Genomic DNA, 144,179 nt, shown 5'->3' with positions numbered 1-144,179 from the left:
TATTGAGGATTTTTGCATCAATGTTCATCAAGGATATTGGTCTAAAATTCTCTTTTTTTGTTGTGTCTCTGCCAGGCTTTGGTATCAGGATGATGCTGGCCTCATAAAATGAGTTAGGGAGGATTCCCTCTTTTTCTATTGATTGGAATAGTTTCAGAAGGAATGGTACCAGCTCCTCCTTGTACCTCTGGTAGAATTCGGCTGTGAATCCATCTGGACCTGGACTTTTTTTGGTTGGTAAGCTATTGATTATTGCCACAATTTCAGCTCCTGTTATTGGTCTATTCAGAGATTCAACTTCTTCCTGGTTTAGTCTTGGGAGGGTGTATGTGTTGAGGAATTTATCCATTTCTTCTAGATTTTCTAGTTTATTTGCATAGAGGTGTTTGTAATATTCTCTGATGGTAGTTTGTATTTCTGTGGGATCGGTGGTGATATCCCCTTTATCATTTTTTATTGCATCTATTTGATTCTTCTCTCTTTTTTTCTTTATTAATCTTGCTAGCGGTCTATCAATTTTGTTGATCCTTTCAAAAAACCAGCTCCTGGATTCATTTATTTTTTGAAGGGTTTTTTGTGTCTCTATTTCCTTCAGTTCTGCTCTGATTTTAGTTATTTCTTGCCTTCTGCTAGCTTTTGAATGTGTTTGCTCTTGCTTTTCTAGTTCTTTTAATTGTGAAGTTAGGGTGTCAATTTTGGATCTTTCCTGCTTTCTCTTGTGGGCATTTAGTGCTATAAATTTCCCTCTACACACTGCTTTGAATGCATCCCAGAGATTCTGGTATGTTGTGTCTTGGTTCTCGTTGGTTTCAAAGAACATCTTTATTTCTGCCTTCATTTTGTTATGTACCCAGTAGTCATTCAGGAGCAGGTTGTTCAGTTTCCACGTAGTTGAGCGGTTTTGAGTGAGATTCTTAATCCTGAGTTCTAGCTTGATTGCACTGTGATCTGAGAGACAGTTTGTTACAATTTCTGTTCTTTTACATTTATTGAGGAGAGCTTTACTTCCAAGTATATGGTCAATTTTGGAATAGGTGTGGTGTGGTGCTGAAAAAAATGTATATTCTGTTGATTTGGGGTGGAGAGTTCTGTAGATGTCTATTAGGTCCGCTTGGTGCAGAGCTGAGTTCAATTCCTGGGTATCCTTGTTGACTTTCTGTCTGGTTGATCTGTCTAATGTTGATAGTGGGGTGTTAAAGTCTCCCATTATTAATGTGTGGGAGTCTAAGTCTCTTTGTAGGTCACTCAGGACTTGCTTTATGAATCTGGGTGCTCCTGTATTGGGTGCATATATATTTAGGATAGTTAGCTCTTCTTGTTGAATTAATCCCTTTACCATTATGTAATGGCCTTCTTTGTCTCTTTTGATCTTTGTTGGTTTAAAGTCTGTTTTATCAGAGACTAGGATTGCAACCCCTGCCTTTTTTTGTTTTCCATTTGCTTGGTAGATCTTCCTCCATCCTTTTATTTTGAGCCTATGTGTGTCTCTGCACGTGAGATGGGTTTCCTGAATACAGCACACTGATGGGTCTTGAGTCTTTATCCAATTTGCCAGTCTGTGTCTTTTAATTGGAGCATTTAGTCCATTTACATTTAAAGTTAATATTGTTATGTGTGAATTTGATCCTGTCATTATGATGTTAGCTGGATATTTTGCTCGTTAGTTGATGCAGTCTCTTCCTAGTCTCGATGTTCTTTACATTTCGGTATGATTTTGCAGTGGCTGGTACCGGTTGTGCCTTTCCATGTTTAGCGCTTCCTTCAGGAGCTCTTTTAGGGCAGGCCTGGTGGTGACAAAATCTCTCAGCATTTGCTTGTCTGTAAAGTATTTTATTTCTCCTTCACTTATGAAGCTTAGTTTGGCAGGATATGAAATTCTGGGTTGAAAATTCTTTTCTTTAAGAATGTTGAATATTGGCCCCCACTCTCTTCTGGCTTGTAGGGTTTCTGCCGAGAGATCCGCTGTTAGTCTGATGGGCTTCCCTTTGATGGTAACCCGACCTTTCTCTCTGGCTGCCCTTAACATTTTTTCCTTCATTTCAACTTTGGTGAATGATATCTTCTAATTTATAAGCCTTCTGTTCATGTCTCATGGCATTCTTTCTTGAACAGAGATATTTCATTTTAATATGTTCATATAAATCGATTTCCCCCTTTATACATTGCTTTGATGGTTCTCCCCTAGCCACAATGTCAAAAAGATACTCTTCCACTCAATTTCCTCTCATCATCTTTGGAGTTTGAGCTGTTTATCCCATATAGACTCTTGATTTTCCTATATGATGTCAAGTAAGGTTCGAATTAATCTTTTGCCATATAGAAAGCCAATTTTCCCAATACTGTTAACCAACTGACATGTTATAAATTTTTTTGTTTGTTTTATTTTTTGAGATGGAGTCTTGCTCTGTTGCCCAGGCTGGAGTGCAGTGGCGCGATCTTGGCACACTGCAACCTCTGCCTCCCGGGTTCAAGCGATTCTCCTGCCTCAGCTTCCCAAGTAGCTGGGACCATAGGCGCCCCGCCACCACACCCAGCTAATTTTTTGTATTTTTAGTAGAGATGGGGTTTCACTGTGTTAGCCAGGATGATCTCGATCTCCTGATCTCGGGATCCGTCCGCCACGGCCTCCCAAAGTGCTGGGATTACAGCGTGAGCCACCACGCCCAGCCATTATAATGTTTTAAATGTTTGTTTTTTCAAAGAGACTATGGCGTTTTTAGAAAACAGTTTTTACTCATAAACGACTAAGGAAAGAGAGAAAGGGATGCCCCCAAGCTGGGCAAAGATAAGAATTAACAACAACAACAACAAAGAAATCCCAAAGACTAAAGAATGTATCAAATTCACTAGTAAAAAAATAACAAAATTAAAACAACAATAAAACATCACTCATTACTCAAATCGGCAAAGATTTAAAGAACGTTAGTGTTGGTGAGCAGATGAGAATGAGTATTCACAATCTGTTGGTGGAAGACTAAATTGGTAAAAATATGTTAGAGGGTAATTTGGCAATATTTAATACCCTCGACTTGTGATTACGTTCCTGACATATTAATTCCTCTTGTATGAGTGTGACCTATGGAAATAATCATGGCAATGTCCATGCCATCATGACACGGTTCCTGCAATCAGGGATTGGTGAAGAGAGAGGATGCTGAACTTTGACATTTAAGGAAATCTCTATCAGGATGCAGAGATAATAGAACAAATACTTCAGTGACTACACACGACAAGTGACAGACACCTTGCAAAAATGGTTTGGAAAAGTTACCGTACAAATGGATGACTGCAGCCTCAAAAGCAGTCCTAGAGGAGAGGGAATCTCATTTCCAGAGTTATCACATTATAATGCTCAGAACATTCAGTCTCAACAAAAAATGTTACAAAGCATACAAACAAAAAAAAAGAAAAACAAAAATATGAGCCGGCATAGTGGCTCACACCTGCAATCCCAGTACTTTGGGAAGTCGAGGCAGGCGGATCACTTGAGGTCAGCAGTTCAAGACCAGCCTGGTCAAAATGGTGAAACCTCATGTCTACTAAAAATACAAAAATTAGGCGGGCATGGTAGCACATGCTTGTAATCCCAGCTACCCGGGAGGCTGAGGCAGGAGAATTGCTTGAACCCAGGAGCTGGAGGTTGCAGTGAGCCTAGGTTGCACCACTGCACTCCAGCCTGCTGGGCGACAGAATAAGATTCTGTCTCAAAAAATATATGTTAAAAAAATTTTTATTATTTTTTTTTTCTTTTATTATTATTATTATTATTATTATTATACTTTAGGTTTTATGGTACATGTGCGCAATGTGCAGGTAAGTTACATATGTATACATGTGCCATGCTGGTGCGCTGCACCCACCAACTCGTCATCTCGCATTAGGTATATCTCCCAATGCTATCCCTCCCCCCTCCCCCCACCCCACAACAGTCCCCAGAGTGTGATGTTCCCCTTCCTGTGTCCATGTGTTCTCATTGTTCAATTCCCACCTATGAGTGAGAATATGCGGTGTTTGGTTTTTTGTTCTTGCGACAGTTTACTGAGAATGATGATTTCCAATTTCATCCATGTCCCTACAAAGGACGTGAACTCATCATTTTTTATGGCTGCATAGTATTCCATGGTGTATATGTGCCACATTTTCTTAATCCAGTCTATCATTGTTGGACATTTGGGTTGGTTCCAAGTCTTTGCTATTGTGAATAATGCGGCAATAAACATACGTGTGCATGTGTCTTTATAGCAGCATGATTTATAGTCCTTTGGGTATATACCCAGTAATGGGATGGCTGGGTCGAATGGAATTTGTAGTTCTAGATCCCTGAGGAATCGCCACACTGACTTCCACAAGGGTTGAACTAGTTTACAGTCCCACCAACAGTGTAAAAGTGTTCCTATTTCTCCACATCCTCTCCAGCACCTGTTGTTTCCTGACTTTTTAATGATTGCCATTCTAACTGGTGTGAGATGGTATCTCATTGTGGTTTTGATTTGCATTTCTCTGATGGCCAGTGATGGTGAGCATTTTTTCATGTGTTTTTTGGCTGCATAAATGTCTTCTTTTGAGAAGTGTCTGTTCATGTCCTTCGCCCACTTTTTGATGGGGTTGTTTGTTTTTTTCTTGTAAATTTGTTGGAGTTCATTGTAGATTCTGGATATTAGCCCTTTGTCAGATGAGTAGGTTGCAAAAATTTTCTCCCATTTTGTAGGTTGCCTGTTCACTCTGATGGTAGTTTCTTTTGCTGTGCAGAAGCTCTTGAGTTTAATTAGATCCCATTTGTCAATTTTGGCTTTTGTTGCCATTGCTTTTGGTGTTTTAGACATGAAGTCCTTGCCCATGCCTATGTCCTGAATGGTAATGCCTAGGTTTTCTTCTAGGGTTTTTATGGTTTTAGGTCTAACATTTAAGTCTTTAATCCATCTTGAATTGATTTTTGTATAAGGTGTAAGGAAGGGATCCAGTTTCAGCTTTCTACATATGGCTAGCCAGTTTTCCCAGCACCATTTATTAAATAGGGAATCCTTTCCCCATTTCTTGTTTTTGTCAGGTTTGTCAAAGATCAGATACTTGTAGATATGTGGCATTATTTCTGACGGCTCTGACCCTAAGCTGAAGAGTACTTATGGTGACCTCAAAGGCCCCATGTGATCTGCTTCCCCACCCCCAGAACCTATCTGATCTCCCCTTTTCCTCCTCCCCTCACTCTCTGCACCCCAGCACACAGCTGATCCATGAGCACCCCAGCCATGCTACACATTGGCCCTGACATCAGCATCACTAGTCCCCTCACCTGCTTCAAGTCTTGGCCAAGGGTCACCTCACCAAGGTGGAGTCTCTGACCATTCTATTAGTACCTCTGCAGCCTGCCCTGCTTCTTCGGCAGGCCAATCTCTCCTCCAGCTCCACTTTTCTTCTCTCTCGGGACTCCCACCTCCTAATGTGCCCTTTATCTCTTTATTTATTATGCCTCCTGCTGATGGTCTGCCTCTACCACAAGAATGTCAGCTACACAAAGGGCAGAGACCCCATCTGTTTTGTTCACTGCTGTAACCCCCGTATTAAGAGGGGGCCCTAACTCAACCAATATTCACTGAATGAATGATGAGATGAGCTTCTTTAAAGGATACTTGTGCTATATGTTTACTTGTCTTTCTAGATCGCCCCCAGAGGCTTAATATCAAATGCACCAAATGATATACCTGCTTTTAAAATGCACCCCCCCAAAAAAGGGAAGCCTAAAACCTAAGCCCCTCTCTCATGCCTTGCAGTCCCCATCCAGGACCTCAGGTGAATGATTTGAGGCACTGCACTTGGGGTTAGAAAGGGCTGAGACTAAAGTCTTGGCATTGTGGGAATGGCAGTCATGCCTTTTTAGAGAATTAAGGTATCCTGCTGCCATGTGCTGGTGAGGCCCAGTGGCCCTGCCACAGAATGGGCAGTACCTCCTCACCCACTTCTTTTGGAGATGGTATTGGTGGCTCAGTTGCATATTCAAGCAACTGTCGTCAGGCCAAGATCTGTGATGTATCCCAGGATCCAATTAAAATTGTTGTTGTTGCTGTTGTTGTTTTGGTCTTTGTACGGACAATATAGCAAGTTTGGTAAGTTTCTCTAATTGGCTGCAAGCAGGCTGGGGGAGAGAGCTACAATTATTGAGCACTGCACCTTGGTTTTTACGTACATTAGCCCTCACCAACCTCCCAACAGCCCTGCAGTGGAGATGTCATACCCATTTTAAATTTTAGGAAACTGACACGCAGATAATGCAAGGGACTTGCCTAGAGTCACACGGCTAGAGAGGATAAGGCCAAAGATTCAAATCCTTGCTTTTTCCAATATACCAGGCTCTTAATAAGCACTTATTACAAGAATGAATGATTCAAGGCACAAGGACTGAAGCAGAGAATGGGTATGTTTTAAGGGAGAAGACGGATAAAAGAAAGTTCACGGCCAGGCGCAGTGGCTCACGCCTGTAATCCCAACACACTGGGAGGCCGAGGTGGGTAGATCACAAGGTCAAGAGATCAAGACCATCCTGGCCAACCCCATCTCTACTAAAGATACAAAAAAAAAAATTAGCTGGGCATGGGGGCGCATGCCTGTAGTCCCAGCTACTCAGGAGGCTGAGGCAGGAGGATCACTTGAACTCAGGAGGTGGAGGTTGCAGTGAGCCGAGATCGTGCCACTGCACTACAGCCTGGCAACAGAGCGAGACTCCATCGGAGAGAGAGAGAGAGGAGGGAGAGAGAGAGAGAGGAGAGAGAGAGAGAGAGAGAGAGAAAGAAAGAGGGAAGGGAAGGGGAAGGGAGGAGGAAGGGGAAGGGGAAGGGAAGGGGAAGAAAGTTCACAGTGTCAGTGTAAGGCCCGGCGCCTTGGCTCACGCCTGTAATCCCAGCACTTTGGCCGGCTGAGGCAGGTGGATCACGAGGTCAGGAGATCGAGACCATCCTGGCTAACACGGTGAAACCCCATCTCTACTAAAAATATTAAAAATTAGCTGGGTGTGGTGGCGGGCACCTGTAGTCCCAGCTACTCGGGAGGCTGAGGCAGGAGAATGGCGTGAACCTGGGAGGCGGAGCTTGCAGGGAGCTGAGATCGCACCACTGCACTCCAGCCTGGGCAACAGAGCAAGACTCCATCTCCAAAAAAAAAAAAAAATTCACAGCATGGAGAGCAGACCCACTTGGAACACAGAATGGGCACGTGTCGAGGGCCCTGGGAGGAGGTGCTGGAAAGGGGCAGTGGAGAAAAGGAGAGGAAAGGGGCAGTGGAGAAAAGGAGGGGACAGCTGATCAGTCCCCTGGGCCATTCTGCTTGTCTCCTCACTAAGAATAGGAGCATCTCCCCTCGCTCCCACTGCTTTCTGTGGCTCTCAAAATGCTTTCGCGTGCATTTTCTCACTTCAGCCTCAAAACAATCTTTAGGAGTGGTGTTATCTTCCCTATTTCACAGATGAGAAAGCTGAGACTCACGGAGGCCACATAACTTGCCCAAGAACACATAGCTAATTAGTGGCAGGTCTGGGGCTCCATTTAAGTCTATGACCCCTGCTCTGGCTCAGTATTCTTATCCCCACCCCAAATAAAGAGAATCACACGACCTTATTGTGATAATAAATAGCAACTGTAGTCAGAGGGAGAAAGGCCCAGGGAGGAACAATAATCTAACTAAGATGCTTGACACTGGAAACTCCTGGAGGGCAGGGCAGGGATCATGAGGGAGATTTTACAGCATCCAGCACAGCTGCCCATGCGGAGATGCATCTATGCTGAGCTGCCACAGCAAGGCTGCAGTGCCTAGCCTGGAGCTTGGTCACGCTGACCTCCACGGCAGGAACTGAGAGTAGCATCTACTCCCAATCCTGCATAAGAGGTCACAGAAACACTCTACAGCCCAGGGGCGAGCCAGTCCCTGCAAGGAGCTGGCATCACAGCTCAGAGAGGTGCCAAGCGAGCAGAAAACAGCTCCTGGTCTCCGTAGCTGAGAGAGACAGAGCTGAACATACTGGCCCGATGGAGCTCTGGGTGTTGCTCCCACAACAGCAACAGCACAGAGCGCTGAACACACACCCCACAGTTCACCGCCCGTGGCCAGGAGACCATTCAAAACGTGATTGCTGGTTGTCAACTCCAAGAACTAACAAGAGTGAAAACTCACACACACACCCAAGAATGCAGGCTCTGCCTGGCACGCAAGGAAGTCTGCCCTCGTGCCTGGGGTTCCTTCCTCTGTGGGCTTCCCATCTTCAGAGCCTTGGCTCTCCCTTCCCCTGAGGGATTACTCACCACTTCCCTAACATTGCTGGGCTGCCCTGCTTTGCTACCATGGAGTCCAGTCATCAGGCAGATTCATTCACATCTAGGCGCCTGAGTGGTACTGGCCACCACGTAATGGAGTGGACATCAAACCAAGAAGAGGGAAACCTGGAATTGGGTGCCAGTCCTCGAGTCCCTCATCAGCCAAAAGAAAATTATCTCGCGAGTGCCTACCCTCCAGAATTGTCACGGGGAGACCATCAGGTGTGTACCAGAAGCACTTCCTACACTGCAAAGCGGCAAAGAAAGGCAGCCTCTATAGTGGTTTGTAAAGAGTGCCTTGCAGAGAGGACACAGCCTGGCTGATGAGTTTCCAGTAGTAGAGCGTTAGGTGTGATTGAATCTTGGAGAGGAAGAGACTTTGGTTCTGTCGAACCTGCTCCATGTTTCTCAAAGCACACACCACCCACTCTGCCAACAGGTAAAGCTTCGGGTGGTACCTGCTGTGTTCTGTCCTCTCCTAGCTGAGCCAGGCCCTGGGAGCCCCCTCCAGGAGCTCCGGGCAAGCAGCCCCTCATGACCCATGGTGGAACTGCACCCTCAGCACTGGAGAGGGTGGTCGCAGGAGCCTGCGAGGAAGGTGGGGTCTCAGTGCTTTTGCACAGGGCGAGCGGAGCTGGAAATGCAGCCCCCAGTGGTTTCAGTTATTCCAGGTATGGCTTTTCTCTCTCACCTTGCACCTTCAGACTCTAATTTCCTGTGAGCAATGTGCTGGGAAAACTGGCAGCGGCTCTCTGGCAACCGTGGGGGAAAGAAGCAAAGTGGGGCAGAAGCGGAAGCCAGGGGCAGGGGCTGGGTCGGTCCAGCCAGCCTGCTAGGGCTCCCATGTAGCAGAGGTTCCACTGAGAGGAAGCCAGGGCTGGCCCGGCGGGGAGACTCCCTCCATGCCCCGTGTGTGGAGTGCCGGGGCACCCTATACCCTCAAGGTGGCCTTGACCTCTGGAGACAGGTGTTGGCTCCTTGAGTCACCAACAGCAGGGACCAGACTGGGAGGTGTTTCCGGGCGGGAAGAGCTGGGCCAGGCCAGGCTCCAGCAGGACCCCTTGTGGTCAGAGGGGTTGCCTGCAGGATGATGGGCTTGGGAACCAAGGCAGCCACTCCCCACATGGGAGTTGGACCCAGGCTTGAAGGACACATCGTCACATCGATGTCACTCTCTTGGGAGGCCTCCTTGTCACACAAGATGTCCTGGCCCCGGTGTTTTTCTTCACCATATTTCTCCCAACTGTAATTGTGTAGTTCCTGGGGTGCTTATCTCTTAATGTCCATCTCTGTGAAAAAAAGCCATGACCCTCCGGGATAAGGTCTGTTCGTGAGACTCACTTTGTGGAAAGGACATATGAAAGTCTCAGGACTCTACCCAAGAGCCAGGATCCAGCTCAGGTCCCAGCTCCACTGCACCAATGCCCCTCGGCCCCAGGAGAGACTGAGATCTCTGTAAACAGCAGAGATCAGTAATACAGGCTTTGCCCTGCTGAAACTTCCCTCTGAAAGGAAGCATAATGCTTTCAGCCAAGTGCCTGCCCAGAGCTCCACAGGTGTGTGGCATGGAGGGTCTGGTGCCCCAGGAGGAGCTCAGCTTCCTGCCCCACCAGAATGGCCCGGGGCTCCCCAGGCTCCCTGCGATCCTGGCTCTCGTCACACCACTCTCGGATCCCTCATTTGGTCCTCTGTCATGTCCATGAGGTTGTGCGTGCACCCTGTCGTTGTTTGTATCCCCTGGCGATTAACACAGTCCAGGCAGAGAATCAAGTCAACAAGAATGAAGGAGAGAGTGGATCAATGAATGTCAGGCCCTATTTAGGGTCTGAGGACACAGGGATAAATAAAATTCTATCTCTGCCCATGCAGGGTTCAAAGTCAAATTGGGGGACACAAAGTAATAATCACAATACAGTGAAATTCATGTGTACAGTGAAAGTCATGTTTAAGGAAGCTTTATTAGGGCACATGACAAAATATCCATGACTATGTTTTAGCTGCTCAGGGAAGGCTCCTTGGAGGAGGTGACTTGGAACAGTCTTAGAGGAAAGTAAAAATTTCAGGCAGAGATGAACAGGGCTCCCAGGCAGGGGCACCTCATGTGAAGAGGTACAAAAAGCCAGAGTGGAAATGTACAGAGCTTACTGTGGGGACCTAAGGGTGGCATCCACACGGTTGGAGCCAGTGCAGGAGCTGGCCTGGGGTGCCAGAAGGGATGGAAGAAATGTTCCCAAGGGGATTGGAACATCAAGCAAGGGATAAGTTGTGGGGTGGTGAAAGGATTGTAAGCAGAATGTTTGACTCCCCAGGGTTTTTTTTTCCAACAGGATTCTCTGACAGCATTATAGAGAGAGGACAGGAGGGGAAGAGCCTCAGTCAGGAGGCTCTGTGGGATGCTGTTGCCTTGGTCCAAGCAAGAGACAAGGCAGGCCCTGAGCAGGATGTGGCGGGGTGCTGGAGTGGGAGGACGGATTTCAGAGATATTTAGGAGAAAGAACTTGGGGCGCAAAGGAGAGGTGGGGAGAAAAGGGGGTGAAGGAGAAATAAGGTAAAGGGGAACAGAAGCCAAGCATCAGCTTCTCCTGCCTCTTCCTCTTCTGCAAACCTCACTTCCCAAGCATGGACCAGCCAAGGACAAAGACCCAGCTCACTGGTCAGCCTACACATGTCTCAGCTATTCTTCTCATGAAAGAGGATGTTTTAGAAACCCTGACCTGAGCTGGGTAGTCTTATTTGTAACAATACTGTAGATGGCACATAGAGGCACTTGGATAAATACTGAATGAGGCCGGGTGCAATGGCTTATGCCTGTAATCCCAGCATTTTGGGAGGCTGAGGAGAACAGATCACTTGAAGCCAGGAGTTCGAGACAGCCTGGCCAACATGGAGAAACTCCATCTCTACTAAAACTACAAAAAATTAGCCAGACATGGTGGCGCATGCTTGTAATCCCAGCTACTTGGGAGGCTGAGGCAGGAGAATCACTTGAACCCGGGAGGCAGAGGCTGCAGTGAGCCGAGATTGTGCCACTGTACTCCAGTCTGGAAGACAAGAGTGAAACTCCATCTCAAAAAAAAAAAAATACTGAATGAATGATTTAGCAAATGAATGAATGAGTGAGTGCATGAATGAATAAATGAATTCTTCACAACTTATCCTAGGACAGACTGACTAGCAGGTGTATCCTTGCTCAAAAGAGGAACCCCCAGATTCCTCCCTGCTGCTGCTTTGAGTCCATGTGCCCAGGGCTTGCTGGCTGCCCAGGCTCAGCTGAGGCTCTCAGTTGTTTGTCTAAATCTTCCTCTTTTGGAGGTCACAACTGCAGACCTGGTAAGGGGGTTGAATTCCAGAGCCTGCTTTTTCTGTGCAGGGGCTAGAAAGATTGAAAGATACAAAGATGGAAGCCTCTGGATTTCTTACCAGTTGATTGACTTCCCTGAAAGAGACTGTCAAAGTTATGCCCACTTCCTAAATGATCTCACCCACTGCCTGGAGATGATCTGCATGACCTCCAAGCAAAAGCAGATAGCAACCAAGAGCTGAAATTAAATTAGTGGAAAGATTAATTTCCCCATACAGGGCAATTCCCCACCCCCCTAACCCTGCTTTTTTTTTTTTGCACAGGCAGCAATTCAATAAATAATTAATGCTTGCTTATCTTTTAGCTATTTCTCCTGTTGTAAAAAATTAATTGGTCTTCAATCATCTATTGCATTGTAACATGGAGGTATTTGGCCCTAGTCCACCACCCTGCTGAAACATGCCCCTCCTGATGCTCCTTGGCATATGTCAGTGACACTCGGCAGTCATGCCCAGTCTCCAGGTTCAGGACATGAATGGGAGTGCACAGCCGTGTGGCAGACAACTCCAGGGAGCTTCACACAAGCACTGCCTCTTTCTTCCAGCACACTTGAGGAGTTTGCAAATGCTCATTCTCACAACACCTCCTCCCTAGTTGCTGAGACTCCTATTTTGCAAGAGGTTGAACAAGATTAATGATGGGGTGGAAAAGCAGTACCATCTCTCTCCAGGCCTCTGACTAGGGACATCAAATGTCCTGGGATCTCTTTCTGGCTTTTGCCACTGAACTTGTGCCTCAGTTTGCCTAAGCAGGACTATCAGATCCACAGGAAGCAAAATGGGGAGGGTTGGTGGGGGAGGGAAGATTTCCAGATGTCTTGGTTCCTGAGCCTCAACTATGACATTTTAACTCTTTGAAATCACAACTCAATCATACCACCTCCTCCAGGAAGCTCTCCTAGATTAAACCAGCCTGGTTATTCCCACCCCAGTGACTGACTTGCCCTCTCTATTCAGTGCCCTTTAGAGATTATTCTAATGACAAAGTTCAGTGGATGACTAGTTTGCCTACTATTGTTTTCTCATATTAAAATTTAAGCTGTGGTAGGGTGGTAATCATGTTTGCTCTTTAGTAAATATTCCAAGAACTTGTGTGGCTGCAGAAAGTCTTACGGAAGAGAGGAGAGGGGGTTGTCAGCAGGAGCAGCCCAGGAGACGCTCAGTGAGAATATGCAAGGGTCTGCACCTGTCAGCACTTGGCATTGTCCCTCCTGGGAGAGCCATGTAGCTAGCTGGTAGGTTCAGAGGACAAGCACCATCAGGGGCTCATGTCTGAGTCCCGCCCTGCTCCTTCTGCAACTTCTGAGTGACATCACTTAATCTCTTCCAGCCTCAGGATCTCATCTGAAAAAATGTCTCCCTCATAAGGTTGTTGTAGGGATTACGTGAGATGGTGAATGTAGACAATGCTTGCAAACTGGGGAGCATGAGGTAGATAGGAGGACTGATTATTTCCCTGCTGCATGGTCCTCTTGCTCTGCAACCATCTTCAGAGGCACCATCCTTTGCCTACCTTGGAAGCAGCCTGAATTCCAATTCCCTGACCTGTACCCCTCCCTCTGGCCTCTTAAGGTAGTTTGAGGATAGCATTCTACAATGACAGAGCTAGGACAGATCCTTAATGGTCATTTTGCAGGCAGAAAAACAGGTCCTAAGACCAATGCAACTGACGTGGGCTTGCACAACTGCATTGGGCAGCTCTGTCCCAACCCCACGACGCCTAACTGCCCACAAGGGCACTCCTTAGTAATAGGGTTTTGATCGTACTTCCTTGAGCCAGGTTCTCTGCTGAGCACCTTACATGGGTTACCTAATTTAATCCTCACACAACTCTGTGGGGTCAATACAGTGGTCATCTTCATTGTTTAGACAACATAACTGAAGCACTGAGAAGGTCACACAACTAAAATTGTCAAAGCCAGATTCTAAGTCATTCCAGAGCCTGTGTGCTTAACATACTACACTCGCTACCTCGCTGCATGATTCCTCTCATAGACTGACTCTCTAGGAAAAGAATTAAGTGAGAAATACCCTCCTAGTCACAAGATTCACTGAAGAGTAAAAGTGGAATCCTTGCCTTCAACATTTTATGGTGTGTCTCTTCCTCTCCTCCTTTTCCTTAACAAGTCAATCCTAAATCCATGAGTGGGGCTGAGCAAACTGTGCTTCCATGCAGGAGGGCGCAGGTGCAATGGCCCAGAATAGGTTGTCAGAGCTCCAGCAAGGTGAGAGCACCTGTGCAGGGGGCTGTCTGGGTGGAGGGCATCCCCAGGGGACAGCCCAGTTGAGATGTCAGAGCCCGAGCTGAGTAAGGAGAGCATCATCCAGGGGCAGACCAGCAGAGGATCTTGAACCCCAGACAGAGAGAGGAGGGATTTGGCATGGAGGGACAAACCAGCACAGGATATCAGAGACTGAGTGGGGTGCAGTGGGGTGTGGAGGGCATATGTGTGTGGGAAGAGGTGGCACTGCTAGGAGATAGGTTAATACGGAAGACTGATCAAATCAGCAAATATAGTAAAGAGCATGGGAGTCTTTCTCTCTCAGTAAAAGAAGTTAAAAATGTGAAAACTGGCCGATGACTGCAAACTGGGGGGCATGAGGTAAATATGAGGACTGATAAATCCTCAGATCAAATAATTAATTATACTTAACATTGGCAGATCCTCATATCTAAAAGGTAAATATGAGGCTGAGCGCAGTGGCTCACGCCTGTAATCCCAACACTTTAGGAGGCCGTGGTGGGCATATCAATTGAGGTCAGGAGTTCGAGACCAGACTGGCCAACATAGCGAAACTCCATCTCTACTAAAAATACAAAAATTAGCTGGGCTTGATGGCGCATGTCCCAGCTACTCGGGAGGCTGAGGCAGGAGAATCACTTGAACCTGGGAGGTGGAGGTTGCGGTGAGCCCAGATTGCACCACTGTACTCCAGCCTGGGCAACAGAGCAAGACTGTCTCAAAAAAAAAAAAAAAAAAAAATGCGAAAAGGGAGAAAAATACAGTAAACCTTGTGGTGTTGGGCTGGAGTTGGAGGTGCCAGTAAGCAGTCTTGCTTAGCAGACTGTGGCTGTGTGAGATACTGCTTCCTTTGGGGAATCTCTTTTATCCCAGGGGTATCAGAAGTCTAGATGCAGGGAGAACTTGACCTATGTATCCTAAAAGATGCTAGACAAATGGGTCCCGTGGTTCCTTCCTGCTCATCAGAGAAGGTGCAGAGCAGACAGAGGGAGCAACACTAACACCTTCTCTCAGCTCAGCACTGTCCTCCAAAGGTCACCGGCACCCCTTCATGGGTGTGGCTACATGCTAATTCCTGAGAGCTGCCTGCCGTCTAAGCCATAGGCCTGTGGTTCCAGAGCCTGGGTGAGCATTTGCATCACCTGTCCTGGGTGCCTCCCCAGAGCCACCAAATCAGAATCTCCAGGGTGGGGCTTGGGAATCTGGATGCATAACAATCTCCTAGGTAATTCTTGTCCAGTCAGCCCATCGGTTGTGGATCAGGACTGGGAGTCACTCACTTAGATAATGGTGTAGACACTTCATAGCAATTGCGATGCTAAAGAAAAAGCCTTCATTCTCAATTAAGAGGAAACGAAGAGGAAAAGGAGAAGAAAACAGCAAATTGACATTAATTATGGCATCTCCCTTTAAACACCACTGACAATATGCTATCTGAATTCGCTTTCCATCAACCTCTGGATCTCACTATGGGTTGGGCATCCCCTAAATGGCAGGATGGCTGCAGGCTACAGCACAGAGTCCTGTGTTTCAGATGTAGGGAAAGTAAAGTGAACAATAGAAAAATTCCACATGGCCTTTGCAGGCCTCATATCGCCCTTCCACACCATCAGCAGAAGTCAGCTCTGCCACCTAAAACCTTTGCCCATCCCTGAGAAAGTCCTCAGCATCCTAAGGCTACAAAAGTCTAATTGGTTGTACCAAAGTGGACAGAACCTTTTCCCAACCAACCCCACCCAAACCTGCACCCACAGCTATCTGTGGTCCATCCACTATTTGTAGAGAAGTGCATTAAGAGTTTCAGGATATTATGGGATTTTTAGATTTCCCCTTCTGGCTTGCAGATCACTGTCATTACACTCAAGATAAAGAGGAGGGGGACGGCAAGGAAGGCAAAGTGCAGTGCTCAAATGGAAGCATGGAGTTGGAACGAGAAGCTGAGTCCGTGAGACAGCAAATAAGTAGTCCACGTTGGCCAAAGAACAGGGCAACACACAGGACTTTGCCAGGCATCTTTGAGAGAGAATAGAATGGGAGGAATCAAGACACTGAGGGCTAGAGAAATGACTGGACCTCTGGGAGATGCTGCCACCCAGCACGGCATGAAAGTCATGGAGACATTCTTCAAGGCTGCCATGGGCCAAAGACTCACGAAATTCATGATCTCTTCTACCTCCACTTTGCTTGAATTAGAGCTTTGCTGAAGACAATGACTTAACCTAAAAGATCAAGTCCATGGTAGGAGTACTGGGCTCCAAGTCAGAGCAGTGAAGGCGCAAGGTAATAGACTAACATCCCTCCACCTGCGCTGGCACATCCTCCATGCATTTGGCAATCTCACCAAACACAGGGTCAAGGCAGCTGTGTTCCAGCCCTGGCTCTGCCACTTGTTTGCTGTGTAGCTTTAGACAGACCACTCACCTTCTGTGAACCTTGAGATCCTCAGGTGTGAATCAAGATCATAGCATCTCCCTTACCTCACAAGGCTCCTGTGGATGAGGCAATGTACAAAGTGTTTTGTCAACTATAAAGCATTGATGAAACATCAGGAACTGTTGTTATTGTTCCAGGTAGGCACAGACATCCTCTATTTCTGCCTCCTGCCCTTTGCAGCTGACCACATCCCCTTCTTTCCATGGGACACTCTGAGGGTCTCTCTCCTCTGCAGTGTCTGCTCACTACCCTGTCTGTCTGAGTCAACCACTGTGAGGCATCTAAGACTTATCTGGGGCCCCTGTCCCAGAATACTGGACTCTCACACCCCTTGGGTTAGTGCACATGACAGGGGAGACACCTTGGTCATATTTTTACATATTTTCCTCTTGCTCAAAACCACAGAGCCAAGCAAACTGCGATAGGAATAAAGTCCTGCTCAGTGAATTTCATTTTTTGCCACTCGTTTATTAGTTGTAGGTGCTGTGGCCACTGCCGAACTATTGTTTATCCAGCCTATTAAGGTTCTGTTTTCCAAAAGACATTTTTCTTGTACTCCAGCCAGAACTGACTTGCCCAGAGCCCAGGACTGCTAAGAACAGCTGGGCTAAGCCAAAGATGAGGAGATTAAAGGAGAATCAATGCCTCGTTGCTGAGAGAGAACAGAAAGTCAGTTCTCATACATCTCCCCTCTCAGGCCCCATGACCGAGTTTTCTCTTTCTCCCAAAGAGGAGACTATGGATTGTGAAATACCTTAATGGAAAAAACAGCCACAGGGCACCGGCTTGGCGGGATTGTATCCAAAATCATTATGTCATAAAAAGTTTCTTCCCCCAAGTACACACAGGCTGTTTTTCAGCAATTATCCCAAATAATGTTTTATGGGGAGATGGGGCTGCGGATGAGGGGAGAAAAGGGTTTAGAGCCCGGGAGGCGCACAATCCCCCGATTCATCTCTTCTGGCTCCCAATCACCTCACATGAATAAGGGGTGATTCCCCAGCCCCAAGGCTCTGTGCTCTCCTCTCATCTGCCCCCTTGCCATTATCCCATTTTACTCATTAGGAGGGATTTTTGACATGCTGCTTGCTAAGTTGGCATTTCTCATATTTCACAAAGCCCTACCTGGAGTATGCCCTCTAAAGCTGGGAATGAAAATAATTTTATCTGTGTTTAGGATAAACAATAGGTCAGAGGACCCCAAGATGCTGGGAATGAAAATAATTTTATCTGTGTTTAGGATACAAAATAGATCAGAGTGCCCTACGATGGGGTAATTCCACCAGGAGAGAACAGTGTGACATAGTGGGATGAACGCCACTCTGCGAGTTCTAGTCCCAGCTCCATCATGAAATAACAGGCCACTTACAGGATCTACATGAAGCACCAAAATGATCTCCCAAGTCCCATCCCATAAAAAAAATCCAGTGAGTCTCTGGAAGGACGGTGCTGTGCTGCTGCCAGTCTAACCAGGCTGAACAGAGTACACTGTTGCATGGTGGAACATGCAACATTGTTGAGGAGATAGAATTTCAATACTCTTCATAGAGGAGCGGTAAGGTATGTGACTGGAGGGCAGCATGGGGGAGAAGTAGGTGTAGGTGCAAGGAGAGGCAGGTGCAGAGGATGGGAGGAGGTCATTTTCTGCAGATGACTTGGGAGACAGCCAGCCCAGGGATTGGCCATCCAGTTTAGGGGCCAGTTTAAATGGCCTGGGGCTAACTAATCAGAACTAAGGAAAGGGGCGGAATCTGAAGAATGAGGCCACCGCCCACTCACCTGTGGTAGGGAGGCTCAGTGGCAGGGATGGGGTCTGAGAGGTCTGTGGGGGACAAGGCCAGCCTAGGTACAGAGCAACATCCCTGAAAAAGCCATCTTTGAAAAGCTGGCAAAGAAGCCTCCTTTGACTGCCTCGCCAAAGTGAAGACTGTCAGGTTTCAGCAAATGCCAGTGTATTGTGTTTGATGTTCGGTTCATTTTTTAATATTGTGAAGGAATTTATGAATGCAAAACAAATATCACTTGATGGTGCACACCTTTGAGAGGCAAGGATCTGACCGATGAGTACTTGCCTGTGCAGACCACAGCCTTAATAATCTTCTAACCCATGGTGAAATCCTTCTGGGATGTCTATGGTGGTGGGGAATTCCCATGACTAACTCAACCCAGCCTCCCATAAGATAATGATATTAATGCCTATGTTGATATGATACAGATATTGTTAATAAGTTTCCTGATTTCAACATTCCAGCGAGGATAGAGAAAGTCCCAGGCACAAAGCAAAGTTCAACTGCTTCCTCTCACTCTCATATTGTTCTTCCAATATTCCCTGGCATCGCCACCTTGAGAACCCAGGCTTCCTCCCAGGGACCCTCAGGGGACTTTCTGCACAGAACGGAAGGACTGGGCCTCCTGAAGGGAGCCAGAGATCCTGGAGGACCCGAACCAGGAGGGAACTGAGTCAAACAGTTAAAATAGCGCTAATATTTTAATGTATAATTTCTACAAGCAAGGACATTCTCTGACATAGTAATGACACAATATAAAAATCTGGGAATTAATCCTTATATATTACTAGCATCTAATCCCTACACCATTCCAGTTTGGCTAATTGTCCCGATAACACCCATTGCATTTAGCTGTCATGTCTCTTTTAATCTGGAACATTCCCTCCATCTGTCCTTGACCTTGATGGTGAGTGTGGCACCTTTGAAGGTTTGTGAGAGTTCCTTTGTAGGCTGTTCCTCCATTTGGGTTTGCCGGGTGTTTCCTTGCAATTGGATTCAGATGATAAGTTTCTGGCAGGAATGCCACAGAACTAGTGTGGTGCTCTTGTTGTGTTCTGTTTGATAGTACGTGATTCCTGTTTGCCTAATGTCACCTGATGTGAACTTGGATCACTTGACTAAGGTGGTGTCTGCCAAGTCTCCCCACTCTAAAGTCGCTCCTTTTCTCTTTGTAGGTATGAGACTGTTTGAGACTAAGAAAATACACCAGTCCTCATCAAACTTCCCCTACTAGACTTAACAGTCCTTGATGTTTCTTGGCTGAACTATCATGATGGTTGCCGAACGGTGATTTTCCTAATTTCATCATTCCTCCTCAGTATATTAGTTGGCATTCTGCTGTAAGGAAATGCTTTCTTTTCATTTATTTATTCACTTATACATTTATATCGGTACAGACTCATGGATTCTAATGTATGCAATGGGACAGAATTCGTTACCAACATTATTCATTTTTATGTCTACGTTACACCAGATTTGACCACCAGGAGCCCCTTCAAGCCAGTTCCTGTGTCTTGTTGACATGTCTTCATCATTCTTGGAGCACTTCCTGACTTTCCATATGACAAAACATTCCCGGCTCTTCTTGTACCTTCCCTGCCACACCCATGGTATCAGCGGTTTCTCCAAAGAGTCCTGGCTCTAAGCACTAAGTCTGCACATTGCTATTGAGTGGCCCTACTCCCAGGTCCTCTCCGTGGAGAGGACAGACAAATGCGTGTGCGCATGCACACACACACACACACAAACACACATACACACACTTAATCTACAGTGACACAAAGCAGATCAGTGGTTGCCTGGGGATAACGGTGGTAAGCAAAGGTGGGAGACAGGAATTACAAAGGCAAGGGCTACGAGGAAACTTTTGGGGAGATGAAGATACACATATATCCAGATTTATCAAAATATACCTTTTTTTTTTTTTTGAGACAGAGTCTCACTCTGTTGCCCACACTGGAGTGCAGTGGCAGGATCTCAGTTCACTGCAACCTCCACCTCCCAGGTTCAAGCGATTCTCCTGCCTCAGCCTCCCGAGTAGCTGGTATTACAGGCATGCACCACCATGCCAGCTAATTTTTGTATTTTTAGGAGTGACAGTGGTTTCACCATGTTGGCCAGGCTGGTCACAAACTCCTGACCACAAGTGATCTGCCCGCCTTGGCCTCCCAAAGTGTTAGGATTACAGGCATGAGCCACTGCACCCAGCCAAAATATACATTTTAAATATATGCAGTTCATCATATGTAGATTACACCTCAACAAAGCTGTTAAAATTTTTGTCATCCCTGGAATCATCACCATGCAAGGAAAGCAATACTCTGTGACTGTCTAACACCCTGGCTTCTGAAGTATTGGTTAAAGAAAAGTAATAGTAGAATTTTAAGATCAAGAAATTCCTCTTAGGTTCAATAAATATAAGGAGGAATGATTTTTAAAACTAAACATTTTAATTAAATTAAGATACAGAGTATAGGTTCTGGGTTTCTTTGGAAAGTTACAAGCTTGTCCAATCTGCCTTATTGTGTTGTTGTTTTCTGTTTTGTTTTGTTTTAGCCTTTTAGCAGCCTGAAACCATGGTTTTTAGTTTCTGTCTCTAGCGATAAGCAGAAAAGAGGGATGACGAAGGGGCTTTACTGGCCTAACCAGAAACAGAAACTAAGAACCCATGACTGAATTCCCTCCCCTGGACACCCATTTATAAGGTATGCTTAATAGATGCGACCGTGACTGGGCACAGTGGCTCACGCCTGTAATCCCAGCACCTTGGGAGGCCAAGGCTGGCAGATCATGAGGTCAGGAGTTTGAGACCAGCCTGGCAGATATGGTGAAACCCCGTCTCTACTAAAAATACAAAAATTAGCCTGCCATGGTGGCACGCACCTGTAGTCCCAGCTACTTGGGAGGCTGAGGCAGAAGAATCACTTGAACCCAGGAGGCACAGGTTGCAGTGAACTGAGATCGCACCACTGCACTCTAGCCTGGGCGACAGAGTGAGACTCTGTCTCAAAAAAAAAAAAAAAAAAGATGCGACCATGTTCTGAATACAGATGTTTATTCTAAATATAAGGCAATTCTCTAAAACAATGACAACGAGTGAAATCAATAATAAGCACTCATTTTCATGCATGAAAATCATTTACCAATTTTTTTGTAAACTTTTTGATGAAAACATATTTTTTAAGTTTCTTTTGTAAACTTTTTGATAAAAGAAAACCCTTTGACCCAGTAGTTCTACATCTAGTAATTTATCCTAGGAAAAAATCAGGACACACCAAAAGTTGTATGGATAACTATGCTCATTACATTGTTATTTATAACATGAAAAATCGTAATCAACCTAAATGTTTGATAAATTAAGGAATAACAATACAATAAAACTCAAAACAGACATTAGGCTATAGTAGAACATTTAATGACATAGATAAATGTTCATTTTATATATTTAAGTGAAAATGTGAATTTAATCCTGTTTCTCTGGAGGGGTAATAAGCAAAAATATACATATATGTGTTTGCATATTTTACATATATAAATATATAAAAGATCTTTGCTATATGTAAAAGATGCAAACAAAATGGTACACATACCAAAATGTTTGTGGTTACTTCTGAATGGTAGGATTATGAATATTTTTCTTGGTGGTTTTCTGTATTTTCCAACTTTCACCCAATTATATGTATGTATTTGTATCTGTACAGGCCTATATTCCTTATCTATAATTCAGAAATCCAAAAAAAGCTTTCACAATGGACATTTTCCATGAAGTTAGTAAAAACTCGTTTAGCAACAAAAATTTGGTCTGAACCAGCATGAGCCTTTATACAGTGTATAAGTATGAGTCTTTCTATAGTCTGCATTTGTCCCATGTCTTGTGGACACACTTCTATTTCACTGCAGATACGCTCTGCCCCAGAATTCCTGGAGGTTATATAATATTCAGTCTATGTGCTATTCTAATATAAAAAATATTCTGGATTCTAAAGCATCTACCTTCTATGGTTTCAAATAAGGAATTGTGGATAATATTTTAGGTTGTTTTGTTTTGGTTTGTTTTGTTTGAGACACGGTCTCACTCTGTCATGTAGGCTGGAGGACAGTGGGGCGATCAGAGCTCACTGCAGCATCAACCTCCCAGACTCAAGCAATCCTTCTGTGTTAGCCCCTGAGTAGCTGGGACCACAGGTGCCCACCACCATGCCCAGCTAATTTTATTTATTTATTCATTTATTATTTATTATTTAGAGATAGGGGTCTCACTATGTTGCCCAGGCTGGTCTCAAACTCCTGTCCTCAAGCAATCCTCCCGCCTTGGCCTCCCAAAGTGCTGGATTACAGGCGTGAGCCACCGCACCTGGCCAGATAATATTCTGTGATGAGGAGGAAATGAGAAGGAAGGGAGGGAGGGGAAGAAGGAAGGGAAGGAAAGAAGGAAACAGTTATTATCTTGGCAGAATAAAAATGGTGCAGAGAGGGCAAAACTACATGTAACACGTGGTTAGAATGTAACTTTTGCTTTTGTTTCTGTCGGTGTTCTCCAGCCAAAGTCCACCAGGAACACACAAGTTGGGCTTCTTACTTGCTGTGAGACCATGAAGGAACCATGCGTCTCACTAAGGAGGTGTTAGAAGCACTTACGTCAAGAAATAGGTTCTTATTTGTGATGTTGGGGAGAGTCTAAGGAAGTGGGGCTTCCCTCTAGATTGGGTGCTATCAAAAAGTGGAGGCAATTCCATGTTGGCATCTCACTAAGTCCTATCAGTAGGGAGGAGACACTGGAGCCAGGACACAGCCCTAATTGGTAAAGAAGTGGCAGAGTCATTTCTCAGCCAAGTCAGCTGTGCAGCATGGCGACCTTGTTTTCGTCTGCATTGAGACACAATTACGAAGTGGCTTCACTTGCTTTCAGTTTTCATGCTCTCGGAGTATTCTGAGGCTGGTGTTCTGCCTGGCTGTTCACACCCATACGAGAGTGGCACGACCCAGCTGTGGGTGCCAGGCCAGGTCTGAATGTTGGGGCTGCCTTTTTCTGATCTCTCTGTGTCAGCTGTGGCCTAGAGCTATGGGGGAAAGGGTGTCAGCAGCCCCACGCTCTAATGAGGAGTGACAGCACATCCATGCAGAACTTGGTCAGCGTGACCCAACTACCAACCTGGTGACCCTGAGCCCATCACCTGCTGGAGGATCTGGAAGGACAGGCCTGAAGATTGGTGCACACAGACCGGAGAGTGGATTTCTTCAGAGAGCAGACTGTCACAGCATTGGGCTATATTGCTCATGGATGCAGGAGGTGCCTTCACCTTAGCCACAGACCGTGAACACATCCAGGCAAGAGGTTGGCCAGCTCCCTGGCTGTGGCTAAGGGAGGGAAGGAGAGACCGGACTTGCCCTAAGTGCACCCTGAGCAAGGGGGTTCCACCTTCAGGACATCTTGTGCTGTGCTCAGACCACAGGGAGCCCAGGGCCATGGTGGTCAAAGTGGTTAAACACAGAGAGACCAAACTGGACCCAGGAACCCAGGAAAGCTCTGCCTTCCAGAGAGCCAGAAATGGGACAGCTGCCCTCCCAGAGGCCACCGAAGCCAGGCTGCACCTGTACCCTTGCCTCTCCCACTTCCCCTCCTCCAATTCCAGAGGAGCCAAAAGCAGAATCCTGAGTAGAGAAGGAAGAGGGGAAGGGCAGGAAGTGACATAGAGGGGAATCCTCCCATTTCCCTCCTTCCTTATTGCTGGCCTCACCACCGGAGGCAAGCCAAGGCTGAGGGAGAGGGACAGCACTGAATCAGGCCAGAGACCGAGGCTTAAATAATTAAATGAACTTGATTGACTTTTAACACCTCCAGCCAAGATTTCTTTAATACTTGAGAGGGACGAGGGAAGTTACAGGATCTACCAAGGGTATCAATAAGGAGAGGAGAGACCCTGACAAGGCAATGATATGAAAGGATAAAGTTGCTTTCTGCTTCCACCCAAGAGGCACCACTGGTTCAATAAGGCATGACATGTAAAGAGACGTGCTGGTACATTTTTAAAATTTATGAACTTTATTTTTAGAGCAATTTAAAGTTTACAGAAAAAATTGAGCAGAAAATACAGAGTTCCCATACACTCCCTCTCTTCCCAGCCCCACAGTTTTCCCTATTATTAATGTCTTGCATTAATGTGATGCTGATAAGCCAATATTGATATATTATTATTGACTAAAATCCATACTTGACTTAGGGTTCACTCTTTCTGTTGTACAGCTCTTTGGGTTTTGAAAATGCAACATCATGTATCCACCATTACAGTATCTTACAGAATTATTTCACCACTCTAAAAATCCCTGTGCTTTACGTATCCATCCAATTCACTCTTACCCACCAGCCCCTGGAAACCACTAATACTTTCCCAGAGCTTAGGTTTTTTTCAGAATGTCTTATATTTGGTATCATACAGTATGTAGCCTTTTCAGACTGGCTTCTTTCACTTAGCAATATGCCTTTCAGGTTCCTCCACGTCTTTTTGTGGCTTGATAGCTCATTTCTTCCTGTCATTGAATAATATTCCACTGTATGGCTATACCACCATTTGTTTATCCATTCACCTATTGAAGGACATTTTAGTTGCTTCCAATTTTTGGCAATTACGAATAAAGCTTCCATAAACATTCACATGCAGGTTTTTGTGTGGACATGTTTTCAATCCTTTGAGTAAATACCAAAGAGCACAATTGCAGGAGCATATGGTAAGAGTATGTTTAGTAGCGTAAGAAACCTCCAAATGGCCTTCCAAAGTGGGTGTACCATTTTGCATTTCCACCAGCAATATGTGAGAGTTTCTGTTACTCCACATCCTTGCCAACATTTGGTGTTGCCCATGTTGGATTTTAGCCATTCTCATGGATGTGCAGTGGTATCTCACCGTTGTTTCACTGATAAATGCTTTAATCTGACTCTCCAGCAAAGGAAAAGCCCCAATTTGTTTGCCAATTTTCATGGTGTAAATACCTCCACCATGTGAATGTAAATTGATACAGCTATTATGCAAAATAGTGTGGACGTTCCCCAAAAAGTTAAAAATAGAACTACCATATGATCCAGCAATTTCACTTCATGGTATATATCCAAAGGAAATCAAATCACTGTCTCGAAGAGATATCTGCATTCCCATGTTCATTGCAGTATGTTTTACAATAGCCAAGGTATGAAAACTACCTAAGCATCCTTTGATGGATGAGTGGATAAAGAAAATGTGATATCTACACATAATGGAATATTGTTCAGTCTTTAAAAAGAAGGAAATCCTACCACTGGAAAAAAAGCATGAATGAACCTGGAGGACATTATGCTAAGTTAAATAAGCCAGACACAGAAAGACACATACTGAATGATCTCACTTACATGTGGAATCTTTAAAAAGCCACACTCAGCGGGGTGGAGCCAAGATGGCCAAATAGGAACAGCTCCAGTCTATGGCTCCCAGCATGAGCGACGCAGAAGACAGGTGATTTCTGCTTTTCCAGCTGAGGTACCAGGTTCATCTCACTGGGGAGTGTTGGAAAGTGGGTGTAGGACAGTGGGTACAGCGCACCGAGCGTGAGCTGAAGCAGGGCGAGGCATCGCTTCACCCGAGAAGTGCAAGGGGTCAGGGAATTCCCTTTCCTAGTCAAAGAAAGACTCCCACCCTAATACTGCGCTTTTCCAACGGTCTTAGCAAACGGCACACCAGGCGATTATATCCCATGCCTGGCTCAGAAGGTCCTACACCCATGGAGCCTCACTCATTGCTAGCAGAGCAGTCTGAGATCAAACTGCAAGGCGACAGCAAGGCTGGGGGAGGGGCGCCTGCCATTGCCGAGGCTTGAGTAGGTAAACAAAGTGGCCGAGAAGCTCGAACTGGGTGGAGCCCACCGCAGCTCAAGTAGGGCTGCCTGCCTCTGTAGACTTCACCTCTGGGGACAGGGCATAGCGAAACAAAAGGCAGTAGAATCCTCTGCAGACTTAATGTCCCTGTCTGACAGCTTTGAAGAGAGTACTGGTTCTCCCAGCATGCAGCTGGAGATCTGAGAACAGACAGACTGCCTCCTCAAGTGGGTACCTGACCCCCGAGTAGCCTAACTGGGAGGTACCCCCCAGTAGGGGCAGACTGACTCCTCACACGGCCAGGTACTCCTCTGAGGCAAAACTTCCAGAGGAATGATCAGGCAGCAACATTTGCTGTTCACCAACATCCGCTGTTCTGCAGCTTCCGCTGCTGATACCCAGGCAAACAGGGTCTGGAGTGGACCTCCGGCAAACTCCAACAGACCTGCAGCTGAGGGTCCTGACTGTTAGAAGGAAAACTAACAAACAGAAAGGACATCCACACCAAAACCCCATCGGTACATCACCATCATCAAAGACCAAAGGTAGATAAAACCACAAAGATGGAGGAAAAAAAGAGCAGAAAAACTGGAAACTAAAAATCAGAGTGCCTCTCCTCCTCCAAAGGAATGCAGCTCCTCACCAGCAATGGAACAAAGCTGGACAGAGAATGACTTTGAAGAGTTGAGAGTAGAAGGCTTCAGAAGATCAAACTACTCCGAGCTAAAGGAGGAAGTTTGAACCCACGGCAAAGAAGTTAAAAACCTTGAAAAAAAATTAGGCAAATGGCTAACTAGAATAACCAATGCAGAGAGGTCCTTAAAGGACCTGATGGAGCTGAAAACCAAGGCACGAGAACTACGTGACAAATGCACAAGCCTCAGTAGCTGATTCGATCAACTGGAAGAAAGGGTATCAGTGATGGAAGATCAAATGAATGAAATAAAGCTAGAAGGGAAGTTTAGAGAAAAAAGAATAAAAAGAAATGAACAAAGCCTGCAAGAAATATGGGACTATGTGAAAAGACCAAATCTACGTCTGATTGGTGTACCTGAAAGTGACAGGGAGAATGGAACCAAGTTGGAAAACACTCTGCAGGATATTATCCAGGAGAACTTCCCCAATCTAGCAAGGCAGGCCAACATTCCAATTCAGGAAACAGAGAATGCCACAAAGATACTCCTCGAGAAGAGCAACTCCAAGACACATAATTGTCACATTCACCAAAGTTGAAATGAAGGAAAAAATGTTAAGGACAGCCAGAGAAAAAGGTCAGGTTACCCACAAAGGGAAGCCCATCAGACTAACAGCTGATCTCTTGGCAGAAACTCTACAAGCCAGAAGAGAGTGGGGGCCAATATTCAACATTCTTAAAGAAAAGAATTTTCAACCCAGAATTTCATATCCAGCCAAACTAAGCTTCATAACTGAAGGAGAAATAAAATACTTTACAGACAAGCAAATGCTGAGAGATTTTGTCGCACCAGGCCTTACCCTAAAAGAGCTCCTGAAGGAAGCACTAAACATGAAAAGGTACAACCGGTACCAGCCACTGCAAAAACGTGCCAAATTGTAAAGACCATCAAGGCTAGGAAGAAACTGCATCAACTAACAAGCAAAATAACCAGCTAACATCATAATGACAGGATCGAGTTCACACATAACAATATTAACCTTAAATGTGAATGGGCTAAATGCTCCAATTAAAAGACACAGACTGGCAAATTGGATAAAGAGTCAAGACCCATCAGTGTGCTGTATTCAGGAAACCCATCTCACGTGCAGAGACACACATAGGCTCAAAACAAAGGGATGGAGGAAGATCTACCAAGCAAATGGAAAACAAAAAAAGGCAGGGGTTGCAATCCTAGCCTCGGATAAAACAGACTTTAAACCAACAAAGATCAAAAGAGGCAAAGAAGGCCATTACATAATGGTAAATGGATCAATTCAACAAGAAGAGCTAACTATCCTAAATATATATGCACCCAATACAGGAGCACCCAGATTCATAAAGCAAGTCCTTGGAGACCTACAAAGAGACTTAGACTCCCACACAATAATAACTGGAGACTTTAACACTGCACTGTCAATATTAGACAGATCAACGAGACAGAAGGTTAAAAAGGATATCCAGGAATTGAACTCAGCTCTGCACCAAGCAGACCTAACAGACATCTACAGAACTCTCCACCCCAAATCAACAGAATATACATTCTTTTCAGCACCACACCACACCTATTCCAAAACTGACCACATAGTTGGAAGTAAAACACTCCTCAGCAAATGTAAAAGAACAGAAACTATAACAAATTGTCTCTCAGACCACAGTGCAATCAAACTAGAACTCAGGATTAAGAAACTCACTCAAAACCGCTCAACTACATGGAAACTGAACAACCTGCTCCTGAATGACTACTGGGTACATAACGAAATGAAGGCAGAAATAAAGATTTTCTTTGAAACCAATGAGAACGAAGACACAACATACCAAAATCTCTGGGACACATTCAAGGCAGTGTGTAGAGGGAAATTTACAGCACTAAATGCCCAAAAGAGAAAGCAGGAAAGATCTAAAATTGACACCCTAGCATCACAATTAAAAGAACTAGAGAAACAAGAGCAAACACATTCAAAAGCTAGCAGAAGGCAAGAAATAACTAAGATCAGAACAGAACTGAAGGAGATAGAGACACAAAAAACCCTTCAAAAAATCAATGAATCCAGGAGCTGGTTTTTCGAAAGGATCAACAAAACTGATAGACTGCTAGCAAGACTAATACAGAAGAAAAGAGAGAAGAATCAAATAGATGCAATAAAAAATGATAAAGGGGATATCACCACCGATCCCACAGAAATACAAACTACCATCAGAGAATACTATAAACACCTCTACGCAAATAAACTAGAAAATCTAGAAGAAATGGATAAATTCCTGGACACATACACCCTCCCAAGACTAAACCAGGAAGAAGTTGAATCTCTGAATAGACCAATAACAGGCTCTGAAATTGAGGCAATAATTAATAGCTTACCACCCAAAAAAAGTCCAGGACCAGATAGATTCACAGCTGAATTCTACCAGAGGTACAAGGAGGAGCTGGTACCATTCCTTCTGAAACTATTCCAGTCAATAAAAAAAGAGGGAATCCTCCCTAACTCATTTTATGAGGCCAACATCATCCTGATACCAAAGCCTGGCAGAGACACAACAAAAAAAAAGAGAATTTTAGACCAATATTCCTGATGAACATCGATGTGAAAATCCTCAATAAAATACTGGCAAACTGAATCCAGCAGCACATCAAAAAGCTTATCCACCATGATCAAGTGGGCTTCATCCCTGGGATGCAAGGCTGGTTCAACATATGCAAATCAATAAACGTAATCCAGCATATAAACAGAACCAATGGCAAAAACCATATGATTATCTCAATAGATGCAGGAAAGGCCTTTGGCAAAATTCAACAACCTTCATGCTAAAAACTCTCAATAAATTAGGTATTGATGGGATGTATCTCAAAATAATAAGAGCTATCTATGACAAACCCACAGCCAATATCATACTGAATGGGCAAAACCTGGAAGCATTCCCTTTGAAAAGTGGCACAATACAGGGATGCCCTCTCTCACCACTCCTATTCAACATAGTGTTGGAAGTTCTGGCCAGGGCAATCAGGCAGGAGAAGGAAATAAAGGGTATTCAATTAGGAAAAGAGGAAGTCAAATTGTCCGTTTGCAGATGACATGATTGTCTATCTAGAAAACCCCATCATCTCAGCCCAAAATATCCTTAAGCTAATAGGCAACTTCAGCAAAGTATCAGGATACAAAATCAATGTGCAAAAATCACAAACATTCTTATACACCAATAACAGACAAACAGAGAGCCAAATCATGAGTGAACTCCCATTCACAATTGCTTCAAACAGAATAAAATACCTAGGAATCCAACTTACAAGGGACGTGAAGGACCTCTTCAAGGAGAACTACAAACCACTGCTCAATGAAATAAAAGAGGATACAAACAAATGGAAGAACATTCCATGCTCATGGGTAGGAAGAATCAATATCATGAAAATGGCCATAGTGTCCAAGGTGATTTATAGATTCAATGCCATCCCCATCAACCTACCAATGACTTTCTTCACAGAATTGGAAAAAACTACTTTAAAGTTCATATGGAACCAAAAAAGAGCCCACATTGCCAAGTCAATCCTAAGCCAAAAGAACAAAGCTGAAGGCATCATGCTACCTGACTTCAAACTATACTACAAGGCTACAGTAACCAAAACAGCATGGTACTGGTACCAAAACAGAGATATAGACCAATGGAACAGAACAGAGGCCTCAGAAATAATGCTGCATATCTACAACCATCTGATCTTTGACAAACCTGACAAAAACAAGAAATGGGGAAAGGATCCCCTATTTAATAAATGGTGCTGGGAAAACTGGCTAGCCACATGTAGAAAGCTGAAACTGGATCCCTTCCTTACACCTTATACAAAAATTAATTAAGATGGATTAAAGACTTAAATGTTAGACCTAAAACCATAAAAACCCTAGAAGAAAACCTAGGCAATACCATTCAGGACATAGGCATAGGCAAGGACTTCATGTCTAAAACACCAAAAGCAATGGCAACAAAAGCCAAAATTGACAAATGGGATCTAATTAAACTAAAGAGCTTCTGCACAGCAAAAGAAACTACCATCAGAGAGAACAGGCAACCTACAGAACGGGAGAAAATTTTTGCAATCTACTCATCTGACAAAGGGCTAATATCCAGAATCTACAATGAACTCAAACAAATTTACAAGAAAAAAAAAAAAACAACCCCATCAACAAGTGGGCAAAGGATATGAACAGACACTTCTCAAAAGAAGACATTTATGCAGCCAAAAGACACATGAAAAAATGCTCATCATCACTGGCCATCAGAGAAATGCAAATCAAAACCACAATGAGATACCATCTCACACCAGTTAGAATGACAGTCATTAAAAAGTCAGGAAACAACAGGTGCTGGAGAGGATGTGGAGAAATAAGAACACTTTTACACTGTTGGTGGGACTGTAAATTAGTTCAACCATTGTGGAAGTCGGTGCGGCGATTCCTCAGGGATCTAGAACTAGAAATACCATTTGACCTAGCAATCCCATTACTGGGTATATACCCAAAGGATTAGAAATCATGCTACTATAAAGACACATGCACACGTATGTTTATTGAGGCACTATTCACAATAGCAAAGACTTGGAACCAACCCAAATGTCCAACAATGATAGACTGGATTAAGAAAATGTGGTACATATACACCATGGAATACTATGCAGCCATAAAAAATGATGAGTTCATGTCCTTTGTAGGGAAATGGATGAAGCTGGAAACCATCATTCTCAGCAAACTATCACAAGGACAAAAAACCAAATACCGCATGTTCTCACTCATAGGTGGGAATTGAACAATGAGAACACATGGACACAGGAAGGGGAACATCACACACCGGGGCCTGTTGTGGGGTGGGGGGACAGGGAGGGATAGCATTAAGAGATATACCTAATGTTAAATGACGAGTTAATGGGTGCAGCACACCAACATGGCACATGTATACATATGTAACAAACCTGCACATTGTGCACATGTACCCTAAAACTTAAAGTACAATAAATTTTAAAAAAAAAAGCCAAACTCATAGGCACAGACAATAGAACAGTGGTTACCAAGGGCTGGGGCTTGGGGGAACTGGGAAGATGTTGATCGAAGTGTACACACTTGCAGTTATAAGATGAATAAGTTCTGGAGTCACCATCCTGAAAGCATGGTGACTATCCTATAGTCAATAATAATGTATTGTATACTTGAAATTCACTAAGAGAGTAGATCTTAAGTATTGTATTACCATTACAAAGAAAAATAGTTGCTATAATGGTGATGGATGGGTTAATTAGCTTGATTGTGGTAATCATTTTACAGTGTATACTTATATCAAAGCATTACATTATACACCTTAAATATATACAATTTTTATTTGTATATATATGTCAATTATATATATAGATGTCAATTATACATGTATATATTATATACATATGTATATACATACTGTCAATTATACCTCAGTAAAGCTGAAAAATATACATAAATTTTTAAAACTCGCACCATGGCCAATTTCAAGCAATCACAGTGAGGCCACTGATGCAGAGTCGGGAAGAGATGCTCCCAGTTGGCTCTCATGAGTGGGTGTGGGCCGCCCCAGGTCACCACTGCCTACGCAAATGCTCGGCACAGAGAGTGGGCTGTCATTCTCCACAAACCCTCTTGGTATCTTCTTAATATTGTGAATTGAAGAACTTTTCTAGCTATCTTTAGACAGGATGACCAGTACTTGATGAAGGGTGGATGTCCTCAGACCCAGAGTAGGGAAACCATGTAAGCAGCTTCCCACACAGAACCCAGGTTGAACTGGGCTAATTTCTGTCTTAATGACAAGGATACCAACAGTGGCAGGTGGGTATTTGGCAATCACTGAGCCACCCCCATCGAAGCACTGCTGCTACAATAGATCTCTCAAGCTTTAAAATGGTACAACAGCAAGACCCTGCGACCCTATCCTTTCCCCCTCTGTCGTTCACCTCCTTTTAAAGAGAGCTGTTTGGAAGAATCTCCTAGTTCCATTTTCTTCCTCACCTTTCCTCATTTCTCTTGTCTTAGGTGAAGAATTGAGCTGGCAACCATTTGACAGTGTAACTGAGATAGAGAAACACTGATCTAGAAGGTATGGAAAGATCCCAGCCCTACTGTCCTAAACTGTCCTGGGGCCAGCCTCTTTGTCTGCATAGCCAACAGGGTTTCCGTGGCTTCCAAGAGGACATCTGACACAGGTGTTAAGCTTTCTGAAATTAAAAAAAAAAAAAAAAAAGATGTACACACACAGGATTAGCTTTGAAACCCTCAATGAGTGTTCAATGATGTAACCGATCACTCTCTTCCTAAACCTTCCTTTCTAGTCATCAATAATCAGAGTTGGTAATGATCCTTCGAAGATTTCATGTTCAATAGTTATTTGATTAAAGCTAAATTTGGCCTTTTTGTGTGAGATTGTGCTTTGAAGGGTGACCAAATGAAACCGGGCTCCACAAGAATGAAGCAGGTGCAGCCATGGCATTCAAAGCAGGGGGTGCAGGGAGCACTCCCGGATCCTGTGCCCAGTCCTGTCACCTCATCCCTCAATCCCCTGGCAGAGAGGGGAAGCCTTAGTACAATTAGAAGACAGGATTAGGAGGGGTGATCATCCCCATACGTGAAGCAATTTGTCCAAAAGGAAAACAGCTCCCCTCAGCCCTGCAGGCCCAGCCAGTGGCCTCCTCCTGCAGGCATCCCCTGCCTCTCCTCAGCACCCTGCATTAAGCCCAGGTCTAGCCTTGGGCAGATTGTGCAACTCCTAAGAGATTAGTTTCCTCACCTGTTACCTGAGACCACACGTCCTTTATGATGGACAGGTGGTCTGGCTCAGAGGGAACAGCCACAGGCTGGAGACAGGCAACGGGAAATTTAAAACCAGTCTTGTCACCATTGGTGCCATGTGACCTTGACTGAGCAAAGCACTGCACTTGAACCTGTTTCTCTCTCCCCACTAAACAGGGATGAGGAAGAAGATGATGATGATGATGACAATGGCGATGATAGCCTAGGAGGTTACAAGATGTCCATTGTAACTTCCTCGTCCACAAACGCCCAGATAAACCTGATCTGAGCCCCAATTTCTTGCCCCATGAGCATCCAAAGACCTCCTCACAATGTCTGTGAATTCTGCTGCTTACCCACTTATGACTCTCCCACCTCCAGGTAGTTCATTTGTGCATCTACCTCCATGCTGCCCCACATTGATCCAAATGTCACCCCAACCCCCGATTACTATGAAAAACTCACAAGCAAGCACCTTGTAAATTCAGAGAAACTGAATATGGGGAGGTGGCCAAGGGCTGGGGTCACTTCACGCACCTCACACCCTTTCCCTCTCATTTTTCCTCTCCCCAAAACCCGCAGAATCAAGCACAAGCCCTCCCCTTGCCATGTCAGGCATTCCGCCCAGGTCCAGGTCCTCCTAAACTTTAAGCTTATGTTCCAAAGCACAGATGAAAGTATTTCCCCAACAAATCAGCTTTCTCTTTCTAAGGGAAATACTGGTACATTAACTTTTCTCCACTTTGTCACCATTAGAATGACTAATAAGAATGCACTTCGTTTATAGGGTACTTCAGAAGCCATCTCATCCGATCCTCACAGCAACCCTGAGAGCTGAAATTCTATAGAGGGAGATACTAAGGCTCAGAGATATTACCTGACCAACAGTGAACACCCAAGAAAGTGTGGAATCAGAGTTCAGAGCCGATCTGACTCCAAAGCTCATGCCTTTCCTTCTCCCTCCTGCCTCTTTGTTTCCACTGCGGAGGATCCCCTGGGGACTGCCTGGACGAACACCTGCTCCCTGGAAGACATCAGGAAGCCACCCTCTCCCTGCCACAAGGGCAGAAAACTCTTTTCCTGCACCACCCTTCCTCCTCCACTCAGATTCTTCAGCTGTAGGGGGAAAGCCTTGTTCTCTGACCACCAAAGGAGCACAGCCTTCCAGAGGGTCTTTCTCAAGATCAGCAGGAGACAGGCAGCTGAGCGTGGAATTCTGGATGGGAGGGTGACAGGGAGAGATGTGCTGTCTGGCTTTTCTCCCTCCCCACACTACCCCGTTGGTTCCTGAGCACAAGCATCATAGCTAAGCCCTGGCCTATGTGTGCAACAGAGAGAGAGCGAGAGACAGAAAAGGGACAGCAGAGAGAAAGGCGTGGAGTTGAGTCCGAGTGAGGACATAGAGAGAGAGCGAGAGACAGAAAAGGGACAGCAGAGAGAAAGGCGTGGAGTCGAGTCCGAGTGAGGACATAGAGAGACAGCGAGAGACAGAAAAGGGACAGCAAAGAGAAAGGCATGGAGTCAAGTCCAAGTGAGGACATAGAGATGCAGTGCAGGGCCAGACCGAAGGGGACATTCATAACAGGATAGAAGCAGAGAACCTGCAAGTGTCTATTCAATGTAAAACTGCTGTCGACCGGGCACGGTGGCTCATGCCTGTAATCCCAGTACTTCGGGAGGCCGAGGCAGGTGGATCACCTGAGGTCAGGAATTTGAGACCAGCCTGGCCAACATGGTGAAACCCCATCTCTACTAAAAATACAAAAAATTAGCTGGGCGTGGTGGTGCATGCCTGTAATCCCAGCTACTCAGGAGGCTGAGACAAGACAATCGCTTGAACCCAGGAGGCGGAGGTTGCAGTGAGCTGAGATTGTGCCATTGCACTCCTGCCTGTGCAACAATAGTGAAACTCTGTCTCAAAAAATAAAAAATAAATAAATAATTAAGAAAAAACTCTGTCGAGATTTTCCACCTGATTCTCAGGCACCAAGGCTAAGGAGGAGAGGAGTGGGAGTCCATTTTACTAGCAGATAACTGCACACTCTGACCTAGGAATTCAGTGTGTCTCTTATAGAACCTCCAGTCTGCAACAGTTTGGCTTGAGCTGGTCACAAAAAGCTGTGCTAACCTCAGGAGCACACTCTCCACCAGCTGACAGGAGAGAGATGGCTGTGAACGTGCAGGGTGGTCCAGGAAAATCAGCCTTGGATTACAGATTGGCTATGGATAATATACAATATGAGGACCAGCAAAAAGCTGAGAATTGTCCATGCTACCTAAAACCAGGCAAGTGTGAAGGCTAAGGGTGGAGGCTGCAAGACACTGCACAAACAGGAAGTTTATGTTCAGATCATCAGGCAAGGGAAGGTGCAATTCTTATAACAGGTTATGGGCATACAGCGCTTTACAGCGTAGCAGCACTTTCATGGACACCATTTGTTTAGAGCACTGAATAGGGCAGACTTTAGGGTTAAACAGTCAGTTTCAATGCCAGGACCACTGCACGCTCCTCTGTGAATTCATAGCCGTGATCCTCCTCCTACATCCCATGCTCCCATCTGTACCTTGGATCATCTCAGCAAGGACTCAGTGGGATACCCATTCATTCATTGCTCCACCAGTGATTTTGAGCCTCTCTGACGAGCCAGGCACTGCTCTAAATATGGTGAACAAATGATGCCAAAAGCTTTCTCTTCATGAAACTTTTTTTCTAGAGGGGGAGATGGATAATCGAGATAATAAATAAGCATGCTGGGTTGTATGTTACATAGTGATGAAAACCATGAACAAAACCGAACAGGTACGTGGGGCCCCAGTGCTTGGCACCTCAGAGGCACTCAATCCACATTCCCCAGCGCTGTTCCCGTCTCACCGCGGCCCTGCGAGGCAGACAGGCTGATAGCCAGCATCTTACAAGTATGCAGTGTGAGGCTTAGAGAGGTTCATGACCTGCCCAGGCCCACACAGGTGGCAAGGGCCAGGCCACAACGCAGCTCCCTCCCCAGTGCCCTCTCCCAGTGGCTCTGTGTGGTGGGAGAGGAGACCAGCTGTCATAAAGGGGATTCACCCACAGAGAAGCCACTGTCCCTGCAGCCCCAACACCTCCCTCCCCACCCAGGGAGCTGCCAGCACTTGCCAGGCAGGACACTGTAGAGCAGCTCCAGCTGGGGCTGGCCTGGTGGGGGAGCACCAGTGAGGAGGCCTGCTCCTAAAGGAATCTCTGGAGTTCGCCCCTGTCTCATCTGCTTCCCGTCCCGTGACAAGGGTTCCCACAGTGCAGAGGCTGTCAGGATGCCAGGGGGAGAAATGCCAGATTGTTACATTGACTTTCCACTCAGTTGTCTCCTGCAGGCTCGTGCTTAGGAGCCATGAACACAGGGCAGCAGAGTGGCAGTCTTGGCAGCCCACAGAGGCCAGGCTGCCCCACCACATGGACGCATGTGATGTCCACCTCCTGGAGCCAGCAGGCAGCGAATGGCCAGGCCTTGCCCAGCAGCTTGTCTGCAAACAGCAAGGGGCCAGACCTCATGCACACACAGCTCAGAAGGAGTCCATCCAGACTAGGGCTCTTGCAGGCTTAAAGAGGAAGGTGCCAGGAGCCAGTTTCCATTCCAGGCTGCAGCCTCCTGCTCAGAATCTCCAGCCTTGCTTCTCTGCAGCTGGGGCCATCTGGCTGTCCCTCCTAGGTGCCTAGACACCCCTGGAGTGCACTGGTACACACTGGCCGCAAACATTGTTACCCTCGATACCAGTCACTGTTGAGATCAGCCTGCCGGGGTCCCGCCACCTGCTGCGTGCTTGTGCTTCTGGTGACTGGCTCTGTATATATATCCATACCTCAACAACCTGTGGATGTCTCTAGGGAATCCTGATTTCTCATGCACTGGCATCTTGTCTTGCTCTTTCTTTCCGGATTCTTCTACCATTCTTTCTGTAAACATGTATAAGCACCGGTACATGTATCAACTTTGTCACTGTGACATCTTGACAAGCGTCCAGATGGCTCCACGACATCTTGACAAGCTTCTAGTTGCTGCCTGCCTGCTTTCCCAGGTCTTGGAAAAACACGGCCCCTGCTGATAGACCGATTCCCTGAATCCCACATTGGATCACCCCAGTGTGGCTGCCATAGAGGTCTGCCCACCTGATATCAGGCTCTTTCTTGAGAGACAGGAGTTTCCCCCAGGACCTGCACAACCTGTACTGTCCTCATATGATTTTCCCCACTCCAGGGAGAAGAACCAGGTCCAGATGTCAGCCTGCATCACACCACTGCACTCAACCGATCCCTGCCTGACCATGTTCTGAGATGTACGTGAAAGTCTGCACTTGCCAGCTCTTAGAGAACAATAACAAGATAGAGTTAGTTACATATTCTGTTTGGTAAATATCTCTTTTAGGATTTTTTATTACAAAAATTCAAATAATAAACCATGTACATAGTAAAAATTAATAGCTCCCCTATGTCCTCCTCCTTAATCCCACTTCTGAGCTGCATCCTATCTTAAGTTAGGTATGTATCCATCCACTCTTTTTTACACACACACTTCACAGAGAATTCTTTTGCACAAATGGAAACATACAAATTGTTCTGCACCTTTTTTTTAATGTCGCAAGGACATTTTTTTTCCTTGGGAAATTTAAAGCCTACCCATTGTTTTAATGCCTACTATAGTATTCATTACCTAGATGACTCATAATACATTTTTTTTTAGACAGATACTGCTCTGTTGCCCAGGCTGAAATGCAGTGACATGACCACAGCTCACAGCAACCTCCACCTCCTTGGCTCAAGCAACACTCCTGCCTCAGCCTCCTGAGTAGCTGGGACTACAGGTGTATACCACCATGCCCGGCTAACTTTTGTATTTTTTGTAGAGACAGGGTTTTGCTATGCTACCCAGGCTGGTCTCAAACTCCTGGCTTCAAACAGTCTGCCTGCCTTGGCCTCCCAAAGTGCTGGGATTACAGGCATGAGCCACTGCTCCTGGCCCCATAAAACATTTAATCATTCACTTATTCATGTACATTTGTTGCCAGTTATTCCCTACTACAAACAACATTGCAATAAATGTCCTCATGTATACATCTTTTTGTACTTCTTTTTTTCCATAGGTTAGTTTCCTGGAATTCTTGTTGTGTCATTTGAATTTGCATTTTTGTTATAAGTGAGGTTAGGTGTATTTTCATCTGTTCTTGGCCCTTTGTGTTTCTTCTATGAATTTCTTGGCTCAATACCCTGATGCTTGTATGTCGGAAGTGAGATTAAGGAGGAGGTAGAGAGCTTTTAAGGAGGTAAGGGGCTGAATTATCCAGCCTTCCACTTCTATAATCCCTTTATCTCAACCACCACTAACTCAAACCTTCCACTGGATTAGCCCATAGCAGAATCTACATTTCTCATGACTAGTTTGGCTCTAGTTGGCTATGGTAAAAGCACATCTCCCTTGCAAAACTACCAACCAGAGGATGCAATACCCACCATCCTCCTGCCCACCCATCACTCCCCTCTGAGCCTTACAGAGCTTAGATAGAAGAGGACTCCACTGTCATTCAACTGATGATGGAGGTGACAGACTCTAGAAGACTCAAGGAGGCACCTTATCACATGGGGATTGGTGTCCCAAGTGAAAAATGATGGTCTTAGGAAGGGACTGTGGAGCCACATGACAAGGGACTGGAGAGATGTCAGGAACGAGAGCAGTGAAGAGATTTTTTCATGGAACCCTTTGCAAAACCCTGAGTGCTAAGGTCTTGTCCCATCCCTTCTTCCCCTGCCCACCACTGGGTGGCAAAAGGTGATGCATGAGCTAAATAGCGTCATCTGTCATGGTTCTCTGATGACGTGCCGCTTTTCAATGCTCCCGGGACCCTTATAAAATGATGTGCTTGATCGGGGGAAGACAGGTAAAGTGGTTTTGGGGACAAAGAGGTAATACCCCACCTTAGCAAGTATCAGCCCCTCCCCTGTGGCAGAGATGATGATGATGATGGTGATGATGATGATGACAATGATGATGATGGTGATGGTGATGATGACGATGGTGATGATGATGGTGGTGATGATGATGATGATTACAAGCCCCAGATATCTCCTTTAGCTTGTGAGCTGTAAGGCTCTTTCCACTTCCTCCTCCCTGCTTCCCAGCAGAAGCTGGTAAAGAGTGAGCTCCTGTAAAACAGAGGGCCCTGTTGTGCAGGTTATATTATTATACTATCACTGAGTAAACAAACAGAAGAAAAGAGAAACCCACAGCTCTACCATGCCAACCTCATCTGGCAGCATTTTTTAAACTTCCATCAAGTCCTGCATCATCTTCCTCCTCAAAACTTTTTCAGAGGCCATGAGAGGGCTCTTGCTTTGAATGGCCAACTCTCCTGGGGCCATGGCCAAGGCAGACGCTTGGATAGTGACCTTGGCATTGTTTCTGGGTCAGTGTGAGCAACTTTAGGATTGTGTGTCCTCGTGACTGACTCTCCATCACCTCTTCAGAGCAAACATGTGAACTTCATGCATTAAAAAGTCCCTTTAGATCAAGAAAATATCTAATGAAAAACATTTGACACACATAGCTGAGCTCCCATGCACCATCCTTAGAATAACCTTGTGTGTGAGGTATCATCACCATCCCCCGACCAATAAGGAAGACTGAACTTCAAAGACATTAGATCACATGACTGGTAAGTGGTAAAGTGTGGACTCCAGCCCAGGTCCCCTACTTCCATGTCCAGAACACTTGCATCACACAAAGCTGATGACATAATCTATTGTCCATATTCCGGAGTTGTAAGTAAGGACCAAAACTAACCAGTTTTACTTTCCCCACCTCTCTGTTCCAATAAGTAAGCATCCTAAGTAGGCAATGGAGAAGGAATCGGAGGAAGGATGGGAAGTGGCCTGCACAGGAGGGTTTCCACTAGTGGAAGAGGGGAATGCCGGATCACACGGGGATGGAGGGCAGGGGGAGGCACTTCCTCCCTACAGTCCAGCACCTTTGTGCATGTTCCCTTCACCATCAGTAACACCCTAGAAAGCTGAGGGAGTAGGAAAAGACCAACCAACTCAAACTCAAGTTCAAAAGCAAACAAGTTCAAAAGAGACAAGTTCAAAACCAGCCATGCTGAGACAGGGAGAAATTACAGGCCTCAGTTAGAAAGGAATTCGCCACCTCAGCGCTAAGGCTAAAACAGAAGTCCCTCACTATCTGGGCTTTAGGCTGCTAACCTGCTAACTTCACAAAGGAGTGACAGGCAGTGGTGTGCTGGGAAAGGCTTAACAAATGGCTCTCCAGGAAAAATGAACGCCTGAGCATTTCCTTGACTTCTGTGTTATGAATAATACCCCACAGCAGCTTTGGAAATCCTACAAAGCGGGGACCTCAGACTAGGAAAGGGGATGGGATGGGACACCACACAGAGGGGGAACTAACACCTCGTACACCCCTTTTGGGGTCACATTCTTCTCTTCTGTCCTTCACTGTATGTCCAAGGCCACACACACCCATAGGTGACAAGGTATGTAAATAACAGAAGTAAGGAGGAAGGGGGCAAAGATTGCTCGTTGCGAACATTCTCCATTGTTTGAAAGCGCTTTGCAAAGAGTGGCCCTATTTCTTCTATTGTCTTTCTTGTCCCCCACCCCAAGCCAAAATCTGAGCCCAGCTAAGCTCTAAGAGTTGACCTAACAGAGACCTCCTCCCCCAGAGAGTGCCTCTATTCCCAAACCACCCTACACACAGGCCACCAGTGTAACTCTAGTAGATGGTAGACCACCTCTAGTGATAGTCCCAGCAATCTACTAGAATCTTTTCATAGAAAAATCTAATTATGTCACTCTCCTGATTCAAATCTTTCCACCCTTCTCGTCTCAACTCACTTAATGCTAGTTTTTCCCACCAAACCCTAAACCCGTCGAGGGCACGGGCCTGGTCTGTCTTGCTCATTGCTGTGTTCTACTACCTAGGATGGAGTTTGGCATACACTAGCCCTCCGTAAATAGTTGATAGATGAATCCCAAATTGCTCCTTAATAATTCATTCATCAAATATTTTTAAGCACCTTAACATGCTCACAATGGAACAGGCCCTGGAGATTCAGGAATCAACAGTCATTGTGAATACTGCAGAATGCTGCCCATTTCTCCCTGTAAACCCACGAAGCAAAAACCAGGGCCGGGGGTGAATTCTCCACCATTCTCATGGAGAAGCAGCCAAGGTGAGAAGGGGAAGCAAGATGAAAACCATGGATTCCAGCTATAAATTATACAAATGCATGGCATTAAAAAATTATTTTAACACATCAAATATTAAGTCATTCGTATGCTCTGCAATTACTTTATCTGTCATCAGCACACTCAAGCTATTTGAAGTGGTAACAGATGGGAAGGAGTCCGTGCCAACTTTTCCTGCAGATGTGCATCTGGGCTAGAGGGGAGGGGTCAGTATGTGCAGCAAGGGAGGGAAGGGGAAGGGTGACTGGGGTTATGAAACTGGAGCTGATGAAGGAGGCTTGGCGAAAAGTAAAAATTACCAATTTGCACCCTGGAAAGCTGCGGGGCATTGCACTCCCTGGGAACTCAGTAATCATTAACTAGGCAGCTCAAGGGAGGTGAAACAGCAAGCTGCCCACGTCGCAAAAGGAAGAAAGCAAGGCCCAGCCAAGCCAGCGGCCGGACCCAGGAGTCCTGGCTCCTCCTACTTTGTTCTGATCCCTAATCAGTCTTCCGAGGGCAGCAAGCTGAAGAAAGTCAGGCAAATGGGGAAAGTGAGAGAAGGGGGTACAAGATCCTCTAGAGACCAGGACTCCTCAGAGGACATTGGTGGGGATGGAGGGAAGACTGTGGTAGGGCCAGACACAAAATGTCTAACCTGGGCTAAATAATTTTCTAGAAAATGAAGAGCACGGGCTATAAGATCCACTCTGGAAGAACCCGAATCATACCTCCAAACCCAGCCTGATGCGGAACTTCTCTGGCTGAATGAGGACCTCCTGCCAGGTGGGAAGACACATCCACTCATATCCGCTGGTCCCTAGCTCCTCCCCCAGATTCCCAGAACCTGGGGTTCTGCTTCAGACACAGCCTTCTCAGCTGCCTTCTGACAAGTGAGACTCACTGTGGCCTCCTCTGGGAGGGCACAGCTCACCTCTGAGGAACTCTTGAATCCCATACTCAGCTACACCACCTCCCATCTCCTTCTCCCACAGTCTGTACTTCCTCCAATCATGTAGATTTCAAATCACACTCTCTTAACTCCTTTAATTAATTTTGACATCAGAGCTCTCCCTTCCTTCCTTCCAAGCCCTCCCTCCCAAATCTAGACCATTTAAAATGACCCCCAGGCAGACCGAACCCCATCCTAGACCCCACCCAAACACATACACACACTTAGTTGTGATGTGGCCAACCATAAAAGCAAATTCACTCTGCAGGTTTCATTCACTGAAGAAACAACCTACTGGGCACAAGATGAGGCAGGTTTTCTTCCATCTTCTCAGGCAGAACGGGAGAGAAATGACTTAAAGCATGGCATGGGAGAATTGAGTTCATTACGAGAAATAACTTCCAGCTGGTGGAGATGTATAGTCTAGGCTTACAGAAGTTTGAAGGCACCTTTTCTGTGTGACTATGGGACAGGGTTTTCAGGTCTGGGAAAGCCAAGCAGGGCCTGGCTTAGAAGATGGAGTCAGTACCTTCCCCACACCAGGCGCTCTCACTCTGTGATGGGGCAGTGGGCCGCCTTGCAGAAAGCTGATTCCCAAATGGCCAAAACCCATCTGACTTTTAGCAAATTGACTAAGCAGGCGCCCCACACAGCAGGGGCCTATGATGCAGGATGGGAGATCGCAGTCACTACCGAGTACAGCGTGTGTAGATTGAATTAGCATATTCAAACCTCATTGCTTTGATTTGGTTTAATAACAATATTTTATTTATTTTGAAATTTCAATTGCATTAGAGAAAAAGATTTTATGCTTCTCGGAAGAAGATGTAGGCTTTTAAAAATTCAGAAACTTTGTTCTTGGATAACGTACATCTCCACTGGAACAAAGGATTGATTGAGATTCTTGCTTTATTCATTCCTTCATTTGTTCATATTTTTTAGGAGGTATTCATTCATTTCCTACTTCAGCAAAGCTCTCTGTGAGGCCTGGAATTCTAAGGATAAATAAGGTCCAGATGCCAGCTCCAGGAAGGGTATAATCGAACAGTGGGGGCCAGCAGGACAGCAAATGACGGTTACCACGAGCGGCCAGATCTGGGATGCAAGGTGCCGTGGGATGAGGATGCAGGAATTGGGCCTGGCATGAGACAGGGAGGCTTCCCAGAGGCAGAAGGTTTTGAGCAAGTTCATGAGGAGCTCAAGAAGGTGAGTTTGGAAACTGATAATCCAGAGAGCTAACAAAATGTGCAAAAGTGTGGAGGCTGAAACGCATCCTGGATTCCAACCCTTCCCCAAATAGCCCTGTTACTGAGTAGCCACAGGAGAGTGGCAGGAGCTGACCTGGAGCAGGGAGGCACAGGGACAAGATAGGGGAGAACCTGTGTGCCAAGTCAAGGCTTCAAGTGTGTTATGTAAGTAACAGGTGTCCACTGAAGAGCTTTAAGGAGGCAAGCGACACAGTCAGATTGAGATCTGGAAAAATCTCCCTGGAGGATGGGCTGGAGAGGAGCCAAGTTGTGCATGGGCTGGGGAATGGCAATGAGGGGGCGACAGCAATAACACGGGTGACAGGTCCGCATGTTGGAATCTCTTCCACATGGAGATCCAGCAATGCCTCACACAGTTTCATTGCCCGGCACACTGGTCTTTGGGTCAACAGCCTTCAGCTTCAGAGGATTTCCAGTAGAAAGTGAGAATAAACTTGCAACCAGAATGCAGAAGCTCCAGGAAAGAAATATGCAGTGACAACCAGAGAGAATGACTTGGAAGGATAAAAAGCAGCTTTAGGAAAGCACTCAAGGAAAAAACACCAAGAAAAAGCTGAGTAGAAATATCCCTTGTGTCCCATGAAGAACTCTGTGCTGTATTCCCCAAGGACACTTCAGGACCCTCCAGGTACCTGAGTTCCAGAGGCTTCTGGCAGAAGGACCTCCAGTCTCAAGGTCACTTAACACGTTGCCTTGGAAGCCACTCTCCTCTGTGACCCCTAGCCTCCCGGGGTTTTCTCTATTGGCTGGCTCCGTTCGTTCTCCACACAGGTCATGAACAGAACTGACCTACCTGACTCAGCAGCTCTGACAACATCTCTGCTCCAGGAGGTCAGGTTCCCTGGCAAGCACCAGCTCCCTGACCACGCCTGATGTCAAGAGAGAATGACGCATCCTCCTGAATGGTTTGGGCTGAATTGGGAGACCAAGCCCTTTTCAGTCAAATGCCAACAGGGCAGTTCTGAACCTGCAGGGCTGGATGAGTCATCACCTTCATAAAACAAAATACCCCAATAATTAATACAGAACAAATTAATTAAAGGAAGTGAGACCATTGCAGCACCCACTGTGAACTGGATGATAATTATTTGCAAACACAAGGAGAGGCTCAGTAAGCGCCCAGACTCCTGCTTCATTGGCAATGAACTAAGCCCTGAAATCCCATGCATCTAAAGGTCAGGAGGAAACGCAGAGCAGAGCCCACCCAGCCAACTGCGAGACTGAAGTAGGTGAGGCCACAGCCCAGGCTTAGCCCTTTGCCTGATCATTTCACCTGCATAAAAAATTTCCAGCACCTCTGTCCCTCAGTTATTTACAATTCCAATCCCTCAGAGGAATAACCACAAGTTTCTCCCTACATTTTTGACAGAAGAAGTGAACATAAAGGGGCACTAATCTTACAGAAGCCATGCATCACTTCAGCTGAGGTCTCCCCACCTTTCCAAGCAGTGTGTCCTCGCCCCGGGCGAGTACGCTCGTTCTCAGATGTAGATCCACCAGTGTCTGGACCAGATTCGAATGGCCTTGAATGAAATGCCCTGTTTACAGATGATTGGAAACAGGAACTATGTCTAACGTGTACTTAATCTGCTCTGTTTTTCCCCTTTTTACCATATCCTTCACCTTCTCACATATTACATACATCACTGTATTTATTCATTGGCTCTGCTCTCTCTCTACCCAGGTCATAAGGAGAACAGACCCCCCTGCAACAGCAGGAGGTTAGATTTCTTGACAAGCACTGGCTCCCTGGCCACACCTGGCATCAAGAGAGAGGGATGTGTCCTCCGGAATGGATTGGGCTAAATTTGGGGGTGAAGTCCTCCAAAAGAGTCAAAATATTACATTTATTGTCACCTCTCACTATAATGAAACCTCCGCAAGAGAAGGGCTCTTTATTTTATTAACACATTTATTCCATGAACCTATTACAGTGCCTGGCACCTAGTAGACACTCAGTACATATTTCATCAAATAAGTCAACGAATAAGGTTATGGCTATCATTTTTCCAGAGTACACCCTATAAGTTCTATAGAATTTTAAGGGTGCAGCACCAACATCAAAAGCACCTCTATTTCCTGTCTGTATCACTGCTACACCCATTGCAGTGAGAACTACTGGGAAGGGGGAGGAGAGGGGAGAAGGCTCCAGCAACGGTACCAGAGCAGCCAGTGTACAGTCTAAGTCTGGGAGATTGCTTGGTGTCCTTGTGAACTTGCTAGAGCCTGGGAGAAGATAAGAATAGACAGTCAGTCAGATCTGAGTGTATGACTGCACCAAGCTCTGGGCAGTTCTAGAGTTACAGGACATGAACTCACACCTCCCTGGAGAGTCCTAAGACCACATCTCCAGCAAACTCAGGCCCCAGGCACTCTGAGCACAGACCAGCTAATCTTGCACTCCAGCAATGCAGTAAGCAGCATGTCCACCACCTGGTGGAAAACGCTTTGTTAGAATCCTGGTTACTGGCCCTCTGACACAACACCCCTCCTTGTCTCCAGTTCTCTGAGTGCCTCCGGGCCACCTCTGAAGCCGGAAGCAACAAAACCAGTTCTTCTACTGGGAGAGGAACACTCACCTCCTCCCAATTCAAGGATCTGAGTGGCAAACTTGCTCTGCCACTATTTTGAGTGGAAACAGCTGAGCTGCAAAAAAATCAACAGATCACAGAAGAAAGTGTATCTTAAATGGAGTTAGAGACTTTCACCACCATTCCCTGGTAATAGACACCATCACATTACTCCAGGTCCCTGGTTACAGCCAACTGGATTTCATCTTTCTTCAATGAGGCTGAAAGTGCCAGAGGATTTTAGTCGTGAAGCACACAGGACCCCTGAGGTGGGGCGGTCAGTCTGTAGGTTACCTATCCACACAGGTACAGCAGTCAGATTCAGCGGAGGAGGAAGTTCCAGTGGAAACAGGTATCTCTCCACATTATCTGTATTGCTTGAGGGGAACACGTTATTCATTTTGCTCATTTCTCGGTGAAGTCATAGGTTTGCAAACCCAGTCTGATTGGCACCCAGTCATCTCTCAGTTCCCTCCGACTGTCTCCACACCATTTCAGTCCACTTCAGTCCATATCATCTCACACCTGGAAGATTACGACCACCCCTAACAGCTGTCCCAGCCTACAGTCATGTTCCCTCGCAATCCATTCACCACTCCAGCTGAAAAAGCTCCTCCAGATCCCTTCTCTAAAGCCTTTCAGGGGTTTCTATGGAGACTGAACTTCCATGAGTTCCATCTCCTTAAGACAATCCAACCCCTCCCAACCACTTTAGCCTTGTTTCTTACCCAATCCTCCATCTCTCACTCAACAAAAGAGCCAGACTCAACTTCTCCCTATCTTCCAAGATGCCACGCCTCCATCCCCTCCAGGTCTCCCAGCACAGCGACACCCCACTCATGCCTCCTCCTCTTTCCCTCCCTGCTGTCTTCAACTCTCTTCACTAACCTCTATGCACCCTTCTAGGCGGCTGCCTTCAGAGGGCATCTCTGGCCCCTAGACTACATTTCCTCATCTGTCTGAAAGTAGCTGGCCGTGCCCCTCATCCCACCCTATGGCAATGTCCTTGGCCATGGCTGGCTTCGCATGTGGCTGAGAACCCAACCCGGTCTGTCTTGCTTGTTTCACCAACACCTAACACATTCCTAGATCAATAAATGTTTGCTGAACGAAAACATAAACTCATTTTTGGGACAGCTATGAATCTCCACCTTTCCGCCGTCTCCCCAAAACTCTTCCCTAAGATTAGACTTAGAACTAAAGACTACGTGAGCCTAGAACTAAGGGTCATACCTGGCACCCTCCTTTTGTTCAATCTCACTAGACTAGTTTAGCTATTCTACTTTTTCCCCTGTGGAATGTCTGCTGTGGCCACTTTTCCTGATCTCTGCATTAGCTTCACCTCAGATTGGTTCCCTAGACAGAAAATTCTATTCCACCTAGGAACTCAGATTCCCAGAAACATTGGAAATGCTGAAGAATTGGCTATGTAACTTTTCAGGACTGCGGGGAGGCCTCGCATACCCCCTAAAGGTGGCATTTAATACCTTCATAAAATCATCTGGGCATCTTCCTCGTGCCAGCCCTCAATCGCCAGACTTCCTGGAATTCAGTGCCAGTGCATCTGGAAGAAGTGTTAGGCATCCCCTAGCCCAGCGGCCTGCATTTACAGATGAAAAGCTGAGACCCAAAGATATCATGTGATCTGACAATGGTTGCATGGAGCAAGTCTGAACTCAATTCAACACTCTAGTTCTGCTGGGAAACATGAATGGCCTTTCAAAATCCCATGGGCTTTCCATAAAATACCAACATCTCCCTCATGCTTTCTGATGGAGGACCCATAGTGAGAACAGGTCTAGGGCCCTCCAATGTCCATAAGATCCTGAAGAGAAGACATGGTGGGAATACTAGTCTGCTGTTGTGCCCTGCCCTCCCCAGCCACCCCTGGTGTTCTAAATCCACTCCACCATAAATTCAAAGAGGGTTGGCCAGGTCACACACCCCTGGGGCATGGACCCACATCTGCTATCTTTCTTCTCTAACAGAGGTGAAGAATTGTGATTGTCATCAATCAGCTTGTTTTACAGCCAAGGAAACAGAGGCCTAAGGTGATCTCTGTTTTATGGCAACATTCAGGAACCCTATTCCTAAATCTCTTTCACAGAATTATGCAAGATGAAGTAGTGTTGCAAAACGTTGTTTTTACCAGGTGTTAATCACCTATATAATAAAACACCCAGTACATTCTGCTTACATTTAGTAATCATATGAAATGAAAAGTAGTTATTTATAGACATTTTTGTGGCACTGTACATAATCAAATGGGTGATATTTTGAGTATTTTTCAGAAATCAAACGCAGCTCTACCCCACTTCTGCTGAGTCTGAAATGAGATGAACCTATTTCATCATCAATAACCTGGAGAAATATTAGGGCTTGAGAAAGATAAAGGGAAACTCTGAATTTTATATTAATATGTAGCAAAATGGTTATTCATACCACGAGAAGTGTGGAGATGATTATTCATGGGCAAGAGACTTTCCCACATGCCAAATTTGTAAGATTGTTTTCTCTAAAACAATACAACTGTTTAGTCAAGACTTAATATTTATGGATTTTGAGCACTCAGTAATCTAAGTCAGTGTTTTTCAAAGTGTGATCCACAGACCACTAAGGAATCTCTAAAATTCTTTTAGGGATCTGCAAGGCAAATTCTATTTTCAAAATAACGCTAGACATTATTTGTCTTTTTCACTGTGTTCATGTTTATACTGATGAGGCAAAAGCAATGATGAGTAAAACTGCTGGTGCCTTACCACAAATCAAGGCTGTAGTACCAAACTTGATGATAGTTTGGATACTTGTACCACTCAAATCTCATGTTGAATTATATTGCTGGAGGTGGGGACTGGTGGGAAGTGTTTTGATCATGGAGACAGATCTCTCATGGTTTGGTGCTGTCTTCATGATAGTGAGTTTTTGCAAGATCTGGTCATTTAAAAGTGTGGGACACCTCCCCCCACACTCTCTCTCACTTGCTCCTGCTTCTGCCATGAGACATGCCTGCTCCCACTTCATGAGTATAAGCTTCCTGAGGCCTCTCCAGAAGCAGATGCCAGCACTAAGTTTCCCATATGGCCTGCAGAACCAATTAAACCTCTTTTCCTATAAATTACTCAGTCTCAGATATTTCTTTATAGCAATGCAAGAACGACCTAATACACTTTACTAGTAGTCATTGTGTTCTTCCTTTACATGCACTCATAACTAAAATACAAAAGTATCAGTTTCACTTAAGAATGTTCTTCATGAAACAGTAAAAAATATTAGTTCTATTAAATCTCAGTCTTTGAGTACATACTTTTTAAAAATGTTACACACTGCATGCAAAACACTTTGCTGTATACTGAAGTACAACAGCTGTCCAGCTGTCTAGAGGATAAAATGATTGTGTGATTATTTGAATTGCCAGCTAAACTAGCCACTTTTTCATGGAATGCTATTATTACTTGAGGGACTGACAAGCAAACTATGTTTACTTAGATATGGATATTTAGAGACATTTTCACAAAAACAAATAAAATGAGCCTGCCACTTCAATGAAAACAATTGGCAATATTTGTCACCAATGATAAAATTTGATCTTTCAAGCAAAAATTATAATCTTGGAAAACTTGTTTCCATCACTGAAAACTTGACAGCTCCCCAACCCTTAAAGACTTTGCAGTGAGAACAGTGCTGTTACTAACAAATGTGATTATTTTTCTCTTGTATAAGGATATTTGTCAGCATTTGGAGGATCTGCAAAATTTAGCAGGTCATTATTTTCCAAATGACCAATGCATGATGTTATAAGATCATACATGAATAAAAGATCCATTCAAATGCAAGATTGGTCAATGGATTTTAATGTAAGTAAGTATGGAGTGCATTGATGTGGTTTCAGAATCCATATTGAAATTCACCTTTAAGAAACTACTACTTGTCAATTTTTCATGTACAAAAATATCCACATTTATGTACTAAGCACCTCTCCCCTTTACAACTACATCTCTGTATGAAGCCAGATTTTCTTCATATATTTTAGCTAAAATAACACATCACATTTTATTCAGAAGCAAACATGAGAATTCAACTATCTTCTTTTAAGCCAAACATTAGCAAGAGTTGCAAAAATGTAAAGCGATGCTACTTTTCTCAGTAAAATTTATTTGCTTTGGAAAATATTTTTCATAAGAAATTATGTTATTTATGTTAACATATAATGAGTTTATCGATGTTATTTTTAATTAATTAACAATTTCTTAAATTTCTCTCATTTTTAATATATAAATGAAAGTATACTTATTTCTCTGCAGCCATGGTAATATAAATCAAACTATATTGCTCTCCTGCTTAAAAATCCTTCAGTAAATTCCCATTGCAATTAGAATAAAATCTCAATCATTTTCTGCAGCCACCAGGGCACTAACCATGGCCACTGCCCCTCTGCACCGTCCTGTGCTCCCAGCAAAATCCAGGGCAGCCCATGGCTGTCTATGCCTGAGCACACCCAGCCTGCCTTATTTCTGGCCTTTGCATTGCCTGCAATTCCCAGTGTGCAGAATGACTGAAGGCAAGTAATAGGCTCTCAGTAAATACTTTTGAATAACTCTTTCCTGTGCTAGCAGAGACTGTGGAAAGGGAGGAAGAATGAAAAATTGAGTGAAAGGAGTTCAGACTGACACTTCGGGCAATGATCAAAAGTTAGTTGGTAACGGTGATGGAAGTGCCTCATAAATTGTTCCGCCTTCTGTAAACAAACATCTTAAAGGGGAACTCGAGGGAAATCTCTTATGACACATAAGCATGCAATCTCCCTTTATCATGCACAAACTCACATGCCCTCCAGTCCACATATATGCACATTCACACATAAACACACATGCACACATGCACATTCGTAAACAGTTTCCTTTTTAAAATTCTTCCCTCTTCCTTTTTTTGAAAGCTGTCATCCCTTCTTCCTGCTCCTTCCAGACTTCTGAGTTTAAAAAAATTTTTTTTAATTAAGGATTTTTAAAAATCCCTTAGCTATTCCAGGTGTCAGGTTCATGACCGAATGAACTCTCAGGATCTCAGGCAATTTTTCACTTCTCTTCTGTCAGCATTCCAGGGAAGCAACCTCGTGTCCACAAAAAGATGTCTTCCCTCCAAGAACAATAATAATTGGCCTGATTCTATAAGGCAGTTTACATACCAATGCAACCTATCACTGAATACCTTTCAAAGTTAACAAAAGGTGGAAAATTAAAGTAAAAATAACTGAAATACCAACCTGTATTCTCTGTTTCTGCCATCCTTGTATAGGAGAGGCCCCCACAATAAATTGCTGAAGTGTGTGATCATTCATTGATACTGAGGCTGGGATTTAGGAAGTCACCAAAAACTAAAGGCATTTGTCCAAAATAGATTGCAATTCTTTACCCAAAACCTTTAAAGTAATTTGCTTCTGTTCTGTGTATAACTGTAGACAAAGAGTCAGGAAGTTCACATAAATGAGAAAATCTGCACAAGGATCAGGCCAGAGACATACCTTGTATGAGTTGGGGGTCTCTACTGAGTTGGAGACCCCTCAGAAACAGCCACCACTCGGGGTCAACTGACTGTTCTGATAGAATGCCAGCTCTGTGTGGCTAGACCTGACTATTTTTCAAGAGAAGCTAGATAACCAGATTAGTGTGCAAAATTCCCAATTAGTTCATTCTTTAAAAGCACTGTGTTTAAAAATATGTCTGCAGGTCACACTCAACCTAATGGTCACCAGTTTGTGACTTTTGTTCTAGACACTTAGAGAACAAAGAAAGAATACAAAAACCATGGGCAGTGGTGGAAGAACAACATTTTTTAAAAAGAAGAAATTAAGCTTTCAGAAAAGGTTTGAAATTTCAGGAGTGCAGAGCTGCCCTGGGCTCAGGAGCCATGTGCTGTCCCTGACTTAATTCCAATCTGATCAAGCCCAACTGGGTCTTTTCCAGGCCGCATGGTGAAAAAGAGACATGAAGAACTTGAGGCTAGAAAATAAGGCTTATGTGGACTCATAGGAATTTGAATTGGTCAGTCCTAAAGGGCAGGGGAGAAAAAAGCTGAACAATAATTTAATGATGAATTTCCCAAAGCTGGAATATAGAAAGAATAGCCATGGAATGTTGTAGAACATGGAAGGAGACACCTTGATTTCCAAGACTTTGTGGATGGTGAGGAGCAGGAGGGAGCTTGTCCAGATCTTTAGAAAGCCGACTTTCCAGTGTGGCTCTCACACAGCATTATCTCTGACTCTTCAGGGCAAGGTGGAGACCAGGCATCTTTTGGCAACAACACACGCACATTGGTGCTGCTTAGAAGGCAGGGAGGCCCCTGGGATGGAATTGAGCCTCAGCAGCCTCGCCGTTCCATCGCGCAAGGCTAGCTAAGAAGGTCGTCCCAGCCCCATCACCTGTGGCAACTGGAGATTGAATGGCAGCTGAAAATGACTAGGCTTTTGGCGGTGAGTATAGTCCCCACTATTATTTTTTCCTTCTTGTTTTTCTTCCCCAGAGCAGACTTTCCTTACTCAGTGATCTGACAACTTTTCTATCCTTCTTGGATTTTTTTCTAGGAAAAATGAATAAGGAGTGGTGGGGAGGTGAAAACTTCAAGAGCAAACACTCGGGAAGGTGAGAGCACCTGCTCCTTGCTTCTGTTAAACAGTCAGCATAATGCCCAAAAGAATTGAAGACAGGTGTTCAACGAGAGCCTGGGCATGAATGTTCACAGCGGCACTACCTTGCCAAAAGGTGGACAAAACCAAGTGTGCAGCAGGATGAGTAGATACACAAAATGTAGCAAATCCACAAAATGGAATATAATCCAGCTGCTAAAAAAAAAAAAAAGTGAGGTATTGACTCACGCTACAACATGGATGAACCTCAAAAACATCGTGCTGGGTGAAAGAAGCCAGATCCAAAAGGTCACATATTGTGTGATTCCATTTGCATGAAATTTCCAGAAGAGGCAAATCTATAGCATCAGTGAGTATAGTAGACATTGCCAGGGGCTGGGGGAAGGGAGAATGAGGAATGACTGCTAATGGGTAGGATTTCCCTTGGTGATGATGAAAATGTTTTGGAACTTGATAGAAATAATGGTTGCACAACATTTGAATGTTCTAAATGCTGCTGAATTGTACATTTTAAAACAAACAATTTCTAATGATTGCCATTCTAACTGGTGTGAGATGGTATCTCATTGTGGTTTTGATTTGCATTTCTCTGATGGCCAGTGATGGCGAGCATTTTTTCATGTGTTTTTTGGCTGCATAAATGTCTTCTTTTGAGAAGTGTCTGTTCATGTCCTTTGCCCACTTTTTGATGGGGTTGTTTGTTTTTTTCTTGTAAATTTGTTTGAGTTCATTGTAGATTCTGGATATTAGCCCTTTGTCAGATGAGTAGCTTGTGAAAATTTTCTCCCATTTTGTAGGTTGCCTGTTCACTCTGATGGTAGTTTCTTTTGCTGTGCAGAAGCTCTTTAGTTTAATTAGATCCCATTTGTCAAGGATGTGGAGAAATAGGAACACTTTTACACTGTTGGTGGGACTGTAAACTAGTTCAACCATTGTGGAAGTCGGTGTGGCGATTCCTCAGGGATCTAGAACTAGAAATACCATTTGACCCAACCATCCCATTACTGGGTATATACCCAAAGGACTATAAATCATGCTGCTATAAAGACACATGCACACATATGTTTACTGCAGCACTATTCACAATAGCAAAGACTTGGAACCAACCCAAATGTCCAACAATGATAGACTGGATTAAGAAAATGTGGCACATATACACCATGGAATACTATGCAGCCATAAAAAATGATGAGTTCATGTCCTTTGTAGGGACATGGATGAAATTGGAAATCATCATTCTCAGTAAACTATCGCAAAGACAAAAAACCAAACACCGCATGTTCTCACTCATAGGCGGGAATTGAACAGTGAGAACACATGGACACAGGAAGGGGAACATCACACTCTGGGGACTGTTGTGGGGTGGGGGGAGGGGGGAGGGATAGCATTAGGAGATAAACCTAATGTTAAATGACGAGTTAATGGGTGCAGCACACCAGCATGGCACATGCATACATATGTAACTAACCTGCACATTGTGCACATGTACCCTAAAACTTAAAGTATAATAACATAAAATAAAATAAAAATAAAACATTTCATGTTATGTGAATATTGCCTCAATTTTTTAAAAAGCCAGCATAGTGTTTTGGTGAAATATTGACTGCCTAGTTTTGAATCCTGACCTGCCATATGCCAGCTGTGTGACATTGGGCAAGTTGCTTAACCTCTCTGTGCCTCAGTTTCCCATTTTAAATTGATGATACCAAAACTAGTTTCCTCACACATTGTTATGAGAAGTAAATGAGTTGATATTTGCAAAGCACTAAGCAAGTACTTCCATATTCTAAGTGCCATATAAATGTTTTCTAAATAGATCAATCAGCACCATAGCCCACTCCAAGCAGGCTGCTCTGACCCTGGGCTGTTTTTTTCAGATTTAGCTTCTTGGTCTGAAAGAATGGCCTCCGTGGGAGGCAGGACAGAATGGGGGCTGAAAGCTCGGCCATGGTCATGCTCCTGACTTTGGAGCTACCTGCAGATAAAGTCCTTTTACATATTCCCACGCAATGGAAATACGCAACCACTTCCAACTGGGTCCCAAATTCTCAAATGTCCCGACTGCAGGACTCTGGGGACACAGCCTCCTCCTTAAGGATTTGTGAGATGTCTGTAAAGAAAAGGAAAATTTGTGAACCTTCTCAGAAGAAGCCACACAAGAATACTTAGAGGCAAAAAATTACTCAGGCTGACATTTGAGAGGGTCTGGTTCACTGGTTCAGGCCCCCTTCCCAGGCTGACCAGGGTGAGAGGCTCTGGAAGGACAGAGTCCACGGGAGCTGTGCTTTTCTGCGAATTCCGTCCAGCCATATTCCTCCACATCTGCGAAGTGGTGGAGAATGTTCTCTGCTTCACTCCGCCCCCACTTGGGCATTGGAACAATGACTTCCTCATTGGGTTTTGGTAGTTTTTCCATTATGTTTTAATTTTGCCCTTTATATGAAGTGCTTTATTTTGTTTTAGAATAGGCATTACATTGGCTCAAAAATCAATTCACACAGAAAAGTATACAGTGAAGTCTTACTTCTACCCCAGTTACAATCTCCTCCACATACGTGCACAGCTAATTCATTTTACTAGTATCTAGGGTACGCTTTCCCAGAGTTTCTTTAAGATACTGCAAACAAACACAGACATTTTCTTTTTTTTCTCTCATCACAGGAAGGATAGCATATTGTATACACTCTACTGCACCTTGACTTTTTTTCATATAATACACTTTGGAAATCAGTTCCTAGAAACTTTCCTCATTCTTTTTTACAGCCGTATAGTATTCCACCATAGGAAAGTACCATAATTTATGAAATCATTTCCCACTTGATGAATAAGTGAGTGGGATTCCAATCTTTTGCTATTAAAAAACCAGTGGTAACTAATAAATTGTGCATATGTCATTATTCAGGTATGCAATATTCTATAAGGTAAAAATCCCCAAAGGTGTCATTGCTGGGTCAAAGGTTACATGCCTTTGTAATTTTGACAGATAATGCCAAATTGCTGTCCATTTTACCTGCCAACAACATCAGAAAGTTCCGTTTCCTCACAGATACACCAACACAGTGTGTTGTCAAACTAGGATTTTTTCCAATCTGACAGGTGAAAAAGGGTATCTTGGAGTGGCTTTAATTTACATTGCTCTTATTATGAGTGATGTTGAACGTCACTTTTACATATTTAGTGGACTTTTTTTTTTTTTTTTTTTTTGAGAGAAGCCTCGTTCTTATCCCCCAGGTTTGAGTGTAATGGTTCGATCTCGGCTCACTGCAACCTCCGCCTCCCAGGTTCAAACAATTCTCCTGCCTCTGACTCTCAAGTAGCTGGGATTAAGTCACCTGCCAGCACACCTGGCTAATTTTTGTATATTTTAGCAGAGACGGGGTTTCACCATGAAAAACCAGGCTGGTTTCGAACTCCTGACCTCAAGTGATCTGCCTTAGTGGACATTCTATTTTCTATCCTATGAACTGTCTGTTTATATCCTGTATCCATTTTTATTTTAGGTTTTAGTCTTTCAGTGATTGGCATCTCTGAGTTCCTTATAAAAAATTTAGCCATTTTCTCTTTTTTTTTTTTTGAGATGGAGTGTTGCACTGTCACCCAGGCAGGAATGCAGTGGTGCGATCTCAGCTCACTGAGACCTCTGCCTCCCGGGTTCAAGCGATTCTTCTGCCTCAGCCTCTCAAATAGCTGGGACTACAGGCATGCGCCACCACACCCAGCTTTTTGTTTGTTTGTTTGTTTTTAGTAGAGACGGGGTTTCACCATATTGGCCAGGCTGGTCTCAAACTCCTGACCTCATGATCCACCCGCCTCGACCTCCCAAAGTACTGGGATTACAGACGTGAGCCACCGTGCCCAGACAGAATTTAGCCATTTTCTATGATAAGAGTTGCAAGCACTCTACCCAGTTTATGATACTTGCAAATGGGGTTTTTGCCATGGAGAATATTATTGAATTTACCAGTCTTCTCCAGCTTTTGTAATTTCTGAATTTTGAATCATAGTGAAAAACACATCACCCATCCCGAGGTTGTAAAGGTTTTAACGTGGAAATTCTTCTAAGTTTTCATCTAGTACTCACACAGATTTTTTTTTAATATTTAATCCTTTCATTCGTTTGGAGCTTTTTCTTCTTCTTCTTCTTCTTCTTTCAACTTTTTCTCACACAGGGAAGGGAATTCCTCATGTCCTCTCTCTTTATCCAGCCACCCTCTCACCTCCTCTTTTATCCTAACCTGAACTTGGTCCTGGCCCTTCACTTAGACATTACAACAGCTGCCAGCAATGTAGACTTGAGGAAAAGGCAGCAACCCTCAGGCACCTCCCAGGGCGATCAGAATCTCTGCATGAATCTGAGCTGTCTGGGATGAAGCAAGGCTTGGAGGAGTTGAAGGAGGCAACTGAAAGGAACCCAATGGCAGGGACCCCAAAGACGTTGCTTCAGCCATTTAAAATTCTTTCCAGCGCTGCACCGAGTCACTTGGAAAGGGAGAGAAACGAACTTAAAAAAGCAATTCCAGGGCTCCAACATGTGTTCTTCGTTGGTAGGATTCAGGATGAGGATTTGGAGGACCCTGTGGGAGTATTCTTTCACTACTCGCCCCTAATCCTCTCCAAATCGCCTGGGCTCTACAGCTGTTGGTTAGCCAGATAAACTATTTGTTCAATTACTCTTGGCCTGGATGGGGCGGCTGGCCTCAAAGGCTTCAGGCTTCATAATTCGGGCTACTTCAATCAGCCAAGGCCCTCCCAGGGCTGCCTCCAGGAGACGGGGCCTGTATGAAGACAGCAGTACCCTAGCAAGTCTTGCCCTTCCACTCGCTTTTCATCTCCACCCAGCGGGGGCTGCGGCAGCCGACACCTCCCCACGGACCCGGTGTCGGGGAGCAGAGTTAGCTGCAGGAACGATGCCAAGGCAGAGAACCAAGGCGATAAAATGATTACAAATGAAAGGGAGATTAGCAGGCACTGTCGGGACAAATGCTTCCAAAATCGTTCCTGAAATCTCGAGCGGCGCGGTCTCAAAGGAGACGTCTCTGCAGCTGGGGTCTCCATAGCAATGGGGCAACAGACGACCGGCTTGGGGCACTCTCTGCAAATGTCAGCGCCAACAAAACACCAGCCACCGCGAGGAGATGGCAGACCGGGTCACCTTCGCTTCATGGAAATGGACTGGTCATTAACACAATTCTATTTTCCCCATTTGTCTGCTCTCCTTCCCCATTCCCTTGGCTTCAGTGGAGTCTTACTAATAAATGGTCGACAGTTGTTGAGAGATGGGTCCAGGCTACCAGTTGCTCTGAGAAATGCGCTGTTTGGGGTTGGATGCCCTAGGCTGCTGGGAAGCCCTGAGCAGCCCTGCGATGTTCTCTCTTCATCTGCGTTCTCATCCCGGCTCCTCTGCCCCGGGCCACTTCCATTGGTTGCCTTTTCCCCACAATTTTACTTCAGTTTCTCATGAGATCCCGAGGCAACTCTAAGAAGTGGCTTGATGCCGGGCGCGGTGGGTGGCTCATGCCTGTAATCCCAGCACTTTGGGAGGCCGGGGTGGGCAGATCACCTGAGGTCAGGAGTTCAAGACCAGCCTGGCCAACATGGTGAAACCCCGTCTCTACTAATAATACAAAAACTAGCCAGGCGTGGTGGCACACACCTGTAATCTCAGCTGCTCGGGAGGCTGAGGCAGGAGAATCGCTTGAACCCAGGAGGCGGAGGTTGCAGCAAGCCGAGATCATGCCATTGCACTCCAGCCTGGGTGACAGAGGGAGACTCCGTCTCAAAAAAAAAAAAAAAAAAAAGAAATGGCTTGAGATAACTGTACCCCATTTCTACCCCATAGTCTCTATCATGTCCCTAAGACCACAGCAAATCAACAAAATCTAAGTAATCGTGGCGGGTTGCTGTGCAAGAGCGCATTCAACCTCAGTCTCAAGCTTTGTCCTTCTAATGAAAGTGCCACTCCTGAGAAGCTTCCGTGTAAGAATTCCAGAACTACTGCTACTAGCGTCTCTACCTAAGGATGATAAGATCAGCGACCCTGTCTTCACATTTCATACCAAGTGGGAGCATATTCTATGGGGTGGTTTTCCCAGAGGCAGTGGCTTCCTAAATATGCAAAACATGACCCATCTTGAAAGAATTAACTCATCATCCAGTTACCGACTTGGAGTCAAATAAGCCAGACTCAAATCTCAGCTCCTTCATTCAAAACAAAACACCTACTATGAACAAGATTAAACTGTAAGTTCCCTGAGAGTAGAAACTGCATCATTTTTTTATATCTCCAATACCTAGCAAATTGCTCAGCATGAGTGTCAAAAAAAATTCTGTAAAGCAGAGTACTCCAAGCTTTCTGAATCATGTTATCCTTATCAGTAAGTTTTTAACATGGCACCTTCAAAATATGTATGTTTATTTAAATACTATGAACTATTCAGCTGGGTGCAGTGGCTCACGCCTGTAATCCCAACACTTTGGGAGGCCGAGGCGGGCGGATCACGTGGTCATGAGATCGAGACCATCCTGGCCAACATGGTGAAACCCTGTCTCTACTAAAAATACAAAAATTAGCTGGGCGTGCTGGCGAATGCCAGTAATCCCAGCTACTCGGGAGGCTGAGGCAGAAGAATCGTTTGAACCCGGGAGGCGGAGGTTGCAGTGAGCCGAGATGGAGGCGGAGGTTGCAGCGAGCCGAGATGGCGCCACAGCACTCCAGCCTGGCAACAGAGACTCTGTCTCAAAATAAGAAGAAGAAGGAGGAGGAGGAGGAGGAGAAGAAGATGAAGGACTGTTCTAATACAAGGAGCATTGTAGAAATATAGAAAAATAGAAACTGAAAAGGGATAAGATTAAAAATAAGTAGAAGGTCTAAAACTTTCTTCTTAGGCTGCAACGGATCATCTTGTCCTTCCCGTTTTAGACCACCATTGTAGAGGACACAGTTTCTACATTCAAGAGGCTTGCAGTCTAGTTGAAAGACTTGAAGCAAAGAATAACTATGGTACCGCTATAAAATAAATAGATAACAGTTTAGAAGGGGGGTGTGATCACCAAGGGCACAGATGGGCTTCACAGAGCCCATAACCCCCACCAAAATTGAATGCCAATGTGTATAGGTGTGTGCCTAGGTGCATTTTCCTCAGGAAAGGTCCAAAGCTTTCATAGGATTCTCAAATGGATCTACATCACAGAAAAATTAGAGGAGAACTGGCTAAAAGGGAGAAAAGAACATGAGGAGCAAAAGGGCCTATGCACAAGCATTCTGTCCAAAGTTGTCCTGCTCCTGCAGATAAAACAATCTAGACCTAATAGAATACCGCTCCGCCAGTCACCCAAGGACATTAAGGTATTTCCAAAGACTTAATCTCTAGGTTAATGATTTCTTTTTAACTTCTTTTAGCAGTGGCCAGTTTTCAAATGACATCCTTCATGGAACCCATGTTTATAAAAATAGATCAAAGTGAAGGTGTTCTGGGTGAAGCAGGGTTGGTCCCAGGTCATCACCCCTCGTGGTCCCCAGCCTCAGCTTCCCTGTGTTGATGGCTCGAAGGCTGAGTTCTTCTTCGAATGGGGCTGTAAATACCTGCTCTGGGCTTTCTTGAGGCTATGATATAATTAATGATTTGCCTTAATTTGTGTCTTCGTCATTCAGTTCATAAACCATTCAAAATCACTCCCCCTGCTTCAGCTTCCACCTTTTTTCCTTCCTTTGCCTCCTTTGACAAAGTTGCCAATAGCTCCAGCTAACTGTTCTCCACCATGTCTGGGCTGAGATCACCCTTGCCAGAATCCCCTGGCTTGCGTGTTAAAGACACAGATCCCTGGGCATCATCACAGACCGACGGACTCAGAACCGCTGAGCATGGATCCCACCATCTGCAACTTCCACAGGCTCCTCAGATGATTCTCATGAGCCCTTAATGGTTAACTACACAAGGCTCTGCACAAAGCCCCACTCAGCCAGCCAACTTCCCATGTGTGGGGTCTTAACCTACTGAGTGTCATCAAAATTGCCTCCACTTTCTTGAGCCCACCCAAAAGCTACAGATAGAGCCAGGAGGGGATGAACATTCCGGGCCTGTGTGTCCATGGCTTCAAGGAGAACAATGACTGTGTGCCCTTGGAGGTGACAATCCTCTTTCTCCGGTCTGGATGCTCAGAGGCAGGCATTTTTCTTTTAGGCTGGAGTTAAATATAGTGCTTAATGCTTTGCAGACTTCTGGAGAGAAACAGGAGCAGCTCAGAGGAGTGGAATGTACTGGGATGGAAGTCAGTCATCTACAGCCACAGTGCAGGCAAACATCGAAGCCTGGGGGAAGCTCAACCCCAGAGTCCAGCCACTTGCTTTAGGGGTATTTATTCAGGGGAATGGGACAGCCCTTGAATGTTTTGCATTTTTCCTACAGTTTCAAAGGCAGCAGTGGCCTAAGCCTGTGTATAACCTGCCAGGTAAACTGGCATCATGAGAATTTCCCTGAGCTGAGCGGTGACAATTGTTTTGCCATCTTGATTTAGAAGCCAGAACAATTCAGAGAGCTGTAGATAGTGGGGCGGAAAGTCATAAAATCCATTCTCCATATTCTGTCCCCTTTTGGGCCCAAATTAAGTTTGGCTTCTTTCATGAAGCCACTCACATCCCATTCTCTCTTTTGAACTCCTATGACACTTATAATATTAATGGCCTATATTTTAACAAAGTTGCTCTTTATTTTTTATATTTTTTATTATTTTTGAGACAGAGTCTTGCTCTGTCACCCAGGCTGGAGTGCAGTGGTGTGATCTTGGCTGACTGCAACCTGCACCTCCCTGGTTCAAGTGATTCTTGTGCCTCAGCCTCCTGAGCAGCTGGGGTGCAGGCGTGCACCACCACACCTAAGTTTTGTATTTTTAGTAGAGACACGGGTTCACCATGTTGGCCAGGCTGGTCTTGAACTCCTGGCCTCGTGATCTACCCACCCCTGCCTCCCAGAGTACTAGGATTAGAGGTGGGAGCCACTGCACCTGGCCTCTATTTTTATTTTAGGTTCAAGAGGTACATGTGTGGGTTTGTTCCATGAGTATCTTCATGATACTGAGGTTTGGGCTTCTAACGATCCTTTCACCCAAGTAGTGAACATAGTACCCAATGGGAAGTTTTTCGATCCTTTCTCCACTCCCTCCCCGCTGTTTTTTATTTTTATTACTTTGCTTTTGTCTCCATGTCCCCATATCACAAGCCTCTTGAGGATGGAAACCACGTCTAAGCTTCCTTGTATCCCCCTCAGTGCCTGTCATGGTGTTGGGTACAGGGGCACCAATGAGTACCTGTTGAGATGAACAGGGACCACCTTGAAGGGAGAGGGCTGGGGAAAGGAGAAGGCAGGCGCAGCAAGAGCTGATGTTCTCTGCATACTGGTTACGTGCTGGTGCTATTGTCAGCATTTAACATGTGCTAATCTGCTTAATTTTCACACCTGCCTTATGAGGTGAACCTACCTTATAGAACAGGTGATTTAGGTACAGAGATGTTACCTGAATGGCCCAAAGTCACACAGCTACTAAGAGGCAAAGCCAGGCTCTGAACCCAGAGAGTCCAGCTCCAGAGTCCATGCTCCTCCATGTCTCCCAATACTGCAGGACAGCTATCCCCTGGGGGCATGTGGGCAGTAATCAGGCCAGAGAAACGGAGGAAGTATACACTTTCCTCCAGAAAAAAATAAACCAGACCTAGAATCCTTACCCCAACTCAACTTGCAATGACCACTAAAAAAGGGTCTCTTCAGCATAAGGACAAGGTGTCTGTCCCCAGGGCCTCAGCTCTGCTTCTAGCTATCGGCATGTCCAGAGGACACGGACTGTGGCCTCTGCCCTCTCCCACCTCCCAGAGTTCCTTCCTGCCTCTCCATAAATGAGGGGAGAGATGATGGGAGACACAGGGTGGCATTTGCCAATGGAGAGTAGCCCCAGGTCAGAGAGCCTGGGCTGGCACTTAGGAGTTGCCTGCTGGGAGCGACCCCCAACCCAGCTGCAAGCACCAAACTCCAGCAAGAGAATTCTCACTGCCCTAGAAAAGCAATTCCCCAAATTTAAACAATCCTGACCCAACCTTCTGCCTCCTGCACATACTTTCTTTGAAATCTTCCAATGCTGAGTAATGGAAAGACTATTTGATGTCTCTGAGTCTCCCCTCTACAACGCCAATCCTGGATGGCCACGTCCAAAGCTACCAGAGGTAACCCCAGTTCTGCTCCAGGGGAGGGGATAAGGCAGCATTGACTGCCTTGCAAGGAAGGACCTTGCAACACGCAGCCCAAGAAGAACCTTTCAAGGAGGACAGGGGAAGTCTTTATTTTAAAAGTAGTGACTATTTGAAGGATCCACGTTATGAAGTAAAAGTGAACTTCTTGCTCCAGTATGTAATTTTAAAAGACAAACACGTTCACAGACATACATAGCAACAATGAAGAAACCATCACACCAGTTGTCCAAAGCATAAACTGTCAGTGTGGTTCCAAGAGACATTGGCTTGGTTTGGTTTTGATGGAAATCTCTGTATTATCTATTTTTTTCCTAAATGCAAAGTGAAAACTGTTTTTATTCCTTCCTTCATTCACTCTATGAACACCTACTAAGTGCGAGCTCCAGTCCTCAGGCTGCATGCTGGAGATTCAAAGGTGAATATGAACTCAATGAGATGACAGCCCAGAAGACAGAGACAGATAAGTAAATAATCAAGTGCAGTGAAAATTTTGGATTTCTGGGATAGGAGCTATTGATTCTACAAAGGGGAAGGAGGGAAGAGTTAGACCAACCCCAAGGCCATCACAGAGGAGGCAGTGCTTCTGCAAATCTTGAAGCGTATGCAGGCTTTAACTAAGCATAAATTGCAAGGAACTGCAAGTAGCATAAAAAAGCAAAAGCAGGCGCTGGGGGAAAATAGTGAGAAGGAACACTGGACATGGATGTGGTGGCACACCTGTGGTCTCAGCCACTCAGGAGGCTGAGGTAGGAGGATTGCTTGAGTGCAGGAGGTCAAACCTGCAGTGAGCAGTGATTGTGCCACTGCACTCCAGCCTGGGCGACAGAGAGAGACTCTGACTCTAAAAAAAAATTAAAATAAAATAAAATATTGAAGACGTAGACAGGAGTCAGATCATGGAGTTAAAGAATTATTCCATTAATTCAGCTCTTGTAAGCACTTCCATCTGACGTAGCCGAAGACTTGATTCAAAATCCTTTCTTTGACCTGAATTGCCTAGAATTCTCCAAGAGAGAAAACAAGCTTTGCAGACTCTCAAAGAGAATGTCTGGCCATGGTGGAACGCGGGCCCTTGGAGGACTGGCCAGGGCTATGACTCTGGAAGCAGCAAGGGAGACAAGTGCCCAAGCCTCACCGAGAAGGGAAGACCAGGCTACTCTCATCTCTCGGGCCAGTTGCTTCACACACCGGAGTGGGCCTAAAGTTCAAGGAGCTTCTTTCTCCATTTCTCCCCACAGTGCTTAACGTCTCAGGCCACGGGCTGCCAGCACTCACCTTCTGCCGAGGCCGCCCTGTGGCCTCCCTGTTCTGAGGCCCCTGCCTCTCCCTGATGAAACTTCCTCGGTGCCAACTTGGCAAGAACAGACAAACGCTGCTGTGCTTCCCTTTGCCCTTGAAAAGAATGAGGTTTAGGGGAGGCTCTGCACAATCCTGTGCTGTCCGGGATAGCTGAGCAGAAGCTGTTGAAGCCGGCCTGCTGGACTGAGCTTGGTCCAGCAGCTTATCCACGTGAGAGCCCTGGCTGTCTGGAGGCACAGGGAGCGGCTGGGCCTGCAGCGTCCCACCTGGAGGGAAAGAACGCACCGCGACGGAGGCGTGGGCGCTGCCACCCGTGCTGGGCAGGCGGCGGCAGCGATCCCGGTAGCCACGCTTCTCCGGCAGAAAGCGGCGCCCCCTGGAGGCAGAATGCTTGTGGCCGCCATTACACTCGTGTGGAAACAGCGCCATCTGCCGAATGCTCTATCACATTGCTGATTGGCCCACACAGACTTTGTAAGGATTTTTCCTTCTGCTTGCTTAAATCAGGCCGTATTGAGCCTATTCAAAGTTTACTTCTGAAATGAAAAAAGAAAGTGACTGTACAAGATGTTTTGCTGGCTGGAAAAACGAGGATGAAAGGAAAATGGATAGCGATTATCTGAATAATATGTGCTGTCTGTAGTGAGGTGTGAACATGGTGGGGCCGCACATTGCAGAGGAAAACGCATGCATTTTGGAGTCAGGCAACTGCGATCAAATTCTCACTAGCTTTGTGAGCTAGGAAAGTTACTTAGCATTTCTGAGCCTCATTTGTCCTTATCTGTAAAGTAGAAGTACATTTACCTTGCAGCATTGTAGCAAAAGTTAAAACAATGTGCATAAAATGAAAATTAAATGTGTATGAAGTAAATCAGATAATATGTATAATAGGTAGACTTTAAAGTATAACATAAAAATATCACATAGCCATTTTTTCTAATTGTTAGAATTGTGAAATATTCCTGAAATGGATTTATCAAATGAGAAGATGGAATCTCTCTGAGGTATTTTTAAATTTTCTCTAGAATGGTTGATTCTGACCTTTCTGTAAAAGACAATCTATTTCTGGGCACAGATCCTAGAAACAGAATTCTGCCAAAGTGAGACTCCACTAACATTTATTGAATGTCTGCCACATGCTAGACACTTTCAAAGATGCTCTTTCATTATCGCCAGTAAAATCTGAAGCTTCAGGATCTATTCCCTCTTCCCAGCAGAAAGTTTTGCCAGGAATATCAGAACCTGTTTTTTACAGCCTCTCAAGTACTTTCAACATTATTCAGAAAAGCCCAAAACTTTGAACAACCCAAATGCCAATTAACAGGAGAATCAACGATACTACATCCATACAATGAAATATTACTGGGCAATGAAAAAGACAAACAACCAGATAAACATCGTAGGAGGGACTCTCAAATCTGAGGCAAAAATAAAAAGTCAGGCCAAAAATATATTGTAGTTGCATGAAGTTCTATAATATGAAAATCTAATTGATGGTGGTAGAAATCAGAATCGTTGTCCACATAGGATAGGGGTGGGGATTGACTGCGGAGGGGCACTAGGGAACTTGTAGGGTGATGGACATGTCCTGAATGTTGATCTGGGTGCTGATTGCACAGTTATGTACAGGCAGTGGTGTGCTGAAGCCCGCTGGCACCATCAAGAGAGTGGACTGTTAATTTTTCAGGATGTTTGCAAGCCAGTCAACATCATATTGATAGCTTGGAATCCACCGTGGTGGAAATATTTATACTCCAGAAATTGGCAAACACTACAAAGCAGGGCTTTTTTATCCCACCAGAGAGCCAGTTGTAAAACATGTATGAACACACCACTGTATACATTTGCCAAAGCTCATTGAATTATATATTTCAGATCTATGCGTTATACTGTATGGAAATTATATTTCAAAAATGGGGGGTGAATAAAAGCTCTCCGCTATCAGAGTGTGCAGAGCACAGCTGGAGGCCCATGCTGAGCAGCTGGGGAGAAAGGCTGGAATCAGTCATTTCTGGGATGGAAAAGCAAAATTTAAGAAGTCTTTCTCAGTCATAATGGATCTAAAGCAAGAAAGCAGATCAAAATACATAAGCCTCAGAATAGAGGCACAAGACTGGGTCAGCATTTTGATAATGGCTGCATAGATCACAGATCATCAGCCTCACCTTAGCAAGGAGGAACTGGAGGCCCATATCAGAATCCAACATTCATCCTCTATAATTTTATTAATTTTATTCTTTAAATCATCAGACAGGCCAGGCACAGTGGCTCACACACTTTGGAGGCCGAGACAGGTGGATCGCTCGAGCCCGGAAGTTTGAGACCAGCTTAGGCAACATGGCGAAACCCTATCTCTACGAAATACAAAAAATTAGCCAGGCGTGGTGGCACATGCCTGTATTCCCAGTTATTCAGAAGGCTGAGGTGGGAGAATCACCTGAGCCCAGGAGCTCGAGACTGCAGGGAGCCATGATTGTGCCACTGCACTCCAGCTTGGATAACAGAATGAAACCCTATCAAAAAAAAAAAAAAAAAATATATATATATATATATATATATACACACACAAAAAGATTTATTTTTTTGGTGTACAGTTCTATAATTTTAACATATGTATAGATTCACGTAAGCACTGCCACAATCAGGATTCAAAATAGTGCCATTACACCCCCAAAAACTCCCTCATGTTTTCCCTTTATAATCACAGCCTCTCCCATTCGTAACTCCTGACAACCACAGATCTATCCTCCATCAGTATTTTATCTTCTCAAAAATGAGAAATACAGTACGTAAACTTCTGAGACTACTTCCTTTCCCCACCCCCCAGCATCATGCCTTGGAAAGTGCTCAGTTGCTGCACGTGTAAATAGTCCATTCCTTTCTACTGCTGAGTAGTATTTCATTGTATGGATACACCACAACTTCTTTATGCATTTACCTGTTCATTCACCTGTTGAAGGACATTTGCTTGGAGCAATTATGAATAGAACATCAGATAATCATAGAATTATCAATAGAACATTTATATACAGGTTTTTTATGTGAGCATAAGTTTTCATTTCTCTAGGAAGTGGGGTTTCTGGGTTATAAGACAAATACATGTTAACTTTCTAAGAAACTGCCAAACTTTTCCAGACTGGCTATACCATTTTTTATTCCCACCCACAATGTATAAGAATTGAAATAGAGCTTTGGGAGGCCAAGGCGGGTGGATCACAAGATCAAGAGATTGAGACCATCCTGGCTAACATGATGAAACCCCATCTCTACTAAAAATACAAAAAATTAGCCAGGCACAGTGGCAGGTGTCTGTAGTTCCAACTACTCAGGAGGCTGAGGCAGGAGAATGGCATGAACCTAGGAGGCGGAGCTTGCAGTGAGCCAAGATCACGCCACTGCACTCCAGCCTGGGGGACAGAGCGAGACTCAGTCTCAAAAAGAAAAAAAAAAAAAAAAAAGAATTGCAACAGAGAGAAGAATCAAATAGATGCAATAAAAAATGATATAGGGGATATCACCACTGATCCCACAGAAACACAAACTACCATCAGAGAATACTATAAACACTTCTATGCAAATAAACTCAGAAATCTAGAAGAAATGGATAAATTCCTGGACACATACACCCTTCCAAGTCTAAACCAAGAAGAAGTCGAATCCCTGAATAAACCAATAACAAGTTCTGAAATTGAGGCACTAATTAATAGCCTACCAACCAAAAAAAGGCTAGGACCACACAGATTCACAGCTGAATTCTACCAGAGGTACAAAGAGGAGCTGGTACCATTCTTTCTGAAACTCTTCCAAACAATAGAAAAAGAGAGAATCCTCCCTAACTCACTGTATGAGGCCAGCATCATCCCAATGCCAAAACCTGGCAGAGACACAACAAAAAAAGAAAATTTCAGGCCAATATCCCTGATGAACATCCATGAGAAAATCCTTCATAAAATACTGGCAAACTGAAACCAGCAGCATCAAAAACCTTATCACCATGATCAAGTTGGCTTCATCCCTGGGATGCAAGGCTGGTTCAACATATGCAAATCAATAAACGTAATCCGTCACATAAACAGAAACAATGACAAAACCACATGATTATCTCAATAGATGCAGAAAAGGCCTTCGACAAAATTCAACACCCCTTCATGCTAAAAACCCTCAATAAACTAGGTATCGATGGAACGTATCTCAAAATAATAAGAGCTATTTATGACAAACCCACAGCCAATATTATACTGAATTGGCAAAAACTGGAAGCATTCCCTTGAAAACCAGCACAAGACACGGACGCCCTCTCTCACCACTCCTATTCAACATAGTGTTGGAAGTTCTGGCCAGGGCAATCATGCAAGAGAAAGAAATAAAGGGTATTCAAATAAGAAGAGAGGAAATCAAATCATCTGTATTTACAGATGACGTGATTTTATATTTAGAAAACCCCTTCATCTCAGCCCAAAATCTCCTTAAGCTGATAAGCAACTTCAGCAAAGTATCAGGATACAAAATCAATGTGCAAAAATCACAAGCATTCCTATACACCAATAACAGACAAACAGAGAGCCAAATCATGAGTGAACTCTCATTCACAATTACTTCAAATAAAATAAAATACATAGGAATACAACTTACAAGGGATGTGAAAGACCTCTTCAATGAGAACTACAAATCACTGTTCAAGAAAATAAGAGAGGACACAAGCAAATGGAAAAACATTCCATGCTCATGGATAGGAAGAATCAGTATTGTCAAAGTGGCCATACTGCCCAAAGTAATTTATAGATTCAATCTATCCCCATCAAGCTACCGCTGACTTTCTTCACAGAATTGGAAAAAACTACTTTAAACTTCATATGGAACCAAAAGACAGCCTGTATAGCCAAGACAATCCTGGGCAAGAAGAACAAAGCTGGAGGCATCATGCTACTTGACTTCAAACTATACTACAAGGCTACAGTAACCAAAACAGCATGGTACTGGTACCAAAACAGATAAATAGACCAATGGAACAGAACCAAGGCCTCAGAAATAACACCACACATCTACAACCATCTGATCTTTGACAAACCTGACACAAACAAGCAATGGGGAAAAGATTCCTTATTTAATAAATGATTTTGGGAAAACTGGGTAGCCATATGCAAAAAACTGAAACTGGACCCCTTCCTTATACAAAAAACAACTCAAGATGGATCAAAGACTTAAACATAAGACCTACGACCATAAAAATCCTAGAAGAAAACCTGGGCAATACCATTCAGGACACAGGCATGGGCAAAGACTTCATGACTAAAACTAAAACACCAAAAGCAATGGCAACAAAAGCCAAAATTGACAAATGGGATCTAATTAAACTAAAGAGCTTCTGCACAGCAAAAGAAACTACCATCAGAGTGAACAGGCAACCCATAGAATGGGAGAAAATTTTTGTAATCTAACCATCTGACAAAGGAGTAATATCCAGAATCTACAAAGAACTTAAACAAATTTACAAGAAAAAAACAACCTCATCAAAAAGTGGGCAAAGGATATGAACAGACACTTCTAAAAAGAAGATATTTATGCAGCCAACAGACATATGAAAAAATGCTCATCATCACTGGTCATTAGAGAGATGCAAATCAAAACCACAATGAGATACCATCTCACACCAGTTAGAACGGCAATCATTAAAAAGTCAGGAAACAACAAATGCTGGAGAAGATGTGGAGAAATAGGGACACTTTTACACTGTTGGTGGGACTGTAAATTAGTTCAACCATTGTGGAAGACAGTGTGGCGATTCCTCAAGGATCTAGAACTACAAATACCATTTGACCCAGCAATCCCATTTCTGGGTATATACCCAAAGGATTAAACATCATTCTACTATAAAAACACATGTACACATATGTTTATTGTGGCACTATTCACAAGAGCAAAGAGTTGGAACCAACTCAAATGTCCATCAATGATAGACTGGATAAAGAAAATATGGCACATATACACCATGGAATACTATGCAGCCATAAAAAAGGAAGAGTTCATGTCCTTTGTAGGGACATGGATGAAGCTGGAAACCATCATTCTCAGCAAACTATCACAAGGACAGAAAACCAAACACCGCATGTTCTCACTCATAAGTGAGAGCTGAACAATGAGAACACATGGACATAAGGGGTACATCACACACCAGGGCCTGTCAGGGGCTAGGGGGCTAGGTGAGGGTTAACATTAGGATAAATACCTAATGTAGGTGACGGGTTGATGGGTGCAGTAAACCACCATGGCACATGTATCCCTATGTAACAAAACTGCACATTCTGCACTTGCACCCCAGAACTTAAAGTATAATAATAATAATAAAAAAAAAAGAATTGCAATTGCTCTCAACAGCTCTTGGTATTACCAAAGGTTTTCCTTTTTTCAGCAATTCTAATAGGTGTATTTGGTTTGTTTACAAGTCTCTAATGCTTAATTATATTAAACATCTTTTTGTGTTTTATTTGCCATTTATATATTCTGCAAAGTCTTGTGACAGATGTGACTTGCAAATTTTTTCTCCCGGGCTATAGTGTTTTCATTCTTTTAATAGCATCTTAAGTCTTTTAATTTCAATGAAGACCAATTTATCAACTTTTTCTGTTATGGATCGTGCTTATAGTACCATGTCTAAGAACTCTTTTCCTAATCCCAGGAAGAGATTTTCTACTATGTTCTTTTCTGAACTTTTTAGAGCTTCACTTTTACATTTACATCTCTGATCAATATTGAGTTTATTTGTATACAAGATGTAAGGTTTCAGTTTTGTTTGTCCGTTTTGTTTATGTGAATGTTCAGTTATTCTAACATCATTTGTTGAAAATATGATCCTTTATTGAATTACCCTTGCACCCTTGTCAAAAATCACATGGCCATATTTAAGCAGCTATCTTTCTGGACTCGATTCTATTCCATTGATCTCTGTGTTCCCAGGCAATACCATACTGTCCTGATTACTGTAACTTTGTAGTACGTTTTAAAACTGGGTAGCATGTTTCCTACACCATTATTCTTATTTTTCAAAGTTGTTTTAGCTATTCTAGTCCTTGGACTTTCCATGTAAACATTAGAATCAGCTTGTCTATAACAACAAAATGTCCTGGTGAGATTTTGACTGGAATTGTTTTAAATCTCTATATCAGTTTTGGCAGAATTGGCAACTTTTTAAAGTTAAGTCTTCCAATCTTCAAATATGGTGTTTCTTGTTATTTGTTTATATCTTCTTTGAGTATTTTCACTGGTATTTTGTAGCTTTCAGTAAGATGTTTATCTATTTCATTTTTTGGTGTTCTATGTGGTACTGGTTTTCAATTTTCCTGTCCAATTACACATTTCTGGTTGTGATGGTTAATTTTTTTTTTTTTTGAGACGGAGTCTCGCTCTGTCACCCAGGCTGGAGTGCAGTGGCACGATCTCAGCTCACTGCAAGCTCCGCCTCCCGGGTTCACACCATTCTCCTGCCTCAGCCTCCTGAGTAGCTGGGACTACAGGCACCCGCCACCACACCCGGCTAATTTTTTTGTATTTTTAGTAGCGATGGGGTTTCACCATGTTAGCCAGGATGGTCTCAATCTCCTGACCTTGTGATCCACCCGCCTCAGCCTCCCAAAGTTCTGGGATTATAGGCGTGAGCCGCCACGCCCAGCCTTGATGGTTAATTTTAATATGTCAACTTGGCCAAGCCATGGCAGACAGTTTGGGCTCAAACACCACCAGTCTAGATGACGCTGTGAAGAAATGTTTTAGATGTGATTAACACTTAAATCAATCAACTTTGAGTAAAGCAGATGACCCTCCATAATGTAAGTGGACCTCACCCAATCAGTTGTAGGCCTTGAGAAAAGAGACTGAGGTTCCTTGGAAAAGAGGGAATTCTACCAGCAGATGGCCTCCAGACACGAGCTGCAACATCAGCTCTTCCCTGGGTCTCCAGCATGACAGCCTGCTCTGTAGAAGTCAAATTTGCCAGCCCCTACAATCACACAAGCAAATTCCTTAAAATTAACCAATCTCTCTCTCTCTGTCTCGCTCTCCCTCTCTTTTTAAACACACAAACACACACACGTGTGTGTGTACCTCTCACATATATACGTGTGTGTGTGTGTGTATCCTATTGGTTCTGTTTCCCTAGAGAACCCTAATATGCTGATGTATAGAAATACAATTGATTTGTTTGTGTGTGTGTGTTAACCTTATATCCTGCAAACTTGTTAAACTCACTTAGTTATAAGAGGTCTTTGCAAACTCACTGGGTCTTTGACATAAACAATTGTGTACACTATGAACAAGAACTGTCCTCTCCAGGGTGGGGTGGGCACCAGGTTAAGAGTTAGGCATCTCCTTGAGATGTCCTTATTTGCTTAGGTCCTGCATGAAAGCACATAGTTCCCTGGCTCTTTCGAAAAGCAGGGAAATCCTGAAAGAAAGCAACACAGAGCTTTCTCCATTGTGAGGTAGTGAGGAGGCGATTAGGACACTAGGTGAGAAAGGACAGGCCTAGACAATGAAGCAACGGGCCAGTGGGTGGACAGGTAAAACCACCTGCTCCTCAAAATGGCCAGGCTCTGAGATGAAGCAGGAATCTGCACTTAAACCGAGGCTGGATCCATCCTAGGGATTCAAGTGAGTCTGGCATATTGACAGGAATCCCAGTGGAAGTCTTTTTGTGGAGTGAAGGGTGGGGGTAAGTTGCAAAATCTTCTGGACCAGAACTTATTGTAGGAAAAGAAGAAATGAAGCTGGGCATGGGCTCCTGCTTATGGTCCCAGCTACTCAGGAGGCTGAAGCAGGGGGATTGTTTGAGCCCAGGAGGCTGCGGTGTGCTATGATCACACCTGTCAATAGCTGCTACGCTCCAGCGTGGGTGAGAGAGCAAGAACCCATGTCTAAGAAAAGAAAGGAAAGAATTCAGGCACTGTGAGGTGACCTAGGAACAAAGCTTCAAAACATTCTGAGTACAACAGAAAAAAAGAAGTTTTACTTAAAGTCCATAAAATCCTGGGACATTAGCAACCATTTTTGGAAACCCCTCTCTTAAACTGTAACTCTAGGGAGACAGAGGTTCCTGTAGACCAACAGAACACATGGCCCCAGTGCCCAGCAGAGCAACATGGAGCTGCAGAGTCCTGTGGGGGCTAATTTGTACACAAGCACATGAAACACCCCCACAGGAGCCCAGACTTTTCCTCTGTCTTGTTGCAGACTTTGAAAGAGCTAGAGACCCTGTCAAATCATGGGGGTGTAAAAATCCATGCCATTGAGGGGTTTTAACTCATGATATGCTGTTTCTGCAGGCCTGTGATGTCAGGAGAAAACAGAAAAGAGAAGGGAATTCCACCTTTGCCCGCTGAGAACACATCTACGCTGAGAACACATCTACCCAACTCCTCTGTCACAACTCCTGTGAGAAGGTTCTGCCATCTCCCAGCCCTGAAGATTGTGAGGTCATCTGACCACCTATTACATTGCTAAACATGGCAGGATGTCACCTGACTCGACATTAAGCTGCCCATCAATCATCACACCCCCTTTCTCCCACTTACTTTTCTATCACCCCGTAGAAGATTCCCAACAGCTGTCCTTAAGTCCTCCAGGCTATAGAAACCACTCTTGAAACAATATGTCAGCGTACTATTAGTGTCCTTCAACTCATACCCTCACTTCCCAGCCCCGCCTCTGTGAACAGACTCTCCTTACCTCTTCCGCCAGCACTAATCAATCTAATGTTCCTTCACTCTTTTCTCCCCTCCAGCTTCCCACCAACCTGCACCCAATCCCCCCAAATCCTTTCTCCTCTTTCTTTCCAATTCTCCACACCAAGACTGAACACTTGTCAGAAATGGTGCTCCCCCTGGGCCCCTCCACACCTCCTGAAGCCCAATCCCTGTCACTTCTTACCACCCCCAGCTCCCTGATGGCCATGGGCCTCCCTCCCGACAGCTGAGGCCCTTCCTGGATCTCTACACATCACCAAGTTAAGCCAGTGTTCCAAAACAGTCTCCTGAACAATGATGACAACTGCACAGTTATTTTGGAAGGTGAGTGTGGCCAGAGTCCCAGAACAATGCAGGAAAGACAATGGAATGGCAGGCAGCAGGTAGCCTGGCCAGCTCTGTTTGTGCAGATGAATTCAGGAGCCTGGCATTTCTTTGAAGGATGACCAGAGAATGGATGAGCTCTCAGGATCACACTGAGACCAGGTCCCTAATGCTCCTAATCCCTTAGGACACAAGGACCTGAAAGACATAGAAACTGCTTCTCTGAAAATTGGCTTGATTATTCTCCCAAAGTTGACCAGGATCCAGAGCTTAGATTGCAGGAGGTCAGCGCATATGCTGAGGCCTAGCTGTCTTCAAGCTGCAGTTTCCAAGATAGCCCAGAATAGGGTCCAATCAATATATGGCAATATATTTCTTCTTTGTTTTCTGTAAGTTTTATAAAAACACACATACAGAAGTGTACATAAGTCATCAGTTTACAGCTCAGTGGATTTTCACAAAGTGAACACACCCTCAAAACCAGCACCCAGATAAAGAGGATACAACAAAAACAGCAGAGGGCCTCCTCACCCCTACTTCCAGCCAATACTCCATCCCCTACCCCAGGATAAGTGCAATCCCAGCTTCTAACATTGTGCATTGGTTTTGCCTGTTCTTTGAACTTTCTATAGCAGAGTTATAGAATATGTACACTTCTGTGATTGGCTCATTTCAGCCAACATAATGTCTGTGAGATTCATCCTTCTTGGATATAGTTCCAGTTAATTCATTATCATTATTGTATTGTATTCAATAAATATTACTACAATTCATTCATCCATTCTACTCTCCGGTATTTGGGTAGTTTCCAGTTTGAGGGCATAAGTAGTAGAAGTATTGTGAATATTCTAGGACATGTTTTCGTTAAACATGCATGCAGCTCTGTTGGGTACAGTATAAGCCTTGGAGTGGAATTACAGTTCTCAGAAACAAAAAAAAATAAATTCAAGTTTGATATAGACTTGATTGTTGCAAGACATAGATTTCCCGATTGTAGTGAACCCGAGTTGGCCATGAGCAGTGGAAGGAGTGTGCTTGTTAAAAGGACAAATGTGATGCTGGGAGACATGTACAAATCTCAAGAGATTATTCAGGGAAGCACCAGATTTATTTTAAATGATGGGAAGAGGTGTCAAATAAAGGTTATAGAAACATTCCAGTAAATAAGGCCAATGGTGGGTTGATAATATCTTCAGAGAACATGTTTAGGATCATACGGTTCTTCTTCATTCTTCTCTGCAGAACTTCCTAGCAGTGATGGCAGTGGAACATTGGAAACAGAGATGAACAGGAGGTGGGAAGAGGAGGCTAAGTACATGTGGGCCTAAAAGTCCCTGCTTTGGGAGATTTTTAACAGTCCTGGATGGAGGTAAGGAGGCAGGCGTGATTCTAAGATCTCAAGGAAAGGAGATTCTATGTCACTCTTCTCTTCCCTTGGCCCTTAGACTGTTTATAAACGAAATAATTTCATCAATTATTTCCTTATTTCAATATAGCAGATCCCCTCACCGAGACTTCCGAAGATTTTTATCAACAATTTTATGTCACTCCCACTAACTCTTTGAAGGTAAATGGCAGAATTAATTTTCCCGTTTAAAAAACAGAAACACAAAGACCCAGTGGAGTCTGCATTTTCTAGTTTTAGTCAGCCATTCTGGAAGTTGTGTCCTGGTAACCACAGTGTCACAGTTGTGAACTACGGGCAAGTCTACAGCATCATCTTCCATTCACCATGTGGTTACTGCACTTCTCATGCAAACTATCTGCGTTACTCAGTTATCCAATATCAAGGACTATGCCACACTCCTTAGAGCAGATGCAGGGCACTTAGAGGTTAATAAAACAGGCTGGGCACAGTGGCTCAAGCCTGTAACCCCAGCACTTTGGGAGACTGAGATGGAAGAACTGCTTGAGCCCAGGAGTTCAAGACCAGCCTTGGCAACATAGTGAGACCTCTATCTCTACTAAAAATAAAAAATTAGCCTGGCGTGGTGGCACCTTCCTGTGGTCCCAGCTACTTGGGAAGCTGAGATGGGAGGATCCCTTGAGCTCAGGAGGCTGAGGCTGCAGTGAGTTGTGATTGCACCACTGCACACCAGCCTGGGCAACAGAGCAAGACTCTGTCTCAAAAAAATTAATTAATTAAATAAAAATAAAAATAAAACCCTTTTAGAGTTCAAGTCTTAATCGCCATATGGCTTTGAGCAACTTATTTTATCTCACTGTGCCTCCATTTCCTAGACCTGGAAACGAAAATAAGAGAGAATGAAATTTAAACAGCTTCTCAGAAGAGTATGTAAGTTAAGCCACATAAAGCATATAAATATCTGTCACTTAGTAGCCACTCAGCACATGGTAATCACAAAGCATGGTGCCATAAGAAGTTGCTGGGGAGGCAGACATGTAAATGAATGCAGAAAATATATGAGGAATACTAAAATAGAAATTAAAGCATCCTGTGGCTTTTTCATCCACATAGATGAGTGTCAAAGCTAATATCTCTCTGGGAGGATCATGGCAGACAGGAGACAGGCCTAGATTGCAGCTCCCACTCAGATGGACAGATCAGCATATGGAGTATTGCATCATGAACTTTTGCTCCAGAATGACTGCAGGAAGAAATCAGGAAAGCCAAGAGAACCCACAGACCCTCTGAAGGAAGTGAATTGCTCCTGCAGGACCTGGGAGACACCCCAAATACCATGAGCACCCAAACTATGGAAGTGGGAAAGGGGCATCATTCACCCCCAAACACACAACCTCACTGGGGAACCTCAAGATCTAGATCACTGGAGAAGATTCTGACATTACCTGGAGCTGAGTCAATTTAGAGAGCCGAGTGAAATGCAGGGGTAGAGGAAGCAATGGGAAAATCCCTGTGGGCTCTCTGGGTGCCCTAGCAAGCCATTTCTGCCTTGCCTCCCAGGGATCATTGGGGAGGGCTACCAGAGGCACTGGGAAAAGGCCACAGGGAGAAGGAAGCCTCCAGGTGAACTTTGTAACAATTCCAACTGAACAAGAAGTCTCCTGGCCAGAACTATAGGGAGGGCGTGAATCCTGTGTGCAGACCACAGGCAGGGAAGCACGAAGGGTTCCACAGCTCTCACAGCTGGGCGGCTGGTAGCCTGTGGCAAGCTCTCAGCCCTGCTTGCCCACTGCCTGGACACAGACTTGGTGCTGTTGAGCGAGGAATGGTGAGAGTGAGACTGGCCCTCTGGGTTGTGTGGGAGCTGGGTGAGGCCTGTGATTGCCAGCTTTCCCTCACTTCCCTGACAACCTGCATGACACAGCAGAGGCAGCATAATCCTCCTAGGAATATAACTCCATTGACCTGGGAACCACACCTCCATCTCCCACAGCAGCCACAGCAAGACCCGCTCAAGGAGAGTCTGAACTCAGACATGCCTGGCGCTGCCGCCACTTAATGGTCCTTCCCTAGCCACCCTGGTAGCTGAAGACAAACAGCATATACTCTTGGGAGTTCTAGGGCCCCACCCACCACCTGATCCCTCCCATACTACCATAGCTGATGCTCTCTGGAAAGTGCCACCTCCCAGCAGGAAGCCAGCCAGCTCAAAAATAGTTCATTAAACCACCAAGACTAAGGACCTTCACAGAGTCCATTTCACCCCCCGCCACCTCCAACAGAGCAGGCATTGGTATCCACAGCTGAGAGACCCACAGATGGTTCATTATCACAAGACTCTGTACTCCCAGTGCCAGCCCAGAGCCTGGTAGACCTGTTGGGCGACTAAATTCAGAAGAGAGATAATACTACAGCTCAGATCTCAGGAAGCCACATCCCTAGGAAAAGGGGGAGAGTACTACATCAAGGGAACAGCCTGTGGGACAAAAGAATCTGAACAACAGCCTTGAGCCCTAGACCTTCCCTCCGACAGAGCCTACCCCAATGAGAAGGAACTAGGAAACCAACTCCGGCAATATGACAAAACAAGGCTCGTTAATACCCTCCAAAAAATCACACTAGCTCACCAGCAATGGATCCAACCAAAAAAAAATCCCTGATTTACCTAAAAAAGAATTCTTAAGGTCAGTTATTAAGCTAATCAAAGAGGTGCCAGAAAAAGGCAAAGCCCAATTTAAGGAAATTTAAAAAATACAGAAAGTAAGGAGAGAAATTTTCAATGAAATAGGTAGCATATAGTGAAAAGCAATCAAAACTTCAGGAACCAACGGATGTAGTTATAGAAATTCAAAATGCTATGGGAAGTCTCAGCAATAGAAGCAAATGAGCAGGAGAAAGAACCTCAGAGCTCAAACACAAGGTTTTCAAAATAATCCAACAAAGACAAAGAAAAAAGAATAAGAAAATATGAACAAAGCCTCTAAGAAGTCTGAGATTATGTTAAATGACCAAACCAAAGAATAATCGGCATTCGTAAGAAGAAGAGAAATCTAAAAGTTTGGAAAACATATTAGGGTATCCACTACTGGGTATCTACCCAGAGGAAAAGAAGTCATTACATGAAAAGGATACTTGCACACATATGTTTATAGCAGCACAATTCTCAGTTGTAAAAATGTGGAACCAACCCATATGCCCATCAATCAATGAGTGGATAAAGAAACTGTGGTATACATATTCGATGGAATACTACTCAGCCACAAACAGGAATGAATTAATGGCATTCACAGCAACCTGGATGAGATTGGAGACCATTATTCTAAGTGAAATAACTCAGGAATGGAAGGGCAAACATTGTATGTTCTCAATCACATGTGGGAGCTAAACTATGAGGATACAGAGACATAAGAATGACACAGTGGACTTTGGGGACTCAGGGAGAAAGGGTGGGAAGGGAGTGATGGATAAAAGACTACAATTTGGGTGCAGTGTATACTGCTCAGGTGATGTGTGCACCAAAATCTCACAAATCACCACTAAAGATCTTACTCATGTGGCCGGGCGTGGTGGCTCACGCCTGTAATCCCAACACTTTGGGAGACCGAGGCAGGTGGATCACAAGGTCAGGAGATTGAGACCATCCTGGCTAACATGGTGAAACCCTGTCTCTACTAGAAATACAAAAAATTAGCTGGGTGTGGTGGCGGGCCCCTGTAGTCCCAGCTACTCAGGAGGCTGAGGCAAGAGAATTGCTTGAGCCCGGGAGGTGGAAGTTGCAATGAGCCGAGATCGTGCCACTGCACTCCGGCCTGGCCGACAGAATGAGACTGTGTCAAAAAAAAAAAAAAAAAAAAAAAAGAAAGAAAGAAAAAAAAAGAAAAAAAGAAAGAAAAGAAAAAGAAACTAATAGGGAAAAACAGCTAGTATCACTCTTACATGAGATCTTTAGGCATTATACAGTAAGACTGTCTCAATCTCAGTAAGAACTAAGTAAATAAATAAAATAAGGGACTTTTGTGCATCCAAAACTTTCAGGCAAAGATTATAAGTTCTCTAGCATCATTATATGCCCAGGTTATATTTCTCAAGCCTTACTTGTTCCTTCCCACACATTAACATTTCAGAATTATATTTCATTTATAACAGGTATTCTCTAGGCTCACTAACCTGACAGGGTTAGTATCAAAAAATAAAAACAAAAATAATGGCATTTAAATAAAAATAGCCTCTGGCTTGAGCCCATCCTAGCAACCACAGTGAAATTCCGGCTTCCCCCAAATCTTCTCAGAGTTCTTGGATGGCCTGAGAATGATCCCCACAGCCTCTAGACGCTACCTGCAACGTTCTTTGCAAGGAGCTCCCCTCCTCCCTTCAATTGGTTCCACCTCTGTCTGCAAAGCTGCTTTCCTTTGTCTCTTATGGCTCACTTTACTGATACTGAACTCCTTGCTTCCCAATATTGAGATCTGCTGTGTCCTGGGGCTGGGGCTGTACCTCTCCCGTATCACTCCCCTGCTCTTGTCACCATCAGTGCTTCTGTCCTGAGCTACAAGCCCTCAGCTAAGCCACAGCATACAAGTGCATGTTTCAGTCCACAGGCAGAGCTGGAGGCCGCTTGCTCCAGAAGAGAACGTCCACTTTACTTTCTTACCTTGCTGCATCCACAAGAGGGAGCCTCGTGCCAGCTTCTCCAGCCAGGATGGCAGCCCCCAAGACTCTTCCTCTTCCATCCACCTTTAGGTGCAGCATCCAACAAGGTCAAAATCACTATGTCTTGCATCTAATAAAAAATTACCAGGCATGCAAAAAAAAAAAAAAAAAAAACAGGAAAATATGACCCTTAATATAGAGAAAAAAAAACATGAAAAACAACCCAGAAATCACACAGACTATAGAATTAGTGGAAATAGTTATTATAATTGTATCCTATATGCTCAAAAATTTAGAAGACTGAACATGTTGGTAGATATATAGAAGATTTTTTTTAAATACCTAAATTGAACTTCTGAAATTAAAACTATAATGTCTAACATGAAAATACATTGGATGAGATTAACAGCAGATTAGACACTAAGAAGAAAAGATTTGTGAACTTGAAGACAGCAATAAAAGCCATCCAAATTGAAATACAAAGAGAAAAAAACCAATGAAAAGAAACAAGAAGAGCATCAGGGCATTGTGGGACAACTTCAATCAGTCTAAAAAATGAAAAGATGCTTCCAAATGTAAAAAAGAATCCTTTAAATTATCAAAGAGCCCATCAGAATTTTTAATAGCTCTAGTAGAAAAAAAATTCATTTTGCTGCTTAAGTTCCAGCAGGCCAATCTTTGTGATGAATCCCTTGGGATGTTGCCAATCCAGACAGGCAGCTCTTAAGGTAACACACCAGTCATCCAGGGACTTACCATCACGTCAGTCATTTTGTTACTGTTTTTAATAATGTAAAATACTTGACCAATGAGGATTCCTTCCAGAAATGCAAAAGTTATTCAACAATAGGAATCCTATCTACATAAATCATTACATTTATAAATTAAGAAGAAAGCCCACATGGTTTTATGAATTAATGTATAAAGGTGTTTCTCTAATATTTAACAGCATTCTAATAAAAACATTAACTAACATAGGAATAGAGAGAAGCTACCTAAACAAGATGAAAACTGTTTACCAAAACAGAATTCTATTTTTAATCATGATGGAATAATAGAGACTAGAAGTACCTTCCCTCCTTGCGCAACTAAAAGCTGGACAAAATATATGATGCGAAAGTTTTCAGACACTGGACAACAGGCGGTGCAAGACTGTGATCCCTGAGAGAAAGACAAGTGAGATGAGCCTGCAAGTACCCCCAGCTCACTGCCTGGAGAATTTCCAGGCTGATCACAGAAAAAAAAAAACCAAAACAGGAGTCAAACAGTCTCACTGATTAAGGAGACAAAGTTCAGAGTTCCAGCAGGGCAAAATGAGAAAAATCTGTGAGGCAAAGTATCAAAGAAAAAGAACTGCAGAGAGTGAGGGTTCCAGAGATCTGCAGAGCAGTCCCTCAAGACTTTGGCCGAGTACTGCTATGCACTTGTGTAAGGAGACTACTGAGGCTGGGGAAAGAACAGCAGAGAAGAGTAGGCAGAAAAATTTCAGGAGTTCACACAGGACCAGAAATAGTGTTTTCTTTAGCCGGTTTGAGAAGATCTCCTAATACGATGGGGCATTGGGTACAGTTCTCAAAAGCATATTGCCTCAGTGGGGCCAAATTAGCCCTCAGTGTAAAAGTAAAGTATCTAAAGGGATGTTTAGAAATCCAGCACCCAATAACATAACGTGTACAATGTCTGGCATTCAATAAAATATTACCTAGTATGCAAATAAGCAGGAACATAAGACCCAGTACCAGAAAAAAAAATCATTCTATAAACATAGACCTATATATGACTCAGATGTTAGAATTTGTAGGCAAGGACATCAAAACAAGAATTATAAATTCACTCCATATGTTCAAGAAGTACAAGAAAGCATGAGTATAGTCGGGAGAAAAATGAAATGCCTAACTAAACTTCTAGAAATGAAAAATACAATAACTAAACTGAAAAATACATTGGCAGGATTAACAACAGATTAAATGCTATAGGAGAAAAGATTTGTGAATTTGAAGATATAGCAATAGGAACTATGCAAATTAAACATTGAGAGAAAATATAAGCCAGAAGAAAACTAAACAAAGCATCAATAAGTTGTGGGACAATATCAAGTAGCCTAACATATACATAACTGGAGTATCCAGAAGAGGGGAGGAAAATAATACTTGAAAAAAATGGCCATTTTTTTCCCAAATTTAATGAAAATAATTAACCCACATGTATCAGTCAGAGTTCTACAAAGAAACAGAATAGGATATATATATAATATATATATATAATATTTATATTAGTATTATACTATATATATTATATATAAAATATATTGCAGGTGTGAGCCACCATACCCAGTATATGTATTATTTATATATGTAAATATGTAGTATTTTATTAATATAAATATATTGGCAACATATAACTATATTTACATATATAAATATATTAGAGGGACAGAGAGATTTATATGAAGAATTGGCTCACACAGTTATGAAGGCCAAAAAGTGCCATGATCTGCCATCTGCAAGTCAGAGACCCAGGAAGGCCAGTGCTGTAATTCAGCCAGTGGTTGAGTCCATCCAGAAGCACTCTCATGGACACACCAAAAATTATGTTTAACCTGTGCACCCCATAGCCCAGTCATGTTGACACATAAAATTTATTATCACAAGTCTACCCTTTGTCAACTTGGCACCCATACACATCTCCTCAAACCAAACTTATTCTCCAAATAAAAATAATAGGTCATAATTCCACCTACCTTAATACTACCCTGGATACAATAAAAAACACACAGTAACTTATTTCCCAGATGAGGAGGTAAAATCCTTGAAATATGTTTACTCTTTGATATACTATAACACTTGGCTGGGTGCAGTGGCTCACACCTGCAATCCCAGTACTTTGGGAGGCCAAGGCAGGCAGATCGCTTGAGCTCAGGAGTTCAAGACCAGCCTGGGCAACATGGTGAAACACCAACTCTATAAAAAAAAATACAAAAATTAGCCAGGCACGGTGGTGTATGCCTGTAGTCCCAGCTACTTGGAATGCTGAGGTGGGAGGATGGCTTGAGCCCAGGAGGCGGAGGTTGCAGTGAGCCAAGATCATGCCACTGTACCACAGCCTGGGTAACAGAGCCAGACCCTGTCTCAAAAAAAAAATTAAATTAAAAATACTTAAATAGTATGATATAAAATATTATAAATACACCTTATGTTACATGATAAGGGAATAAGAGCAGAAGGATAACAAAGATTCACACACAAATGTGTTTATAGCAAAATAAGGAGAAAATAGACATGGCAATTACCATCTTTGTTTCTGTAACTGGCCACATGGTCATGGCTGGTATTTACAACTACCTTTTCCCACTACCCATTCTGTATTCCCATTGCCTTCAGGAAGCACCTCAGCTTTATCTGGTAGGGTGACTTTGACTTTTATTCCTGAAGGGTTTGAGCCATTTGTAGCCCTGCCTGGTTGGGCTGTAGTTTTCTATTGACATAAAACACAGGGCATGGTAATACTAAAAGATACCCTAAGGAATCTCCTGTATTCTGGATATATTTACTCTTCCTTAACTCCATTGTGGAATAGTAGTCCAATTTCCCCCTTGGTAGTCAGGACCAATCATCCCAGCCAACACTGTAACTCCCTTCTTTACCTATTAATTGAGAAATATGAGGACCCCAAAGTGGCCAAGTGGAAGTCTTAACTTCCAGTTCTTGGGATCATTATTGTGTCTCCTGGTGGAAATATCCCTTCCTTATGGAAATAGCCCTTCCTCTAGAACTAAGAACTCTAGGTCAGCAAAGCATAAAGTCAGGAACAGGAAGCAAAAATTTTGCTAGTGGGTCACTCGGGGTAATAGTGAGTGATGCCACTCCCACTTTTGTCTTTTGATCTCTTGACCTGTGAATGCTACTCGCTGTAGGAGAAACAAGATCTTATATTGGACACTGATTCATAGCATATACAGCCTTCTGAGGAACTTCACTCCACCCCTGCAAGAAATTGCCACCTAGCTGATGTCATAACTGAGACTTCAAAATGCTATTCCACTGTTTAATCAAGCCAATTGCTTCAGGATGATGGGGAACATAATCAGACCAGCAAATTCCACGAGCATGGGTCCGTTGCTCCATTTCTTTTGCTGTAAAGTGAGTTCCTTGATCAGAAACAATGCAATGTGGAATACTACAATGATGAACAAAGCATTCTATAAGCCCATGGATGGTAGTTTTGGCAGAAGCATTGTGTGCAGGGAAGACAAAACAATATCCAGAGTAAGTGTCTATTACATTAAGAACAAACACTGTCCCTTCTATGATGAAAATGTCCCCACATAATCAACCTACCACCAGGTGGCTGTGTGATCACCCTAGGGACTTGATGTTGGTCTGTCTCTGCTCAATGTTGGCCATATCAGGGACTCAAAGTTGCTCTCTGCTGTTGGCAGATTGGACTTTCAGCAGTGGCTGTAAGCCAGATTGGCCTTGTTGAGTGGAAGTCCACGTTACTTCCCCAAGCATAACCTCCATTACTGCCACCATGGTCACTTTGTTCATGAGACCATTAGGCAATGACAGAGGTAGCTGGGAAAAAAGAGTGACCAGTATCTGCAGAATGGGTCATCTTGTCCACTTGATTATTAAAATTCCCTTTGTGAGTATTCACATGGGACACAAATATCACCATGTGTTTTGACCACTCAGAGAAGTCTGTCCATATACCTCTTCCTTAAATTTGTCACCAATTTTCCAATCATGTTCCTCTCAATTCCCTGAACATCCAGCCAAACCACTGGCCACAGTCTGAACTGATATATAATCACAGGTCTGGCTATTTCTCCTTCCAAGAAAAGTGCACAATCAGATGCTCTGCTCAAAGTTCTGACCAGTAAGAGGATTTCCCTTCACAGCTGTCTTTCAGGGATATCCCAGTAAGAGGTTCTAGTACTGCAGCTGTCCACTTTTGGGTGGTGTCTGCATATTGTGCAGAACCATCTGCAAACCAGGCCTGAGTCTTCTCCTATCGATTGATCATAGGGAACTCCTAGTAACACCAAAGGTGCAGGCAGTGGGAGAGAAGGCAGTGTTGCCAAGAGTAGATACCATGAGCATTTGGGTCACTTTTTCATGTAACTTACATGTGCCTTCAGGGCCTATTCCAAACAGATCATGTATGTACTATTTCCATTTGATGACGGAGTGCTGTGTATGCCAAATTTTATGACTTGGTGGATCAGATAACAGCCAGTTCATGATGGGCAGCTCAGGTTGCATGGTAACTTGGCAGCCCATGGTCAAACATTCAGTCTCTACTAAGGCCCAGTAGCAGACCAAGAATTGTCTTCCAAAAGAAGATACTCCTGCAAGAATGGTCATAATCAAAAAAACAGTAGACGTTGGCATGGATGCAGTGAACCAGGAACACTTCCACACTGCTGGTGGGAATGTATGCTAGTAAAACCACTATGGAAAACAGTGTGGAGATTCCTTAAAGAACTAAAAGTAGAATTATCATTTGATCTGGCAATCCCACTACTAGGTATCTACCCAGAGGAAAAGAAGTCGTTATTTGAAAAAGATACTTGCACATGCATGTTTATAGCAGCACAATTTACAACTGCAAAATTGTGGAACCAAGTCAAATGCTGATCAATGAATGGATTAAAAAAACTGTGGTTTTGTATACGTATACGTATATATGTGTGTGTGTGTGTATATATATAATACATATATATGATGGAATACTACACAGCCATGAAAAGGAATGAATTAACAGCATTTGCAGTGACCTAGATGAGACTGGAGATTATTATTCTAAGTGAAGTAACTCAGGAACGGAAAACCAAACATCTTATGTTCTCACTGATATGTGGGAGTTAGCTATGAGGATGCGAAGACACAGAATGATACAATGGACTTTGGGGGCTTGGGGAGAAAAGTAGGAGGGGGTCAAGGGTTAAAAGACTACAAATATGGTGCAGTGTATACTGCTCGGGTGATGAGTGCACCAAAATCTCATAAATCACCACTAAATAACTTACTTATGTAACCAAATACCACCAGTACCCCAATAACTTATGAAAAAAAAATTTTAAAAGATAATACAGCAATAGCCAAGTGGGTTTCATACCAGGGGTGCAGGGATATACAAGTCAATAAATGTGATATACCCAGTAAACAGAATTAAAAACAAAAATCATATTATCCCAATCAATGCAGAAAAAGCATTTGACAAAATTCAGCATTGCTTTATGATTAAAACCCTCAGAAAAACTGGCATGGAAGGGACATACCTCAAGGTAATAAAAGCTATCTATGACAAACCGACAGCCAACATTATACTGAACAGGGAAAAGTTGAAAGAATTCCCCCTGAGAACTGGAACAAGCCAAGGATGCTCACTTTCACCACTTCTATTCAACATAGTACTGGAAGTCCTAGCCAGAGCAATCAGACATGAGAAAGAAATAAAGGGCATCCAAATCAGTAAAGAGGAAGTCAAACTGTTGCAGTTCACTGATGATAAGATTGTATACCTAGAAAACTCTGAAGACTCATCCAAAAGGCTCCTAGATTGGATAAATGAATTCAGTAAAGTTTCAGGATACAAAAATCAATGTTCACAAGTCAGTAACACCACTGTATACCAACAGTGACCAAGCTGAGAAACAAGTCAAGAACTCAATCCCTTTTACAACAGCTGCTATATATATTATATATATTATATATAATATATATTTTATAGAACATATAAATTATATATAATACATATTATATATATTCAGCATCACTTTATGATTAAAACCCTCAGAAAAATTGCCATGGAAGGGACATACCTCAAGGTAATAAAAACTATCTATGATATATATATATATATATATATATATATATATATATACACACACACACATACATACATATATATCCAAGGAGGTAAAAGACCTCTACAAGGAAAACTACAAAACACTGCTGAAAGAAATCACTGATGACACAAACAAATAGAAACTGACATTTGTATATACGTATATATACAAAATTAGCCAGGTGTGGTGGCAGGTGCCTGTAATCCCAGCTACTTGGGAGGCTGAGGCAGGAGAATTGCTTAAACCTGGGAGGCAGAGGTTGCAGTGAGCCGAGATCTCACCATTGCACTCCAGCCTGGGCAACAGCCTGGGCTGTGTAGTATTCCATCATATATATATATACACACACACACACACACATATACACACACATATATACACATATATATATACACACACACACACATACACACACATACATATATATATATGTATATATACAAATGGAAACATGACAAAACTCATGGATGGGTAGAATCAATATTGTGAAAATGACCATACTGTCAAAAGTAATCTACATATTCAGTGCAACTCCCATCAAAGTACCATCGTCATTCTTCACAGAACTAGAAAAAAAAATCTAAAATTCATATGGAACCAAAAAGGACCCCACATAGCCAAAGCAAGAGTAAGCAAAAAAAATCTGGAGGCAGCGCATTAACTGACTTCAAACTATCCTACAAGATTTATACCAGTACCATAACAGCATGATACCAGTATAAAAGTAGGCACATAGATCAATGGAACAGAATAGAGAACCCAGAAATAAAGCCAAATACAACCAACTGATCTTCAACAAAGAAAGCGAAAACACAAATTGGGAAGGGTCACCCTATTCAACAAATGGTGCTGGGATAACTGGCTAGCCACATACAGAAGAATGAAACTGGATCCTCATCTCTCACCTTATACAGACATCAACTCAAGATGGATCAAAGACTTAAATGTAAGACCTGAAACCATAAAAACTTTAGAAAATAACACTGGAAAAACTCTTCTAGACATTGGCTTAGGCAAAGATTTCAAGACAAAAAACCCAAAAGCAAATCTAACAAAAACAAAAATAAATAGATATTACCTAATTAAATTAAAACACTTCAGCACAGCAAAATAAATAATCAGCAGTGTAAACAGACACCTCACAGAATGGGAGAAAATATTCACAAACTATGCGTCCTACAAAGGACTAATATCCAGAATCTACAAGGAACTCAAATCAGCAAGAAAAAAAGAAATAATCCCATCAAAAAGTGGGCAAAGAACATGAATAGACAGTTCTTGAAAGAAGATATACAAATGACTAACACATGAAAAAAAATGCTCAACATCACTAATTATCAGGGAAATGCAAATTAAAACCACAATGAAATACCACCTTACTTTTGCAAGACTGGCCATAATTTAAAAAGTCAAAAAATAGTAGATGTTTGCATGGATGTGATGAAAAGGACACTTTTACACTGATGGTGGGAATATAAACTAGTACATCCACTGTGGAAAACTTTATGAGATTCCTTAAAGAACTAAAAGTAAAACTACCATTTGATCCAGCAGTCCCGCTATTGAGTATCTACCCAGAAGAAAAGAAGTCATTATATGAAAAAGCCACTTGCATCTCCATGTTTATAGGAGCAGAATTCACAATTGCAAAAATATGGAACCAGCCTAAATGCCCCTCGAGTGACAAGTGGATAAAGAAAATGTGATATATTTACACCATGGAATACTACTCAGCCATAAAACGGAATGAAGTAATGGCATTTGCAGCAATTTGTACGGGAGTTGGAGACCGTTATTCCAAGTGAAGTAACTCAGGAATGGGAAACCAAATATCGTATGTTCTCACTTATAAGGGTTTGCTAAGCTATGAGGATGCAAAGGCATAAGAATGATATAATGTGCCAGGCGCAGTGGCTCACACCTGTAATCCTAGCACTTTGGGAGGCCAAGGCAGGTGGATCATGAAGTCAGGAGATTGAGACCATCCTGGCTAACATGGTGAAACCCTGTCTCTACTAAAAATACAAAAAATTAGTCGTTGTGGCACGCGCCTGTAGTCCCAGCTACTCGGGAGGCTGAGGCAGGAGAATCGCTTGAACCTGGGAGGCAGAGGTTGCAGTGAGCCGAGATTGCACCACTGCACTCCAGCCAGGGTGACAGAGCAAGACTCTGTCTCAAAAAAAAAAAAAAAAAATATATATATATATATATATAAAATGGACTTTGGGGACTCAGGGGAAAGTGGGAGGAGGGTGAGGGATAAAAGACTATACATTGGGTACAGTGTACACTGCTCAGGTGATGAGTACACAAAAATCTCAGAAATCACCACTAAAGAACTTATCCACGTAACAAAAAATGACCTGTTCCCCAAAAACTATTGAAATTTTAAAAAATGTAAACATTAGCCATGCGTGTTGATGCACACCTGTAGTCCCAACTACTTAGGAAGCTGTGGCAGGAGTATGTCTTGAGCGTTGGAGATCAAGGCTACAGTGAGCTATGATTGCACCACTGAACTTTACCCTGGGCAACAAAGTGAGACCCTGTCTCAAACACACACACACACACACACACACACAACAAAAAACTGGTTTTGTCCTGGTACCTGGTTATTATAATTTGAAGCAGAAATTATTTTGTTTAGATTTTTTAATATTAAGAAGCATCTAAGCCGGGAGAGGTGGCTCACACCTGTAATCACAGCACTTTAGGAGGCCGAGGTGGGCATATCACCTGAGGTCGGGAGTTCAAGACCAGTCTGACAAACATGGAGAAACCCCAACTCTACTAAAAATACAAAGTTAGCCGGGCCTGGCGGCACATGCCTGTAATCCCAGCTACTCAAGAGGCTGAGACAGGAGAGTCACTTGAACCCAGGTGGCCAAGGATGTGGTGAGCCGAGATCGCGCCATTGCACTCCAGCCTGGGCAACAAGAGCAAAACTCCGTCTCAAAAAAAAAAAAGCATCTCTACTCACTATTAACTATACAATTAAGAGGTCACGCCTTTGTTTCATCATCGTAGGCAAGGTAAATATTAATAAAGAAAATGCCTGTCTGTAAAAGGGATCTGGTGACAGAGGACAGCCTCTCCCAGGGTAACAGGCATCCAGGACTCCACTCTATCAACGATTTCTAAAACAAAGGTTGTGAGCAAGTGCTAGGATAAGACGTGTGATTAAGTTCCTGAGCTGATGGCAAATTTAAAAGATGCCCTCCCAGCTCCTGGCTGCGGCCCATCCTCCCTCTAAGGTGCACGACTCCATTATGCTTTTAACTGATGGCACTACCTCTAGGCCATTACCACCTCCCACCAGATCCCATTCACTCTGTTTTACCAGGGAAAGATCTGCTCCAGTTAATGCTTTATCCTTCACAGTGATTTTCTTTGACTTTATAGAAAGGGAGAGCCATTTGGTCAAGAGGCTGCCCATCGGATCCTGTGTCCTTCTGCACTGCTAATATCTATCTGTGGCCCTGCTTTAAAACCCAAATACAAACATCTCTTCCATGAAGCCCTTCCTGATTGCCAGTGCCCTCAACAGTGGGATAAGCTGCCAGGCATCTTAGAGATCTAGACCCGTGGTTCTCAATCCCGACTTCCCCAGGTCTCCTGAGAAGCTTTTAATAGGTGCATCAGCCCTGGATTCTTACCAGCAGGTCTGAGAGGGAGACTTAGCGCTTGTGTTCTTTTAATATTGTGCACAGGGTTGACGGGAAACACACACACAGCGTGCAGAACCATTCCACGAGGCTGTGTGTCCGGAACTGGTTCCCTCTGATGGGTTCCTGGTCCCGCTGACTTCAAGAATGAAGCCGCGGACCCTCGCAGTGTTACACTTTTTAAAGATGGTGTGTCCGGAGTTTGTTCCTTCAGATGTTCAGATGCGTCTGGAGTTTTTTCCTTCTACTGGGTTCCTGATCTATGCACGACTTCATGAGTGAAGCCGCAGACCTTTGCAGTGAGTGTTACAGCTCTTAAAGGTGGCGGCTCCAGAGTTGTTTGTTTCTTGTGGTGGGTTCCTGGTCTGGCTGGCTTCAGGAGTGAAGCTGCAGACCTTCACCATGAGTGTTACAGCTCATAAAGTGAGCAGCTAACAAGTGAGTTACACCTAAAAAGTGAGCAGCAGCAAAAAAAAAAAGTGTTACACCTAAAAAGTGAGCAGCAGCAAGATTTATTGCAAACGGCAAAAGAACAAAACTTCCACATGGTGGAAAAACACCCGAATAGGGTTGCAGCTGGCTCCAATGGCCAGTTTTCATTCCCTTATTGGCCCCGCCCACATCCTGCTGATTGGCCCATTTTACAGAGTGCTGATTGGTCCATTTTACAGAGTGCTGATTGGTCCATTTTACAGAGTGTTGATTGGTCCGTTTTTACAGAGGGTTGATTGGTGTGTTTACAAACCTTTAGCTAGACAGAAAAGTTCTCCAAGTCCCCACCAATTAGCTGGACACAGAGCACTGATTGGTGCATTTTTACAGAGTGCTGATTGGTGTCTTTACAAACCTTTAGCTAGACACAGAGCGCTGATTGATGCTTTTACAATCCTTTAGCTAGACAGAAAAGTTCTCCAAGTCCCCATCCGACCCAGAAACCCAACCGGCTTCACCTCTCAGTAGCTTACAGAAGAGGACCCTGCTGCCCCAGCAAAATACCACAAAGAAAGTCATGCGCTCCTCAGCAGGAAGCCCCCTTCTCTGGGACAGGGACTTTGTTTTCTTCTCAGCTCTATCGCCAGCACCTAGAACTGTGCCCACCTGTCAGATCTGTTATCAGATGGGAACATGGCAGATTTGTTGAATGAATGAAGGAATGAGTGAACTACGTGACATTCAAACTTAGCCACCAAACTTAAACTAGAAAAACTGGGTTGTGGTCCCTGATGGACCGTTGGTGCCTTCTTCCTTTGCTGGACGGTGATCCGTGGCTGTTTCTCCAGTGTGTTCGCAGTGGTTGCCTGGCTTGGTAACAAACACTCTTCGGAGCCACAGCCTGTGCTCAGAGTCCTCGCCGCCTCCCAGGCCCTGCGATCTCTTTGCATCCCAGGAGGTCCCGGTTGGTTGCAGTCCTTCTGGGTGACTCAGGAACCAGCCTCTCCTGAAGTACACAGATTAGGGAGTTCCCGGGGCCAGAGACATCTCCAAGGGAAGGTCAAGGGCCTGGAGGATGTGCGGACCTGACGACAGATGCCCCGCACGCTGGCCGGGACCGGGAAGGGCGGTCAAGGGTGGAAAGGGGCTGGCGGCTGCCAGGCCTGACCGAGTGGAGCGGGGCGGGGCGCGGCGGGGTGGGGCGGGACTGGAGCTGCACCTGCTTCTGGGTGGACGCACTTGGCTCGCGGCGCGGGCTGCAGACGGCTGCGAGACGCTGGGCACAGGTTAGACGTCCGTACCCGCAGGGGGCTCGAACCTGGAGGAGGGCTCGAAGGGAGAGGGAGCCCCGCCAAGGAGCGGGGCTGTGATGGAGAGGAGGTTCCGACTCGCATGGGACCTGCGGGAGAGGGGACGCGGACAGGGAGGGGATACCGACTGGGAGGGGCTCTGGGACAGGGATGGAGGCTCCGCTAGGGGAGGACGGGAGGGGATGGAGGGTCCTGGTGTCGCGGAAGCCCACCTGGGGCCCCCTCCAGGCTGCGGAACCAATGCGCACACTACTTCCACCGCCCCCGAGTGCCTATGTCCGGCTGGCCGCGGCCCTGGAATGAATATTGCTCAGTCCCCCGCAAGTCAGGTCTGCCGCGTTGCCGGGTGAGGGGAGGGTGTGAAGCCCCGGACCTCCGTCTGCCCCGTGAGTCCGGGGACGCGCGCCCCCGGGGATGCCATCTGGCCCCTGAGCTGTGTCCAGTCACAGCTCACATAGCTCTGGGCACTGGTACCCCGACTGCCTTTCCTTGTTAGCTGCGATACACAAATACACAAGCCAGATCCTTTCCTGAGTCCAGGAAGCCTGGAATCTAATAACACTGGGCGGTGGATAAAGTCCCCCGAGCCAGTGCTTAGCTTCCGTTAATGGAGCCATGAATGGAAGCGGATGTAAGCAGTGGGGGAGAAATTTGCGGGGGTGGCCCTGTCTAGGGCCAGAGAAACAACCTCTGAAGCTTAGATCCAGCCCTAGAGGGAAGAAAGATGTGAGTTTCAGCCAGGGAAACCTAGCACTTTAAGAAATAGAAACCCTTTCAAAATTTGAGGGCGGGTAGCTCTCCTAAAAGTTGCAGAAATGGCCACTTCTTTCACGTTCTCTTTAACCGCTTTCTGCGGTGTCTGCCGTTTTCCTCCTCCCGCACCTTTTTGTCTCCTAGTGTGGCATAGCCTTCCAAATAGACCTGCCTACAGCACTTTACCTGCAATTTTACACTCATTTTATAGAAAGGATGGCTTATTGTTCATGAGAAACGTGTACTGTTTTTAACCAGGTGTGTAATATCTTCAGTATAACCTGGGTGTTGTGCAGTGGGAAGTTACGGAAGAATCAGCACACATGGTTAGGTAGGGGCCCAGTGGCGTCAGACTTAGCTCTTCGTGACTGCGAGCTTCTTGGTTTAATAAGGATATTGGCTCCCTCTGTTCCTGGGGTTTCTGGGAAAAGATATGGAACTGAAATGAAGGTTTTATTGAATATGGCCCACTGATTTTACAAGCGGAGGTGCCTGAGATAAGCAGAAGATGAGGCATGACCTCTGGCTGTGCATTATTTGTTCTGATATTACAGGAGCCAAGCATTCCATTTCCTTATTTTTAAAGAGCTTTGATTTCCTCTCACATCTTCATGAAGATGGAAACAGTGCCCCCACTTACTTATCCTCAGGCCACACCTGTTCCCATTTATTCCGTGAGTTCCTCCCGCACCCTTCTGGTTGATGTTGGTTGTGATGGCCGAGGCGAAGTTATTGAATCTCACATTTGGCACCAGTTGTTTCTGTTTCTCATCTCCCCCCTACCTTCAGTGAAACATCAGCTGCTATACTTAGCTGTGCAAAGTACAGATGTTACCTGTGTTGGGTGTAATCAAAAGATTATCTCTTTTCCTCAAATGTAAAATGGGTGAGGACAGTTTCACCACACAGAGTCACTCCCCTAGCCAAAGTCCTTGCTATTGCAAAACACTTTATTGTAAGAGAATTAAAGTCACTAGTGTGTCATCAACTAATGGTACTTATAGACACATTCCATATTTGTTTCTATAGACAGATCATAAGACAAACACTAGATTGTTCCCAGTATGAGACCATACTGAATATGAACAATTAGAGGCCACAGGTGAGTGCTGTCCTCCTCACACTTTCTTTGAACTCTTAAGCTTCTACCCTTTTAACCAGCCAGCCCTCTCCCTGAAACCTTCACTGAGGCTAGAAACAAACACAAAGAGACTATTTGAATTTTAGCGAATTTTATCTCTCTTTTCTGTTCTCTTGTGTAAAAATTAAATGACCACAAACTACACCGCTGGAGGAAAAAGGAAAGCTAAAAGGTCTATCAGCCTTCTGTATGTGATGCAGAGTTCAACTGAATATATCAAGGTACACACCCGCATTCTCCTTGCCAGGACTTAGATATCAGAAGCCATTATCTTGCTGGTTGTTGAAATCATAATGGGGCTTTATAGAGCACAAGGCGATGTTTGTAAACAGCACTGTTCAGGTAAGATTAGAATCTGTATTTCAAAAATGAGGAGATGGAAACAGAGATACAGTGTATGTGGTCCAGGGTTAGCCAGTAATTAAATGGCAGAGCCAGAACTCAAACCAGCATTCCTTCCAGAATACCACAGCTGCCTCTGGAGTGGTTTTTGTTGTTCTTCTTGAATTTTGTGATGGAAGATTGTGATTTGTTTTTCCTGAACACTTAATATGTTTTCTGACTTGAACTGTCAGAATCTAAATTTAGAAACTCTCGTTTGGTATATTTCATGCCCATCTTTGTTCCATATAATTACAAAAATATCTTAGAGCTGGGTATAACCTTAAAGATTGTCAAGTCCAATCTTGTGGTTTTTCAAAGAAAAAACCAGATTTAAGAAAAATAAAGCAAGTACCTCATGTTGCTCCCCCAAATCTACTTCATTGGAGAATTACAGCTAAAAACAATGTTCAGATTATTGCTCATTCTGTCATGTGGTCCCTTGAGAATTTGCCAAATGTATAAATCCAGTGACTTATTTTGATGTACTCTTTTGGTTTGAGGTCTGTGACAGCAAACATAACCTCCCTGAATCCCAGCCTGAAATGCCTATGTACCTTCTGTTCTAACTGTAGCCGTTATTATAGTGGCTAAAGTTCTAACTTCTGTTCTAACTGTTCTCCTGGTTCCATGACAAACAGAGCTTTACTTGTCTTATTCCTAGCACAGTGCCCATAGCAGGCATACATAAAATGTGGTCAATATGTCAGATAAACATCTGAAAAAGTGTGAGATGTCATTAGAAGTTCATTCAGCTACAAGAACAGAAAACCCTACTACAGTGGCTTAAACAAGTAAGGAGTTTGTTTTTCTCAGAGAACAAGAAGTCTGGAGGTGAGAAGGCTGGGGCTGGGAAAGGGGTTCTGACATGAACTCATCTGAGACGGGCTCCTTGTGTCTTCCCACACCACCCTCCTTAGCATGGAGCTCTCATCCTCACTTCCCCAAGTTGCAGCAGAAAGATGGGCAGAGGCATGCTCCAGAAGAGTCTTGTCTTTTTTTTCTTTTCTTTTCTTTTCTCTCTTCTTTTCTTTTCTTTTCTCTCTCTGTCTGTCTCTCATCTCTTCCTTTCTTTTGAGATGGAGTCTCGCTAGGTGGCACGATCTCAGCTCACTGCAACCTCCGCTTCCTAGGTTCAAGTGATTATCTTGCCTCAGCCTCCGAGTAGCTGGGATTACTAGGCGTGCACCACCACACCCAGCTACTTTTTGTATTTTTAGTAGAGAACTCCTGACCTTGTGATCTGCCTGCCTCAGCCTCCCAAAGTGCTGGGATTACAGATGTGAGCCACCGCGCCTGGCCTGTCCTTCTTTATAATAAATAATAATAATAATAGCTTGTCTGGTAGCCCACCCCAAAAGACGTCTTACATGTCATTGGCCAGAACCATATCACATACACACTGTTAACGGTGAGGGAACCTGAGAGAATCTAGTGTTTTAGACAGACACGTTGCCAATACATCAAAATAAGAATTTTGGGCCAGGCACAGTGGCTCACGAATGTAATTCTAGCACTTTGGGAGGTCAAGGCGGGTGGATCACCTGAGGTCAGGAGTTCAAGACCAGCCTTGCCAACATGGTGAAACCCCATCTCTACTAAAAACACAAAAAATCAGCCAGGCGTGCTAGCAGGCGCCTATAGTCCCAGCTACTCAGGAGGCTGAGGCAGGAGAATCACTTGAACCCAGGAGGCAGAGGTTGCAGTGAGCCGAGATCATGCCACTTGCACTTCAGCCTGGACAACAAGAGCGAAACTCCATCTCAAAAAATAATAATAATAACAAAATACGAATTTTGTTAATAAGGCAGGGGGGAGAATGAACATTGGGTAGGCAGCTGGCAGCATCTGCCATAGTGTGTTTTATGAGTCGTAGATCCTGTCTCTAAATAGGTTGTTATTTGTTTTGGTTTTTTGTTTGTTTTACTAAAAAGCAATGGGTAATGCAGTGGGTCTAGAGGAACTTTTTTAAATGGTAGAGTGCAAGGACCACTCTGAGAACTGCTGATTATGTAGGTCTGGGCTGGGTCTATAAATCTCCATTATGGACTGGCACGCCAGGTCATCTGAGGGCAGGTGGTTGCGGGAATACATTTTGAGAAACACCGAATGTCGGGTAGTTTAGCAGAAGTGCCTTTATTTTATTTCCGTTAGCTTTTTGCCTCACTCCTCTTGAGGTTATTACTTTATTTTTTAATTTTCTACTTTGGTCAACATAAATCAATGTATAGTCTTAGAAGTCATTCGTTGTAGAAGGTTTTTATTGAGTTAATACTGAGTATAGAACCCTAGTGGCAATTACTTTCAATGCTTTGGGTTGTGTTTTTCTGATATTACCATATCCTAAATAGCATGCAAATACGGGCCATTTCTTCTTCTCTTTTCCGGTTCTGGATGACATCTATTGACATCCTACCAAGAAGGATGAGGGTTTCGCTCCTTTACACCCCTACCCTCCCTCTCACCTTCACATCCCTTTCTTTTAAGTTCCCAATATGGTTATATCCTAAATTTTTTATATGTCAATGTTTGGTACGTATATTATTCCCAACTAAGGCACATGATACACCATGATCTTTACATTTCCCTTCTTGACGAGTCTTTCCCCCCACCCCATGGAATGGGGTGGAATTGCTACATTTTCTTTAGTTGTTTGTTTCAGAACTCATCTCCAAGAAGTCATTTCCTGGAGCCAAGGAAACTCTTGGGGGCCCTCTGAGTGCTGCTAACTGCATAGAGCTGTTGAGTGGAGAGGAAAAGCCAGGCTGCCATCAAGAAGCATTTGGGGTAAATTTTCTAAGCACATCTGAAAAGACAGAGTCTAGAACCTCCACGGTCCCTGTCTGTTGTGATTTATTTTCTTATTCTAAATACATACATACATACACGCTTTTTTTTTTTTCTGTCTAGGCCATCTCTTGTGGAATACATATGTACTTTCATACCCAATTATGTACAATTTTTGTAATTTTACCCCTTTTTCTTAAGGCTCCCAAAAGTGTCTAAGATTCAGGCCCCATAAGACGCGGTTGCTTTTTGAGCTTGTGCCAATTTAAGATGTCACTTTTCTTCCTTCACACTTGATTGCTGGTTTGGCTGGGTATGGGATATTAATCAGAAATCATTTCCTGTCCGAACTTTGAAAACATTGCTCTATTTTATTCTACTTTCTTATGGTGCTGTTGAGAAGCTGATGCCATTCTAATTCCTGATCCCTTGTATTTTGTTTTAATCTCTGGGCATTTGTAGGGTTTTCTTTGTTGTTTATATTCTGATATTTTATGATTTTGTTATTTAATGTTGGGGTGGGGTTTTTTGGCGGGGAGATACAGGGAGGTATCAGTCACTGTCCTAGGTATTTTATAGGCCTTTTCAATCCAAAAATTACATTCTTCAGTTCTGAGTAGTTTTCTTCTGTTAATAATTTTGTCGTTCTTTCTTTCTGAAACTTACTTAGACTGAATCTGAAAATGGGATCTCTTGGATTTGTCTTGTAATTTTATCTTTTTTATTTTAAAAAAATCCCATGTTTTTTAGTTCTAATAAATCTTCCAACACTGCTATTAAATGTTTACATTCTACCATTGCATTTTTAATTATCAGGAGCTTTTATTGGCGAGAGGTGTGGTCTTCTAAATGGTTTTTACAGTATCCTGTTCTCATTTCATGAATGCAGTATCTTCTCTTATTTCTCTGAGAATATTAACTCAGTACTTTTTTTCACATTTTAAAGTTTCTTCTCTTATTTCTCTGAGAATATTAACTCAGTACTTTTTCTACATTTTAAAAGTTTTCTTCAGCTACCTACAATGTCTGTGTCTATTTTCAAAGTGACTTTTAATGTTGCTTTTGGCCTGCCTTTCACGTTGGAAGCTTTATACATGTTTAGGGATGGTGCGCGTCATCTGTGAGCATGGTTTGTAGGTTGGCTGGCTTCATTGTAGGGTGGTTAGGCAGAGAAAGCCTTTTTGATGGCTTATCATCGTCTGTCTCTAGTGCTTTCTAGTACATATAATGGATTTCTCTGTAGAAATATCTCATTTCTAGCCATTTATTCCTGTTTGAGAAAAGTCACATAATAACTTAGATGTATTTATTATGTCATCTGCTTAATAGCAGAGGTTCTTGTTGTAAGGTGGATAGGTGGAGGTCTAGGATTCAAAATGGGAAATGTGTCCTTGACTCTGCCTACACTTTGAAGTTGCTGATGTTCTCCATGTTTTCTTTTCTATTGAAAAAGCTCTGAGATACTAGGGAATGAAAACTCTTTGAATACATGTACAACTAATTTACTTTTTGATAACCATTTGCAAAATATGGATTATATTGGGAAAACATTTTGCTAATACCTCTAGAATTTGGGACAGAATTTCTGCCCTTGAAGGTCACCCTCCAAATCCATGCAATTTTTCTCTTGTACAGCCCCACAGTGATCATCAAAACTTTGAGCAGATTCATCTTTTTTTTTTTTTTTTTCCTGGGAAAGGTTTAGATCACGTGAAGGGAACAGATACTACGTTTGATAGGAATGGTTCCTGCTTTAGCTTCCTAAGTCCTCTCACTTGGAAAGCCTGCCCATTAGACCCTGGATTTTTTGCTGTTAGCTTTTCCTTCTTAGACGACTTCAAAAAAGCCTGCAAACTCCCTGACAGCACGGGCCCAGGCTTGTCACCTCTGCAACTCCATCACCCAGAATAGTGCCTTATGCATAATAAGCGCTTGATAAATGTTAGTTGACTTAAATTGACCCTATTATCTGTTTTAAACTGGCCCTTCCTACCTGTCCCCTTGCTATTTCCTCTGTTTCTCTCATGTCTTTTTATGTCACCACCTCTTGGATGATGCTACCTCATTCTCAAATCCAATGGAATAGCTATAAGAAAACAAACTTGAAAGATCTCTAACTACTAGGACTCTAAGTAGAAGTTCCAGGATTGAAAACTCCCATATCACCTTACTAAATATCTAATTATTTCTTAGGTTATCACCAATCACCCTGCATCGAGTCCCTCCTGAGCCACAGTTCAGTTTGGATTATTTTTTTCCTCATGTTCCATCCCTTGTCTGTAGTGCCCTTCCCTTCCTTCCAGTGTCTTTGATCAGCCTCCACTTTGATCCAGAGCTTCTCTTTGATCTGTTCTAATGGTCATTTTTCTGCCTCCTCCCCTACATTGATCTACAATCTGGCATATTTTATACATTATACAAAGCACATTGTTGTGCTAATTTCAGAATACCTACCTGTCAATCAGACAGACATCTTTTCAAACCTAACTCAGACCCATGATGAAGGTCTCTCTCTTCTGGCCATTACTGAGATAGCTCCTGCTTTGGTCTCACTGGGGCTGTTTATTTCCCTATGGGAGGCTTTAGAACAGTAACTAAACTACAGTGCAAAACAGTGATCTGTAGATTAGTGTTTCTCAATCATCAGCACTAACAATAGAATCTAAACTCCCAGGGACCTGGAGACTTGGCTGAGAACAGCCTGGCATAAGTGCAGTCTCTCTTAATACTAAAAAATTTATGCTACTCCAAAATATGTCTGTATCTGTTTTAAAATGAAAATCATTTTTCCAGAATCTTCAGGTGAAATTGATACTCCAGGATTATGTTCATCTTGTGATTTCAGATATCATCTGGGGGGAGAGGATTCGCACATATGCTAGTCTGTGAGACACAGTAGTAGAAATCAAAGGACTTACCTAGCTCTAAGAATTGTATGAAAGTAGTGATGGTACCAACAATTTTACCAATCGCTAGATTTAGGAGATGGTGTTCTCTTGATTCAAGATTAAGGCTAAGCTGCATCAGTTCAGTTCAGTTTAAGAACTATTATTATATATCAAGCTTGTGCTGGTTTATGATGGAGATGATAAGGTCTCTGCTCTTGAAGATTCTGTAGACTAATGGGCAAGACATATGTCACTATATAATTTTAATATAACATGGTAAGTGATAAAAATCATGGTATGTATAAGGTCCTTTGAAAACACAGAGGTGGGGCACTTAGCCCAGCCTGGAGACTCACAGAGGCTTCCTGGAGGAGATAAGGCCTAAAAACAGAAACCAGGTAAGAGGAATGAAAAGGACATGCAATTTAGAGGGGACAACATGAGCAAAGGGGACACTGTCAGGTTGACGGTGGGAAGAATTGGGAGGTGACGCTGGAGAGGAGCCATATTCAGGTATACACAATGCAAGGGGACGTGGACCCCTCCACAGGCTGCTGGTTAGCCAATGGAACATTTTCCATCCTCCAGTAGGGTAGTCAGATGTACATGGAAGGTGGATGACTGGCTGCGGGGTGGAAGAAGAATTCATGGACAGCAGGACTAGAGGCCTCGCAGTGTTTAGGAAAAAGACAACAAGAGCCCAAATGAGATCATTGCTGCAGGCACAGAAGGGAAAGAGAAAATACCAGGATACTTGGGGAAGCAAATTTAGCAGAATTTTGGTGTCTTTGGGGGCAATGGTGAAGGGAGAAGAGTCCAGAATGACTCCCAGGATTCTGGCTTTCTGGGTGACTGGACGTTAAGCCATTACACAAGTTTGGGATGTGAGAAGAGAAGCCAATTTGGTGGGGAAAAAAGATGGTGAATTCAGTCTTGGACATACTGACTTGAAATGTCTAAGAAACATCTGTATGTTTATGTGCATGTCTGTCTATTCAGCAGGTTGTTGGATCTATGAGTCTGAGACTTAGAGACAAGGTCAGAGCTAGAGATGAAGTTGTGGGAGTCACCAGTGTGCAAGTGGTGATTAATCCATGGGTGTGCATGAGAGTTCTTGCAAGGGGAAGAGGAAATGGAAGTAAGGGCTTATGCAAGGAGGATTGTTGAGTAAAGTGGAAGGCCCAGCCTCTGCCTGTTCACTAATGTCAGTGCTGAACAAGCCCACTGGCAGTGGATGCTGAGGGAAGGAAGGAAGGAGTCTGTCTGTAAGCTTGAGCAGTTTTTCTAAGAGGTGGAGAAGGCAGAGAGCCCAAGCCTTGAAGAAATGTTCCTTAGTGGCCTGGCATCTCAGAAATTTGACTCCATGACTTTGGAGAGATCTTTCCATTATTATTTTCCTTGAGCACCCAGAAAGAGAATTCTGAACTAAATGTATTCTTTCCAATGGCTGAGTTAAGGATAGTGTTAATTACTGAAATATATGTAAGGTGTTTTTTTTTTTTTTTTGGTTGTTTGAAAACTAAGCCCACCTTTGAAGTCCAGAGATGTCCTTTCACTCTAATGTATGCTGAGGTGGCAACAGGTAATTGCTTCTTTGTAGGTAATAGCCATAGCCTTAGTTTCATCCTCCCTTCTCCATGACTAAAACTTGCTCCAACTTCTGCATTTCGTTTTTGTGATGTATTAATGAGGAGCAAAGACATAAAGGGATTTCAGAATTTGGAAGAGCCATGGAAAGTCCCTCTTCCAAACTCCCTATTTAACAAATAAAGAGGCCGGGTACAGTGGCTCACGCCTGTAATCCCAGCACTTTGGGAGGCCGAGGCTGGCGGATCATGAGGTCAGGAGATCGAGACCATCCTGGCTAACACGGTGAAACCCCATCTCTACTAAAAATACAAAAAATTAGCTGGGTGTGGTGGCGGGCGTCTGTAGTCCCAGCTACTCAGGAGGCTGAGGCTGGAGAATGGTGTGAACCCGGGAGGTGGAGGTTGCAGTGAGCTGAGATCGTGCCACTGCACTCCAGCCTGGGGGACACGGCAAGACTCTGTCACAAAAAAAAAAAAGAAAAGAAAATTAGGACCCTGAGAGGCCGTGTCTTGCTCAAGGTCACAGAGTGAATTCCTAGCAGCATTCAGGCTAGGACCCAGGTATTCTGACTCAGTGGCCAGTGTTCTTGTTAGATAGTGAGAAAATAGAATTTAGTCCAATTTGTTTTTCAATCTCAAATTCAGGATCCAGCAAAACTGCCTAATTTTCATGACAGTTTGAAGAAAGGCCCAGATCAAATGCCTCCCCCTCTGTGAGGCCTACCCAGTTTCTCAGGTGAGAGTTACCCACTTTGTATGCTATGTGCTAGGACTGCTACCAGTACGTCCCAGGACAATCAATCTTTCACAAGTATTATCATGTGGCGCTTAACGACAGGGACATGTTCTGAGAAATGGGTCGTTAGGCGATTTTGTTGTGTGGACATCCTAGAGTGTACTTACACAAACCCAGATGGCATAGCCTACTACACATCTAGGCTATGCGGTGTATACTGTCAGTACTGAGCATCCACACTGTGAGCAGATGCTGAAGGGAGTCTGTAGGCGTGAGCACTTTTTCCAAGAATTGAATTCCAACCTGTACAGCACGTTACCGTACCACACACTGTAGGCAGTTATAGCACAGTGGTAAGTATGTGTGTATCTAAACATGGAAAACATGCATTAAACATACGGTATTGTGGCCAGGCGCAGTGGCTTACACCTGTAATCCCAGCACTTTGGGAGGCGGAGGTGGGCAGATCACGTGAGGTCGGGAGTTCGAGACCAGCCTGACCAACATGGAGAAACCCCACCTCTACTAAAATTACAAAATTAGCCAGGCGTGGTGGTGCATGCCTGTAATCCCAGCTACTCGGGAGGCTGAGACAGGAGAATAGCTTTAACCTGGGAGGCGGAGGTTGCCGTGAGCTGAGATCGCGCCATTGCACTCTAGCCTGGGCAACAAGAGCGAAACTCTGCTTCAAAAATAAAATAATTAGCCAAGCGTGGTGGTGCACACCTGTAGTCCCAGCTACTCAGGAAGCTGAGGCAGGAGGATCACTTGAACCCTGGGGATGGAGGTTGCAGTGAGTTGAGATCATGCCACTGCACTCCAGCCTGGGTGACAGAGTAAGACCTTATCTCAAAAAAAAAGAAAAAAAAAGGTATTATAATCATATGGGGCCACCATCATATATGCCGTCTGTTATTAACCAAAATGTCATTATGTAGCACCTGACTGTATACAGCTCTCTACTAGATTATAAACTCCTTGCAGATAAAACTATTCATTTTATCATTATCCATTATATTATTTCCTTAGCACCCAGAAGAATGCTATATTTAATTGGCTCATATGGAAAATTTTAGAAAGAGAGAGACAGCAGGGCTGAGACTATCTTCTGCTCAGGAACCAAAATGAGCTGGGAGGTAACAGAGTTCTTTTTCATAGTAATTGTGTTCCATATCATGGTGAAATCGTGCCAGAACAAGCTTCAGACTCTTTCTGGTCTTACTCCTTCTGACCGTGCTGTTCCAAAGAACCTGCCATATAGGAAATAACAATGATGGCAGTAGCTGTCAAATTCTAAAGACAGGGATAGACTCTGGACCTCCTCAGGCCCCTGAGCACACTGTAGAGCAGGGACGTGACTTAACTGAAGTTCAGGACTGTGGCCACAGTCACATCCACCTGTGAGCAATGGAGGACTTTCAACATGGAACCCTCTGCTTCCCCTGCATTGTTACTAAGCATCTAATAGAACGCGAAGAGGTATTAACCTTGTTATTTGCAGAGTTACAAAAAGCTGAGTCAGGTAGGTTTGGCTGTATTCCAAAGCAAACCCAGACCAGAAGCCACCTTGAGAGTTCGTGCCAGCAAGGACAGATTCAGAATGTACAAAAACAATGAAAATAATATTCTATGATCACCCTATAACCTACTTCCTTACTGACCAAACACACGTCTCATTCCCATTAAAAAGTTATGCTCAGCCACTGCCCTCTCTAGGATTATGTGATGTTAAACAGTAATTCTGCCCATTTAGGGTCAGCTACTCAAAAGCAAAGAACAGCAACTTTAGGTCAAAATATATTCTTCTAGGAGAGAAGCCCAAGTCTCTCCCCTATTATTGCGGGAATAGTGTACGAGCACCAGACTAGAGAGGAAGCTAACACTTATTAAACATGTATTCTAGTCAGCTGCTAGACATTTTCAGGTAAGCCTCACAGGATCCCTCCAAGGTGGTATTAATGTCCCTGTTTTAGAAGGAGGAGTACTGAGATTCAGAGACATTAGAGAACTTGTCCAAGGTCTTACCAGTAAAAGTGGCAAAACCAGGATTAAACTTAGGTCTGACACTACATAGTTCATATTCTATTACGTGACTATATTCCTCCTTAAAGGAAAATTTAGGAATTCGATTTCCTTTAGGAAGATGTAGGAAATAGAATGTACTGAAACTAAGATAACAGTTGACTTAAGTCTTTTCTAACTCAGCCTTCCTCAGGCCCATGTGTGAGCTGGTTTCTGTCCTTTCCCTGAGACTCTTGGGCACATAGGACCATAATGTCTGTTTGATTTTACTTTTAAGTATATTCTTTTGGTCAGTCCCAGTCTAACAAAATTTTAAGATTTAATGCATTCTATCCATGCAAGAGAATTATATGTGGTTTTGCTTGTTAAGGAAGGTGGAAATGATGTAGGGTAAAGAAAGTAAGTGACATTATCTAATTCACTCCCACCATATGGACGATTGGCTGCAACTGCTTCTCAGCCTTTGCATGTGTTATTTGCTCTGACTAGAACTCTGCCTACACTACCTGACTAACGCCTGTGTGTTTTTCCAGGAAACTTTCATGACACTACCCTCTATAATCTTTCTCCAATTTCCTCCAGGCTGAATAAGAATCCCCCCTTTGTTTTCATTGTTATGAGTGTTCTCTGTATACTCTAGTAAAGTATTTTTATATGAATCATTATAGTTTAATTAATCAGTCTTCTGATTCACAGTTTGAGCTGGTTATAGGCAAGGTCCTTCTGTAAAAAGTTGATGAAATCTACTTTTAAGAGTAGAAGGATAGACAAGATGCCAAGACAATTCAATAGGGAAAAAGAATAGTCTTATTAACAAATGGCTGGGACACTTGGATATTCACATGTGAAAGAATAAATTTGGATTCCTACCTCACACCATATACAAAAGTTAAGTCAAAATAGATCAGAGGTCAGGTGCAGTGGTTCACACCTGTAATCCCAGCACTTTGGGAAGCCAAGGCTCAATCACCTGAGGTTAGCAGTTCTAGACCAGCCTGGCCAACATGGTGAAACTTTGTCTCTATTAAAAATACAAAATTAGCCAGGTGTGGTGGCGCATGCCTGTAATCCCAGCTCCTCAGAAGGCTGAGGCGGGAGAATCGCTTGAACATAGGAGGCAGTGAGCTGAGATCACGCCATTGCACTCCAGCCTGGGAGAGAAGAGCAAAATTCAGTCTCAAAAAATAAATAGATCAGAAACATAAATATCAGAGCTAAAACTACAATTCTTAGAAGAAAACATAGAAGTGAGTTTTCTGACCTTCGGTTAAGCAGTGGTTTCTTGGATATAACATCAAAAGCACAAACAAAAGAAAAAAACAGATAAATTGGACTTCATCAAAATTACAAGCTTCTGTGCTTCAAGGACAGCATCAAGAAAAGACAACTCACAGAATGGGAGAAAATATTTGCAAATAATATATCTGATAAGAAACCTGTATCTAGAATAAAGAACTATTACAACTCAATAATAGACAAGTAATCCAATTAAAATGGGCAATGTATTTGAGTAGGCATTTCTCCATGTGCCCAATAAGCACATGAAAAGATGCTCAACATCACTAATCATTAGGGAAACAAAACAACAGAATGCCATTTCATACCCACTAGAATGGCTAAATGAAAAAAGACATAACAAGTATTGGCAAAGATATGAAGAAACTGGAACTCTAATACATTGCTGGTGGGATGGTGAAAGGGTCTAGCCACTTTTGAAAAGTCTGACAGTTTCTCAAACTGAGAAACTGACCAAGAGTTACCATCTGACCAAGTATTCCACTCCTAGGTATACAGTCATCACCCTTTATCTGCAGGGGATATGTTCCAAGACCCCCAGTGGATGCTAAAACCATGGATAGTTAGTTCCAAACCTTATATACACTATGTTTTTTCCTAGATGCATATACCTATGATAAAGCTTATATAAATTAGGTATAGTAAGAGATTAACAATAATAGTAGGACTATATTAGAACTATATGTGTACTAGAACAATTACAACAATATACTGCTCACAATTTCATGGATGAAGATTCATTTTTACTGTAGATCTTAGCAACCTCAGCATACTATTTTTTTCTTTCGTTATTAAGAACTTTCATGTTTCCACTTAAACAAAACACTTGACAACTTCTCTTTGGCATATTCAAACTGCCAGCATCACTACTTTTTCATTTTGGAGCCATTAGGTAAAATAAGGGTTACATGAACACAAGCACTATGATACCATGACAGTCAACCTGATAATCCAGACAGCTTACTAAGTAACTAATGGTTATGCTGGAGAAAGCGATGAGTCATATCCAGGGTGGGATGGCATGAAATTTCCTTATGCTACTCAGAATGGTGTGCAATTTAAAATTTCTAAATTATTTGTTTCTTGAAGTTTCGATTTAATGGTTTTGGACCACAGTTGACTGCAGGTAACTGAAACTGCAGAAAGCAAATCCATGGATAAGGGGAGACTACTGCATATCCAAGAGAAATGAAAACATCTGTACACACAAAAACATGCCGTTGTTCACAGCATCATTATTCATAACAATTCAAACGTCCATCTACTAACAAGTGAATAAACAAAATGTGACACATCCATACGATGGAATATTATTTGGCCATAAAAAGGAATGAAGTGGCCGGGTATGGTGGCCCACACCTGTAATCCGAGCACTTTGGGAGGTCAAGGCAGGTAGATCACGAGGTCACCAGTTCGAGATCAGCCTGGCCAATATGGTGAAACCCCATCTCTACTATAAATATAAAAATTAGCCAGGCATACTGGCGAGCACCTGTAATCCCAACTACTCGGGAGGCTGAGGCAGGAGAATCGCTTGAACCCGGGAGGTAGAGGTTGCAGTGAGCCAAGACCACACCATTGCACTCTAGCCTGGGCAACAGAGCCAGATTCTGTCTCAAAAATAAATAAATAAATAAATAAAGGAGCCAGGGGCGGTGGCTCACACCTGTAATCCCAGGTGTGATTATGAGATGAAATGCCGAGGTGGGTGGATCACGAGGTCAGGAAATCAAGACCTTCCTGGCTAACACGGTGAAACCCCATTTCTACTAAAAATACAAAAAATTAGCCGGGCATGGTGGCAGGTGCCTGTAGTCCCAGCTACTTGGGAGGCTGAGGCAGGAGAATGGCGTGAACTGCGAAGGTGGAGCTTGCAGTGAGCAGAGATCGCCCCACTGCACTCCAGCCTGGGTGACAGAGCGAGACTCTGTCTTAAATAAATAAATAAATAAATAAAGGAATGAAGTGCTGATACATGCTATACCATGAATGAATCTTGAAAACATTATGCTGAGGGAAAGAGGCTGCATCTTGTATGATTTAATTTATATAAACTGTCTAAATTAGGCAAATCCACAGAGACGGAAAGCATATTAGTGATTGCCAGGGGATGGGAGTGCTGGTGGGAAATGGGAATGACTATCAATGTGTATGAGATTTCTTTGGGGGTTGGTAAAAGCATTTTAAAATTGAATAGTTGTAATTTTATATAAAATTAGATAGCAATAATGGTTGCACAACTGTTTGTAAACCAAAAAATACCAAATTAAACACCTTAAAAGGATAAATTTTACGGTATGTAAATTATATGGTGGGTTTTTTTTTAAGTAGAAGAGTAATGGCAAGAAAGTACGGAGAACCATCTTAGGGTTCAGAGCCATCCGGAAAAACTGTCACAGAAATAAAAAGTAAAAAAACTTAGTAAGGTTGTTGAAATATTTGTAGCTTGTTATACACCTGAGAGTTATTTTTCATAGTGATTTAGTAATTAAATCTATAAAAGGAAATGTAAGTGTTAATTGTTCATGTTAATTGAACATGTTCATGTTCATGGCTCCCGTAATCCCAGCACTTTGGGAGGCCGAGGCAGGTGGATCACCTGAGCTCAGGAGTTCCAGACCAGCCTGGCCAACATGGTAAAACCCCGTCTCTACTAAAAATACAAAAAATTAGCCAGGCATGGTTGCGGACACCTGAAATCCCAGCTACTCAGGAGGCTGAAGCAGGAGAATCACTTGAACCCAGGAGGCAGAGGTTGCAGTGAGCCGAGATTGTGCCACTGCACTCCATCCTGAGCAACAAGAGCGAACCTCTGTCGGAAAAAAAAAGGAACTTTAGACACAGACACACACAGAAAGAAGACTATCTGAAGACACAGGGCGAAGGCGGTCATCTGCAAGCCCAGGAGAGAGGCCTCAGAAGAAACCCATTCTGCCAACGCATTGGTCTCAGACTTCTAGCTTCCAGAACTGTTAGAAGATAAATGGCTGTGGTTTAAGTCCTCCAGTCTGTGGGCCTTTGTTACAGCAGCCCTGACAACCAGTACAGATTTGGGTACCAAGAAATAGGGTGCTGGTGAGCAGATGTGGCTTTGGAACTCAACAGTGAGTAAGGGCTGGAAGAGTTTGGAGGTGCATGTTGGAAAAGGCCTAAATTGCCTTAAAGAGACTGTTGATAGAAATGTGGACATTAGCTGGGCGCTGTGGCTCACGCCTGTAATCCCAGCGCTTTGGAAGTCTGAGGCAGGTGGATCATTTGAGGTCAGGAGTTCGAGACCAGCCTGGGCAACATGGTGACTCCCCATCTCCACTAAAAATACAAAAATTAGCCGGGCGTGATGGCGTGCACCTGTAATCCCAGCTACTCAGGAGGCTGAGGCAGAAGAATTGTTTGAACCTGAGAGGCAGAGGTTGCAGTGAGCTGAGATAGCACCACCTCAGCACTCCAGCCTGGGCAATAGAGCGAGACTCAAAGGAAAAAAAAAAAAAACAACAGAAATGTGGACTTTAAAGGTGATTCCAGTGAGGACTGAGAAAGAAAGAACAGAGCTGTAGAGAAAGCACCTATCAGCCAGGCACCGTGGCTCGCACCTGTAATCGCAGCACTTTGGGAGGCCAAGACAGGTGGATCACCTGAGGTCAGGAGTTTGAGACCAGCCTGGCCAACATGGTGAAACCCCATCTCTACTAAAATACAAAAATTAGTCAGGTGTGGTGGCATGCACCTGTAGTCCCAGCTACTCGGGGAACTGAGGCAGGATAATTGCTTGAGCCGGGGGGCAGAGGTTGCAGTGAGCCAAGATCATGCCACTGCACTCCAGCCTGGGCAACAGAGAGAGACTCCGTCTCCACAAAAAAGAAAAAGAAAAAGAAAATGCGTCTATCATCTTAGAGAATACATGTATCATCAGGAACAGCATGTTGGTTGAAATATGAATGTTAAAGGTACTTCTGGTGAGATCTTGGACAGAAATGAGGAACATGGTATTAGAAACTAGAAGAAAGATGGACCTTGTTATAAAGTGGCAAATAAATTTGTTGAATTTGATTTTCATGTTTCATGGAAAGCAGAACTTATAAATGATGAACTTGGATATTTAGCTGAGGAGATTTCTAAGCGAAGTACTGAAGGTGGCCTGATTTCTTCTTGCTGCTCATAGTAAAATATGAGAGGAGAGAGATAAACTAAAAAAGGAATTTTTAGAAAAAAAGGAACCAAAACTTTTGGAAAATTCTCAGTCTATCCATTCTACAAAAAATGAGAAAGCACATTCTGGAGGAAAGACCAAGAGTGTGGCTGAACCCCCATCTGAAAAGATGACCAATGTGACGCATGGATACAGTCAACCAACTCAGCAAGTCGGGAACAGAGATGTAGTTTTCCCAGGAACATCTGTGGAGGGCCCTCTTGTCAAATGGCCTCACCCCCTATGGATTGCATAGGAGGCCAACAAGGTCTTTGAGAATTTATAGCAGCAGACATTGCCAGTTTGGACCAAAGGAGACAGAAATAGGAAGAAATGAAGGAAGATTGTCAGACTTCTGGAATTCTGCAGGACCAGCCAGTACAGCGATATGGCTGTGATCATGAGTTATCCTTAAAGGAAAGAGAAGAATGACCCTGAAGCTAGTTCAGAGAACTGCCAGGTTGCTACTGCCACCTTGGGCCCAGGGCACACAGATTCAGGGGCAGGACTGGTGCCATTTCCTTGTTTTCAGCAGGCCAGGATGCCCCAGCCTAGGACCAAGGGGTGGGGCCACCATTTAGGGTAGAGGAATCAGGGTGATGGCCCTGGAAGGCAGGGCCACCCTGTGGACCCAGACAACAGAACACTGAGCCAAAGAGGATTATTCTCAAGCCTTGGAATTGGGCTGGTCATGGTGGCTCACGCCTGTAATCCCAACACTTTGGGAAGCTGAGGCAGGTGGATGACCTGAGATCAGGAGTTGGAGACCAGACTGGGCAACATGGTGAAATCCCGTCTCTACTAAAAATACAAAAAATTGCCTTGCATGGTGGCTCATGCCTGTAATCTCAGCTACTTGGGAGGCTGAGGCAGGAGAATCACTTGAACCCAGGAGGCAGAGGTTGAAGTGAGCCAAGATCGCGCCATTGCACTCCAGCCTGGGCGACAAGGGTGAAACTCCATCTCAAAAAAAAAAAAAATCGAATGAAATTTGCCCTACCAGGTTCCAGGACAGGAGATCCATGACCACTTTCTTCTTTCCAATGTCCCGCTTTTAAACTAGAAATGTCTGTGCTCTGCCTGTCCTATTTGGGAAGCAGATAATTTCTTGTCTGGTCGTAAAGGTTCACAGCTGGAGATGAATTTTGCCTCAGGATGAACCGTACCTCAAATCTCACCCATACCTGCTTTAGACAATACTTACATGAGATTTTGGACTTACAGTTGATGCTGGTCTGGATTAAGATTTTTGGCACTGTTGGGATGGGGATGAGTGTATTTTGCATATGAGAAGGACATGGATTTTCAGGGAGCAGAGGACTGGGTGTTATGGGCTGAGTGTGCTCTCTCCAAATTCAAATGTTGAAGTCTTAACTCCCAGTACCTCAGGATGTGACTCTTTCGAGATAAGATCTTTAAAGAAGTAATTAAATTAAAATGAGATCATTAGGGTGGGGCCCAAATGCAGTATGAGTAATGTTGTCATAAGAACACAGACACACAAGAGGATGACCACGTGAGGACACTGAGAGAAGATGGCCATCTCCAAGCCAAGGACAGAGGCCTCCAGAACTGAGAATGTAAATGATTGTTTAATCTGCCCAGTCTGTGGTACTGTGTTACCAGCCCTAGCAACCAGTATATGTGGTCTACCCACACAACGAAATACCATTCAGCCACTAAAAGGACTCAGTGGTGATTCATGCTTACAACATGGAGAAACCTGGGAAATATCATGCCAACAGAAAGGGCCAGTCACAAAAGGCCACATATTATATAATTCAATTTATGAATTGAAAGGCAAACCTGTAGAAATATGAAATCGACTGGTGGCTGCCTGCTGGACACCCTGCAATGCACAGGACAGCCCCATAACCAAGACCCCTGTGGCCCAGAGTATCAGCAATGCCGAGGCTGTGAGATCCTGCTCTCACCCAGGCCTGCTTCCCAAAGCCCTTTAGTCCTGAAGAGAGAAGAGAACAAGCTGCCTTCTTTCTTTGTTATTGAAATCTCACTTACTTCCTCTTACAGCATGTTCTTCTCCCTTTAAGACCAGCCCTGGCTCGTCTCTACCACATGTAGATGGGGCTGGGGAAGGAGAAGACTGGTGAGAGTGAGGAGTTTCTTTTCCTTTTTTTTTTTTTTATGTTTTGAGACGGAGTCTTGCTCTGTCTCCCAGGCTGGAGTACAGTGGCACGATCTCAGCTCACTGCAATGTCTGCCTACTGGGTTCAAGAGATTCTCCTGCCTCAGCCTCCTGAGTAGCTGGGATTACAGGTGTCCACCACCACGCCCGGCTAATTTTTGTATTTTTAGTAACAGACAGGGTTTCACTATGTTGACCAGGCTGGTCTTGAACTCTTGACCTCAGGCAATCCGCCTGCCTCGGCCTCCCAAAGTGCTGGGATTACAGGCATGAGCCACTGTACTGGGTTTTTTTTGTTTGTTTGTTTTGTTTTGTTTTTTTGAGACAGGGTCTCTTCTGTTGCCCAGGCTGGGGTGCAGTGACATAATCATGGCTCACTGCAGCCTCAACCTCCCAAGTAGCTGGGACTACAGGCACGCACCACCACACCCAGCTAATTTTTTTTCTTTTCTTTTTTCCTTTTTTTTTTTTTTTTTTGGTAGAAATGGAGTTTCACCATGTTACCCAGGCTAGTTTCTTTCTTTCTTTCTTTCTTTCTTTCTTTTTTTTTTGAGACTAAGTCTTGCTTTATCACCTAGGCTATAGTGCAGTGGCTCAATCTGAGCTCACTGTAACCTCTGCCTCCTGGGTTCAAGCTATTCTCATGCCCCAGCCTCCCGATTAGCTGGGACTACAGGTGCCCGCCACCATGCCCAGCTCATTTTTGCATTTTTAGTAGAGATGGGGTTTCACCATGTTGGCCAGCCTGGTCTCGAATTCCTGACCTCAGGTGATCCACTCACCTCAGCCTCCCAATGTGCTGGGATTACAGGCGTGAGCCACTGCGCGCAGCCCCCAGGCTAGTCTTAAAGGGAGAAGAACATGCTCTAAGAGGGAGTTAAGTGGGATTTAAATAACAGAAAGAAGGCAGCCTGCTGTCTTCTCCCTTCAGGACTTAAAGGGCTTTGGGAAGCAGGCCTGGGTGAGAGCAGGATCTCACAGCCTCAACATTGCTGATACTCTGGGCCACAAGAGTCTTGGCTGTGGGGCCATCCTGTGCTTTGGAGGATGTTCAGCAGTGTCCCTGGTCTCCACCCAGAGAAGCCAGAGTGCCACCACCAGTCCCCGTTGTGAGCCATTGGACTCAAGAATGACCTAATGGCTTAACCTTGTACTGTGACAGAGGCTGAGTTGCCTGAATTTTAATGATACAAAGAATTTTAATTACACTAATTTTATTTTATTTTAATTTTTTTGTGAGACGGAGTTTCGCACTTGTCGCTCTTCTTGCTTGTCTCAGCCAACATCTCATGAAAAACCTTCTAGGACAGCTGGCATACCTCCAATTCATTCTTTTTAATGGTTATATAGCATCTCATAGTAAAGATAAAATATAATTTATTCAGTCAAACACATGGTTGGAATTGAGTAGAGGCCCAAGCTTTCTGGGGTATTTGGGATCTATATATTTTGTGTCTGTCACCACAAACTGGGAGACATTTGCTTTAACTCTCCACCTGTGGGAGCAACATAATGTTAGAGAGTGCTGGTTGCCAAGCCTAGGCACTCGAGGAGAAAAACAAAATTCACCTTCCCCCTTTTTCTGATTCTTCCATTCATCTGGACATCTCTTCTTTCACCATTCCTGCTTTCCCCCCTCTAAAATAAGAGAAAATTACTGCTTTATTTTTTTAAAGCACCATATCAAGTTTTACTTTTAACTACAGCCAAATGGCATCAACCATAATTTCTCCTTTCCTTGGCACAATTTCCTCTCTCTTCTTCTGTGCCTCTGCTTCCCTCTGGTTTCCTTGCTCCTCACTCTCCCTTACTCTTGCTTCCATTTTCTCTTTCTGACTCCTTCTACCTTATCTTCTATTTCACTTATCTCAAATGAGAGAGAGAGAGAAGGAAGGAGAGAGGGAGGGAGGGAAGGATCCAGTGATCTCCCTAGATATGAAATAAAAAGGAACAGTTGCCCAAACCTCCAGTCTTCTTGGTTGCCAGCTTGGTTGCTATTTTTAATACTAGGCCATAGGAGCAGATCAGCCAGGGATTTAATAGGGAGATTCTGGAAATGAGAGTCATGGAAGTGTTGAGATGAGGTCTTCACACATCCCTGGCTGACTGAAAAAGCTATGCATCTATGGGGAAGACCTGAGACAGCCCAACAGAAAGTGAAAGGCAAAGTTACTACTTGTCCAAAACATTAAATCCTCCCCTCACACTCCCATCATATCTCATGTGAAATTTAAAAAAAAAGGAAATATATTGAAATAAGAAAGTTGGGGAATTTGCCTTTGTGAAAGCACTTATTTTTTTCCTTTGGAGACGGGGTCTCAGTCTGTCAACCAGCGGTGGAGTGACAAGGAGTGTCAGCGGTGCAATCACGGCTCACTGCAGCCTCAACCTCACAGGCTCAAGCAATCCTCCCATCAGCCTCCCGAGTAGCTTGGACTACAGGTGTGCCTTCCATGCCCAGCTAATTTATTTTTAGTAGAGACAGGGGTCTCACTATGTTGCCCAGGCTGATCTTGAACTCCTGGGCTCAAGCAGTCTTCCCGCCTCAGCCTTCCAAAGTGCTGGGATTGCAGGTGTGAGCCACTGCACCTGGCCTAAAAGCATTATCTGATATTTGTTTTCCTATTTGTAAGTTTGTCCTTAGATTGAAAGTTTTTATTGTATATTGCACACACCAGTTGTGTATATTAGGAAACATTCCTTAAGTATGTTTTTATTTAACATTCATTTTATTTAAATGTTTTTAATGTTAAACCACAGCAGGGGCTTAGCGTATATTTGGAAAATGGGTTATCCAAATTATTTAGAAGTCCAAATTTTTATTGTTCTACTTGAAGTTATTTATTACCTTGTTCCTCCTGTAACTAAAAGTGACTCATCCTCCATCTCCTCCATGTGTTCCATAATGTAGCTAATCTAATGAACTAATCCATTAATTTGTTAATGGAAGAAATATAGCCCATCCCCATCAAATCAAAGTACTCAGTCTTCTATGAATCATACATAAGTTTAAATAAATTTCTACAGACATGCTGCAGGCCCTGCTGTCCACTGGTGTGAATTTTAGACGAGGTAAAAGGGAAGGGTGGGTCTTGACAAGCCGGTATCAAGTACACAGAGGCAGACAAGGACTCTGTCTTTATTTCAGGTACTGCTTTTGAGAAAAATGAGGAAGGGCAGGGAGAAGGGAAGCTGGTTAGTCAGTGTGCAATTTTGACATGCATTTGCAAAGCTGGTTTTTCTGCACCTTTGCCTAGGAAAATGAAGTATAACAAGCTTGATATTGAAAGGGACCTGTGTTAAACATTAAACAAAAATGTAAATTTTTTATGTTCAAAGGAGGGTTTAAAAAGAAAGCGGGCTGGGCACAGTGGCTCACGCCTGTAATCCCAGCACTTTGGGAGGCCGAGGCAGGTGGATCACTTGAGGTCAGGAGTTCGAGATCAGCCTGACCAACATGGTGAAACGCTGACTCTACTAAAAATACAAAAAAATTAGCTGGGCATGGTGGTGCACGCCTGTAATCCCAGCTACTTGGAAGGCTGAGGCAGGAGAATCGCTTGAATCTGGGAAGCAGAGGTTGCAGTGAGCCAAGATTGCACCATTGCACTCCAGCCTGAGCAACAAGAGCAAAACTCCATCTCAAAAAATAATAATAACGAGGAGAAGCCCTTCCAGTATGGCAGCACAAAGAGGCAGGCAATTTCTTTCTGTAAAAAAAAAAAGCAACAAACAACCAAAAAATATATAAAACTAGACAAAATTGTTTATCAAAACCAACCATTTCAGGAAACTAGAAATTGACAAAATGCAGGCAAAAAATTGAGCAGCGTTTATTCTTGAAAAACTACTAGATCTTCAGGCAAGTAGGAGATTGTGGCTTTTTCTGCCTATGGCTGCTCCCGTCACCCCCCAGCTCAGCCAATGACTTTTAAGTAAGATGGGGCTGGCCATGAAAACTAGTAGCTTTGCTGCCACACAAACAGATTCAATTCAGAGCAGTGGCTGGGGGGTTGATAATCCTTGGCTTTGCTGGCTTAACATGGGAATGAACACTTGGAAATGAGCAGGGCAAATCCACAGCTTCACTAGCTTGAGGTTGCTGCCCCACTTGGGGCAAGCAGCAGGCCAACCAGGAATTTAACAGGTGGGTTCTGGAAATGAGAATCAGAGAAGTATTGAAGTGAGCTCTTCACGCATCCCTGGCTGACTGAAAAAACTATGCATATATGGAGAAGACCTGAGAGAGCCCAGCAAAAAGTGAAAGACAAGGGAGACTTGAAAACTGGCCTTCTCCATCCCCCACGCAGATCAACTGACAGGGGCTGGAAACGCAATGGGCTTGAAGTTTTGTTTTTTTTTTGGAGGTGGAGTCTCACTCTGTCGCCCAGGCTGGAGTGCAGTGGCGCGATCTCAGTTCACTGCAACTTCCGCCTCCTGGGTTCAAGTGATTCTCCTGCTTCAGCCTCCCAAGTTGCTGAGATTATAGGTGCCCACTACCACGCCCTAATTTTTTGTATTTTTAGTAGAGACAGGGTTTCACCATGTTTGCCAGGCTAGTCTTGAACTCCTGACCTCAAGTGATCCACCCACCTCAGCCTCCCAGAGTGCTGGGATTACAGGCATGAGCCACTATGCCCAGTCTCAGAGAATTAAAGAAAACTGTTGAAGGAATTAAAAGAAAATATGATTTAAATGACTTGACAAATAGGGAATCTAAATAGAGAAATACAAACTATAAAAAGAATTAAATGGAAATTCTGGAGTTGGAAGGTAAAATTACCAAAATTAAGAATTCACTAGATGGGCTCAATAGCAGATTTTAAGATAGTGGAAGAACCAGTGAACATGAAAATAGACCAATAGAAATAATCCAATTTGAAAAACAGAGAGAAAAAAATGAAGACAAATGAACAGACCTTCAGACACACATAGGATGATGTTAAATGTCCCCACATACATGTAATGGGAGCCCCAAAAAGGGAGAGAAAAAAATAAAGATTGATGAAAAATATTGAATTGCAGATTTTTTTAAAAAAAAAGCTCAACCAACACTGACTTTTAAAAACCAGAAAGAGAACCATATAGGAAGGACAAAGCCAGAAGCATCACACTTCCTGTGTTCAAATTCTATTATAAAGCTATAGCAATCAAAACAGTAGAGTACTGGCATAAAAACACACATAGAGCAATGGAACAGAATTGAAAGCACAGAAATAAACCCACTCATATAAGGTTAACTAATCTTCTACAAAGGTGTCAAGAGCAAGAATGAGGAAAGAATAGTATCTTCAATAAATGGTGCTGGAAAAAAGGACTTCTTCAATCTAATAAAGGCACCTGAAAGGAACCAACAGCTTATGTCAGAAGAAGGATACAGAAACTTGATGTTATATCCATAAAAATTACAAAATCTAGAGAACAGGAGAAAAAAATATGAAAAAATTAATAGCCTGAGTGATCTTTAGAAAAATATCACAAGGTACAAAATGTGTGCAATTGGAGTAAGAGTGAAAGAAGAGGAGATATAAATATTAAAAAGCATGGATAAAAAACAATATTTTTAAAAAAGCCTAATTAAAAAGTATATTGAAAGACATAAAAAGAATTTCAGAAAAATAATCTGTAGAACACCTACCTAGGCACATCACAGTCAAATTGTCCAAAACTAGAAAAGAAGACAAAATCTTCAGCCAGAGAAAAATCATACATACCAGGAACAACGACATGAATAATGATAATTTTTCCTTTTAAAAAAATGAATACCAGAAGAGAAGGGAACTGTAGCTTTAAAGTGCTACAAGAAATAGAAAAAGTAAACCCAGAATTTGATATAAAATATTCAGCAAAAAATTAAAATACCACAGTAAAGTTATCTGAATATAAATAAAAATTAAAATATTCATTGACAGTAGAACTACATGATAGTAAATGGCAATGGAATTCTCTTAGGTAAAAAAGAAATAATACCCGTTGGAAGCTTGGATTGTGAGGAAGAAATGAAGAGCACAAGAAGTAGTGAAATGTGGTCAGATAGTAAAGAGTCTTAGGTCGGGCGTGGTGGCTCAAGCCTGTAATCCCAGCACTTTTGGGAGGCGGAAGCGGGCGGATCATGAGGGCAGGAGATCGAGACCATCCTGGCTAACACGGTGAAACCCCGTCTCTACTAAAAATACCAAAAAAAAAAAAAAAAAATTAGCCGGGCGAGGTGGTGGGTACCTGCAGTCCCAGCTACTCTACTCGGGAGGCTGAGGCAGGAAAATGGCGTGAACCCAGGAGGCGGAGCTTGCAGTGAGCCAAGACCGCGCTACTGCACTCCAGCCTGGGCGACAGAGCAAGACTCCGTCTCAAAAAAAAAAAAAAAAAAAAAGTCTTTAAAAATTCTATATAATATGTAAGACTAGTTAAAGTAAAAACTTCATCATTGTATTATAGGATATATAAAATATATATAATACAGAATGACACTAAAACTTAAAGGATGGGAGTAGGAAAAACAGATCTATTAGTTGCAAATTTCTTATATTTTAAGTAAACTTCTACAATACAGTAAGTGGACAAATAATTTTAAATGTATCATTCTTTATTTTCCAGAATAGCCCTGAAAATATTAAAGAGGTATAGCAAAAAGCCAACAAATAAAAATCAAAACAGAATCCAAAAATATTATTCAAATATTTAAATAGAGTCTATTCTAGGAGCAAGTTTGGTTTAACATTAAAAAATCAATCAATGTAATTCATCTTATTAACACATTTTTAAAAATCTATTTGATTTTACCTACAGATAGAAAAAATTTGGTAAAATCCCAAACTCATTTATGACAAAAACACTCAGAAAATTAGGTTGAAAAAAGGGACTTCTTCAATCTAATAAAGGCACCTGAAAGAAACCAACAGCTTATGTCACACTTAATGACAGAAATATTAAACGTCTTCCCATTTTTATTTCTTAAATACTAAACATGTTCAAGTTCATAAACAAGTCAATGATGTTCCATCTTAACCACTTCTATTCCATATTGTACTGATGCATAAAGACAAGAAAAATACTAAAAAGCTGAAGATCAAAAGATAAGGAAAACCTTTTTCAGAGATGAAAGGACTACTTACATTCAAATAGTAAAAGAAATCTATACATTAACTACTCAAATTAATAAGTGCATACATTAATTTATTATAACATATAAAAATTATATTTTGTATACTAATGGTAAACAATTGGATAATTCAATTTTAAAACCTAAATTTATATGAAAAAACATAAAATATTTAAATTTAGCAAAAGACATGCAAGACTTGTATACAGAAAAATAAAAATAGTTGCTAAAGGAAATGAAAGACAGTTTTAAAATATAGAAGTATAAATCATGTCCATGGATTGTTGCAGCCTCTGCCTCAGGAGTCCCCTGCAGCCTGGAACACCTAACAGAAGAAATGCAGGTGCAGTGCCAGGGATTGGAGGTGACTCCCCACAAGTCCTAGGAGCAAACGTTGTGAGGGGGCCATCTCTCTCCCCCACCCACCTCAGAGCATGCCTGTGAACAAGAAATTACAAGTGCCACACAAGCTGGGTGTTAGCCTAGCTACCGGCCATTACTCTTAAGCGCCATCTACTGGATCACAGCGCAAACTACCACACTAAAATTATCTTGCTAATATATGCAGGATGTGAAACCAGGTGCAAGAATTCACCCACATACGCGGATTCTGTACAGAGCCCTGGCCCTCTGAAAGCATCCAGAAATGAATCCAACAGACCATACTCAACTTACCCCACAGTTAAAGGAACACCAACCCTATCAGATGAGAAAGAATCAGCACAAGAACTCTGGCAATTCAAAAAACCACAGCATCCCCTTACATCCAAATGGATCACTAGCTCCCTAGAAATGGTTCTTAACCAGTCTGAAATAGCTGAAATGACAAACACAAAATTCAGAATCTGGATAGAAAAGAAGCTCATTGAGATTCAGAAGAAAGTTGAAACTCAATCCAAGGAATCCAAGTAACCCGGTAAAATGATCCAAGAACTGAAAGATGAAATAGCCATTTTGAGAATCAAAATAAACTTCTAGAGCTCAAAAATTTACTACAAGAATTTAATAATGCAATAAGAAGTATTAACAGCAGAACAGACCAAGCTGAGGAAAGAATCTCAGAGCTTGAAGATCAGTTCTTTGAATCAACTTAGATGAAAATAAAGACAAAAGAATTTTAAAAATGAACAAAACTGGCTGGGCACGGTGGCTCACGCCTGTAATCTCAGCAGCCTGGGAGGCCGAGGCTGGCAGATCACGAGTTCAGGAGATCGAGACCATCCTGGCTAACATGGTGAAACCCTGTCTCTACTAAAAATATAAAAAAACTAGCCGGGCATGGTTGCAGGTGCCTATAGTCCCAGCTACTCGGGAGGCTGAGGCAGGAGAATGGCGTGAACCCGGGAGGTGGAGCTTGCGGTGAGCCAAGATAGCGCCACTGCACTCCAGCCTGGGTGACAGAGCAAGACTCTGTCTAAAAAAATAAAAATAAAAAAAACCTCTAACAAATATAGGATTATGTAAAGATATAAAATCTATGACTCATTGGCATTCCTGAAATAGGAGGAGAAAGAGTAAGCAATTTCAAAAATGTATTTGAAAAACACCAAAAAAATTGCCTAATCTTGCTAGAGAGGTTGATATTCAATTCCAAGAAATACAGAGAACCCTGGCTAGTTACTATATAAGACAACTATCCCCAAGACACATAGTCGTCAGATTCACCAAGGTCAGGGTAAAAGAAAAAAAATTCTAAAGGCAGCTAGAGTGAAGGGTCAAGTCACATACAGAGGAAACCCCATCAGGCTAGCCACAGACTTCTCAGCAGAAAACTTATACGCCAGAAGAGATTGGGAGACTATTTTCAGCATCCTGAAAAAAATTTAACTAAAAATGTTATATCCTGTCAAATTAAACTTCATAAATGAAGGAGAAATAAAATCCTTTTTAGACAAGCAAATGCTGAGGAAATTTGTTTTAAGTAGACCATCCTTACAAAAGGTCCTTAAGGGAGTGCTAAATATGGAATCTAAAGAACCTGCTGCCATAAAACACTTGAGCACATAGCCCACAGGCACTATAAATCAACTATGCTGTCAAGTCTACATAACAACCAGCTAACAACATGGGTATGAAATCAAAATCACACCTATCAATACTAATCTTGAATATAAATGGGCTAAACACCTGCTTAAAAGACACTGAGTGGCAAACTGGATAAAAACACAAGACCCAACCATCATTGCCTTCAAGAGACCCATCTCACATGTAACAACACCCACAGGCTCAAAACAAAGAGAGGGGAAAATATCTATCATGCAAATGAAAAACAAAAAAGGACAGGAGTTGCTATTCTTCTATCAGATAAAACAGATGTTAAATAATGAAGGGCATTACTATAATGATAAAGAGTACAATCCAACAAGAAGACCTAACAATCCTAAATATATATGCATCCAACACTGGAGCACCCATATCCAAAAAACAAGTTCTTCTTGGCCTATGAAAAGATTTACACAACCAAACAATAATAGTGGGAAATTTCAACACTCCACTGACAGTGTTAGATCATTGAGGCAGAAAACTAACAAAGAAATGCTGGACTTAAACTCAACACTTAACTGGTTGAAACTAATAGACAAATACAGAACACTCCACCCAAAAGGAATGCTTATACATTGTTGGTGGAAATGTAAATTAGTTCAGGCACTGAGGAAAGCAGTTTGGAGATTTCTCAAATAATTTAAAACAGAGCTACCATTCCACCTAGCAATCCCATTATTGATTATATATCCAAAGGAAACTAGATCATTATACCAAAATGCACTCATATGTTCATCACCATGCATTTCACAATAGCAAAGACATAGAATCAACCGAGGTGCCCCTCAATGATGGATTGGATGAAGAAAACATATATGCTATGGAATACTACACATATGCTATGGAATACTACACAGCCCTAAAAAAGAATGAAATCAAGTTGTTTGCAGCAACATAAATAGAGCTGAAGGCCATAGTCCTAAGTAAATTAATGCAGGAACAGAAAACCAAATACTATATGTTCTCACTTACAAGTGGGAACTAAACATTGAGCACACATGAACATAAACATGGGAATGACTGACACTGAGCACTACTTGAGGGGAAGAGAGAGGGAGGTTGACATGGGTTGAAAAACTACCTATTGGGTACTATGTTTGCTACCTGGGTGCAGTATGCCCATGTAACAAACCTTCGTATGTACCCGCTGTATATAAAATAAAAGCGGGAATTTTAAAAAGACTAAATATATTAAAACTAGTACTCTCTAAATTTTATCTACAGTAATTAAAATCTCAATTGTTATCTCAACTGTTTTTGTTTTCTAAGAAACTAAAAAGCTGATTCTAGAAGGTATATGAACACACAAAGAATTTATGAGAAGTCCCGCTCCGGGTTAGAAGCCTATGTATGTTTCAGGCCAGAGGTAATTAATTACAAAGGCTTTACCTGGCAGGTTTACAGGGTGTGGAGAGGCTGTTCTGCCCACCCCAGACTTGGTACACAGCCAATGCATTGCAGTCTTTGAAGGGAGTTGCAGTCAAGGACCCCCTGGCTGGTCACGCCCTTGTGCATATTTATATTGCCAGCTCAGGATCCTCCATTCTTAGGTCTCTTTATCTGAGGCCTATGTAGAGGTCTTCTTCAGGTGCCTCTGTCATGGCCTCCTAATAGGAGAGGAAGAGACAGCCTTCAAGACACTTTTCTCCACTCTGAGTACCCAAGGAGTTTCCACTTTCTCCTTGCAGGGCCCCCCAACAGTGAGACAAACCCATGTCTGCACTAATCCAACTAACCCTTGACCAGTGCCGTTTCCACAGGGAAAAATGGAACAGAGGGAGTCAGTAATTTCTCTGGTTTTAGACTCTTGCTTACACTATTGAAAGAGGTAATTAAAGACTTAACTCTTTCCTTTTGGGCTTGTTGCTTTAATTGACTCACTACCTGGGTGCAATATACCCATGTAACAAACCTGCATATGTACCCCCTGTATCTAAAATAAAAGTTGAAATTTTAAAAAGACTAAATATGTTAAATTGAGTACCTAAGTCCTCAGCACTCTTTTTCAGCTCTGCTGAGCTCCTGACACTCTAGAATAATCAAAACGTTATTTAGAAAGAACACACTTGGAGTCCTTTCACTATCTGACTTCAAGACTTACTATAAACCCACAATAATCAAAGGAATGTGGTACTGGCAAAAGGACAGACAAATAGAAAATACACATTAAAACCACAATGAGATACCACTAACCATCCACATGCCCACTCAAATTAAACCACCTGGCAACACCAAATGCTGGCAAAAATTTGGAGTCCCAGAACTCACATATATTGTTGGTGAAAGTGGATAATACAACCAATTTGGGAAAATAATAGTTTCTTATAAAACTAAACCCTATGATCATCTACCCCATGAGCCAGCAATTATACTCCTAAGTATTTACTTAAGAGAAATAAAAGCATACATCTACAAAAAAAGACTTAAAGCAGAATGTTTACAGAAAGTGAATTCATCATTGCCAAAACCTGGAGACATCTTGAACGTCCATCTACAGGAGAGTGGCTAAATGAACGGTAGTATATCCACATGGTAACATATTCCACTGCCACAAAAAGGAATGAAGTACTAATACACACAACTTGAACAAATCTTAAAAACATTATTCTGAGTGAAAGAAACTTTGCATAGAAGAGTGTATGATGTTATTCCATTTATATAAAATTCTAGAAAAGAATAATTTATAATGAAGAAATCAGAACTCTGGTTGCCTCTAAGGGGTTAGCAGTGGGGAAAACTAAAGGTGTGAGAAAACTTTGGAGATAATGGTAATATTCTATAATTTAGTAGGTTACACAGTGTATGCATTTGTCAAAACTTGTTTAACAGTGTTCAAGATTTGTGCATGGTGCTGTATGCAAATTTTACCTGAAAAACACCTTGAACTCCAGTTAATTATATATGTGCTGAACTGCTTAGAAGTGAAGTATGCCTTCAATTGACTTTTCAATGAATTAAAAAACTAGATGGATTGATGGATGAATAGAAGGATGGATAGATGGATAGTTATGTGGTAAAGCAGTAATAGTTTTATCCAGAACCTAGGTGGTGGGTACATGCATGTTCACTGTATAAAACTTTCAGCTTCTATAGATGTTTGAAAATTCTCATAATAAAATAGAAAATAATGGCACAATTCTGTGTATTTTTTAATAAAATCAACTTTGAAATACGCCGATAAGAACCACATTGCTAATTAAAGAAGTGAAGTACAGGAAGGTTTGGGCTGTGTGTTTCTGTGTAAAAGAAGGAGGAGTCAAAAGTTAGCCGGGCGTGGTGGTGGGTGCCTGTAGTCCCAGCTACTCGGGAGGCTGAGGCAGGAGAATGGCATGAACCTGGGAGGTGGAGCTTGCAGTGAGCCGAGATGGCGCCACTGCACTCCAGCCTGGGTGACAGAGCTAGACTCCGTCTCAAAAAAAAAAGAAGAAGGAGGAGTCACATTTACATAAACTTGAACAAGCAAGAACTGTTATTTCTAGAACATGTACCAAAGTACCAAAACACTTACAAGACTGTCTCTGGAGAGGCAACTTACTTTTTGTTCTCTGTTATAATTGAATCATTAACCATGTGCATGTATTAATTCAATAAATAAACACATTAAAATTAAATGAGAGTTTAGTATCCATAATGTTTCCTGAGAGAAAAATCTAGAGACTACTGCAGTTTGAAAGGCATGTAAAGGGAGGGGAATATGTTTGCAGTTTTGTTTTTTGTTTTGTTTTTTTTTTCCAAACAAAGAGAATACTGACGAAGAGGCAAAGATTTGGAATTTAGTAAAGAATAGGGATCATTTGTTAATTTTCAGAAGCTTTTAGGATAAATGAAATGAAAAAGATGCTGGGTTATTTTGGCAGGGAGTTTGATACACTTGACTAAAAGATTTAAAAATATACCTACATGTCAAGAAAAACTGAAATATTCTATACATTTTACTACTTCCACTTAGCAGAGTTTATCTTGAGCCACTGTCCATGGCATGTCCAATAGATGTAAAGGCTTCACACACACTCCTCATATGAACAAGTTACTGAAATATTGTCAAAGTGTCACATTTTCTGCATTATAAGGTAAATTGTTTTTCACAATTCTATTTTCTTTGAAATATGGGTAAGTCCTATAATCAATCTTCACCTTTAATGTGGTAGTACTAAACACTACCCAAAGTAACAATTAGGTATTTAACAGAACATCTTATAATAGAGAGAATCTCAGAATCAAATAAGATAGGTGAGTTTTTGCAAGGCTGTCTTTCTAGAGTTCCCTAGTATTCTTTAGAGTGTTAGGCCTATCATTCTCAGTTATCCACCAGGTTGTACTTTACTAAGGCACAGGCAACTGTAAGAGTCAGACAATACTTGATGGTGTTGATATTAACACTTGAGATTTGTGATCACATAGGCATTGATTTGAGTCCTGACTCTGTTACTTACTCTTGGATTATATGAACTTGGATAGATTATTTAAGGTCTCTAGGTCTTATCTGTAAAATCTCCTAATCTGTAAAAATAGTGTGACAATAATAAATAGCCTAACCAAAAAATAGACTTAAATAAATGTATGAAAAGCAGAGTAAGTGCTCAAAAACTTAGCTCTGCTTTTATGCGAAAATGAACTATTTTAAGCAGTTACATGATAGAAGAAATCAGCTTGATAATGGAAAAAGATCACAGCATTGTGGTCAAGTTTTACACAGGCATGATCTGTTTCATGGCCTAGACTGAGTTGAATTAGAATAGCAGAAACCATATTACAAGTATTCAGGAATTAAGCAAAGACAAAAAAATAGTTATGACTGTGATAACTGAAACAAAGGAAAAGATTTAAGAGACAACGCATTTAATTTGTGAATTGACAAATAAGGTAGGTGAGGAAAAAAAGAGGCTTATGGAATTCTTGAGCCTAACGTGCAAGAAGAGCAAGGATGCCATTTGTTGGGAGAGGGGAATTGAGGAATAAGAGCCCATTTATTGGTGTGTGTATGTATGGGGGAGGAATGAGTTCAGTTTGGGACAACCATGAAGACCCAGCAGACAGTTGAAATACTGTTATGAAGTTCCCTTATATTCTAACATATTACCTTTAGTTCTTTGAAGTCAATTCTGCACCCCACTTTTTGCTCTACACCCAGACAGTAGCACAGACTGGTGTTCAGTAATGACAGATGGAAAAGTGATGGGAGAACGGTGGTAAGTGGCCGGTGCATGCTGCAAGGCTTGTGCATGAAGACTCATCCTGAGTGAAGAGCTACACAGTTCCACCAGGGGGAAGACTGATTTTTGCATATTCTGCAGAAACTCAACCACCTATTAGAGGAGGGAAACAGAGCGGGAAGGATCTACACTGTAGGAAGGAAAGATGAACTTGAGTTTCACTTCTTAGTGCCTTTTCTCAGGGGAGAGGCCATCACTTGAAGATGCTGTCTCCTGCTCCTTCTCCGGGGACTAGGTATGAGCCTTGACTTGTGAGGAGTCTGGGGTTAATGTTAATGCTGGGTGGAGAGGTGGAAAGACTTCCTCTCCAGAGAGTCTGAAGCCACCAGACAGAAGATGAAGGGGATATGTTAGATTAAAGGACCATAACAGAGTAATTGTCGGCATGATAAAAAGGAGACAGTGCCCTGGGGTCCTTTGGGAGCTGAGGTGGTATTGGAGAGATAAAGCGGAGAACTTCCTGCCTGGGGAGACGTCTGACCCCAAGCTTGTCGGCCCTCATGAGTATCTCTCTGGAACTAGGCTCTGTGTTCAGTGCTGTCGTCTCTCAAAAGCCAAGCAGGGATATCTGTCATCGTGGAACCTCCATGACGATCCAGTGTGAAGTCGATAACCAAGTCACCATGATGTTCTGGTACTGTCACCAACCTGGACAGCGCGTGACACTGATTGCAACTGCAAATCAGGGCTCTGAGGCCACATATGAGAGCGGATTTGTCATTGACAAGTTTCCCATCAGCCGCCCAAACCTAACATTCTCAACTCTGACTGTGAGCAACATGAGCCCTGAAGACAGCAGCATATACCTCTGCAGTGTTGAAGACACAGTGCAGGGCACAGATCAAAGATCTAAGCAAGAACCTCAGTTCCCTTCTACCCAGCTCCCCTCACATGAACCTGAGGGCCCTGTCAAGGTGGGGCAGAAGGAGGAAACCACAGCTCTTGGGTAGACACAGCTGTTTCTGTGCTTGTAGGTGGGCATGGGTATGAATGGATTGACTGGGGATGAGGAGAGCATCTGTAGGACTAGCTGGAGTGTTCTATCCACAGGCAGGAAGAGTGGCTCCTGGAAAGCTGAGGGTAAAATTTCTTCTAGAAGGGTGCTCAGAAATACCCAATAAAAACAATCAGATAGTTTCCTTCAAGTGTCAGGGTCAGTAATAGCCTTTAACTGTTTTATCTCAAGGCTCTATTTAGCTGGTTTTCTATCATAATATATTTTGGAAGAACTTTAGTCATCTTGAAACAAAGCTGGTACATTACATTAATGACATCTGGTTGTTCTCCGTGAATAGGAATTATAAAGCCCTCTAGATGCCTCAGTATGACAATATGACACACGCATCCCAGACCAATATAAAATCTGCAAAGTTCAGGAACCTTCTATACTGGTGAGTTTTGGAGTGGTCCAGAGGTTTGGGGCATGTTGAAATGACTCCTCGAATGTGAGAAGTAAGCTGCTGCACCTTAGATCATCTACCACGGAGAAAGAGATGCAATGCTTAGTCTTTGGACTTTGAATTAAACTTTGGATATACTGCATTTGATTGTGTTACTCTATTCCATTTACTATGTAATCTGTAAAGCTGGGGCCAAGGAAAGAGAGGGTTCTGTGGCAGAACAAGCCCATGATAAAAGCTTCCTGCTGCTTGGGGGCCCTAGACTAAGCAGACCCAGTTGTTCCTGAAGAGCCTATGGTAGATACAGATGCTCTGTGGAGCTCCTGACATTCCCCAATAAGAGAATCACAAGGCAGTGTGGAACAGGTTCACTGTGCCCTGATTTGCACTTCAGACCATTGCATCTTGGGCTATACTTTTGTTGCTTTCCAGACCCCAGAGAGAAAGAATGCTCTCACACACAAATTACATGAAGAGTGCTTATTACTTACATACAGGCAGCAAGGGAAAACAGAGGCCTAAGATTCAGGGAAAGCCAGTCCCACTAGGCTCAGGAAAGCTGCCCAGGGTGGATGAAATCTTGTCTGTGCCTTCCCTACTTGCACTGCCACTGAGGGACCTCAGAGAGCAGCCACCCTGGGTTTTATATCCCAGAGCAACTTGACATGCTTGGCAAAGCACTGAAGGTCATTCTATTTCTAGAAGGGACTGGAACAGAGCCCTGGCTATTCTGGCCAGTTCCTCCTTATCTCAGGATGTTACATTCCCAGAACATTGTACAGTTATTCTTGAGAACTACAAGCAAGAAACTGGGGAGTACTGAGTTTGTCCAAGGCCATCTGGAGAATTGCCCTGCAGACAGGTGCAGAGTTTTGGTGTAAAGCCATACTCTTACCAGCCAACGACCGCCTCTTCTTCTTTTGAAAAGTTGTTCCTGGCTCTATAATGGATGCCTCATAATGGCATTCAGAACAAGGTGTTACCTGATCTGCAAAACTGAATTTGGCTGTGCCCAGAGCATTCTCTCTGTTATTAAATGTAAACTATATAATCAAGACCATACTTAAGCACAGCTGGAAAAAGGCACAATTCAATTTCAAGAGCACATCTGAATCTCATGGTACCCTACTCATACTTTTCTCCTCTTACCTTCAAACCACACCTAAGTTTCATGGAAATTCCATATTTCCAGTTGAGAAACATGAGCTCATTGTTTTAGATGGGTCTTCACATTATTCTGGAAGGATCATTACAGTCTAACCAAGTATGGTTCTGAAAGGCAGTGGTGAAGGGAAATCCTCTCGGGGCCAAAACTTAAATTGGTATACCTGATTGTTGTCCATATTTTATTGAAGAAGAGATGGCCAGAAGTATAGCTATATCTTATGTTCAATTTTCTTTCATACTATCATCTAGTCTCCTTACCTATTCAGTCGTATTTTTCTTCTTTTTGCTTCTCTATGCTACAATCTGGGTAATTTCTTTAAAACTACTGTTTAGTTTACTGATTCACACCTCAGCTCCAGTAAGCCTCTAATTTAACCTTTCAGCTGACTTTGTTCATCTAAATTATATTAATTTTTATTTCTAGAAAATCCACTTGGGTCATTTACAAATATGAGTGGCCATTTTTGAAAGCATGTTACTCCTTGTGTATTTTAAAACTATTTTCTTTTTATAAGTATATTAAGCATCTACTGGGAATTCTTATCTGACAACGCCAGCATTTGATACCTTTTTGCATCTGGTTTTCAGTAGTCTGCTGGCTCTCACTCAGGGTGGCCTATTTCCTTGTGCATTATTTAATTTGATGTCAATTCATCTTTCAGAATTCTTTAAATACTGGAGTAAAAGTGGGTTTTCTAGGACATATTCATGCTTGCCTCTGTCAAGAAATTGGGGCGCTACAGACCTAATATCACTTTTTTTATAATTCTCAGTATATATCTTCTTGGTCATAGAATGTCTATCTCAAACTCCAATGGGCTGACTGTTCAGCGACCATGAATATTCAGAGGAATTTTTTTTAAATCCTTCACCCAAAGCCAAGACCAAGATAAATAATATTCTTTGTTAACTGTTTCTAGGATTAGTTTTCTAGCTCATCCTTTCACTAACTGTGTATCTCTTTGTGTACCTCGCTTTATAAAGAAGTGATTCCTATCTAGTTTCTGGTCCATGTAAGGTGTCATGGGCCCTCTCCAGTTTCCACCTGTACTAATTCTCCAGGTCACAGGAATGCACATGTATACCCATTTTATCCCATGGGTTCAGTGCTAGCTTACCTTCCTGCCCGATGCTCCCATTACCATAAGAAGTTGACAAATTTACCTACAGTGAAGCCTTGGATTACGAAGCACCTTCCTATATTACAAAATTGCCTCTTTAAAAGCAGTAAAGCACTGTGCTTAGGAACTTGAACTTCATCAAGTGACAGACCTAAGTTTAAAACTTGGTTCTTCTGCTTTAACACTAGGTGTAACCTTAACAAGTTACACAATTTCTCCATGCCTTAATTTCTCCATAGAAAATAAGAATAATAGTGAGTTTTTAAATGTAGGTTTTTTTATAAGAAAGTGATGCAATTATCTGCATAAAAAGCACACAGAGAAAAAATATGCAATTAGTGTGGTTGCTACCTAAACGTATTTCTCACTATAAAAACATATTTTACCACTAGCAATTCCTTCCTCAAGAATAAGTATGACCCACTCTCAGAAAATTTTATTATTACAATTGTTTCTCTTTTCGCTATTTTAATTACATAAAAAATTTGTGGTATTATAAAATATGCATATTATCAAAATAAAAAAGTCAAAATCACTCAGTTTAATACAATTAGATCATACAATATGTAGTTTTAGAATTTATTCCCTTAACCCAACAATATTTCATGAATATAATTTCATGTCAAAAATATTTTACATTAACTTTAATAAGAATAGTTCAATACACTGATGACCATCCTTCATACAATCAAAACCCATGACAAGGTATATATCCATAGGCTAGATGACAGGGTTATTTAATTTTAAATAGCAATTGGTTGTGTGTGTTGAATTATTTCTGCTACAGACTCAGAAGTAAACCATGAAAGCCCTCCTAACTCTACCTGCAGGTGGCTGGTTCTTTTTATTCAGGTGTTAACTTAAATGCCACCTCCCCAAAGAGACCCTTCCACTCTACATAACAGCACTTCAGCAGTCATCCCATATTATATTATCACTTTATCCTATTTTACAAATATGTACTCATCATTTACTGAAAGCGATGTATGTGCATCCCATTTCTATACCTCCTCACATGTGCATAAATGCATGCACATGTACTCATGAATGCACTGAAAACAAGAACCTTTTCTATCTTCTTCATTGCTGCTTCCAAATAGCCTAGAAGAACTCCTGGAATATCACTCCAGGAATTCAATAAATATTTGTGAGTAAATAAATATGATTTCAAAGAAAAGAGGAAAATTTATACAGCTGCAGTGGATTTCCCTGGAGGAAAACTCTACAAAGGCATTTGAGTTTAGATAATCCAAGCCCACAAGAAAATTAACTAGATTATTCTAACAGAGAAGGAATAAGCACTTCAAACTTTATATTTTTTATTCTTGTTTCAAATTTATGTTTTAGTTGCAGGGAGGAAAGGAAAAGATTAAAGGACACAAAATTACAGCTAGATAGGAGGAATAACTTCCAGTGTTTTACAGAACTGTAGGAGGACTACAGATAACAAGCTTTGTATTTGGATAGAAATGTACACATGTCATGTGCCAATCCCCTTCTGCTGCCTTACCCAAGACTGGGAAATGGAACAGATGATACGGGTTCTACAGAAAGGCAAAGTACAGAACCTGCTCAAACACAGTGGCTCTGGGGTGGAAGGTTCTCAATTGGAATTGTGCTGGTGCCTGTGTGGATGAAGCACTCAGTTCTGAGCCTTGGGAGCCTTTTGAAGGCCCTCCTGGCCAAGATGATCTTGAGGAAATGACTGACCCGTTGGCTGCCTTCCAAATGGATGACACAGTCTAGACTTTTATAAGCTAAATGAGTAGAAGGAACCCAGTTGACTGGATTTATCACCAAACCCAGCTTGTGAGCCTCAATCTAGAGCTAGTATAATTTAGAAAAATAAATACATACATCATATATTAAACTCTGAGTATCATGAAACAGATCCTAGATGTTACAATAATAAGAATCTATATGGGTGTTTCTCCTGCACTCTGTCCTGGCTTTCTTCTGCTTCCTCTCTAAGGGAGCCTGGACTCACTTAAGTAGCTCTAATAGGCCAAACAAGAGAGTGTTCAAGGTGTGGCTGAAATGTGAACAGAAAGACTCACCATTATATTACAGCAATCAATCTATCCTTAAAATAATTTAGGTTTAATCTCAAGTGCTAGAGGCTTCCCCATTTACCCATACCTAGAAGCCTGAAGAATAAACAGAACTATAAACTTCCCTCCGGGCATAAAACTTGCATGTCTTCCATGGCTTCAAGGTGGGGAGCAGCTGGGCAGGCAGGGAGGAATGGGCTACTCCATTTAGCTGATCAGCCTTGACCAGTTCATGCTCTGCGACTCCATATTACGAGTCAGACTTTTCTGGATCATACAGAGCATTCCCATCACTCTCCAGATTCAGTGATTCCTGGGATGAGATAGTAACAAAAACAATTCCTTATTGGATAAAGAGAAATTGTGCCGTGGGGGAGATAAGAAGCTTAGAAAATAAGAAAAATAATGGATGAGGAGAGGAGCTGGGAGTTTGGGGGGAAGACAGCCTAAAATCTGACAATCTGTTTGCAGAATGATAAAGGATACTGGAACCCAAGGAGGAGTTGACTAAGAGCTTAGGAGAAAGATCTGGTGGGATTTGGAGAAGAAAGTGTTAAAAAAAAAAAAAAAAGAATTTGGAATCTGACACTTTTCAGACTACTATGAGGTCTGAAAGACTTATGTAGCAACATGAAGAGGAACAAACTTTGTCTGAATAGGGAAGTTTATAGTATGATCTTTGCTTTCCTTAGACAAGTGACCCTGGAGAAGTCACTTGACCTCTGAGTTTTAGATTGTTGATTTGTATAAAGGAGAGAACAATATCTGCTGCCTACCACCTCAGTGAGGCTGCACCAAGGATCAGCTCAGAGGAGGCAAAGCAGAATGTCCCATGGCAGAGCATGGAGGCCCTAGAGTCAGACCACCATACTTACATCTCACCTTTAAAACCTACTGGCTGTGTGGCCTTGAGCAAGTCACTTTAGCTCCAGAAAGCTCATTTAATCATCTGGAAAATGGGCAATCGCATAAGCGGTTGTAATGTAAAATGAAAAAAAAACATTCTTAACTTATATGAGTTACATGCTGTATAGTAAGTTACATGGTATATAGTAAGCACACAGCAATGATTCACTGTTATCATAATTGAAGGACAGTGGTTTGATGTGCTAAGCACTCAATACAAGCCAGAAAGATATCTTAGAGAAGAAGACAAATCTATAGTTCAGAATGAAGAGTACCAAGAATGGCATGTCCTCCAAATTGAGCTTGGGCAGCTGGATCTGAACCTATCCTACACATCTGAGTCTACAGTATGAAGTAACAGTCTCCACGTATAGCTATCTTCTCTGCCTGTAAAGTCATTCCTTTTTGAAGAAAGCTGACCTCAGACTATATTATGATCGTTTAAGGAAGAGCGCAAAATACTGGAGAAGGCTAGTCTTCAAGCTCTAGATACAGAAAATCCTCATATTCTTGGGTGTTCCCTTTCAGAAAGAGAGTCAGAGCCACAAGCACTGATCCAAAAATCCCCTTCTCCAAAAAAAGTTTCCATCTTCTGCCAAGGTTCACCTCCCTCTTTAGTGCACACTGGTGTCTACAGTTGCTACAGCAAGAGTCTTTCCTTATCCTCTAAGGCAGGAGTTGTGTGAAGACCCCATGACAAGGGGACAAAATGAAACAACATGTTTAGGGGCAACACAGGAAAAGCCCATATTATCAATGCTCCAAAACCTGGCTACCTCAGGCTTGGCCAGTTATTCGTGAGCAGAGAGGTGTGTCATCTACATGGCAGTCATGGCCTGGATGGGTCTGGAACTGTGGCAAGGTAAGGCTCTGAGACAAGGTGCCAGGAGAAAGATGAATTCAATCATCTATTTCTGCCAGGAAGAAAAGCAGCAGGAAGGAATCAGATGTACAGTTTGTCCTCTGGGGACCTCTGCCTTGATCCTCAATAAATCTCCTTTTAGATGTCACCTGCAGCAATTCCCACACTTCACAACGCTCTCCATGGCTTCCGTTGGCCTTATGGTGAGCTCTGCCAAGATCTGTATTCTTGAGCAAGACAGAATCCTTCTGAATCTCAGTCTCTTCCTCTATAAATGGAAATAATTTTGCTCTGCACAAATCACAATTAGCATGTTTGTGGGAAGTCAAACTGTGAAACTCAGCATAACTGAAAAGCAATGTACCACTGTTGCTTATGTGAAAACTCTTGTAAAGCTGTCAGGCACCATGCACCATCTAAGTACAGCAGTGTTAGGTATGAGCCCATCAGTGATTAGAGGGGATATGGGGTGAAGAGGGGGTCTCTGAGCAGTGGATCTCCTGACTGTGGGGAAGCTGGCTCAGTGCCCATGCCAGGAGCTGAACCTGAAGGTACTCTGTGTGTGCTCTCAACTCCACAGGCCCCACGTTCACATTTTTTCCAATTCCCTCTGGTTTCCATTTGCTTCCTCCCTCTAGACCCCTGGCCATGTCCAATCTCAACACCAAGTTTCTGAGCTTTTCTAATTTTGCTCACCGTCTCCAGAACATCCCTGTTTCTTTTACCTTTCAAAGAATTTAAACTTGAACTCTGCTCACTCCTGCCCATCACCAACCTGAGCTCAGAGTTGCTGAGAAGGGAAAGCACCCTCATAAGGAATCTCCTCCTTTCCTTACATCATTAGACTTGAGTGCAGACAGCATCTCCATCTCCACACTGCTCTGGCCAGGTTGTGCCTCAGTCAATTACACAACTGTGTCTTAGTAGCCTTGGTAGGGCCCAAATCAGGATATTCTCTGGGAAGATTCACTTGATACTGAGCCCAGCATAATCTCACTGCATCTAAAATAGAAAATTCTAGACCCACCCCTCCACATCTTCGTTATTGATCCTAATATGTGACCCATTTACCATGTGCTAAAATCTCTACTTACTGCTGATTCTCAGATCAGATGGTAACCCAGATTTACCATGGTCCAAACTCTGACATCTGATCAGGGGCAGGTCATTCCGGTTTAGGCTGTCAGCCCTGAGCAGGTGGGTCAGTTTGCATCACCCTGAGTGCAGGTTGCCAGGACAACCGTGAGGCTGCATAAAAAGAACCTATGACAGGATGCACATGAGAGAGACAAATGGCTTCACATTGAAGAAGGGGAGGAGTGCGCCATTGGTTTTGCATCCTCCAGATGCACTGAGTAAGCTCCTACCTAACCTGTGTCCCCTCCTTCTTTGAAACACTTCCCATCCTTAAGCCTTGGTAGGAAGGAGAGCCATCTGGAAGCCCAGAATCCTATGGAATGCTAAGTCTCCCTTCTCCTTACCCCTTAGTGTTGGAATTCTCGATACCCAAAGTCTTGGATTTGACCTCTGTGCACAGTGACTGCAGAGAAGCATATTCATATTCACAAGAATGAGCCTTAGATAAGACTTTCCTCCTCTATGGGGGCTCCAGGACACTGAAAAGCCAAGCTTGTTACCAATGCTTGCCCTTCCTTAAGTATATTAAATACATCCCCAATAGTTAAAAGGATTCCTAAACACCCAGGCCATTCTCCATCCTTCTAACCCTCATCTCCTCGGCCTACAAAAGCCCAGCTGTGTGATCCGGGGCTTGGTTTCCCCTGTCTTCCCCATCCCAGCATCCTTCCAGGAAACAGCTAGTCTCCCTCTCTGCTCTCAGAAGGCAAGTTTCCTTATCACCTGTGAATCACAAACCCACAGAGTGGCCAAACATAGCCGAGCTGATGCAAGACCCTCGGAAGGGGAAAGCTGCAGGTGTGTTTGTGCTGGGAAGAACTGTGACCCTCACCTCACAGACACCTCCTCTCCTGATTCTTGGGAGGGTATAAGGACAGGCCTTCCACCACCAGTCAGGCACACTCTACCACCATGAACCCACTCTTGATCCTTGCCTTTGTGGGAGCTGCTGGCAAGTTTCATGACCTGCCTCAGGGCCCACCCACCCCCTTTCCTGGCAGACACATGCCCTGCCATTCTTGCCACCTCTCCTCTTTTGACTGCGCTCTGATATTCTATTTCCTTCATCTGACATATCTCCTTCCCATCCTCCTTGGGCTCTCTTTAAGCCTCACCTGTTTCACCTTTTCCCTCATTTCACTCCCACCACTGTCATTCATCCATATCCGAGCTGTGGTTGGAGAAGCTGGGAAGGGAGACCAGGTGGGGCTGGCCCATGAAATGAAGTGGCAGGCTTCAGGCTTGGCTCCAACAGCACCAGTATAGCACCACTATAGCTGCTCTTAACCTCGAATGCACCTGGGGAGGTTCAAAAATTACTCATGCCGGAGACTCAACCCTAGAAGTTCTAACTTCATTTTTCTGGGGTGCAGCATGTGTACTGGGCTTTTAAGCTTCCCAGGTGATTTTCAACATTTCCAGGCATGCAACCAAAGTTAAGAATTGCTCTTCTATTGGCCAATAACAAAGTCTACCTTTGTTATGCCAAAGTGAGCCTGGGGCTGCCCTCAACTCTGCCCTCACTGCACAGATCTGAGCTATGGGGGAAGCTAGTCATGGTCAGGTCTACCCAGACAGGGGGTTTTCCTAGCTTGGCCAAAGTCTCCTGACAATCCAGGGCTCAAATAGCCAGGGCAAGTACACAGGTGATGAATAAAAGAGAGAAGCACTCAGTGGGTGAGACAACGACATACCAACTGCTATCCCACTGGAAGCATTTTGAGGACATTCCTTGCGTCCTCAGCCTGGTGATCCCAGGAGAGATCTGAGCCCCCATAGTGTACCTAGCTACGTGCCCTGCAGACACAGAGACTTGGGAGCCACACCCAGTGATGCTCACCAGGGGTGGCAGTACTCCCTCCCTTACCTGGCCTCACTGTGCTTGTTAAGGATTTCTAATTAGCAGGAAGCAACTGCAGGCTGGGAGCACCACCCCTAACATGCTACTGACTTGCCTTCTCCCTTCCTATTTCCACTCCAGTTGCTGTCCCCTTTGACGATGATGACAAGATCGTTGGGGGCTACACCTGTGAGGAGAATTCTCTCCCCTACCAGGTGTCCCTGAATTCTGGCTCCCACTTCTGCAGTGGCTCCCTCATCAATGAACAGTGGGTGCTGTCAGCAGCTCACTGCTATGAGACGTAAGCGTGGGGCCCCTGACTGCAAAGCTCCCCGCCAGGCTGCCTGGGAGAGCTTGGCTTCAGCCCAGGGAAGTACTGAGGTTGGGTAAGACGGATGGGAGAGGTGGTGGAGAAGAAAACTTGTTGACAGCAGCTGACTCTCCAGAGCAAGGCCAATCCATGAAACAGAAAGGGTTGTGGTCATAAAAGCAGGCAGGGATAATCTTGGGGTGGTCAGAGCTAGTGACAAAAGCAGGCAAGTACCTTTTGCTGGTTAGCTACACATTAAAGCGATCTAAGACAGAGTTTTTAAAAATACTGATGCCTGTATCCTATCCCAGGGCAATTAACTCAAACTTTTCAGGAAGATGGTGTGAATACCAGTGAGTATTTAACACTCTACCTCTGGTAACTGTAGAGTGTATAGACAGAGCTGAGAACCGCGCCTACACGAAGAACTCTCAAACCTGAGTATGCGTCAGAACCACCTGCAGGCTTGTTAAAGCACAAATCACTGGGTCCCATCCCCAAGGTTCTGATCAGTGGGTGGGGGTAAGGACCAAGAATTTACATTTCTAACAAGTTCCCAGGAGATGCTAATGCTATGGCTACCCTTGGATTAGATTACACAGAAGGGTGGTGCTCACTAGGCCAAGAAGGGAGGGAGGAACAGGCGCTGTGCGCAGTTAGCAAAGACCTGGGGTGAAGAATGCTGGGAAAACTACAAGGAGCTCTTTATGCCCACAGTGCTAGTGACTGTGGAGATTTGTGGGAAAGAGGCTGGGAAGGCAGGTTGAGGAGCAGCCTCCAGTGGGATCCCTTTGATTCTTCCCCACCCCACTACCACCAGCCTCTGAAGCAGAAAGGTCCTGGGTCTCACACCTGCACTGACCCACATCCTTCTCCTGCCCATGCAATATGGCCACACACCCCACCCCATGCCTCCAGAGCTGTCCATGAGCAGTGAGCTTGGAAGGTGGGATGGGTGCCTAGGCTGTGGGAGAAGGTCTTCACCATGCCTGCCCTGCCCATCAGCCACATCCAGGTGAGACTGGGAGAGCACAACATCAAAGTCCTGGAGGGGAATGAGCAGTTCATCAATGCGGCCAAGATCATCTGCCACCCCTAATACAACAGGGACACTCCGGACAATGACATCATGCTGATCAAACTCTCCTCACCTGCCGTCATCAATGCCCGCGTGTCCACCATCTCTCTGCCCACCGCCCCTCCAGCTGCTGGCACCGAGTGCCTCATCTCCGGCTGGGGCAACACTCTGAGCTTTGGTGGTGAGTGGGACCCTTTGTCCTTCTACTTCTCCCCATCCTCACAATTTCCAGAACGAAGCATGCCCCTTTATTTGAATCCTCTTGCCTCCCAGCTTAAGACACATTTCTAGCGCCCATTACACACAGTCTCTGCACTGAGCACCAGAGAGATGCAAAGTCTCAAGGACTTGGCTCCTAAAATCAAGAGATAGGACAAATGGAGAACTTGCTGTGATCATGTCTTGGGAGGGGTTCAACAATGATCACTCTGGGAACTAAAAGCCAGAGTCCCTTGCCAGAACTTACGTTTTGGAGTCCTCTCCAGGGGCAGTGTTCCTCTTCAATGTTCCATCCTAGATTATTGTCTCCTTCTCTGGCCTCACCCACATTTCTACTTTCTTTGATCTCTTCCTGATCCTCACAGCCGACTACCCAGACGAGCTGAAGTGCCTGGACGCTCCGGTGCTGACCCAGGCTGAGTGTAAAGCCTCCTACCCTGGAAAGATTACCAACAGCATGTTCTGTGTGGGCTTCCTTGAGGGAGGCAAGGATTCCTGCCAGGTGATTTGATCCTTTCCCATGCTGAGGCTCCCACCGATACCCAGGCCCCACCCGGGAAAAAGATTTGAACTCCCAAGGTGGCGGGGCTGAGGAGGCTCCCTGCAGTGTCCCCATGGAGAAATGAGGAAGGCTCCCTTGTGCTGCACGCTGCCTGCTTAGGAAGAACAGAGAATGGGCCACCGTGAGAAGGACGTGGAGCCACAGAGCTGGCTGGAAAGCGGTCTTTTAAGGTTCAGAGTAAATGTAGCTATATTCCTCCTCCATCTCTCTCTTTATACAACTTGTCCCTTCTTCTCCCCAGCGTGACTCTGGTGGCCCTGTGGTCTGCAACGGACAGCTCCAAGGAGTTGTCTCCTGGGGCTATGGCTGTGCCCTGAAGAACAGACCTGGAGTCTACACCAAGGTCTACAACTATGTGGACTGGATTAAGGACACCATCGCTGCCAACAGCTAAAGCCCCCGGTCCCTCTGCAGTCTCTATACCAATAAAGTGGCCCTGCTCTCACTGCCTGTGTCTGTGCCGGCTCCCTCACACTCCTTCACACTGGAAAGCATCCTCCAATCTCAGGTCAGACAGGGCTGTCCCCCTGAAAGGTAAGCAGAGCCCCCAGCTCCCAAAATGTGTTCCATGATACACTAGAGTAGCACATACAAAGAGATGGAATCCAAAAATAATACGAAGCTTAGGACAAAAGGGGCACTGTTTTCTAGAGAAAAGTGTTTCAGAAAGGTGGTCTTTGGGCGGGCGGTATTGATTTTTATTTGGGCTTCTCACAGTGGTTAGAGCTATTCTGCCTTCAGAACAATCACAGCACAGAAAATGTGTCAGCATCTTCGAGGTGGCCCAAAAAATCTGACGAGCTGAATCTTATTGCTAAGATACAACAATCATGACAAATGCTGTTGGTGATGACGTGCCTCTCCCAAGAACGTGTCAGCACCAAGCCCTCCCTTCTCATTCACCTGGAAAATCGGACTCAAGTAAATCTCCCTGGCCCCCTAACTCTTCCCTCAATTCCCTAGTTCCATCTCTGTGAGCAGGCTAGAGAGATGTTCCGCCTACCATAGCGGGAGCCAGACTGCGACTTGGGAATCAAGCCCAGCACTGCACGCTGCATTTTCATTTTCTTTGCCTTTGTGGTAGGACGCTGCAGTGAATCCCACAGCTAACACCAGCTCCCCACTCTGACCAGGGATAGAAACTAGAGAGGGTGAAGATTCACCCATTTGATCAATTAACTGAGGAAGGATTCATTTTCATAAAACCTGCTCACCTTTGAGACACCTCAAGTGAGTTATTTGCGACTCTTTTAAAAATGTGGAAGGAAGGACATCTGAGGGCTGTGACACCATCCAGCCACTCTGGCCGCACGTTGGCTGGCTTGCACCCACTGCACGCAGCAGAGGAGGGCAGGCCCCGTGACACCTGTGACACCTGCCAAAGCCTCCTCCTGGCAATTCTGAGAGGGTCCATATTGGGGATGTAGCTCATCCAAGCTTGTCACTGAAGAGCCAAGCAAGCTTCTCTTTGAAATTCCACCTTTACCTTCTGTCCCAAGTGGTTGTGGACACCTCTGGGAGCTGGTACCAAGGGCCAGGAGCAGCCAAGGGAGACAGACAAGTTCAAAGCACATTTCCAGTTACAGGGAACAGAGCACAGGCCTCCAAGTGTCCATGGAGCAGCGTGCAAATTGCAGTGAGGAGTAGAGGAAAACCTCTACATGGAGCACAGCATTCCTGGCAAACACAGGGGACTGCAGTCCACATGCTGTGGAATACACCCAAGTATGCATCAGACACTTGTTTGGTGAACAGTAAATGTGTAAGATCAATTACCTTGAGAGGGCCATCTGTGCTCCAGATGTGTGGTTCATGTGAGGAGACGGCTACCACTCACTATCTTCCGAGGAAAACAGGGCTCAGGGCTTGCACACAATGGACAGATACACACGGGTCACCCAGAGAGTCACTGCATACAAACATCACTTTGTTCAACATGGATTTTGTTTTTATGGAGTCCAAACGCAGACCCTAGTTCACCTTACAGCCTTGGGTTTGTCTGCTTTTGGAGATATATATCCAGTAGATAGATAGACAGACAAGACAGATACATTTTCTCCCTTTCTTACCATAATGTCAATGCCTCGTCTGAATCTCATCATCACTCAAGAGTCAAGGGAAGAACCAAATGCTTCATATAAACAGGGCTGGGTGGGGAGCGTTAGTTTCCACTGTTTTCTGTCTCCATTCAGATCATTCCTATCAAAGCCCAGCTGGTTATCTGAAGCCAAGAGACAGACATAAGGATCCCAATGGCCTTCCAGATGGCTGCTTCCACCTCCTACCTGGGCTACTCAGACTCTTTATACAGGAAAGTGAGTCACCCCACTCAGAAGGGTTGCCAGCAGAAACACGGCATGAAAATCACAGATAACCATGGGATTTGTTCCAAGTGATCAGTGTGAAATAAACCACCACCACCACCACCACCAAAAACACAAAACAAGCAAAAAAAAAAAAAAAAAAAAAAAAGGCTTATTCAAAATCCAAGACAAAATACTGTGTGAGAGCCAGGCCATGGCGTTGCCTTTTCTCAGGCCACACAGCTTTCCCAGTCCATTTGCTCACATGGAACCGTGAGATGTGAAGGTCTGCAGAGCATGTGCTCGGGATGGAGGCTGGTACTGTTCACCTGTGGGTCCAGACCAAAGGGCAAAGAGACAGAAAGCTGCAACTCTGTCCACCGCCATGGCTTAGGCCCTCCTGCTCACAGAGGCTCTGAAGAGCCCCCACCTCAGCCTTCACACAAAATATCTCCTTCTGGCTCAACTACAGCTAGGCTGGAATGCCGTGGCACGATCTCTGCTCACTACAACCTCAGCCTCCAGGGCTCAAGTGATTCAGCCTCCCAAGTAGCTGGGATTACAGGCATACACCACCATGCCCAGCTAATTTTGTGTGTGTGTGTTTTTAGTAGAGACAGGGTTTCACAATGTTGGCCAGGCTGGTTTTGAACTTCTGACCTCAAGTGATCCAAAGTGCTGGGATTACAGACATGAGCCACCGCTTCTGGCCCAGGCCCTGTGTTTTAAAAAAATAATTTCGACTTTTATTTTAGATTCAGGAGGTACATGTGTAGGTTTGTTACGTGGGTATATTGTGTGATGCTGAGGTTTGGGACACAAATGATCTCGTCACTCAGGCAGTAAGCACTGTACCCAATAGGTAGTTTTTCGGCCCTTTCCACCCTCCTTCTCTCTTCCCTCTAGTAGTTGCAGTGTCTACTGTTCCCATCTTACATCCATGTGTACCCAATGCTCAGCTCCCACTTATACATGAGAATATGATATTTGGTTTTCCATTCCTATGTTAATTTGCTTAGGATTATGGTCTCCAGCTCCATCCATGTTGCTGCAAGGGACATGATTTCATTCTTTTCATGGCTGCATAGTATTCCATGGTGTGTATGTACCACATTTCCTTTATCCAGTCTACTGCTGATGGCCACCTAGGTTGATTCCATGGCTTTGCTACTGTGAATAGTGCTGTGATGGACGTGCAAGAGCGTGTGTCTTTCTGAAAGAACAATTAGTTTCCTTTGGGTATATGCCCAGTAAAGGAATTGCTGGGTGGAATGGTAGTTCTGTTTTAAATTATTTCAGAAATCTCCAAACTGCTTTCTTTATAATTTTTCCATGAACTAATTTACACTCTCGCCAACAGTGTATAAGCGTTCCCTTTCCTCTGCAGCCTCACCAGCATTTTCTATTTTTTGGACATTTTAATAATAGCCACTCTGCAAACAACCTCTTTCAAGGCCAATGTGAGGAAGAGCCACAAACATCCCTTTTCCCGAAGAGAATTCTTGTCTGCCCACTGGTAGAATTCTTGTTTTCATCTGTCTTTCGTTGTTTGTTTTTCAAAGAAAAACCAAAGGTAAAGTGGTATGATCTTCCACACCTGAACCAGTTTGTAGCCACCAGAGCCTGCTGGGAAGGGGCCCCTCAAGGATGCATTGATCTTGTCACCTGGAATTTGAGAGATCAAGAAGCCCCGTAGCAACCTGCCATACAACTGCCCACCAGCGCTCATTCTTTCATGGGATTAGCTCAATTCTGGCTCTGCAGACACTGGCAGCCACAGGTGATAAAATCCTTGGCCTCTGTGGGCTTCCCTCATCACCCAGGGCCACAACGGGCTGCCTGTCCTAGGCAGAGACACAACAACATTCTCTTAAACTGAAATTAAGCATAAATCCACTTCACTAATAATCATCTCAGGGCACAGTCCCTGCCTCCTTCCTCAGGGATTTTAAAACACACATCTCTGACCAAACAGGTAGGTGAGATCTGACTTTAAAG

At 43.5% G+C, this 144,179-nt stretch overlaps 1 protein-coding gene, 1 long non-coding RNA gene and 1 gene segment (V, D, J or C); all 3 read left to right on the top strand.

Annotated features, from left to right (window-relative positions):
* Positions 1-73,132: 73,132 nt before the first annotated feature.
* LOC129047793 (uncharacterized) lies at positions 73,133-91,053 on the top strand. 2 transcript variants are annotated; one of them, XR_008509543.1, is made up of 5 exons: positions 73,133-73,254; positions 73,926-74,075; positions 74,539-74,669; positions 75,912-76,038; positions 90,941-91,053. It is a non-coding gene; the product is annotated as an uncharacterized LOC129047793 (long non-coding RNA). The 2 variants fall into 2 exon arrangements; XR_008509544.1 differs by lacking the exon at positions 90,941-91,053 and adding an exon at positions 76,166-76,796.
* Positions 91,054-92,710: 1,657 nt separating this feature from the next.
* PRSS3 (serine protease 3) lies at positions 92,711-140,345 on the top strand. Its single transcript, XM_002819693.4, is given in 5 exon segments — positions 92,711-92,921; positions 137,851-138,010; positions 139,025-139,278; positions 139,682-139,818; positions 140,120-140,345. Coding segments are annotated over 5 exon segments (915 nt in total). The 3' UTR covers positions 140,273-140,345.
* LOC129047792 (T cell receptor beta variable 29-1-like) lies at positions 127,143-128,246 on the top strand. The segment is given in 1 exon segment: positions 127,143-128,246. A coding segment is annotated over 1 exon segment (450 nt).
* Positions 140,346-144,179: the final 3,834 nt, after the last annotated feature.

The sequence above is a fragment of the Pongo abelii genome, chromosome 13 (assembly GCF_028885655.2).
Source record: "Pongo abelii isolate AG06213 chromosome 13, NHGRI_mPonAbe1-v2.0_pri, whole genome shotgun sequence".
In the NCBI taxonomy this organism is placed as follows: Eukaryota; Metazoa; Chordata; class Mammalia; order Primates; family Hominidae; genus Pongo; species Pongo abelii.
This window is presented reverse-complemented; position numbering and strand designations above follow the sequence as displayed.